General features: G+C 32.1%; 3 protein-coding genes across 5 annotated transcripts; 1 reads left to right on the top strand and 2 right to left on the bottom strand.

Moving 5' to 3' along the window:
* Positions 1 to 1,606: 1,606 nt before the first annotated feature.
* Positions 1,607 to 8,040, bottom strand: LOC137922883 (androgen-dependent TFPI-regulating protein-like). Its single transcript, XM_068765976.1, has 5 exons — positions 7,977 to 8,040; positions 5,717 to 5,888; positions 4,028 to 4,174; positions 3,134 to 3,354; positions 1,607 to 2,059 (listed from the first exon to the last, which is right to left on the bottom strand). Exons 2-5 carry the CDS (start codon positions 5,882 to 5,884, stop codon positions 1,873 to 1,875), a joined length of 723 nt encoding a protein of 240 aa, XP_068622077.1. The 5' UTR covers positions 5,885 to 5,888; positions 7,977 to 8,040; the 3' UTR covers positions 1,607 to 1,872.
* Positions 8,041 to 8,890: 850 nt separating this feature from the next.
* LOC137922923 (androgen-dependent TFPI-regulating protein-like) lies at positions 8,891 to 16,165 on the top strand. The gene is made up of 6 exons (XM_068766033.1): positions 8,891 to 9,059; positions 10,058 to 10,136; positions 12,026 to 12,197; positions 13,856 to 13,996; positions 14,432 to 14,652; positions 15,769 to 16,165. Exons 2-6 carry the CDS (start codon positions 10,132 to 10,134, stop codon positions 15,947 to 15,949), a joined length of 720 nt encoding a protein of 239 aa, XP_068622134.1. The 5' UTR covers positions 8,891 to 9,059; positions 10,058 to 10,131; the 3' UTR covers positions 15,950 to 16,165.
* A 4,171-nt stretch (positions 16,166 to 20,336) lies between these two features.
* Hr3 (Hormone receptor 3) lies at positions 20,337 to 107,862 on the bottom strand. Of its 3 annotated transcripts, none has more exons than XM_068766277.1 (11): positions 107,757 to 107,862; positions 35,340 to 35,453; positions 33,072 to 33,185; positions 28,785 to 28,953; positions 27,181 to 27,383; positions 24,995 to 25,109; positions 23,722 to 23,876; positions 23,260 to 23,368; positions 22,460 to 22,578; positions 21,702 to 21,852; positions 20,337 to 20,735 (listed from the first exon to the last, which is right to left on the bottom strand). In XM_068766277.1, exons 1-11 carry the CDS (start codon positions 107,860 to 107,862, stop codon positions 20,609 to 20,611), a joined length of 1,482 nt encoding a protein of 493 aa, XP_068622378.1. In that variant the 3' UTR covers positions 20,337 to 20,608. The 3 variants fall into 3 exon arrangements, with proteins under 3 accessions (XP_068622378.1, XP_068622379.1, XP_068622377.1); XM_068766278.1 differs by having other exon boundaries at positions 107,772 to 107,862; XM_068766276.1 differs by lacking the exon at positions 107,757 to 107,862 and adding an exon at positions 45,728 to 46,022.
* Positions 107,863 to 121,896: the final 14,034 nt, after the last annotated feature.

The following is a 121,896-nucleotide window of genomic DNA, read 5'->3' as shown; positions in this document are numbered from 1 at the left end:
CTCTCGAAAATGAAGTTAAAAAAAATTCTGGACCTAATTGGAAAACAAAGGATTCGGCCAGATAGCAAGTTTTTTAAAGACTAAAACATTAAAAAGAATTTTTGTACACATATTTATGGTTAATTTGCTTTTACAAAATTTATGTTCAATAATACTTAGCAGTAGTACAAGAGCTGGCGAAATATCGTTTAGATTCGCAGAAATCTTTCTCTGCTCCAAGGCAGACTTCTGTGATGGTAGCAGTCCGTCAGAGATAAGAATCAGAGCTGGCTCATTCTAAAGAGCGCTGGTACAATGCACTCCTGCGAAAACTATAAATTTAATCTAAAGAATACATTTATAATTTTAAGGGTCCACATGTTCTATAAAGAAATAAATTTCTCAATGATCGTTACGCAAGCCACGAAGTAAAAAGAATTTGCAAACAACATAAAAAACAATTTCTAATATAAAAAAATTTTCTAACATCATGTTGGTAAACCAAATTCCGAATTAATTGTTTTGTTGTCGTGTCACATCTTTATAATTAGGTAAACGATTTCGGGCTTAATTTTCGTTTATTTACAAAAAAAACGGTTTGAAGCGGTTTGCATCCAGCGTCTTCTGACAATTTTAATAAGGACGTCTGTCCACCTTGTGGGTGGAGACCCTCTGCTTGCAAGTTCGTGGTCACCATCCCTGAAACTTAAGGCTCCAGCGGCCTTAAGCACTGTGCATTATGTGGCCGGCCCATTGCCACTTCTTCTTGTCAATACTTTGGTTAATTTCGGTTAGTTTCGCTCGTTTGCGGATATCCTCATTCCTGATTCAATATTTTAAAGAAATCCCTAAGCGTAGTTGACTCCATACCTTGTTGAGCAACTGTGAGCCTGCCAATGTGGCCCCAAGTTATTAATTGACCATTATTTATTGACCACGTTTCACTACCGTTATTCTTCGCTGGTAACACGCATCAAGTAAGGTCCCGGATTTGATTCAAGGTAGCACATTTTATGCACATTTTATGCACATTTTATGAATTGTATAGCTTGAAAAAATTGCTCTTCATAAACGGTAAATCCTCGTCATTGCAAAACGAGTACCCGAAATATAGGTATATTTGACGTTTTTCTCCTCGAAAGCTTTTTGTCACAGTTTGGAGAACATTACAAAGCCATTAATCATAATGACAATAAGTTAATTTTAAATTTTTATGTAATATTCATTAGTTCATACTATACATTTAAGATCACTTAGAGTGATCCCTTACGTAATTCATGATAAAAATAAACGAAGAGTCCAATTTCCTAGAAACTAGAATAACATTGAATTTAAAGGGTTCCCAACGTATTTTTATCTGTGAAGATCTAAACAAAACTCATACAGGTTATTTTTTGTGATCATTTTCACAACAGTCCTTATATTGTATTAAAGCGTTCAAAGCGACTTAATTTATAGTTATACAACTGAAGGATATTTCAGTGATATTATTATCACTGAAGAAACACTGTAATACAATTTTATCGAAATTTTTATTTGTTTATTTATGGACTTATTAAATGATAACTTAGAGACATTATATAAAATATACTAGAACAAAAACAACAATAAAATGAATAGTTGAGATGGTTACAAACGTGTCCTGATTTTAGAAGCTGCCTTTTTTTGTTTTTACCTTTTATAATATCACTAAAGGAGTAATGAGAGCGGCTTATTCTCAATCAGTATTATCTTTAAAAATATTTTACACTCTATTAGGATTTTATAATACACGCAGGAGGTATGTTTAAAGCTTATACAACTGTAACTAATTAAAACAAGGAAATTAATTTAATTTATTATAAATATTAAATAAGAAATAATTTATACATGAAGTTATAGTAGTCTTTCTTTTTATGTATTTTTTTTACGTACTACATCTTGACCATGTACAATGGAGTTTAACGTCCATTGCATATAGTAGAAAGATATAAAAGCAATCATTAAGATAAAGCAAATAATAGGGAAATAAATAGTGCCATATGTTTTTGTCAGGAAAGGATAAATCCAAATACCGCGTTCAATGTATGTGTACATTATTCTGAAACAAAAAAAAAGTAAACATTATATTGTATTCAATATACCACTTCGATTGCCGAGTGGTTCTCGCAGTCATATCAAACCGCATACTCGGATAATTAATACTATACACGTGTACAACTGCTGTCTATAAAAGTGATCGTACAACTAGATGCGTTTGATCGAGAAAAAAATTTTTGTAAGTTCACACACTTCTGTTTCGCGAACTCCGACGAAGCTGTAAAAGCCCTCTGGGCTAACAGCTGAAACATCAACAGAAAAAATACTAATGTACTTATAATAATAGGTAATCAATCAATGATAAGAAAAATTTTCAATAACATATATTCTTAATTTTTTTCCGCGATTTCGAGGCGGCAACGTGCAAGAGGCGCCTCTTTTAAGGTAGCGAAACATGAGGACTCCCGGAGGTTCTATTACCTGGCTAGAAGAAGCAGTGGTGGAAGAAACTTCAGCAATGGTTCTATTTACTATAATCGTGGGTTGGCATCTCTTGTAAGATCCGACCTTGTTTCCAACGAGACCGGTTGGTTATCGAATAGTGATGATGACGGTGTGCAGTGAGGGGCAGATTGGTAAGGAACACATAAGTGACAGGTACTAGTGTATTGGCTATGGTAGCAAAGAAAATAATTTAGGCATCAACAAATAGAAACGCTTCGTTTGAAATAAAGCAAATATAGGAAAAACATAACTATTCGAATAATATTTAAAAATATATTATGTGATATATATTTTTTAGAAAACAAATGGTAACAGGGTAATGGGCAGTATCATTTTGATCATCAATACTAAAGACATTATAGAAGTTTCCAAAAATTTTTTTACTATTCTTTCCAATGTTTAACTGTTTCATTGAAACAAAATTAACGATGTGACTTCCCTTGAATTGAATGACAAGAGTTACATTTTGTACAAATCGAATGATGTGCTCTTTGAATATTTTGTATGTGTTTTTCGGTGTGTTTATTAAATCGATTGATAAACGCGCATCTCATTTTCATTTATAATAAAAAAAATATTTTTCCCAAAAATAAAATCTTTTATAACTAAAATACTGACTATATATACTTACACAAAGAAATAAACTAGGAGGTGAAATACTGCATGAAACAAATATCTCTTATGCGACTTTGGTTCAATCCTCGGGCGGAATATAACTTCCCAAACGACGACTGGAACTATCGCCGTGTGAATAACATGGTTTGATTCCGAAGTTAATACTTTGTCGATGGCTTTGGGCAAAACTAATTCTCTGTCATAAAGGTACACGGACCAGAATACCGTGAACACTTTCTGAAAAAAAAAAAAACTATCATATTAATTTTTATTTAAAAATATTGTTTAAACGTCGAAATATACGAAAAGTAGAAAAAAAATCATCTGTGTCACACATTTGAAATAAAGAAAACTATTGTATCTTCTATAATACAAGTTTACACATCTATCACAAAACTAATAATCCGCGACGCCTGACTGATGGCACGCATTGAAAGAAATCGACGCCTTTAGAACAACCGTTTTGCTTGACATCCCACTCGTCTTAAAAAAAACACCGTCCAAACGAACGACGCACTTCGAGGAACGCCTCAACAAAATGCGGTACGGTACACGACTATGGAAAACCTTTATGATATTATTCCCGCGGGTACTTAAACAGTAATTTATTTTGATCAATACAATTTGCGTGGTCATAAGTCACGGGCGCGCAGTGGTTTGTTCGGAATCGTTAAGGACCGTCTAGTTTCTGAGATGGTATCAATCTATTATTTCGATTCTACCACTAACAACCAGTATTCGTTAATTACTAATGCGCCAATTAGAAACCAATGGGCAGCCGTTAAGTCCAGTCCAAATAAAATCCATACAAACATTCCGTGTGGGATAACCATGCGCTTTACATGTACATGCTTCACATACAATGCTGTTTAATTTCTGTTTATTATATCGAATTTTAAAATATACTTACAAAAGTGGAAGGCCAAATTATTGACGCGAAAAATGTATCCCTGAGGCCCTTTAAATGTTTAGGTAACTTATAATCTTTTTTACGCGAATGCTGTATCGTTAGTATTTCACATGTAAGACCAATTATCGAATAGGTAATTTGCAGAATCTGTAACACAAAGAATTTCTTTTATTAACTTATTTAGATTGTTCACCAATGTTAAAAATCACACAACGACTCGTGGTTTTATAGTTACTAGGCTAATAGTAATACTAGGTAGCCCTTCACGCGCGCTGCGCAGCACGTCTGCAACTGTTCACTTGCCAAAAACCTACATACCTTGCAAAGTCGATTAATACATAAGAAAATAACCAAATGACATACAAAACCGTGCGAGAAATGTGCTCATCTACCCTTTTTCCTCTTATATATGATTGTTATAATTGTTAAACGCCATCTTTATTTATAATTTTTTTCACTTGATTTTAGATTTCTAGATTAGTTAGGATATATGAATGTAATAAAATTAAAGGCATTTGAAAAATCTTTTTAAACAATATTACATATTTTCTGTAGCAAGACAATAAATCTTAATACAAAGAAGTGAGGCAACAACCTTATAAAGAAGTAATTAATGTAAATTTGTCAATTTTTTTGTAGGGAGTAATCTCTGAAAGTATTATTTTTATTAAGCTATTGAAGATTGAACTAGACTTTGATTTTTTGAAGAAGTTTTGACTTAAAGAAGTATTTATTTCATATGTATCAAATCTATGTAAATTATATATATCTAAATTGCACTTAATGTTTGTGAATTTCATTACTCAAAGAATAATCAAAATAAAATGTCCAGTAATCACAGAAACATATAAATTCCAAAACTTTTCTTAATTTTTTGTATTTATATAAACAAATAAATATATTATGACAAAACAAAAAAATATCTTAGATACTCGTATATATAAATATTGTTATGGTAAATAAAAACTTTACAAGAATTAAGTAATTAGTAATCATATAGCAAAAACTAAAAAATTACTTTTGTTTGAAGTACAGATACTAACGATGTAAGAAACAGAAATATTTTGTTTTTGTATTAATTACTAAGTATAACAGATAATTAAAATATTCTTGATGTAACATATTGTAATAGTCAAAGCAGTAGGTAAAATAAAATATTTGATAATTATGTACGATATGAATACTATAAAATACTTAGCTTAATTTTGCCATATTATCTTCTGTACTTATTATAGATCAATAATAAAATAGTGTGTAATATTATTATTATATTCAGTCGCCTATTATCAATACATAACAAATGTGTTTGCATAATACATTTAACCATCATCCTTATTTTTTATTCGTAATTTAAATTGTACAAAGGATAACGTTATCATGATAAGGTTATCATGTGATCGCTAAAGCATTAGCTTATGATAATATTAGCATTTAGCTATCATTTAGCTAAAAGGCAAAGAAAATATCAAAATAATACGACCGTGACATGTCCCTCAGTGTAATTTTTTCGTTTATAAATAATATTGCTAAAATTACGTTTGCGTCTGCATCTGCGTCTGCGTCTTACTAAGTAAAAGGACTATTTTGACTAAATTTCAAGTCTCTGAGATTCATTTTTCCAAAGATGTGTGTAGAATATGGAGATATATATATTTCGTGATATAAAAGGATAAAAATAATTACACTTACAAATGTCCAACTCGTAAAGTATCGATATTGTAAATTGGTAAATTGCAGCAAATCTGGATGTTTTAAATGTTCCTTTGTAATTCCTTTTACCATAAAATATATATTGGTCAAGTGCATTACTATAGTGACCGCATAACCAAATATTCGATAGTATGCGTAGTCCCGCATCGCGCTGAAATGATAAGAAATTACAAATTGTTAATAAACTATTACCGATTAATCATTACCCTAAGTTTAATATTTCAATGACAATAGACAAATGTAGTTGCTGCTAGCCCGGGAAGCTTCCACAGCTTCATTGTAATTAAGTTCGCGGAATGAAAGAGCCCGCGAACTTTTCAAAATTTACTGGTTTCCTATTCCAGTTGTATGCGAGCGGCCGTCCCGTAAAACGAAACGGTCTGCCAGAAGAGTTGTGTTTGATCTTCTTGTAGCTTCGCATGTGTGTTTATGTGTTATGTGTCTTGGGCCTCGCTTGTAGTATCTAAAGTGGCTGGTGGTAAGCGGTGGATGTGCTGCTTTTAAGAGAGGAGGAGTGATTTGCCATCGCTATGCGGGATTTAAGGTATGTCGAGGGTGATTAAATTTATGTATTTGAGCAAGCCTGAAAGAATTCCTAGACCATTGGGAGTTTGTGGTCGCTGTAGGGTCGACTTTACGTTGATACCACCTCGCACCGGTGGCGAACCGAGTGAAGCGGTTTCGAAAAATTTGGAGCGGACGGAGTGTGAACGTCGGAGCATCGGCGAAGACTACACTTGAGTAAGGGAATACGGGCTTTACATAATTTGTCTAGAGAAGAACTTTGTGGCGGAGGGATAGTATGCTGAAGGAGCATATGAGGGGGCAAAGCCTACTGAAGATGTTTACTAGAAGAGACTTCACTCCTGATAATATAGTAAGTTGAAGAGTTTGCTTATTACGAAAGCATTCTACAAATGTGTGTATATATAGAGACGAACAACTATACCCGCTTGCGAAATTGAAATGACAAACTATCTGCGTGTATAAAAGTACTTTGTAAATTTTTTTTTTATTGAAATATATTTAGTATCTCTTTGAAACCACCTCCATTACTTCTAAGCGAAAGAATAACTTAAGGCAAATATCCATTCTCCGGCTATTAGCATATGTGTGTCATGCAAATATCACATTTAAATTTTGTAAGAGAAATGCTATTGTTTACCAGATATATGAATAATGATTTCACCAACAATCGTGCGGAAGAGAAGTACCGTACATAGGCGTGTAGAATAGAAGGAGTACATTGCACTCGGCCGACCGTAAGTAAGGCTCCGCCCGTGTACCGCAAACGTCACGTATACTAACAGCCGGTATGTAATAGTAAAATCTGCATCATAATTTATATGACATAGTGTAAACTGTAGTTTTGTGTAGATTTATTTCATGTAATACCACCGAAAGTCAAGGTTATGCCTTTATAGGTTAGACATTAAAACCTCAGACATCCGACAAATAAAAAAAACATGGTCATATTTAATAAAATACGTATCATTAAAAATAAAAAAAAGAATATAGAAAACAAGTAGTGTAAACTATGTACTATGTGCATTTTTGTTTACTTAATAAAAGTTTTATTTATTTAACAAAAAGTCTTCTATAGGATATTTTTAGAAGTTGATAACACAGCCTTTAGTTCTCGATGTATTTAGATCCTGTTTATATGTAGAATATAAATATATTTCAATATTCTAAGCAATTTATCATAGTCATTTATTATAAATAAATTACTGTACATTGTAATGATATTGTTGCTAAAACAGACTCATTAAAACAATTACATTAATAGCTACAAGGTTTATTAATTGTAGTCATCTGGTGGTATACTGTGGAGGCCTTACTTGCCTATATACGTAAAAATTTTGCAATTTCATTCATTATATCTATAATCACGGTTAGTAGGATAGAACGACGTGCTTTCTATCGATGAACCAGAATAAGAATAAACTAAGGCGGTAGTAAACACAAATTATTTAAATATAGTAATAAAAGAAATATAAAAGAAAAAAAATGACGTGATCGAAGTACACACACGTTATAAATGTTTGGAATATGTATTCTTTATGTTTTTATAGTCCGACAATAGATTAAAAAAATATATATTTAATACATCTAGAGATCTTTTAAAGTAATTAAAACAGATGTTTTTTTTTTAAATAATAAAAATTATTCGTAAAACTATAGAATTATGTCGTATGGTTTTAATTTAAATTGAATGAATTGGCAGAAATGTATTTACCTTTTCTATATATAGGATTGTGCGACTATAAACACCTGACACAACCACTCCAATCCAATAACGGTACAACACTAAGTCCAACATCTTAACCAACGTGTGGCTTAAAAAACGTGATATGAACAGCAACTATTGCTAAACTAAATTCTATTAAAAAGGCATAAGGATAATTTTCCCAGGTCCAAAGCTAGGTGTTGAATTGTTCATACAATTTTTATTCAATGATTTGGATTTGAATGTTGTCAACAGAAGCACGCTAATTTAAAACATAAGGAAATGTAATTTATATATATTACATATTTCTCATATTGATATAAGTGATTATAGAATAATTGTAAATATTTATAGTTTTTTTTTTCAAAGTCAAAAATTAAAAAGACTTCATGATTTACATATTTAATTTATGTATTATATGGATTCCTCCTTAATCCGCCATTTGTGTTGGTAATAAAAGTTTTAATAGGCGTCTCCTGTATTTTTCTGACTAACCTGAACCATCCGACGGGCGACTTAAAGAAATTGCTTTCTACAATAAATTCGCCCTTTCTACTTACTCCTTTTTGCTTTTTTTTGTCCTGTTAATGTACAATAAAGAGGAAATAAATATCAGCAATAACTAGATATATTATTATAAATACGTAACCTTGGTAATCATATGGCAATTATTAATATATTCTACACTGTTAACCGACAAATCATGAATCTTAATCTAAGAAAAATAAATTAATAAATCCGGAAAAAGAATGAAAAATTTCCATTTACCCTGTAGTTTTTTTTTTTTTTTTGTTTTAAACATAAAGTTTTTTTCGCGTCTTACATTCTTAATACTTGGCATTAAGCGTTCGTTGAAATAATAATACGTTCGTTTAAATAGTCACACAGGTTCTGATATACGCTCATTGTACGAAATACTTTTACAGATGAAGTTTTTAAAACACTTTTGAATTACCAACAAAATACGCGATTATAAATAGAGACGTGAGATGATTTTGAAATATTATACCAAGTTTTGCAAGACTCATTTATAAACAAATAGCAGTGAGTGTTATTTATAATATTACAAGAATTGGGCATGGAGTAATCGCTGTAAGTAACTTTATAATTGAATAGAGAATCGACAGCATTTTTTCAATTATGTAGTATATTTCATTTACTTAATTTTATCATATTTTTTTGATTAAATTATACTAATTAACACGCATGTATTCTTTTCTTTTTAAACATTTCATAAATCCGTAATTCATGTACTTCGTACGTAAAAACAACGTTTCTCGAAATGATGTATTATCTGCCTATATTATGTAGTTAACCATTGCTCAGAATACCAACTTAAAATATTAACTAAATACAGTATGTACGTAATTCTTTTCAAGTTAATTTAAACACTTAAATTATGTACAAGAACGTCACAAACCCCATTAAAATAAGTATCGGCGTAATAAAATAATATAATAGTTTCCGCAGTCCATACCAATAACAAAACAAAGTCAATAAATACACTATGCACCGAGTAAAACTCTTAAAAAGTTAAAGTTAACTTAAGTGCTAATATACTTATTGTTTTATAATGTTAGATGTCTATGACTACTTGTTCTTTTCAGCCGATAGACGCGCACTGAGGGGTACAGGTGATCATGAATTAGCAACCGAGAATTTATCTCTAGTCAACCTGTTTGTAATAATGTACTTAAAACTATACTTAAAAGTGTTTAAATTAGGAATAGGGTTATTCGCAGAAATACAAAGACCGACGTAACTCGAAGAATTTCTCGTCTGAAATACTAGTAGGCGGGCATGTCGCTCTTTTAATCGACGGCCTTTAGGCCAAAATCCTGCAGTAAAGCCTCCAGGGGCGACTACGGACCAGTAGGCGCGGATACGCCTATCACTATACCGACCGACAACATAGTCTGAGTCGCGAAAAGCCGCTGAATACGGACTAGATCGGTCATCGTGGAGATCTTTAGAGAAAGCTTATGTATTGCAATGAACGTCAATTGGTTGACTTTATAATGATGTTAAAATAGTTATACAATAAGAAAGTCAGATGTTAATTTTTATTATAATACAAGTTTTTATTTCAGGTTTGTGTGATAATACAATTCTGCGTATCTGGGCGAAGATTTAAAATTCATAATTCTTGCTGGAATAGCCTAAAATGAAGTAAGAAAATTGTTTATGTCAATAACAAGTTGTCTTTCTGTTACAATAATATGTACGACTTTTGAAGTTTAAAACTCATTAATTTTTATATAAAATACTGCGAACACGATTTGTAATGACCAGATTACAATACTTTGCATTTACTTCCTACAATTAGCAGCGTTGAAGGAGGTAAAACAATACTATTTATTCAGCTTCTAGGCTACTTGTAAACGTCTTCAGAATACCAAAAATAGAAATAAAAACTTGTATTTAAATATACATATTCACTGTTTTAAGTAGATATTAACGTTTGTTTCAAGACGACCGTCACAAATGCAGTTCTACTTTTTGTCCAAAATCCTAGCGCAGAACAATAGTACAGCATGATTATTGTATTCAAAATAATAATCGACGTAAAAAAAAACTTATTCACGCGGTATCTTAGTGGTTGTTTAAACGAAATAATTAAAATTCATTAACAATAATAAGTAAATGCAGATTTACCATTACGTAAGCGTTGCTTTAATTAATTAGATATTTTTGAGTCATTTAAACTCTTGTTAATTTAGCATGATATTTTCGTTGCTAAAAATAAATTTGATAAAGTTTTATAATAAATAAATGACCCCGACGGCCATCGGTTCTTGAGTGTCAACCATAAACCGGTAGACGCGTAGATAAATTCTCCACTAGGCAGACCGACGACATAGTCAAGGCCGTCGGAAGTATCTGGATGCGGGCAGGGCAAGGTCGGTCATTGAGGCGATCTTTCGGGGAGGCCAATGCCTTTCAGTGAGCGTCTACCGATGATGATAATAAACAAATGAACCTATATAGCTAGCCTGGGATGCAGGACTGGCTCGAATCGGATCTTTTACTTGACTCGACTAACCCACTTTAGAGTCAAACAATTGTGTGAGCCTCTGTCTTGGTTAAGTAAGAAAGGGACCGGGTCCGGGTCCGGGTCCTTTTCTTACTTAGGATGGACTTCCGCAAAATAACGCCTGACTCCATTAAATATATGTCTTGGTTGTTAAGTAGAGGCTGCAAGGAGTCGTTTTCGCGGTGGGTCCCTCCCTACCCTACACGATGGAACAGGATTACACCGTGTAGGCGAAGTCGGAGATAATCGTCCGCTTCGAACTGATTTTAATACGAGTATATCGTTTTTATCATCCAACAGCTTGTGAGTCGAATAATTAAAAGCTAATCGTTTTTTTTGTCAGACGGTTCTATCTCAAGGGTCGATTTCAGGTCACGGTAAAGCAATAACCTTAAAAACAAATAACAGGAAACAAACAACTTTGACGTATTCAAATCCCTTAAACATTTAGACATTGGTACCATAGCATATTTAGAGTGGTAACACAGCTATTTCGTAAACATTTTTTGTGAATTTAAACCTAATAACAGTTATAAAGAAACATAATAATTAAACAATACCATTATCTACCAAATAAGAGTACGAAAAAGAAAGGAAGCAATACAATTTTAAAGAAGAAACAGAGCGGTACCGAAATTAGAGGAAATATAAAGAAAGTTTACATATACTAAAAGGCGCATAAATTTTCTTAATTCGAAGTTAACTCATGTTAAACAATTTTCGTAAATTTATTTATGGATCAACATATTTAAGAATATAAGTTCTTATTAGTGCGCCTGTAGAAGCTTAATTGAGAGTACAATATCTTTCGTTTAGATTTGCCGATACTATTGACTTAAACCTAATTAAAATTTTTAAAAATTACTTTCAATTATTCTGCTTTGTACGTAATGTGATGTAAATTTCGTCTTAAGTTGGCAATTGTTTTTGATTTGTATTTAGTTTGAGGACAATTATTTAAAACAAACGGAAGTATTTGAAGCAAATTTTAGTACCAAAATTGTTAAGTTTTTCTCTTTTTTAGAGTAACTATTAGCCATGCTCCACACCGCTTGTTCGGCTATGCTCTTACATTGGCTCTACACGGAGGCAACAGCGTAGCAATGTACATAGCGCTACAAGGAGATGTAATGAAAGATCCGGACGTACAGAAGCTTTACTCGTTACGATGGGTTTACTTAACTATTTGGAACGTGGTAAGATATTTTACAGGCAATTTGATTTTATACAAAATAATGTACCCTAAAAATCGGTGCACCTGAGATTTTGAACAACCCTTTGTAGTGTAGCCTTTGAGACCTCTGAACGTAAAATGGGGTTGTTTACCTCTGCCTACCCCTGGATATTTAAAAAATAGATGTCCACCGCCCGCTTCGTGCACTCAATAAACGCCACTTCATCCCCCAACCGGTTGAAATTTAGTAAAACTAACACTTAACTAACTTTGTTCGGCTAAAAAATTGTAAAAAATGTCTCTAAGTCTTATACTTCTATAAGTATAGTGGTGAGTATATTATATATACATCCTTTTCCAACCCTATTTATCACTATATAACCGCACACTCTACTTTTTCCTATTAACTAGTCCATTCAATATTTACCTGGAACAAATCGCCCTTTGTACCTCATCTTTTGCCTATTAATTTTATATTCTGTGTAATATTGCAATAAAATGTATAATACATTATTAAAGTTATAAAATCTATTTGGCTTAATAACGACACAGGTTGCTTTTAAATCGAAACAATATGTGGTTTGTATATTTTTAAAAGCGAATAAATGTAGCAAATAATGCAAATCACACGTGAATATTTTACAAAAAAAAAAATTTTTAATCTGTGTTTTTTCTGTTCGAGAAGTAATAATTCAGTAGTTTTTCTGTCTGAATATGAACGTCAAATATTATTATAAATTATTATTATATTGCATAATTAAATCGTGGTTATTATAAAAGAAAATTATAATATGTTTTATATATACTTTAAAAATCTAATTGCGATATCTTAAATGATACACTACTGATTATCATTTATACTTTGTCTGGCTATAAATATTTTTACAAAAAAAATTCTCCGCTGCTGTATGGATTATTTTGGGACTCCAAATTATCATTGCGTTTAGAGCAAGCCTTACTCTCTAAAACTAATCATAAATCATAATCGATGGATTAAGATGAGGACTAGGACAACAGGATAAGAAAAGGTTTGGATCGAGTTTATGACCCGGCGCCGGGTTTTGACAAACGGACCATTCTTGGTTATTGGACGTGGTGTTGTTTAGAGGCACAACTACCTTCTGCTTTATGTACCGCTTAAGTAGTTATTTTTATTTTATCCCATACCCTATTCTTCTTTAAACTATTAGTTAAGTAATAACCAGCGATATGGTTCGAGGTGCTATCTTCATCTCGCGACATAAATCTTATGCTTTTGTAAAGAATACTTTCCCTTACTACTTTTATCACCTTTTTTGAATGAACACTATGGGTACGGCCAGATCTTTTTCTGTCACCAACAGTTTCATTGTACTTATCATTAGGTCAGTACACAAACATTTGACTAATACCAAACGTAAGGACGATCTTTGAAATTGCTTTGGGGACCATATCTACTATATGTAACGCAATCACAGCTATTCGGTTCTCTTTAGCATCCCACTACGCTTTAAGATGACAAAATATTTTAAGATATATTGACGCGAAAATAAAAAAAACGCAATTAACAATTATATAAAAATAACAGATTTCAAATTCAAAAGTATGTACTATGGCCAGACTAAGTATATATCTGCACTTAATATGAATAAATACACATATATTAACAAAAATCTATTTCAAAAATTTTGTTTATTTCAGATGTATCAGTTACTTTACGCATTTCTTGGGATTTTGTGTGACCTGCCGACATTTTTAGAGATTAAAGAACATAAGTACCTGAAACATCTTAAAGTGTACAGGGAACTTTTATTTGTTAGTATTATACTGCCGCTTGGTTTGGTGAGTATCTTCATTCTTAATATTTATGAGTAGTAATATATAGAGCTAATGTTTGGTAGAGGTCTAAGTCTTGCATTGGGCGTCTATCGGCTGAAAAGAAGAAGGTATAACCAGTCTAATCTGCGTCTGTGCAAACAATAATAAGACCCACACAAATATTCAATTTAATGAATTGAATAACGAAAATTCTCGAGCTGCGGTAGATTTGGGAGAGTCTCTGAGTAGTAGAATCTCCTACGATACAACATTAGTTACTGTAATAAGGTGCTATAAGAAATATCGAGAAGCTTTTAATCTTAAAGGGACAGTCGCACGAACAAACAGCAATGATTCTTGTGAAAAAAGACTATTAAATTAAGTCCACTAACAGCTAAGATTACCCTAAAGACGACTAAATCAAAACAAAGAGACAAACTCGATTTTTTTTTGTTTCAGGGCATATTTTCGTTTTTCTGGCCATTGTATATTTATGACAGAGAGATGATATTCCCATCATTCATAGACAGGGCCTTCAGCCAAGTGTCAAACCACATAATGCATACTGCTATTGCACCCATTGTACTCTGGGATTTAATTTTTTTACCCAAATATACGCCTAGATCTCACAAATGGAATTTGATTCATACGTTTGGATTCTATTTTAGTTATCTGTTTGTGTAAGTATGAATATACGTATTACTGTAAAAATATATAAATATAGGTTATGATTACGACACAAAACGAGCCCAGTTCCGGTTGGTTGTGGAAACCAGCCTGCCGAGACAAGACAAGATTATGATTATAAATTTTGACTGTGACTTGTATTAGTTTCATACAGATTTAATTCTTTTTTATCGAACAGAATTTGTCTGTTTTTTACTGTCAAAATATATAATAAAACATAAAGCACTACTCTTGAAGCCGCAAACTCTTGTTTAGAGCACAGAAACTCTGTTTTATAATATACTGCATTTCCATTACTAAATAATCCTATAACAGTGTGATGGATTTTATTTTGTTAAAATAACCATAAAAAGTACCTACGAATTGTAATTAAAACATAATAAAATATATATATATATATATGTATATGTAACAGGCAAACAACATTTATCCATGACTTAAAAACTGTTACATTGTTACTTAACATTTTTAGTGTAAATTAATAAACAATACCATGTAGTTGTAAAATGCATAATTAGTTAGACGTTAAAGACCACCAATTAACCCCAAGTGCATTACAAATGCATTACAAAAACTTTTCCGTTTCACCGATAATATGTACGTATATTTATATTTATATTTGAAATACCCGTCCAATGTGAGTCTAATTATTCAAAATATTATTCTTGAGCAATAAACAATATTTAAAAGAACAACAAAAAGAATTTTCACATAGTACCTGCAAAGGTAAATTCGAAAATGTTAAAAAATTTCCATTAAAGTTATAAAAATTAATGAATTTGAAAAAATACAATGAAAATCACAAACAAAAACTATGACGTAAAGAGGTAATAAAAAAGCCTATTTGTTTATACCACAACTTAAGCCTTAATATTAAGAAGGGGACCGGAAACTAATGTCGCTTTCTTAAGTTAAATTCACACGACTACATTTTTAATAAGTTTTTATTTCTAATCAACAATATATTCATCTTCGTTATCAACAACGTTTTGGCATCTATTATATAAATCCGTTTTTCTGTAAAATATGTCGACAGAAACAAAATTACTCTTCGGTTCTCCTAATATTTTGTAACGTATTCTTAATCGATAACAATTTTTTAATTTCAGATTGTTCTCGACGTTTGCTGCGCGAGGTATCTGGCCATACCCTATCTTAAAAACTATTTATGGAACCATGTATTTTCCAATGGTTTTCGTGATCATCGCTTTATATATATATGGTCTGTATTGGGGTCAATGGCATATCAATGCTTTATTGTGGCGTAGTAACTCAAAAGTTAAAGAGTGAAAATAATGAATTATAATCAAATGATAATGTGAAGATTTAAGTCCGAACAAAAAGCATACATTCGTTAACACGAAATATTTTTAAATATTCATATATTTTTCATGTAAATCTTGTGCATAATGCACATACAATGCATTATTTAAACATAACATAGAATGATAGTTTTAGCGAAAATAATGGTCAAGCAGATTTTGCAATTAATTTAAACAGTTTTAATTTACGATAGGTTAGTAAAGAAAATGAATAAAAGGTTTTTAATTAAATTTTGTTAATGAAAATTTTACTCTCAATTTGACAATATCATTATACGAACATGATTACTTCTCCAATATCCTAATACGAATAATCATTTAATATACAAAAGCAGATAATGCTATAATTTAAATGTAATTTTAACAATGCCAATGACTTAATATCCTAGAAATCGTTTCTTCTTTAAGATACTTTGGAATTTTATTTAAATATTGTTGGTTAATTTAGTTTTTAGATCCTAGGATATTCTAATTTTCTCTTTGTGTTTTCTATTGCTATTTGTGCGTAGAATATCACCATCAGCAATATTTCAACCATAGGACGTCCAAAGCTGGACATAGATCTCTACCGTAGACTTTTAACACCCGTTGCAATTGGTCCGCATCCAGCGTCTTCTAATAACATTAACAAGGACGTCTGTCCATTTAGTTTTGCGTCGTCATATGCTGCACTAATCGGTATTATTAGAAGTTTCCGTTTAATTAAATAAGCTGGGATAGAACCCGGAAACTTAAAACGGGTCACAATCTTTATAATACAATATTTAGTTGCAAGCTTAGTCTACATTTTACTGTTTGATTTTATTACATTAATTGTTGCAATATGTATTAGCCGCATCGATATTAAAACCAAAAGGAGCGAGAAATAAAACACGATCCCTTTGCAAGTGATTCGAGAATAATAATAAAAACAATAACATTTATTTTCTATTGGTTCTCAAACTCCATTTTATCTACTTTTAGGTACAATGTTTTGTATTGAGTTCACAAATCAACAAAGCTAGCGTAGGTACAGGTTGATCGAAAAAGACATCAGTTTTAAACAAAACTGAATCACAAAAGAAAATTTTGGTAGCTTTTATTATCTTTCGACCAACGCGCACTTACTAAATATGTATTTATATATTCTGATTTCTTTACATAGATATAGGTTCTTATATTTCCATTTTTAATATGTTTAGTTAATGTGTAAAAATACGTAATATTCAGTTAACAAATCAATATTTTTGTAATATAAAATAATTATCTCATAGAAAAACAAGAGGTACAAAATTTTACTATTCCATAATGATCGAAACACCCGTAAATCTGGTATCATTTAAGTATAAAATAGAAGCTCTTTTAGAATAACTGATATAAAAGTAACAAAGGAAACAAATGACCTACGTACAAATCACACAGAAACACACAAATTTATTACCCAATATTCTCGCAAATACCATTCTTGCCTTTATACCAAATTGTTCAAATTACACGCTATCCTTTAGTGTCCAATTCTATAATATTGTTTTAGTGAAAATTTAGCAAAACATAGTATAAAAGTTTTAGAAATACCTACTAAATCTACTCAGCAATTAAACATTTACCCTATGCCTATCACTATCGCACTAACATCCCTTGTTCGTTTGCGAAAAAGAGATTCAGCGTGTTACATCATTCTCAATATTCTGCACCAGTCACCAAGTCTACGAGTTAAAGACGAACTATAGAATGGACACATTTTCATCACCGTCCTGTTTGCGAAAACACAGGTGAAGGTTTTGTGAAAAGTTTCTCCATATTATTAATTCATTCAAAAATTCGAAAATAAATTCGAGAAAATGCGGAACAACCTGTATCTAAATCCAATAACACGTGATACTCTGATTACATTGTTATTAGCGAGGGGGATAAAGATTCTTTATATTTTGTTTTTATTATACATATTAAATATTTTTTATTATTTTTTTTTGGATTTGGACACGGTTGCCGTCCGTAAATTTACGAATAGACGGTTACTTTTTTTATTGTTTAGGCAAAAGCTTAAACGGTTTTAGCCGATTTGTTTCAGTCTTAGTGCTTTAAATTGTACCGTGCTCTAAACCAATACACTAATGGGAAATGTCCGTTTTAATATGAAAATCACGAAAGATATTTAGATTATTTGTCGTATCATATCAAAAAGATTCAGTCTATATTTTCATTACAAAATCGGACATTACTCATTTTTATGCCGAAATAATTATACTTCTAACTCATCTAATTATAAGCGACTAATTTTATATAATTTCAAAAAACGAATTTGTAACGATCGGAACAAATTTGATAACATGTGACGTCACTATGACAATGCGAATGTGTCGGCGTAAGTAATAATTATTTGGATTAAACATTCAACGGCTCTATTAACTATATTCATATTTTATAATTTCAAGTAAAACAAATTTGAAATATATTTTTATATAACATTGTGTACTTTAAAGTAATATTTGAACCACCCGTATATTTTTGGTAAACTCTATATATTCTCACTATGTATGTATATTTATAACTATATTATTGATATTAAAAAATCTATGTGTACGTGACTTGAATGAGACTGTTGAAAAAATATATAATATAATTTAAACGAAATAACGGAATAAAAATAAAAATAAAACAAAAAACATAGACAATAACAGATTGCTTTATTTAACAAAAAATATATAATATATCGAAAGAAAAAAAAACAACATTTTTCACGTGACTCTCAAGATTAACATCTCTCAACCCAAGTGGAAAATCTGTTTTCATTTTTTTTAATAGAATGTAAAATTAAAAATAACCCATCGAACCTTATAATGATATTCAATATAAAATACATATGAATATTAGCTATTTACAAAATACGAGTTAAGATTTATACTTTTTAACACTATTATAAACCAGTCTATAGTAAAGGCTATTCGACAAAACTTAGCGTAAGTGTTAGAAAATTGATGGTTATTGATAACTCTAAGGACCTAGCAGGCAATTTAGATGCGACGAAATAGTAAAAAAAGTCAAACGTAAAGTAAAAAAAATATTTAATAAAGATTCTATCTTTTAATAAAGATAAACGTGTAAAAGAGAAAAAAAAAACTATAATTTACGTATGATTGTAAAAAAAATGTAAAAATGTACTTATTCGTTTTTAAATATAGCATCGTAATTATTATGCATCGACTTATTTTTTATTATGCGGTACAAAAACAATCCAAACATGGCACCCAAGCATAGAAAAGTGCAAACATAATGAGATCAAATTCACTCTACGAAGATACAAAACTGTAAATTGCCTGCTATGAAAACATACAAAACGCAATTTTGCTTATACAAAATTTCATATCGTCCATCCCGTTTTTGAGTGCCGTAAACAAAAGCGTTCATTTCACAAATCATTTGTAAATAAATTGTCGAACATCGTTTATATAACGTCGATGATTCGAAAAAAAAATTACGATACAATAAAACATATCGATTATATAAAAAATCGTGCGTTATAAAATTAATTCAATTTGAAAAATGAACACATGGATAACGCTGGTGGTATACTACTCATTACAAATCGCGCCCGTCTCCTTAGTGCACATGACACAGCATCGTCGAACACAAAAGTGAACTTAAAGTCTTGGTACAAACAAAGCGAACTTGACCAAGGGCACCCAACAACGGAATGTTTATCTCTGACTGTACTTTTGTTCATCACACCGCACATCAAGACGCAATGATGCAACTTACTATAATTTAAATTACGTTATTTACTCATCAAAAGTTTTCAATTGCTTCATTTAATGTGTTCGACTTATTTGTTTCATTAAAAAAGCTTAAGAAAAAATTATAAAATAATGGGCAGTATTTTGTAAATCTACGTTACAACATAATCGACAATCTACACTGAAGGGATAAAAAAACATCAATATTAATAATCATTTGAAATAAATAACAAGTTACATTTCTCTTTAAAATAACTAATAAAATAATTAAAAAAAGACTATTAATAAAATGTCTCGCTTATAAGAAACTGTTGTGTGATCTTCAAACCTGTCTACATCTTTATAACTTTTATTTATTTCTTAATAAAAACTCTAATTCTATTATTATACTTTATATATATAATTATTATTTCTTCCTTCAAAGATACACTTTTACGTTAGTTATGTAATGGTCCTATCTGCGCAATATCTAACATAACATACAACATATGATATATTACATATTGATATAGAAGCCATTTTTTCAGGTTCCACGCATGTTCCCCTTACTCTATGCATAATGTCGCGAACATTTAAAAACCCATAATATAATTCATTCATTTCGACGATAAATGTCAAAGTTGAACTAAGGACACTCGCCCGACCCTAGACTCGAATTAAATAAACATTTAAATATTAATATTGTACGTACGTACCTATACGTAAATATCATATCATAACAGTCTCAAAGTACATACATACAATTATAAATAGGTTAACAAACGACGAGCGGATGTCCTTAGTTCATGCCACGGGCGAGGGAAACTAAACGAAACGTAGCTGTCAAGTCTTGATAAGTGAAATCCTGAGCCCGCCTCACTGTTGCCAGCGTCCCGCGTTCGTGGGCAAAAATGAGATCGAACCTCACGCGTGGCTTAGCCGTGCGTGTAGTCCAGCACGCTGTCCAGAGAGAAGAGCTCCTTGTAGAGAGCCGGGAACACGTGGTGTGGATGGGCTGCCTTGAAGCGGCACAGCGCCTCCAAGTGCATCAGTGACAGTTCTCTGTAAACAGATTTACGTCTTGTCAACCATTGTCAACCTTATAGTATACGATCAATACAATTTCTAAATCCTTTTATATATTTGAGATTTCCTGATTTCTGCTCAAATACTCCGTTGCTAAGCCATCTCTATGGTAATACAGGTTTAAAAAGTGATAAAGTCATATAAAGAATTTAGTTTATACAAATTGATTTTGCAAATTCGTTACATTATATTAACAAGATAACTTGCGTAAGGTGAACATTTTAAAAAAATGTAAATTCTTTATTTATCCATCTAAATCAATTTCATCCCCTTCAAAGGGAACTAAGAAAAAATTTACCTGGCTTCCTAATTCCCGGAAGTTTTAAATCACAAATTCACTTTACTTTACTCAGTATATGTCATCTCTTAGCGGCTACATATCTGCTGTTACATGTACGGCTATCGTAATGACGGTTCTGCTCTTAATTAACAAGTGGTAATGTTTAATGCAACAATAGTATCAATAACATATTACTAAAGAAATATCTAATTTATGATTGTTGTAGTTACTAATTTATTCATGTTTTATGTGACGCTTCCCAACCTGCGAGTCCCGTCTGTCGCAAAAGTAATAGTTTTTTGACTGACGACGGACTTCGAGCAACGACCAAAGCGCTCCGGGACTACAACTCATGCGTCGCGTTATTATGGGAACTCTTCACGGCTTTATTTCTGTAGGTGTGTAACTAACCATATAAGTTTGGCAAATACCAGCATACTGTATGTATCATTATTGCTATCTACTATATATATTGTTTTATTTAAATTAGAGTAGGAAAAAGAGGGGTATCCACTAATAAAGTGCTCTACTCTAAAAAAAAATACCATTTGACTTCAACCAGAAACAGATTTTCATCTTCATGAAACGAATCTCAGAATTGGTTTTGAATCGTAGTTTCCTATTGCACGGACATCGAAGAAACGTTATAAATTCACACTAACCTGAAGGTGGGTATCTTTGTGAGCAGCGTATCTAACACTGTCACGTCACCCTTGAGTGGCGCGTGATTGGTTTCGATCTCATGCCGCATCGCCGCCATTGACATGTTGAACAGACACTGGATCTCCGGATTTCCGCGCACACCATGCCGTTCTATATGTAACATTCAAATATTTATATAAATAAACAAAAATAAACACTGATAAGTGAACATCACAATCATAGAGTATACAAGAAACCAGATTGATCAATGTACCTAAGGACTAGCTGCCTCTACTGGCTTCATACTGTCATAAGTATTTGGTCTATCTACTCTAATATATGTACTCTAATATATAAAATAAATAAATGAAACATACTTTAGATAAATCAGCTCATTAATTAATTTATTGTGGAATTAAATAATTACCGATACTATCAAATATATGTGATATTATTTCGAATAACGTCAAATGTGGTAGTTTATACAGAAAAAAATAAAATGTTGTTACTATCTTCCCCACAATTTTTTTTTCTTGTTATAATCTACTTCCTCTCAAACTAATATTTTAAAAATGGCTGAATTTACCAGACTGTTTTCTAACTCTGAACTAAACATCAAATTTAATGATTCATTTTTATTTTTATATAGATTTTAAGGTCGAAGACAACTAACAATATTATTGAAATGACTTTTTGTTCATAACTTGTTCATATTCTAAATATATTAAGTTCGAGACTTTGTTTATTTAGTAATTCGAAGTTATAATACAATACTCACCTGGCCACAACAACACGAGGCTCTGGTACAAAGCCAATTCAGTCTCGGTCAGCTTGAGTCGTGCAATGGTCTTCGCAGCATCAAAAATGCCAACCACCAAGGCCATATCCCTCGGATCGCTGAAATTTCAAAGTTAAAAATTGTCAACGATGCTATTTATTACTCTTTATTTCTTCTTTAAAATATTTACTCCGAGTACAATGTGCATAAAACAATTAATATTTGTGAAACTGTTATCCGCTATTTTCAAAACATAGGTTTCAAAAGTTATAAAAAAACTTTACGTCTTACATGAGATATCTAATGCGATTACAATTAACAGTATAATGTTTTATATCACATAGCAGTCTTTTTATAGGATAATTTCCTAAAATACGCAGGGGTGCTCCGCTTGAGATGGAGAAGAGAGCGATTGGCAAGACAAAGTGATTCTTAATCTGGACCTCATGGGCAAGTTCATAGTCGCTCAACAAGCCATGAAGAGAGCTGTGCTCGGGGTTTCTCTATGAGATCCAATGATCAGGTGGAAGGGTTGAAGAGATCCGTAAACAAAAGAAAATAATCGACATAGCCAATCGGATTGGCATGTTGAAGTAGTAGTGGTCAGGCCATATAGCGCGCAAAACAGATGGTTGCTGGACACTTAAGGTTCTGGAGACCACGGACAAAAGTCTATATCCAGAGTAAAGCGACCGGCCACTTTCTAGATATATCATTTACATACATAAATACATACATACATAATACATACATATACCGGAAATGGTAATGATAAATTTTATAAAAAAGGTGAGACTTACCGTGCGTGCACGCACTCGCGTATGGGCAGCACAACGTCTCCATACAACACTTGCTCGCGATTCACGTCGATCAGTCGGGAAAGACGCACTATTGCCAATTCGAATGATCCTGTAGTAACCAAAACAAGGATAATTAATAATGGCTATTTAAACAATGTTATTCTTATGATAATTTAAATTTTTTATTATTTTATCATTATTTATATTATTATTCACTGAGATCGTTTACAGTGACCACTTATTAACTTCATGAGAGAAGAGGCCAATTTAATAGAAATTATAATCAGATTGAGATCCTCTATAGGTTCCATCCTTCAACTTAAAGCTACGAGGATTCCAACGCATTCTAGTCTGTAGAGACCATAATAAACTCAGACGAATATTCTTAAAACAGTAGTACAACAAATATTTCCCAAGCTTGAGCATAAACAAAGATGAATCATAATATAAATGCTTCATTACCTGATTTGAGCAGGAGAATTTGATCATCCTGCGTGAGCTTCATAAAGCCAGGAATGAGTTTGGCGAACTCAATTATATTTTGGATCATTCCAGTCAGTTTGTCGGCGCAGTCCAGCCACATCTCTTCGTAAGTCATCGAATTGTAAAATAACAACCTGTGGATTAAGAAGTATTTATAGTTGTTTTGGTTCAAAGATTCTAGAGTGGCGACTAAGAGTCGATAAATGCGGCATGGGTAGGCCCTCCACTAAGCGGACCGAACGCATAATCAAGATCGCGTAAGACCGGCCATAATAATGATCTTACTTACAAAACTTACAAAAATCTGTTTTGTAATTTTTAGTTAATATTCGCGTAAATGTAGTCATTATCTTATATGGGCGTTTATGTCGCTATACTATATTATCATCAGCCGTGGGACGTCCACCCACAAGAGTGATAGAAGACCTTGTTAAGATCGTTGGAAGACGTTGAATAACGCCAGCTTTTTTCCGATCTTATTGGAATTCAATGGAGGTGGCCTTTCTCCAGCAGTAAAGGTTGTATTGTAGATACACTATATATAATGTATATTATATATACATATTTATACACTATATTAAACGAAATATACTGAATAAAATAGTGTAATAGGAATAGTTTTATGTATACCCCAAAATAACAAGACATTCATTTGACTGCAAGTGTCCTCTATATTTACAGAAATGATGTGATAATGACCAAGGAAATAAAATCCTACAAGCCATACACACTTGTTGTCTTAAAACATTAAGAAATGTCATAACTACGGCGCCTTTGAACCTGGTGCAGAATAATACATGATCACTTTTTTATAATCTTATGGTCATAGCAACTGACTAAAAATATCTTAGTAAATAAAAACATGTAATTTTTTAAAAAAAAAATTATAAATTGAACAAGCCTGATGTATATGTACAAAAACAAACCCCTATTGGTCATGGGTACGTTTTAAATTGAGAACGACTTTACTAGCTTCATTCAACCTTTTTTTGATTCTTAATTCTTTCTAGAATGTTTTTGCGGAAAAAATAGAATGTTGCGAAGGTACTTGGACAAAATTAGAAAATGTAAAGACTTTGGAATCTGCGCATTTGTCTTGAACTTCTTACGTTTGACAGTTAGCCATGAGCTTCGCGCATTTGATAGTTCGCTTCGAACGTCGTGATTTTGACAAATTTATAGTGACTTTTATCAGCTGCAAAGTTGTCACTCTGAAAAATATTGTAATGAAAAAACCGTATACTTTGCTTACTTTGACACATCTGGCGGCTTCCTAAACATCTCGTGTATGAACTCCAGCTTAGGGTTTGTGTTAGCGTGGGCCTCGGCCAAGCTCTTCACCAACACCTTGCTTATATCGCCTTCAGCTAGAAAAAAAATAAAAGAATTGAATATTACCCACAGTAAACGCATATAAATAATTATTTATCAAGCAAACACAAATAAACAAAATAAATTAAAAAATGTAAGTTTAAAAAATTAAAGGAAGGTGACGTAATATTACAGGCATTAAAAATTTCACAATAGTCTTTGAAAATATCGCACTCCGTATGAAATTATTTTTATATATAAATATATGATTATGTATTTACATATTGACAAAGATTAATACGCAGTAAATCATTTTTTTTTAAATGATGTGTTTTCCTATATTACAATTATTATACAAATATTACCAAAATAATTTAACATATGAAAAATATCACAAACATGAAGCAATCTACAAATCTAATCTAAATATAAATATCTATAAGTACAACATTAAAAAAATAAATATAAATTTGAAGCTAATCTAAATGACATTGACGTAAAATTGACAACTATGTATTTAATAGTAAATGAAATAAATTAAAACAATTATTACTTAAAGAAACAAGAACGTAGTAGATATGGTCGTAGACCCTTTGTCCGCAATGATCTTGACCACGTGTTTATTGTCATGCTGGCGTGAGTACGTTTAAATAAAATTGATTATTAAAACAAAATTTGCTAGAAAATCGTATTCCGTAGCAGCACAAATTTCACATCGGTTATTTCTTTTACGATAATTCTTCTACTTTCTATTAACATAAACCTGCATACAACTCTGTAGAAACATTTTTCCTTTAAAATGTGAGCTATGATACAATATTTTATAAAATATTTATAACTTTTTAGCTTGTTTCGTCACTTGCTTGGCCACCCCTTTTATACCTTTTCCTTTGGTAATAATCGAGTCCAAAAAACATCCAAGAAATCAACACAAAAAGGTACATATCAATATCCCTATATCTTATTATTTAAATGGATTATGACTTTATTAACTAATTTTTAATTTATCTTCCTCCTTTCCAGTTTAATAATGATCACTGTTACTATGTTTGTTTAAACAAAAATCATATATTCTTAAAGAAACGGACGATGGAATGAGTTCATATCGCAAAGGCATGTTTACTTAGTCAAACTAAATACTTTGATAACGGAACCAAATAAACAATCGTCGTAAAACATAACATATTAATGAAAGCATAGAAAAAAAAACAATAAAAATAGCCAACGTAATCTCAAAGACGAACAACGCAACTAAAGAAAATTAAAAGGGTAGCGACATCGAAACTGCTAGCTACCACTTACAAGGCAAGTCGTCCCCGTTTGCACCACTCTGACTGGGTCCAGGATGTCTCCTGTTCGACACCGCATTTGGATTTACCATTCCCATCCCGGACATATTCATATTCAAAGGATCCATTAGCCTCCCGTGCCCACTGCTCGATGTTAGATCATCTGGACTAAGCTCCTCGCTTGTCAACGACACTGAACTCTGGCCGCTAACCAAAACTGTGTTCTGGATGTCCATAGGACTGTGTTGTATATTCGAAGGACTGTGCAGAAAAGTTGTAGAGTCGACGTAGCTAGCAACTAAATTATCCACACCCATAGACGTCTCCGGTTTTATTTCTTGTTTTATGTTAATAACTCCCGATGATATGGAAGCGGGAGATTGGATTCTGTCTTGCTCGTAACGATCGAAATCCTGTTGTATCCGAGTCCGCGAGATATCGTTCATGGACGTCTGTCTCAGCGTCGTGGTGGATGTGGTCGCAGTCGTAGTGGACGTCGAGCCAGTTGGTCGGACGATTGTTGATGTTTTTTGTTGTTCGTCTATTGACAATTTTTACGTTAGCTCAATTTTAATCTTTTTAACAACAATGTAACATTTTTACAGTCACCTTCTATTTAAAAAATATGAATTAATTAGCTGTTCCTGTTAGCATAGTAAGCTATGCACAATATTCGAATAAAGATTTACTAAGTTTTTCATGTTTACAAAGTGATTGCAAGGATTATAGAAAAAAATTATATATTTTCTTATATTGAACTTGCACTGGCTGGCTCTCAATGAATTAACGTTATCACTATAAAGGTTTCTTTGTAAGAAGTTTGTCTAACCTAACTTACCATGTCCACCGATAAAGTCTGTGTCCAGAAAACCGCCGGTCTGTTTGGGCTCGTAGGCGGTAGTGGAATCGACGTAGTCGGCCGACACGTCGTAGGGCTGCTGCTGTTGTGGTTGTGGCTGGATGCCGCTCATGTTTGACGTCAGCGCTGGTCCCGCGTTGCTGTACCCGTACGAGGACAGAGGCGAGCTGTAGCCGGGATAGCTGAAATCACATATACGATAGAGTAGCTGTTCTGTACGCTCGCTTCTTAGTCAATCTTACATTACAAAAGTAATATGTACATGGTATATTTATAAGTACTATTAGGTATAAATATGTCGTTAATAAAGAAAAAAGATTCAAAGCTATAAAACAATAGATGGACATAAATGAATAATAATAAAATTTAAGTGTAACTGAAACAAAATAATGTGCCTATGCAGTTTGATAAAAAAAAAGAATTCTACACAACTAGTTATCTGTACTCAAAGAATATAAAGAAACAGGATATGATTACATTCAAATATTTATGTACCTTTTATACACTTGTCAATTAAAATCAATGAATTCTACGTTCAATTGATGTAAATAAACCGGTAACACTGCAGTCTATTGGTAGTTTGAACAACTATCTGAGTACCGCTATCCGATACTAGGTGGCGCTATTTGCATTTACCGCTAGGCGTCATTCACTGTCACGTACGTATACCGTTGCCGTAATGATGTCTGATGCACCGCTGACACGAATGTCTACTACGAATTACGGGTAAGCAACGGTAAGGGCCTATCGTGCAGACGCCGGAGAAAGCATCTCCGCTTCGGCGATGATATAACGGTAACGTTAACTATGTGTGAAAATAATCAAAAAGTGAGAAAATATTGCAAGTTTTGTTTTAACGACCACGTTGTTCTACTTTTACGGAATATTTTTTGCTAGCATTGATAAAAAGTAGCTATTTAATACTTTTCTTCTGGAACAAATTATTTCATGGAGTACTCATTAACATGATGCAGCCACTCGAAAACTATTTTATTCAGTTTTAAAAAAGGGCTGCAAAATATTTTCATAGTATTATTTCTTTAAATTAGCAATATAACTATCGTACGTAGGCATATTACTTTTTTAGATATACATTTAAAGCATTTCTGAGCACAAAGGCTCCACGTTAAGTGCCACGTTGGGTAATGTAACATTACATTTTCTACCGGAACCTGATATAGCCAAGCTCTTAGGTAATTTAGGCGGATAGTCTATATTCACTGAAAGCAAAGGCCCTTGAAAAAGAGAGAGAGAGTTATATCGTGCTCCCGACAAGTGTTTGTTGTTAAGATATACGAGTATGCGTGTCCGAAAGAGCCGAACACGACTCGGTGGCTGTTATTGGATTATAGTAAGGTTTTAAACCTCAGCAATGGGAGAAAAAGAAATAAAAGTTATTCCAGTAAGGTTCTGTGGTTATTATAAGATTATAAGGAGTCTCTTTTTTTCTTTTCGGGCCAGTGTTTCACAGTAGTGAAAGTTGGCAGTAGCCTAACAAATTTGCAGATTCCGCGGGTTCGCAAAGAGCGCCTAACCTCTCAAAAAAGTACGTCTTTAGCGTAGTAGAGAAATATTAAACATACCCGTTGTAATGTCCGTGGAACTGATCGCTGGAGCTCGGTGTCTGTTGCTGAGCGTCGTACACTGAGTCGGGCGCTGCGTCTGTCTGGGCACGCATCTGCGCGCGATGGAACCTCACCTCGTCTTCCACTTTCTCGCGTTGCTTCTTTGACATACGGCCGAATTTCACCGCTGAAATATAAAAATAATATTAGATGTATTACTAGCTATTGATATGCTTGTATGAGGATCAAACAGATTTTTGGAAAATATACCGATTTGAAAGCAATATTCGCGACTCTCGCTCTCTTACCTCTACGACCGCTTCTACCTCCGCTATATTTATACATATGCCATTATTTCACCCTAGGACGCCCATTACCGGACATAGGCCTCGCTCATAAATATCTAATAGGACCGGTTGGAAGCTGCCCGCATCCAGCGTATCCAGACGACCTCAACAAAGTCGTCTGTAAACCTTCTGAGTGGATGTCCTATGCTTGCTAGTCCATGATGTTTACTTTTAAGCCCCAATGGCCATTTTTCCTACACGCTATGTGGTCTAGTTCAACTATATGTCGCTCATTATTTAAACTAATTTCGTGCCTTCATGTCTCGTTGAGACAATAAAGACTGAAGCGGTTAACCACGTTTCAATGCGGTAAGTCTTCACTGGTTACATTTATTATATGCTATTTATTTTAAGACAATTTAAAGTTCTCAGAATGATCTGGCCTCGCGTTGAAAAGTTTTGTGTATTAACATTTTTATGTGTTATACGATCTTTACCGACACCTATGGGTGAGACAACGTGTCGCAATAAGAGGCAATTATTTTTGTCGTCGTTCACATGCCTTCTGTAAATTCACACGGTGAAAAAGTACAACACGTAAATATCGGTAAAGTAATCATCATAAAACATTGCGCTCTCAATGACACCTAGCATACTGTTACTCAATACCTCACAAGCACATGCACAATTACTTTGTATGTGTGCGAACGGATCGGTGTGAGCGTGTTGCGAATGTGTGCAGTAAACGTCGCGGGTAAAGTGTGTGTGAGGGCACGTAGAGGCGAGCGTGTGCGCGCGGGACTCAGCGGCCGTTGGCACACTGCCTAGTGGAACAACGAACTCTGGTAACTCTGACGTATGTATGTATACGTGCTACGTACGTGTGACGTATAGCAGGCTTACTACGTAACGCGGCTTGATCCCGTTGGCCGGTAACGCGACCAAATTGAAAAGTTCACTACTATAACACAATGTGCTAGTGTTTGCAAAGTCGTTTAATTTGTTCGGCTAATTTATTGTTATCACGTAGGGTTTTTGTCTGTGTGAAATTTTTCGGTTCTAGTGGACTATGAAAAGTTTTCGTTTGTCGAAAGGTTCGACGACCCGTTGTAATAGCCAGTTAATATGGATCTCTTTTTATTTCTACGCAGTACTGATGGAGAGGTCGCGACGGCTGAATATATTGGTACGCATTTTGGAACAGTAACCTCTAGTTTAACGTCCTAGTTAATAGGTTTTCGTACAAAGGCGATATTTTGTGGAAAACATTAACATAGAGACAATGAGTTGTTTGTGGGCCTTTGAAAACTAAGAAATATAATTTGTGCCCCAAATACTCTACGGATTAACTGTAAGCACTCGTTATTGGTTTTGTAATAAATGTTACTGTATTATTTTATACACAGAGTTCCATAATTTTTGTTTTAATTAATGCTACCTTTATCTGTAGTATTAAAAATATCTATGAGTTGCACTCTAAAATTTGTTTATAAATTTAATTTATCTCTTCGGAAGCAAAGAATATTAATATATATATGTAATTTATGAGACTAAAACATCTATGTCAAATTTGCTTATTTTCGCGTACAAACACGACCTATTAGGTAATATTTCAGCGTATATTATTTAAACCTTCGACTGTTTATGCTAAACTTTTAGACAAATTATGGAAATTACCTTAGGTTGACTAAGTAATTTATTATCGATACGAAACAATTACGTGCGTCTTGATACGATTCGTGAAGGAATCCACGGTATTCCACACCCGAGTGAAATCGGGTCACAGTTTTTTACATTATTTTCAGGTTCGATCGAGTTTGTTACATAAGCATAATTATTCGGTATCTATTCGTGTCTGTCAGTTACATGCTAACAAAAACATATATTATGTTACGCTTCACGCCTGCACCGTTGCACAATATATAGCGATGTGCGGATATGAAATATCGATATCGATGTATGTTTTGCACGATGCAAAATATTATTTTTTTTCAAATATTTCTTTACAAACTTTACATTATATTAATATTTTCAGTTTTTATGTACATTTTTTATTGTAGATATAATAGTATGCAGGCCGCTTCTACCCAGTCCTGTTGTAGATCGATGGGAGAGGCCTTCGTTTGTGGAAACCTATTAGAAGACGTCGTATGGCTGATGATTACTGTATGTTATTTATACTAGAAGAAGAAGTCACAAGACGTCTGAGGCTTCCTCTGTTGCCCTAATACAACACATGTTTATAGTGTACAATGCACGCAACTATTAGTCACTAGTTATTAGAAGGTAAACAAAGCTGTAGTCATCTACTTTGAAATATCACGTGTGCGTCTGGCCAATCTCACCTATCCCCGTCTCAGGGCTTAGATATCTCAGGGGGTTTTTGTATAAAGTATCGGTGATAATTTTAATACATCATAAAACAAGGAACACAAAAGATTAATTAATATTTTGAAATTTTATTTACGTGTATCTATCACAATAATGACGTAAAATTTAAATCTGAATAATATTCTCTCAATAACAACTATTGTAATTATTTGCTAATAAATATCTAGTGGCCGTGGCAGATTGATTTATTCGAAGATCGATTTATCTTTTATAAGCTTCTTGTTATAAGATAAAATTCGAATTATTTAACTGCGTTTGCGCTATTTCCCTTTTATTTGGCGAAAGAGAAATTGAAGGCGTATCAAAAATACTATTTACGAAAAAAACAACGTTTTTATGAATAACATCGTAATTTAATGTTACATGAATGGTTTTTTTATCGATACTCGCTATTATCTACTACAGAGTCATCACTAGCCATTACATAGAGTTGCGCAATGGCGGCGCGTCACTCTACGCTTGGGCGGCGTCTAGCTATGCGCATACTGGGACGGGATTTGCAGCTCCGATAATATAGGCGCACCCATAAAATGATATAAGCATGTGACATTTATCGATTAACATCTCCATATTTTGTAATACCATCGATATTAAAGGATATATAAATACATTTTAATATGGTCCATGATATACAGAGCAATTGAATATAGAAGAGAGCAATAAAGGGGTAAATGAAAAGCTCATTTTCTGTCACAAATACTAAATAAAGTAGTGATTGAAAGAAAAAGCCTTTTTAAAAATTTGGATTACTACATATTAAAATGTTTACAAATTGTCGACGTAATCTTTGTACTGCTAGAAATTATTGGTCAGTCGCAATCTAATATAAAAAAATTAATGTAAATTTTTTCCGAGCGCTCACTTTATTTAGGTGATTGGATTTAGGTGCAAAAGCTTTCTAAAAACAAATGAGGTTTATATTCCCCTCTTTAAAGCTGTTACACCTATAAGCAATCATCCTGTACGTGGAATCATGTTTTTCAGAATTTTCATTGAAAACGCCTTTTTGCATTTTTTTCCTGTTTTACATAATTACAGTGACAAGATTAAATCTTCGTAATCTATGTTCTTAATTTAATTATGTCAGACGTATTGAATTTCTTTTTTCAAAAATTAGACATTTCGTTGAAAGATGAAATATTTTAAGTAACCGTGAAGTGAAATTTTAAAAATACATGTTAAGACTGATAAAACCTCGTTACCTACATTCATAAGTCGATTGTAAGGACCATGCTTGGTAAAGTGTACACACTAACCTAACAATAGGCGACATAATTATTTTCCTTCTATATCGCAGTTTCTTTATCACTTGGACAACGGCAAACCTGATTGTATAAGAACAACATTGTGTTATAAGCACTGATAAGGTGTCGTTGACCTCGTGTTCGCTTCCTCATACCACCACGTGTTTACGATGTAATTTAATTTCACGATCTCACCGGTTACGATTCAACCGATTTAGAAATTTGTCATAGGATTCGCATCTAAACGTAAAGCGCTTAAAACATCTTATCTAGCGCTAAATATCTTTCTAATATTTTTCTATGACATCCCTTTCTACAAATTAGTCTTTTCAAAGTATTATTCGCATATAATATAATGTGAATATTTCAAAAAGTATACATACCATCACGGCTCATTCCCAGTTTGAGACACTTCTGCAGCCGACAGTATTGGCAGCGGTTGCGGTTGACTCGGTCTACCACGCAGGCCTTGTTGCGCGGACATTGATAGTTCACCACTGGAAGAATGTACTGTGTTAATAAACACATTTAAATCTATATATATAAGAGTTATCTACCTGTACTAACTCTGTCTGCCTAACGAACACCGTAAGTCTTAAAGAATTTTGTATGAATTAGTATATATAATTTATTAGGCAATTTTTTAAGAATATTTCTTTCAACGAGCAGAGGATAGCTAAGAACGGATTTTTTGAAATTATTCCCGTGAGGAAGGTTAAGAGGCCGTTTATTAAAAAAATGCTTAATTTCAAACTTTAGGATTTCAAACTCATTTAGATTAATATTAAAGCCTGAATATTTTTCTGGAATTATTACCAACAATGTATTTTATGAAATTACACCTACAAAGGCTAAATGGCTATGTGGAACAGGCGGGGGATAGCTACTTTATACATGAGAGACTCACTTGCAGATTCCAGGAGTTTGAGGTGGCAGAGTTCGGAGTACACTTAGCCTAAAAACCTCTTTAGAGAAGGTCGAGAGTCCCCGGGTGAGCCTAGGCTCGGGCCGCTACATACTACTATTTTACCGAATTAGAAAGCTGCTGAGCTCTTAGATCACTAGAGTGCCATTTCTTTGCCTGACTGATCGATATTGCCTGGCCAATATTATTACTACTCTGGAGAGATTTAACGCTGAAAGAAGTGGCAGAAAAATTTCTAGCAACGCTTCTATCTAGTATGATAATGAATTAAGGTGAACTGTTTATCTATAACATTTTGGTCTATAAAATATATACACTTTACTTTACTTAAAAGACTTGCCCAAAAATATTTACGAACTGAATACAACACTAATTTGATGTCAATTTTAATGTTACTATAAATATCATGCGCAAATGCATAACCTCTACAATTTTAATTACAAAGAAAATATTTCGATTTTACTTATTGTAAGGTTTCCAGGACTATAACAAGACAGAAAGGTAACACAAATAAGATCATTATACTTGTTATAAGCATAAGCATTAATTTTAAAAAAAATCTTTGTCATTTGTCGGCTTATATAAAACCGTTCCGAAATAATATCAAAAAAACAAACTAAATTGCTTTGGAAATACTTTCAATATTCGTGTATATATAAAAATAAAAAAGATGTCTATGACTGTAGAAATTATCGAAACACAACAACAACAGCACAGATAAAACTAAAGTAAGAACCTTACTGTTCCCACAAATGCTAGTAAGACACCACTACGATAGAGAGCCAGGAAGAAAGATAATCTTCGCCGCAATAAATATGATTCGAAAACGATTTGTGTTAAGATATAGCATATTACTAGTTGGAGTTTGATAACTCACTTCGTACTTTTCAAGTGGTAAAATAAGAATAAATTTCATTTTAAATCATTCCATGTCTACATTTAGAGTCGTATTAAGAAAGAAATAAATATAAAATATTATATGTAAGTTCTGCAAATTATCATAAAACGATTTATTTAAGATTGCTATAAGCTTTTAATGCGTAAGATGTAACAGAACTTCGTTTGTTTTCGAGTGTTTTTTACATTTTTGGCACACTTACAAACGATGAGATAAATATATGTTTCATAGTTACAATTAACACTTCTTATGTCTTTTATTACGTTATTATACGATATTATTACATTAATAGATCGTGTATACCGGTAAGCCTTTATAATATTGTTGTGAACTTATGTTAAATCAAAAATATTACTTAGCATTTTCATCTTCTATGTATTATAGTTCAACTTTAATTCAGTTACTAATCTACCTAACTAAATAAAGTTCCTTGTATGGATTTAGTAAAAATCAACCTTAAATCTATACGAACTTAATGATGTTACGTTCGGTTTTTTTTTAATTAATAGGGCTTTGACCTTAGCACGTGCTGAAAGATTGACGCTATCGAGTTGGGTCTCCATTGAAAGAATCAATAACTTAGAAGTATATAAATATATATAGTTAAGACTAACATGTTTCAGAAATTACTTAATTTAAAATTTATCAAAAGAATTTAAGTTTAAAAATTCCTGGGTATTTAAAAGAACATAGTTTTTAACAAACACAGAAGATGACAGACTTTATTTGCAAATTTTGTGTAACTATTGGCCGAAATAATTAATGTATAACGTTAGATGCAGAGTTTCGTATTTAATATAATTTAAAGACATATTCTATGAAGCCGACCTGTACTTTGAGACCTTCTGAAGAAGCCCTTGCATCCCTCGCAAGTTATGACGCCGTAATGGACGCCTGATGATTTGTCTCCGCACACCTTGCATGGTATGATCTCGATTTGAGCTGAAACAATCAAATTAAACATTGTTAAAATCTCAGAATTTAATCACAGCTAATCATTCCAAAGATATTCTTTAATTTACATCTCATATACTTCATATAAAATAAAAATGGTTCTTTATTAACTATTACGTAGTGTATTTAATACCAATTCCTGATAATTTATAATATTTCAATTTACTTATAGAAATATTAATATCCTTTCATTTTTCTGCTGCAAATCATCAAAATGCAATTATTGCCTCATCAAAACATAAGATGCTTCGATATTGTCGTAATTTGAATTTTAATTTGAGCGCCATTTTTGGTTGTAAGGTCGTCGACCCTGCGGCAAGGTCGGATCGCAGCCGATGATTATCTCTGCATGTGTGCGTATCTGTACTTAGGCACACGTTCGTACCATTTAATTTGTATACACGTTAATTAAAATACTAAATAAATTGTAACCTTTTAACGGTTGACACTTAATTCATGTAAACACTGCATACCCTTTTATTCTAATTAGTAATTATATGTATTGTAAATAGAAGTAAAAATTGTATTTTTCAAATAAATAAGAAACTTTATCGTATGTAATGTTATTACTACTTAGGAGTGTTTTTTTTTAATTTGTGTAAATAAGTGTTACATTAATTGGAAAATATTCTTCACGCTGGGGGCATAGGTGCCTAATTCTTTTGTTTAATGTAATGTATTACCCTGCCACTTTGTAAAGTAATTGTTCTTTTCAAACCTTTTAATGTGTGCTTGAATAAGTGTGCTGTGCAAGCACCGTTTGATCTCGATAATGTTTTAGCTGTCTTGACCTAAATCCTGTCCAAAAACCATAGAAAGATATCAACATCATTAACAATGCTTTTTTTTATTTTAATTTTGAAAATTTAATATTTTTTTATATAATAAATAAATATTATTTATTTATAATAAATATAAAAACATGCGATCTTGCTTTTTAATTTTAATAAAATTTATGTAGACAAAATGAGTGATATATTTCAAAAGTAATTGTATTATTTTTTTTGAACACGTTAACACTACGAAATATTACGTTCCTTTATTTCTAGAATATTCTTAATAAAATAAACAGGAATTTGAAATTTTCCCAGACGATTGGTTTTGGTAGATGTATCAAGAAGTAACTACTAATAGATAAATTATCTAAATTAACAAAACTAGATCGTATATAGACGTAATCATTAAGATTCGATCATGAGTTAATGGAAGATGCAATAAAACGCATTATGCCGCCACGTGTAACATTAATTTCTTTGAACAGTAGTTTAATATATACGTCATCATCATGTGTATATAACTGTACATAAGTAGACATATGTTTCTATGTATCATAAAAGCATCTTCAGCAGTGGTAGCCAAACGGTACAGAGCTACGACTTCCGATCATGAGTCGCGGGTTCCATCTCGAAATATAATCTTATTTTGTTCACACTTTACGTATTAATTATACAGAATTACCAACAACGTCCTCTGCGTACCGTACGGCACGGCAGTAACATCATCTGCGTACCATAATACCACACTGCGATCGCTACCAAGCGTACCAAGAATGGTGATTATGGTGTATCCCATAGATATTTTTGGCCTTTGTCTTACAAATGGGGTCTATGGGCTGAAACGACGACGAAAAGCATCCGCAGTTGAAGACCTGGACTTCAAAGCAGCATCAGATGTGATTTTAATTTTTTCGATAATGGTATGAATCTTGCTACTTAAGTCAAGGTACAAATCCGGTGCCGTTGAAACTGCGGTATTAAAACTAAAACTAAAATTAAAACGAAAGGATAAAGTGAAGATAGATTTGTTTTAACTTTATATTGTCTTGTAGATTAATTTTGAATCTAGATTGCTTCCATAATTAATTTGGCCTAATTAAAATTAAGCTTTTGTAAGAACACGGATGAATTGAGCAATGAATAAAAAATGTAACTAATTAGGCGCCATCCTATTTCAAAAGATTTATAACAATGAGTTGAAAAGCGGTCTCCGTTACATAACAATGGCGTTTGTTTTGATGGCTGCACTTTGTCTGGCAGTTGCAAAATTACATTGTCAGCAGTTTGGCAACGGCCATAAGTTGCCAGCGAAACAATTTATGGAAATGCCAGAAAATGTTGATTAATCTTTATTATCCGGACTACGAAGAAAATTATTATTCCTTTTACTAGTAAATTCTTTTACTTTATCCGTCACTACTGTGGATCGTAACCTCTTTTTAAAAGTTTTCCCCGCATTTCGTTACGACACCTGTGCCGGTCTTCGGCAATATGTGTAGCATCGTACAAAGGTATTGACCATGGTGCGGACTTGAACGGGCTTGTAGAAAATATGCCTCTTTCTTTTAAGTCAACTAACTTATAAGTGTTCATTTAATAAACAATTGAATGTGTACTTACTCGATTCAACTCAATTGTAGTAAACATAAGATAAAGATTGACCATATTAACCTTAGCGCCTAGAGATGTCTCGTCTTAATCTGGATCTATTAGTGAGAAAATAAATGCTAAAATAAAGAAATAACGCGTTTTGAAAAAAATCTGATTTGGTCATGAGATTCTTAATAGGAATACCTTGCTTGACGAATATTCTCAATTTACATTATAATTGAAGGAAGAAAATTGTACTGTGTGATAAATATTTTAATCAATATCAATTTCCTGTAGATCAAAAATAAAAACGAAGACATCATACTATTTTAACTATCTTTCATTACACTGATGGCCTCTAACGGGACTGAATCCCAGACCATAACAAGGTGTTATAAAAACAAGCATAGGGATTACTATAGACAGGGCAACTTATAATCTGACTCCAACCATTAAAGCATGAGAAAGAGATAGCGATAAGCGCCCCGTTGCATTCAGTCAGCTGATTGTGACGTCACCGGTCACCGACCCTCCAGAGCCCGTTCGAACGTTATTCCGAACTTGAATCGTTCGGGATATCACACCCATGTGACGTCACTGGCGCACCGATTCGAATTCGGTACGAATTGTAATTGCGTAACTTGCGGTTCGCAAGGTTGTTGCGGGGTCATTGAACAGCCATACCCCGGAGTTCTAATGCACACCAGAATACAATACGTGACAATATTTTATAATATAAATATTTTGACACATAGCAGGTAGAAAGGTTTATAGAAAAAAAAAAAGAATAAAATTATAAGAAAATATTCTCTAATTGCACGTGTTGGTAACAAATTAGTATCATAATCAATTTATTTCGTAATCACTAAGTTGCAATATATAATTGATGTCAATATTTTAAAATTAAAGTTCAGTTTTGCATTTTTTATTAATTATTTAAATCATGTTACCATAATACTTTTCCCTATTCTACTTTTTAAGGTATTAATAGTTGTTTCCTTGGATTGTGAAATTACGCAGCCATTTCTGCAAGTACACACCCACAAACGTCACAGTTCATCGCCCTCGGACCAAATCCAAGGCTCTAGTTCCGAATTTGAATTTTAATCTAACGGCCTGTAGGATACGGGTGAACGACCGCGCTTGTCCGAACTAACGTTTGCCGCGCAACCGTCTCTGGACTATCCGACAACTCTATCAGCGCGTCTATTTTATTGTGGGAAGGTTTTATTTCAAACAACAATATTTTAACGCACTACGTCATAGTGAATTCATCATAAAACGCTTAATAACGAACATCAAATTTGAAAATCATGTGTCATGGTAAAAAGGTTCCATTTCTGCTAGCAAAAACTCTTGAGATGTAATGTTACAGAAATGTGAACACACGAATTCCATGAGTTTCTAGAAATAGTTTTAATTTGAAGACAATTACAGATTTACTATTTTAATAAATATTTTCGCATTGGCTGTTTTCTTCTCGTAAAAAAGTTGCCGAGGCTTAAAATTAATTATAATAATATTTTTTAAATGTAGATTTGTTCAAATGAAATTAATAGATTTAATTACAAGTGATTTGCCAATAGATGACGTTGGATAAAGATATAAACCATTTTTTCATAATTGGTGCTTTTAATTGGACTCTGGATTATCTGAATAATAGGTTTCCACATCATTCAGGTAGGTTAAATTTTTTTTTAAATAATTTTTAAATATATGTTCAGTATAAATATAATTTCACATTTTTGATAGTTTTTTGACACGTTTTTTTGATTAATAAATAACGATATTTGTGTTTCAACATTATATAATAAAAACTATATCTTTATTTTTTTAAATCTTGTGAACAGACAAAAAACGAAATAATCTTTATTTAACACAAGTTAATTTTACTACTCGTATTACTAAACATTGAACAAAATATATACGAATACTATTTTTGTTTGGTTAATTAGTAGTGAAATAAATTATTTTTGTCAATTATGATGAAAATGATTATATTGGATGGTTTCAGTACAAGGAGACTTTCGAAGCCTGAATTGAGAAACCAATGCAATGATAAATTCTCGTACATATGAAGGGCGCGGTCCACAAATTAGTTTTCTGAGAAAGATGTGTCTTTTTAATGTTGCTTAACGCTGACAGCACGAACGACTTAATATTTTTCATTGAATGGATATTGAGAAATGTAGGCAATACTTGTCGTTAATATATTGTGAGAAATATAATTTAATCCGTCTAATTTGTTTATACTAATGTGAAAAACAAGCGGACTGAGTTTGTTTTTTTTTTATCTACTATGTAAGTAGCATACTGTTACAATCGAGTCCCAACTACCCTCGATACCACAGTAGCCGAAAGCAATACATATAGCTGCCGGTACAGATGGCGTCACGTAATGTGCGACAAACTTTCCAAAAAAGGGTCATGATTCTTGTCAATGAGAGACAGGACGCAAGGAGAATGGAGACATCCATAGGAATGGATAAGGAGTACCTAATCATGTGCAGCAGTGGATCTCCTGCGACTAAAATGACAATGATTGTGATAATGACGTCTAGGTTGTTGCACTACTAGTACTAGATGCTCACTAAAAACCGGCACTCGTGACTCACGTCTCTATACAGCATTATGCTGACCTAGCCACTTAATCTTTACATTACAGACCTGCAACGCTGTCTTATTCTCTAATTACATACGTCATATATAACGAACAAAATTATGTTTTGCATGCTTCTATGGCAACATAGGGCGCAGAACAGAAGGCGGCTAGAGCCTTTAGGTTCTGAAATGGAGACCATGTACTGCCAAGCGTTCCAAAGGTTGTGAACGTCTGTCCGTTTTATGGGATCCTACTCCACAAGGTGGGCAGATGTCCTTATTAAAGAAAACGCTCTACGCAGGCTGCTTCGAATCAGTCCTTTTAAAAATCTATTGGCGACGCCTATGTCCCTCAGTGGATGTCTTACGGCTGAAATGTTAATGTTAATGCGCCTAAAGATTGCATAAACCTTTTTCTTTTTTATGGTTCTTCGCCAATTAGGGAACCAAATGGCTTAGTTTCTCGTACATATAAATTATATTGCATTTATATTAATGGCTAAATGTACTTTAAAAATCTTATTTCTTTTCTCAATTTTGAGTATGAGATCAATTATTTTTTTTATCAAAAATGCCCACCCCTATTTTTTTTAAATGAAATTCCTACACTAAAACTGAATCAATAATCGAACTATAAACAGCAACATACATTGATAGTTAGTTAAGACGAAGTTGTTTCCTGCATGAAACAACCCGTTTCTCATCAAGCGAAATTTTAATCATAGTTTTGAAAAGTCTACACTTAATAATAGACATGTATATAATTTGTGTACATAATACATGTATATAATACGTCTGCCTCGGTCTTAAAACAAAAAAATAAATAAAATACATATATATATGAAACAGTAACAGGGAAATCCAAAAATAGAATGAGTTTTTATCGCACATACGGGCATCAACCCCATGCGACGCAATCATATGTTCACACACAATTATTTACCTTATTAAGTGTAAAGTTTATTGACAACTTTTGTATCAATCGCAATATACGCTAATGATGTATATGAATATAATAAATAACATAAATTACTTTATTCTACGTTATTAATCATATAATATTAATCTTGACATAGACTTATTTTTTTCTTTGGGTAAAACGCAAAAAGCGAAGCAAGTCAAGCAATTCTCTGTCTGAAGTAAATTACTTGATGATTAGGCATTTAGAACTTAGAAATTTCCTGTATGTACATATAGAAGATAATTTTAAGAATTTTTATGTCATTGATCTGAGACGTTGTGGTTTCTTTTTATGTGTTTTATATACATGTCAACTTATATATTAATGCTTTTTTGTTACTGTTTACGAAAACTCATATATATAATATATCTAATGGTAGATAATAGACTTAAAACATATTTAAAATATTTATAAGATATCCATAACAGCTAAACTTTTCTGGCTTAAATTATTAATGCTAAAAATTCTAGATATTTAAAATTTAATTCATAAAATGTATTTTTCAAAAGTAGTATATATTAAATGAAATAGAAGCAACGAATAGCGATGAAGCTAACACGATACATTTTATTAAATTAAAAAAAAATTCTAAACTTACTGAATGATCCAAGCTTCTAATATAAATATTATAATGTAATATTAATATTATTAGCGATTGTTATAAAAAAAATCGAGATAGAGAAAGCAAAAACGGTAGTCACGCTTAACAAAGTTAAACGTCATACGTCAGTTAATTTGGAACACGCCCTAAAATAAAAGTGACAGCAACTCGTGACGTCGACGTGACGTCACTGGTCAACGACCTCGTTGTGGGCGTCGCACGTTCGATTTTTGAATATTTCACCAGCTATTGTCTGGTATTTCATAAATTATTAAATGGTTACTTAGTTACACGTAATGGATCGCCCATAATTAATTTAAACTTTTTTAACTACGTGTTTTTTTAAAGTTATTCTTCATATTTGAAGCTAACTCACGTCACAGATTTAACAATACTCATAATTATCTTATTAAAGAAAAGACTTCATTGCGCATAACTCAAACACTACGTACTGTTTAATTGTGGACCGTCATAGTCTAAGGACCTCAAGGATCACTTACACTGAATATACATTTATTTTGACAATACATTCGCATATAATACAATAAAATTTTGCCCAAACTTTAATGAGTTTTCAATGTTTGTGTGTAGACCTATCACGCCAAACTATGACTTTAATTTACCGCTATTTTATGACTTTCTTAAAAAAAAGTTGTTGGTGGGTAGAAAGAATTAACAATGTAACCGGAGATATTTATCATTTTATTGTAAACATATGATTCACGGAGGTCGGCGTGTCGTTGAATTAACGGCGGACAACCTTGAACTGGCGAATTAAGCAATTTACTCTCGTTTCGAAGAATAAACCACTAAATTCATTCACACAGAAATTCTAATTACGGCTGTCCAAAGTGGTAGGAACAGTCAAATGGTACAATGTCTTGGTACATCTTAGGTTAGGCTCGAGATGGATTCTTAGTGAGAAACTAATGAGTTATATATTCTTTAAAGTCTGACCGGATCCTCTATACCGCGAGTTGTAGAAACTGTACATAGCTCACGGTACAGCGATTCCGGTCGGACTATAGTGCCTATCTTACATGTACATATAATTAAAACCCTAATTTAGTTTGAATCAAACATCAAAAGTATAATAGATTGGATTCTTTTTGTGCTATATATCTCCACGATCTAAATAGAAATACAATATTTTATTTCAAATACACCAAATTAGTCTATATTAAAGGATATTTAAAACGAGTTCGATCCTGGCTCCACTAAAACAATTAAGTAACAAGTCAAAGTGCAAAGTGTGTCAAGTGCGTTAACCCCGACCGAAAACACGTGCAACATTTCTCGGTGCCAAAACATTGTATGAGCGTGAATTAACATCACAAATTAAACCTTGTAGTTTAACTTTCAACGTTTATATTCCATCGAAATGTGTGATAAACATTACTTTTATAATTTTCATAATCAAAAAAGTAGCTTTTACGGGTAGAAGAATAAATTTCGTGTTATCCAATGTGTATTTCCCGACATATTCATTTAAATACAAATTACAATAACGTCACGCGGTTGCGAACAGGCATGAGGTATGTTATGTTAACCCAAATTTTTAGGACAATTAACACAAATTCCGAACAAAGAAAAAACCAAACTAATAGTGGAAATTTATTAAGTGGGACACAAACATTCAAATGCAATTGGGAACGTTGCAGATAATGCAAATTGTAAATAACGATGCTAGGTTTTCGGGACAGGTGACGCAGTTTTATCAACATAACTATAAAATATTGTACAACATATACTGGGAAAAAGATTTCAATTATCCAACTTATTTCAACAAAGTTCATAGTACAAAGTTTTGTTTTTGTACGGAACGCATCATAATTACTACGGAACTCTATGAAACGTGTACAAAATTCAAATACTAATACGTCCCTCATAAAGGCTTAGATCTCGAATAAGGAGATCCATAAAAGACGAAAATAACCGATATAGCCCAGCGGACAGACAAATTAAAGTTGCGATAGACAGACCACATTGCGAATAGTACATATGTTCGCTTAGTCTTTAAGTTCTGGAGCGGAGACCGGCAAGTGTTGCGTATGACATCCTATAAGATAGACAAACGATCTCGATAAAGTCGACGGAAGACGATGGCAGGTTGCTACCAAAACTTTCTTTTACAAAGAAGGAAGGCCATTATCTAACTGGACATTCTACGACAGAAATGAACAAACGACCACGGAGAACTCACACTTAATTGTGTGTTCCAAAGCGTGTATGGCATCAAAGTGTATTTCGATGACTAAAATATTGCAGTGTTTAAAACATATCGTGTAGTCAGAAAACTTTTTGCCATTAGCATATTATTCAACTGTTTATATTCTTTTTCTATGAAATTTAATTCGATTTATATGGTCTTTGTATTCCTAAATGGAAGAGGAGGAGGTGAGGCCTATGTCCAGTTACAGTGGCTACGTATTAATTAAAGTTTGACAGGACAACATTACTTTCATAGATTTCACAACTAATCATCAAGAGACTTAAAGTATTTGATTTTAATTTAATTAACTTAAACAACTCAGATAGGGAAATCTTTGTATGTCTGTACGTACTAGACGGACAAACATTCACAGTATTTGTATATAGAGATAAAAGGTCATATTTATTTTATAACGTACTTCATTTTAAACGTTGATTAAATAATAAAAAAATATTGACATTCAATACAGTATACGTCGTCCTTTGATAGAATAGACAATACATGCAAGAGGTAAAATAAGTGAATTTACAAATACTTAGTTAAACTGTTTTTTAGTTTATACCATTCCTATAAACATTGCTCAAGATCACATAATGCTTAACAAATAGACAGCCAAATCTCTTATGAGTATTACGCTGTCGTCGCTTCATGAATTGCAAATAAAATATAAAAAATAGGTATTAAGTAACAAGATTTATACGGAGAAGCAAGCCTCTAATGCAAACAATCTACTTGAGCATATATCTATATATACGTGTACGTGTTATATATGGTTACATGTGTGTACATATATATGTACATTTATGTACATATACATACACACTCTCATATATATATATACGCATGTGTACATGTGCGTTTTGATATGTATACGTATGTATACATATGTATACAAACGTACGAGTATATATATCAAAAAAATTCTGGCTACTCAATAAACTCTTGGTCCAATATTCAAATTTCAATGAAGGTAGTTAAGTTGCGTAAACACAAGGTCTAGAATAACTTGTGGTCCAGAGAAGAGGAATGCAATGAACCAACGAACCAGGAAACAGTCCTCGCGAAATTGTTTCTGAATCTATGCGTGCCTCGGAGAAGGGAGAATGGCGCGAGATTGCCAAAAAGCATACGGCTAAGAACAGGTTAAGTTCAAACTTTCCTCAACATTTATCAAACAAAGTGAAAACCATAGATCGGCAAGCGATACTCAGTACTTCCACCCGCATGGTGAACAGATGACCTTGTAAAGGTCGTCGGCAGACTCTGGATGCTGGCCGCATATTATTCTATTACATAATAAGACTGGAAATCTCTGCGGGACGCTTACGTCCAAGACCTTCAGGACATTCTACGAATAAAATGATGATGACGATCATCATGTCTGATCGCAATAAATAATCAGCAAGTATTACTTGTAAAATAATGATGTCTACACAAGATAAAACTTATTTCTTATGTAAATAATATATAAAATTTGCTAAACGATTGTAAATAAAAAAAATTATTAATGTCCTATGTTACCTCTGATGGAGTTAGCAGCCTTCTTGTCCATAAACATGCCGGATATGGAAGAACCAAACATCCCCTCGCTGTTGCCAGGCGGAGGCGACGTGCTGTCCGCAACGGAGCCTGATATGTCCATTCCCATCTGGTTGTGCATGACCGGGATGTCAGTATGCGGTTCCCTCTTTAACTGTACCCCTTGAGGGAGCTGAGACTGCTGGTGCAGCATCGTCGAGGCGGACGAATGACCACCGTGCTGGTCAGGCGGCCACTGCGATCCGAACAACTCGTGAAATTGGTTGTTATTCATCATTCCAAAATATGTATTTCTCGAAATATTCACTTCCTTTTATTTAGGTTATATTAGACCAATGATTTTGCGATCGTGCGAATTGAATTCGCATTGTTATTACTACTATCACTGTTAGGTTTATTGTTTCCTTTTTTTCTAAACTCTTTGTAAAAACTCTTGATCGACTTTGTCGGGTTAAGGCAACGTTTTTCTAACTTGAAACCATAAGAATTTTTCTTCGAAAAAACTTTATGGCACTCCGGACTGTTTCGTCAACTTTGTTGAATTTTAAGCACCAGTGTATTTTTTTAACTGATAAATATATTGAGGCCGAGAGGTGACGTGAGATTTCTTTTCGCAAAGTTTATTTCAGGAATTAACTTTTTGAAGAGCAACAAGTTCCTTGGCATTTTGTCTCCGTGGTTTTGTTTTTTTTTTTGTCTCCTTTTGCTTTTAAATATTTCTATGTAAGGCACTGTTTTCAAAATTTTAATATTTACTGTTCACTTTTTCCCGTATACTCTTTTTCCACAAAGTCAAAAAATCTGTAAAAAGAAAACCAAAGCAGAGAGACGGATTTACTTGATTTTATTTTATTGGTAGAAGGAGATATTAATGCCAATTATGTTTGCAAAATTTCAAAAATCTATTTAAATGAACCGAATAAGGCTCAGTTACATAGAACCAAAGTATTTATTTTGTTTAAATTTACATCGAACGCGAGTTTATTAATTTAGATTTAAGTCGTTTGTCACCACGTTCCATTAGAAACATTCCGTTCACTGTCGCACTATACAAGGCACTGTCACTGTTTTCAGTAAATAAAACAATTGATGCGTTCACCTCACTGCTGTAAGGAAAAAAATTTGTACGTTAAGTTTTGTACTATGGGTTGTGCACAACTCGGCTACGCATCGAGGACTGGCCGTCTTGAGATGTTGACGCCTGAGCGGTCCGATCGTGACTGACGCATTGACGAATCTTCGGTCGGGCTCACGAAAAAATTATATATTTTTTCATTCGGACCGAATAATCAACTTAGCTCATAGTGATAGTTCAGTCGCCCCGGCATTATGCGGAATCTAATGGGCGAAAATTTTTTGGTGAAAATTAAAGTTTAAGAAAAAAATACTTCTTTACATTGACGTACTACCTTTTTAGTGCATAAATCTATTATTACATAATATTTTATTTTCTTCGATAAACTACAATTAATAAATGAATTTGACCAGCATAGTCCGCATCAAGTACAAGGCGAGTTATCGATGTGTGCGTCTGGCGGTGTTGCGTACGAACATAGCGGCGCGCGCACACAGACGCACCGGCGTCACAGCAGTTCATTGACCCCGGGACCCAAACAAAGTAGATTTCGGTGAAATGCTGTTGAACTCTAGTTTGGATGTGGATTCTTCGCTGCTTTTGTTGCCTGAGTTACTTTAGCGATTTTTTTCAATTTTTAATTGTTTTACACTTGTTGTATTATTGTTGTTAACACACTGTTGTTTAAACGGCTTAATACGATTTTAGTCAATAGTTCAATGACCCCGGAAAAATAAATGTTGACAACCGCACAACGTTGTCGCGCGCATTTTTCCGTTTCATTATTCATTGGACTTCATCTAAGGGATATACGTTAATAAAATTTACTTTCAATTTATCATTGCTTATAATGTAGTTACAAAGCATCGTCATTCAACAACTACAATTTTATTGCTGTCAAATAATCTACACGTAAACAATATTTGTCAACGTTGTTAGTTTTATTTGAAAATCTATTGAACTTAATAAATTGAATACCGAAAAATTTTCAAATATAGATTTGTAAAAAGGGGAAAAGTTTTATGGGTCATCGGTCTGTAGGCACACGTGCTCACCCTGGCCAATTGACCTTACAGCGAGGTCGCATTCACACGATATGCAGAAATGAGGTAATTCGTGCAAATTTTTACATCCTTCCTTATATAATTATCAAAAGCTACATTCATTGTTACTTACTCATCTCCTACCAGTCTTCTAGTCCAGACTTATCACTAAGAAATAAATCTGTTATTTATGTATATCCGCCTTGTCAATAACAAATTAAAACCTTCACATATCACGAGTTTATACGATTTTATACAATTAATTTTTAGATCCTTAAATTTAAGATTATAAATAAAGATCAAACACAGGATAATAAATAGGAAATCGCACAAATTCCCGACTTATTCGAGGGTTAGATGTAAATAACCTAGCAGAGGCGGCGACCTTGCGAGCGAGACGCGAGTGACGTCATACACTCCATCTCCTTCCCCCCTCTTGGGCTAACGAACTATCGATTTAGGACCACGTGCTGGCTTTCATCACCCGTTTTATATATAATGGTGTTTATAGTAATGAGTCACGTTTGTAAAAACGGTCGTCAAAATTTCAAACGCCTCCTGAAATAGATGGGCATAAAAGGAATAAAAGCTTCACTTTATTTTTGGAATAATGTTTTCAGGAAGCCATAATGATTCCTGTTTAATATTAAAAAAAAGATTCATTGGCACATTTATACTAATGAACTCGCTTTAACTAAAATACGTATTTTTATAACCGTATCGGTTAGGTCAAATAATGCAAAACTTTTCCAACTAGATTATGCTAAGGAACTATAACAAGAAGAATATCTTTAATATAATGATAATAACAATCTCATATTAACGAAACATATTACAGCAATTTGCCAAGCTGAAGTAGCAGCGGGCAGGCCACATAACACGCATAGCAGATGGCTGCTGGAGTCTTAAGGTCTCGGCGTAGAGAACACGGACCAGTAAACGTAGTATAAGACGTCCACCCACAAGTTTGACAGACAATCTTATTAGGTCGGAGGAATATGCTGAACGTAGGCAAACCGGTCTTATCACAAATCTATGGGGGAAATCCATCTCCAACACTGGACCTCCTATGGTTGAAATATTGATGATGATGAATAACCTAACCGCTAATCCACGAAGGCTTGGCCGCTTACATTCTTCCCTCAATATAGAATCATCATAATAGCTAAATTATGAATAGTACATGTAGATATTTAAATATACACATATATAAATAATATATAATTACGAGTATATCATGTATTAGCCGTTACGACATTTATGTAAGATGTTTTATGTGATTATTTTATGTCCTTCTCAATTTGATTTTGCTTTTTATCAGGTTTTATGATATTAACTAGTTTCACCTGACTTTTTTTTGTTTTATTAGTACTTTGCAAAATTTTAAAATTTTCTTAGTTAGCATTGATATTAAAAATAATTACCTCAGGTTCCATTTTAAGTTAATATTACTTTGAGTTAATCTTAGTGTCATCAAGTACCGGAGGTATAAAAGAGAATACAAGATTAGATTAGCGTTAATAGCCTGAAAGGTAAAGCCTCCAACACTTAACCAACGAAGCCCAAGGGATTGGGATGTTGAAGGGCTAGTGAGCAGACCACATAGTGCGCAGAACAGATAGCCGATGCCTTAAGGCAGCAACTTAAAGACAGTAGCCTTAAGCAGTGGAAACCAGGAACACCAAAACACACACAAAATGGACACATGACATTGATAAGGTCGTTGGAAAACACGCGAAGCAGGGCACTTCAAATTGGTCTTATAGGAAATTTATATGGGAGGTCCATATCAAGCATAAGAAGTCCTATGACCGAAAAACCGGCGCATAGGTATTAAGCGAAGTTCCAAATATCATTTGAGCCTTGGACAAAGTTAGTTAAACTGTTGTAGTTAATTATAAAATTACCATACGTTTAAAACATATAAAAGTTACTGCATTCTCGCCGAAAATTAAGAGATTTCTTGCCAACAATATAAATATGTGATAAATAAATGGTTCTAATATTCATGAATAATGATTGTAATGTAATACCCGATACAAGCTTTAGACTTAGAGTCCAACCTGAATTGAATTATTATACTATTACTGTTCTATCACGCCCAGCAGGGGACGTGATGATGATGGTGATGATTATTGTTTAAAAAAAAACTTTTATTTCATTTTTCGATATGGAGCGTCACTTTAATTTAAAAGTTATACGACCGTAATCTCGCCATGTATCATTGGCGCAGACATCTCACGGCAAACAATAAATTTAGTTTAAAAACTACAAAGCTATGAAGAGAGATTCTAATGGGGATATATTAATCATAGATATTTCATATTAGTCGTCATAAACCACCCACCTGTAACGTAGGCAACGGTATAATAACCCTACAGAAGGCGCTGTGATCATGTGTGGTACATGTCATGTACGCAGGCGTCATCGATACGGTGGTATCATATTTCTTGCTTAAAATTTTTACTGACACATGAGTCAGCAGCCGGTATTATCGCAATAAGTGAACGACCTTACTGACGTTAGTTTAAAATTATAATTGCACAATCATTTTAACATAAATTTGTTGTTAATAATTGTTTTAGCGTCTCGTAGTGACATTCATAATTCATATTTGTATGGTGTGATTTATAAGAAAATAAAGATTGTTGACGACTTATTTATAATATTAAATATACTTATTAATAAACGACTTAAGGTTTTAGAGTGAAGACCAAAGTGAACAGTTGCCATTATTACAGTGGTGCGAAAACGCTCTTCAAGCTACTACTAATCTGTCTTGTTGGAAATCTAGACCTATTTCAAGTAAAGGATATTCTATGGCTAATTTTATGATAATGATGATTTATTGGTGTCATTGAAGCCAAGAAAAATAAGAAGGAACTAATGTTATGGCGAAATTATTTGACTTAAAATTTACCAATAACCAACAAAAATTTGAGCAAATTTAAAAAAATAATATTCTGGTAAACTGAATCGCTATCATCTCATCGTCAATCCTTTTGGATATTTTATTTTTATTCTACTTCTATTCAAATACATATACTGTCGTAAGGCCATCTAAAGATTTCATTGGATATAAACACTAAAATTGTCGTAAGAATAGGCACCGCAAAGTATCTTCTTCGCGATCCATATGACTTAGTAGTTGCAAAGAAACCTACGATCTTCTGCATAAAGCATAAGTTATAAAACAAGATATTTTGTCAATGGTAACACAGATATTATTGTTGAAACGCCTATAAAATCTTATTTCCTAATAATGACATGAAACCAATTTATAAATTAAGGATAAAATTCAAAGAAGAAAGTGGCCAAATACCAAAATAATTTTTAAGCATCTTCGTATAAAATAGTCTTCACTTACTTTAAAATACTGATTCTAAGATTTCGATCTTAGAATCCTATTTCGTTTTTGCTATGAAATCAAAAACATCCTAGCTAGTTTAACGATCGAAATAACGTCATGTCAAAATACCCTGATTTCACCAACAGCTGCTGTCCCAATTGGATTCTAGGCTAGAGTAAACATTTTCAGCACGTTAAAATTTTTATACATCCCGAGACAAGATTCAATGACCTTTGAACTAAATACTTGTCTTGTAACACTATATATTATATTACAATGAAGAAAAGAATACAAAATTTATTTTTAACATAATTGGTTCTATGTATAAAAGCTTTGAAGGGGTGAATGTATAGTTCATATGTATTTAGTTAATGTATATCATATCCAAAAAAGTGAATACAATAAAGTAAAAAAAGGATTTTATCTAATTACTACATATCTAAACCTGTGTTTAACAAAATTTTCGAGAATAAGTCGAACCAGTAATAAATATATTGACGTTAATTTTAAAATCCTTATTATGTAATATTTATTGTTATTGGCATATATAAAAATATGGATTAAATAAATTTGAATGTTGAAATAGGGTTGAAGAATTATGTGAATTTTAAATCACACCCATCGACGCAATCGAAACCACAACGCAATGTGTACAATGAACTATGAACCACACATGAACTACGAATGTTCATTAACCAAAATAGTGAGAATAATGTGTTATCTACGATATGTATTTACAGGTGAAACACTTTATCATTAATATCGGAGGAAGTACGTATTTTATTACATCCATATTTTCCCGATACAAAATTTATTTTTTTACAATTCAAACTAAAACAGTAAAAATTTCAAAAACTTAGTGATCATGTCGAATACCCGTCGTGTTGTGAATTTAAAATAAATAGTTAAATATTCTTGTTACAAACTTGTTCTACTAAAGTCAATAAGTTTCTCATACAAAAATAGTAATTAAGCCTGAAATCGTTTGTTCATGATTGTTAAAGATGTATGCTTAACAAAATATATGGCAATAGTCGTGTTTTACAAATTTTATTATTTAAATATCATTCATATTGTTTTACTTTTTTAACTTTAGTCTTTATTTTGATATCTATTATGTATTTTTTTGTCATCAAATATAGAAAACTAATAGTACTCTTCTTATAAAACAGCTCCCGTCGCTGACGACTTTAGAAAAGATGAACGTGATACAAAATTCAAATCGTGTCGGAGTATTCGCGAATTGCATCAACAGCAACGGGCCAGTGTAACTGGCTAGCTAAAGAAATGCCGTTGAACTCGCGAATTTGGGGTTCGTCGTCCGCTCGGCCTCACAATCTCCAGATAACGCTTCATATCGATCGCAGATTTAGGGACTATCCTAACTTATCGATTCTATATATTTATCTATTTATTTTAGTGTTTCCTTTTGTATAAAAATCACAACTTGTTAACCTTTTTAATCACATTTTTTAAATATTTCTATATTATATTATATATTATACATAGTATATTTATTCATTCATATTTATATTGTATAATATAGTATATTCACATTTGAAAAAGTCTCTGCAATACTGTTTCAATCAGCGTATTAAAAATAATCTTATTTTTAACGAGTATCTTATTTTGTCACTGAACATCTTGTTAAATCTAAACGCGTTATCAGGCATGGAAATATAGCATCATCAAAAATTATTAATTTCATATTTTAATATATAAAGAATAAACAAAAACGACAGATTAAAATTTGATTTATGTGGCTAGTATGCATTCATTTCCGTCACGGCCCTTTGAAGTTTGGCTTGCTTTCAAAATAGATATGTCAAAAGTACATTTAAAGCACTTTTCAACTATGAAAAGATTTAATCAAAATTAAAATAAGTATATTGGAATCAAGAACACGGTAAAAAATCTCTTCACTTTTGTAAAAAAATGAAAACTGTTTTCGTAGCTATAACTTCACTTTGTGTGAAAATATATAGGGGCGATGTCCAGCCGTGGACGTCCTGTGGCTTAAATAATGATGATGATGATAAACTTTACTTTGATGAGAAAAAATTAATCACGTTTTTCTAATCACCATCCCGACCGCTGTAATTCTTGTGATTAAATAACTTATAAATATTAATTTACTATCTTTGAGAGTCCCCAAGGAAGATATTTACTAACTTATTATACTTTACCAATAATTTGACTTTTGGTTAGCTTGAATACGCATGTGATAATATGCCATTTTTCGTAAATTTAACGTGAAGTCGTGGAGTTCATCTCTATTTACATATTACTTTACAAATAGATATATCTTGGTATTTCAAGTTATCAAATAGCGATATCGGAAACATGATAACACGAGTGCTGTAAAAATACAGCAATTTTTTTTTCATTTAAAAAAATAACACAAAAAACGATTTCATATGCGAAAGAAATATAATAACCGCATTACAACCTTTTTTAATATTAAATGTAATAAAAAGCGATGTAATTACATTTGTAATTTGATGCGTGCAATTTTATGACGTTTAATTTATTTTAATATCTAACTTAATTATATTTTTGAGATATGTTATAGTTTTATGAATCATAACATCCACAATGACATTCACATCTAGCCACGTCTATCCTAGTATGGTAAGCAATCAAGATGACCAGTCACCTTATGGTTGAGAATGGAATTTTCCATTACAAGTAACTAGAAATCGAGTTTCAAAGACAGCCTACGATTTATTATTTTACGTTAATAGCACTAACGACTTAATACAAAACGTTATTTAAAGCTAAAATTAAAAAATATTATTTTTTTACTAGTGTATACACATATAGTAACTCAAAATCACCATATCTATATTACACACAAGTACGTATACACTACAAAATCTTAAAAATTCTCGTTCGAAAGATTGTAAAAGTGAAAAAAAAATGAGTTGACTTAACTTGAAAACGGTCATTCCACTCGTCATTATAATGATGATGAAACTGATACGTCATCATATAATAAAAAATATGTTGAAATGTCCGCACTGATATACATATAAATTCAGAATTATACTGTTGCTTTTTGACTGCACATAGTAATAGTAGAAACAGACAGAGATATTAATAACATATAACATATTATATGTAAATATATTGCAGAATACTATATACAACAATACACCATTTGTATATATACATGTATAAGCCCCTTTTTATTTCTTACCAGTCATTTTAAGAGAGAAAAATAAAAATAAAAGGCACGGTATAAAAAAGAAATAACACTTTAGCTGTTACATGTAAGGCCGTTTCGAGCAAGCACATTTAAAGTGCAGTCTTCCCATGTAGTGTATACCACAAGTTGAAAAAAAAAGTGTAAAACAGTATTTTTAACTAACAGTTTTACAATATCGTATTGAATTTAGAAACGAGGACAGATCTGTAGGTGTTGCTCACCATAAAGTAGGTTTTACACTTTTGTTTAATCGACTATAAAAGTCGCTTTCATTATCGTTCGTTACTACACAAGATGAGAAATGGAGAAAAGTATTTGGATCTAAGATTAATGACGTATAAAAATAACACGTTCATGGGATCTATCTAAGTTCCTGCCAATCGGTAAACATAACTGAGAGTTCTACCCCTACGTACTAACTTATCAAGATATATCTGAAACTACAATGCTAAGAAAATTTGGTAAGAATGTTTCTTTTGCCGAGTAGAGATCAGCTAAAAAAGTTTTCTTAGTAATTACGTCGACAAGGAAGGTTGAGGGGGCACTCAACGTAAATTGTTTCGATAAACCAAATAGTCAATAAATAGCATCAAAAAACGTTATTAATGATTTTTTTAAATGTTTTGTCTAAATTCTACAATTAACATTATTAAAAAAATTATACGAGAAGCTAAATTACTAAATTTCAAGACCATTTGTAAAATACTGTAAACTGGCTGTGCCCAACTAATAATAATTATGTTAACGATAAATTCACTGTAAATCTACATATATAGCAATAAGCGAGGACGGGAGTTATGAAAATAAAAAAGGCAACCGGGAAGCATTGCTTCTGCACGATAAGCCGGGCCGGTTCCTTCCACAGCCCACGTGGTGGGTCAACGCCTGCCCCACTGCGCACTTGGGTTCGCTGAACGCTCACTACGCACACTATTAGCCGCCCTGTGCACGCACACTGCAAACCGCGCCGACGTACGCACTCACACGGGGGCATGACTGAGACGCAGGTGACTAATTGTTGGGAACAATAATTGAATTATATATAAACGTGTATTTTATTTTCTTATTAACTTAATTTTTATTGATTTTTTAACTTTATTTAATACGTTTTTAGTAAAAACTTTTTTTTTATAAATCGAATCAGAAATGAGGAGAACCGTAGATGAACGAATGTAACCAACATAGCCCAAAGGATTGGCAAATTGAAATGGCATTGGGCAGGCTACGTATCGCGCAAAACAAATGGTGCCCGCTCAGAACCGCTTGAGTCGTAGAAGACGCTGGAGGAACGCTGCTAGCAACCGGTCTTATTAAAAATAAATGGCGGAGGCCTAGATCCAGACATGGACATACTACGACTGAGACCATGATGATTATTTAATACATTACAGTATTCTTTTCGGTTTCCACAGCTTCGTTAGATTGAGTACTAAAACAAGTAGTATTTATCAATTTGATTTATCGTTTAGTAACATCAAGATTTTAAAATACAAAATTCGCATTTCGATACAGTATTGTGTTCACATACCAATACATCACCTTTTAATGTAAAATTATGATATGCGAAGTTTGTATCCGCGTTCCTTAGGTTAAAACTTGAGTTGAAACATCTTATTCCACTGTGGGGCACTGTAGCTCTAAAACCGTCAGGTGAAGATATTGCCGCCGTAGCGAAATCTAGATGGCCTCGCACTAATGAGATCTACCATTATTAAAATCACATGAACGCTTTACATGTTTCACTTCATAAAATAATATTAACACTAGTTCAGAGGCATCGCTTGTTATTGAGTTCTATTTTTAAACATCGTATTACATCGAGAATAATTTGATTTAGTTTTATGTCTGGCTGAATGTAATTTCGTCAAGTTTGTATTCATAAATGTGGCCTATCTAAAAATTTAATGTAGATTTTATTGTAATCATATCTGAAAATAAGTTTGACAATTCTTACTTAAAAAACAATTACAATCAAAAGATTTTTATTTAACAGAAATACATTAAATAAAATAATATGTATGTAATCATTTTTCTATTAAGGGTTTTTTTAAAACCGGATCTAAATTTTTTACAACGAACAAAATATATTTGAATATATTCACTATTTCAATGGCATTAGACATTAATAACTTTCACAAAAAAACTAGATTACTTGAACCATGAAAATCGTTAGGAGTTCGGTGTCTGGACTTACAAGGTCACGCGGAGAATTTTTTATAAGCCTTTTCTAAATGATGGATAGCGTTCGCGTAACCCGCCTTAATACGCCATATTACAATGAATGACATGACGTCTTTTAGAAGGTCAATGCCCATCTATGACTCGCATAGCTACGGCTAGTTACGAAATGTATTACCATCGAAAAGCAATAAAGAACATACGAAATATTAAATACATTCCCAAGTAAATAGTTAACAGTAAAAACCATAAAAATTCTTAAAGGTCATAATTAGTACGTGAAATAATAACAAATGAGAACACTTCGCCTTACTGGTTTACATGAAAATTGATAAATTGCATTTCTTTGTTACTCAGGTAACAAAGACGAATGCATTACATCATGTAAGCATTGTGTTACAGTTAGAAATTGTTATATTTGGTATTCAGTGGACATAATACACACTTTTTAAAAAAACATACTATAATTTTCCACTGATAAAGATCATGGTGGCATGGGACTTCGTCAACCATCTCTATCTCCAACAGTTGTATTCCATCGCGTGATAGCATATTAATATTTTTAATAATGTCTTTATTACTTGCCTGACTTGAGACACCTTGGCAGAACCAATGACGGACTGTTTCCATATTACCCTAACTTCGGCTTCCCCCAAAGCAGATTAGATCAGATATAGATTTGACGTGAGATTTGCGGGGATTGTCGACATAGTTTGGTGGTATCTTCTGGTTTTACCGTCTATATTTCCAATAACCAGAAGGGCAAGTAAATCCAGGTTTGCCGAAAACAGTTTTAGATTAATTGGAAGCATATTATAGAGAATCCGGAAGTGATGTTGAGTTGATTTGTTGACACATCTTGCAGGTAGGTCCGCAATATCTGCGAATATGTACGTCGTCTTTTCATTGGCATATATAGTTTCACCATGCTTAAAGAAATAAAACACTAAAGATGCTTTATCAAGACCTCTTTATAGTAAAATGTTTTTTTTTTCCACGGATGCCCCAGCATGTTACACATATTTATTTAATGTATCTTTTTTACGATATGAGGTTGTCGCAGCGTGTGTGATCTGGACAAATCATTCAATTGTCTTAAATCATTGCTTTTCATTCTAAATCGTTATTCGTGTTAAATAAGCTCTGCTGCCTATTAACCATTATCAGCTTCGATGGTTTTAAAACTGTAAAGCCAAAGCTTCGGACATCCTCCGGGGAATTTAGAAAAGGCTTAATATTATATCAGTATATTGGTGAGCTATCAAGCCTGCTTATGCCAATGTTCAATTGAGAGACTGAACGATGAGCCCAGATGAAACGTCAGCTTGAACTGTCAACTTGTTTAGCAGCCTTATTTGAGTGTTTTCGAACAGGCCGAATATAAGTTCGAACGGCAAATAAAGACGTATTATTAACATAAAAATGTGTACTGGTTGTAATTGTCGGACATGATTATTATAAATATCTTTATTCTTTAAATATAACAATTATTCTCACATTTTGCATGTTTTACACAAGTAAATGGACGTTCAAAACAGGGGATAAGAATTTTAACAGATATTATTTATGTAAAGCTAACGAGTGTATTTGGAAGAATAAATTCTCAATTGATGTTTACGAGGTTTTGTGTTGTTTCCCACTGTCTGAGCTGTATTAATTAACGGTTGCGAACCGTGTAATTATAACTGTCTGTGTAACGTTAACCACGATCTAGCGTGGCGGGGAACAGTAAAATGTCAAGACTCCATCTTCACTCTTAGTTACGGGACACTATTTAAAAAAAATTAAATAATTTTAAAATATATACTAATTATTATAACTCATTGTATATTACGCAAATAAAAATCAGTATTATTATTTCCATATTATGTTTAGTGAAATATTCGTTATTGAGAACATACAATGGAGTTGTATAATACATACCGTTAGAAGAGTTCGATAAATTATTTCATTTATCCATTTATCTAATATGAAAATTTACTGCTACATTAATTAATAATTATCAACATAGTTGTCATTTCAGTCTCAGAACGTCGTGTTGTTGGACACATGTATTTTTCATAAAAATATATAATATATTTTTTACAATATACAGGACATAACTTTTTTCATTAACGAAAGTAATATGTGATGTTCATCTGTCGGTTTATGTTCAAACAAAGATTTAAATCCTTACGGAAGATTCTATACCGATGACATAATTTTTTTTTCATTACATAACTAAATTTGTCTCTTTAATATAAATTATTTTTGGTTATCCAGTTTACATTTACAACAAAGAGTAAATAAATTAATAAATAAGTGAATATCACATCAATATAAGTTATAAATTTGAACAATGCACAATGATTAATCAAAGGAATAAAAAATATATTTAACATAAAAATTTCATTGAGTTTTCACAAAGGAAATTTTATATTGTAGTCGTTTTTCTTCAGCACTGGGGTGTTTGCCCGTGTACAGGGTGACGGAGGCCTAGTTCGGTGTCTACGCCCCCTCCAACAGACGGCCTTCGAGCGGTCGTTTAATGACCCCTAGAAAATTTAGGCTTTTCTTCCCCGTTATATATTAGACACGAGGGCAATAAATTACGAAATAGGGACGCCTTTGGAAAACTGGATCGCTGGTATATAATTAATTCAATATAATATTAATTCTATAAATGTGACGCCACCTTTTCGATAGTTGTCTCAAAGTAAATTATTAATTAATATTATTATTATTGAAATTCAATTTCAATAAAGTTATGAACTCAACAGAACGACTGTACTAATGACAGCATTTTTTTTTGGGGAATAGTGGCTGCAAATTTTGTCTATCAGATTGTATATTATTTTGATAGTGGTCACATTACAAAATGCGTATTAATTACAGTACAGTAGTAGTAGTGCTTATGCTTAATAATATACCGCCAACATCTACTTAGACGAGTTCTAGCAGTCCAGAGGTATCTCTTAAAATTTAACATGACATAGTTTTAATGATTTACTTAACTAAAATCGAGGACATTGGTAAAGACGCCAGTCCACCATCGTCAAAAAGAGTATCGCATATGTGTAACCAGTTTTCTTATCGGCTATACCGCTGCTTCTTGTAATTAATTCGGTAAATAAATAAGAAAAATACGTTTTAAACGTAAAGTACACTCACTTTGCGTTTAAAATGTAAGTATTCTTTTAATAATTATAAGTGGAAATCAATAATTATAAACATTTTTTAAATGCTGCAAGTTTTATATTTATAACGATATAATAACGCGTATGATAAACATATTGTCATACCTATAGTCTCATAAATCGCGGTCCCCTTTTGCACGGCCATTGCGTGTCATTTACGTCAACGGCCGGGAATCGAACCCGAGACCAAGGTCGCTTATTTTAACCGTTGATGACAAATTCTCTTCAATACTAAAAATAAAATTGGAATGATGCGACTTCGGTGGGCAGAGGAAAGTTGTGAAAGATTTTACATAGAATATACGTTCGCTGAACATTTTAAAATATTTTGATTATATAAAATAAATTAATTCGGAAATGGGTAAAAAAATTAATGGTTTATATTTACAGCCATCGATAGTCTTAATAAAATAAAGAGAATGAGAAAAGATTTAAGTAATAAAAAGTAACATGATATTTTCTTATAAAATATTAGTTAGTAACATTTCATTTTAAAAAAAAATGTTTGATTAACTAAACAACAATCAAATAGACAATAATTAGATTAAAAAGTCTTATGTACTGGTCTAATTTCTAGTTTTAATAAATTTAATAAATACTATTAAAAATTAGCAAGACGCAACATAATTTTACCCGATATGTAAAAAATATCCCTAAGACCTATGACAACAAGGTACCGGTCGTCGATTTTATAACGGAAATCGTACAGCGACCGGAGGTCAATTTACACTGGTCCCTCTTATTTTGGCACATTCAACTCGCCAGGTTCGACGACCCGTTTTGCGAAGTTTATCTGGCGAAATTTACGCACTCTTTGAAAATTATTCAATGGTAATAAAATGCCCCACGCAATGATAAGTGTCGGGATTTTGCTTAAAAAATGTTTAACTTATTTATTATGTAATAGACAAAAAAAATAAAAGAAATTATTTGAAAATTTTTATGTTTAAACATAAATGAGAAGTCTGTTAATTTTATGTAGAAACTTTATACTTAATGGCCATTAGGCTTTTTTACTATACTGTACAAAGTGCTTACTTATACTACTTTTAAAGTGGTATTGCTCATATGTCACTAAAAAACTATAAATTTTTTACTTCCACAACCAGTCATCCTATAAAGTGATCAATTTTAAACATGTTATATCTTTACCGTACAAACTCTGCAGATATAGGTAGTAATAATAATTTATTGTAATATGCTGTAATCCGTATTAAAAAGGCTTTTTCCTAATATATTCTCATTAGGTTATATTATTTCTGAAACTATTTACATATTAATACACAGCACATGATCTATACATTCACCACTTTAAAACTTTTACACCAATTATCCTGTATATAATTCATAAGATCATTGGTTTGTATCTAGGCAACGACTTCATTATCAGGCCGAGCTAACGGCTCCTGTGTGAACCGCATCGGATTTGCATAAGTAAGGATTGAACCCGGTAGCCCACGATCGATTGCCCCCGAGCGTAACAACACCCAAACATTGGCATGTAACGTTCATTACACTCCGCTTGGAGTAATGACCTCTCAAAAAATTCGTTCAGTTACTCTTGACGTAGTGTTATTGATTTTTTTTTCACTTCCTCCTCACCTCCCTTTACCCTTATTAAAGTCATTAAATCATTTAATAGAAAACTTTATAGAGCATTGTATATGACTTAAAATATAAAAACATATGTTAATTAATTTTATGCATAAATATATTGATGACACTTTTCATTTACAGTTATAAATCAAAAAAATAACTTATTTAATTATCAAACCGTTCCGAATACCTTTAATGTGCCATCAAATTATTAAGAAATAAGTATCTATAATGCATAATATAAAAATCAATGTTGTCGTTATCTTTTTATTTTATTACTTGCATTTAAATGAGCGTTGTAAAAAATGCCAAAATGAATTTACAACGTAAACCAAAAAACTTTCGAAAAACAGCGTGTACGCGAAAAAATAGCGAAAAAGACAGATTCTGTTCGAGCGAGTCGAAGAGTGCGTGTCATTCAACTTCGCTCGGTCGTTCGTTGACCCCTGAGAATTTTGGCAGGTCAACGCCCGGGTCGCCGGCCGAACGAACGATGTATTTATAGTGATGGAGTGAGACGGATATATATTTTTAAAATATGTCAAAATGAGATAGATGTATGGACACGTGACGTTTGGCAAACGAAAGCCTTTCGATAAACCCGCGAAATATTTTCACTGTCTATTATTAATCAATTATGTTTTTTTCATCGGAAGTTTTCGATTGGGTTGTTACTGGGCACTCTTTAACTTGCGAAGATTTTCTGTTAATGGTACGTTTGGGTTATTGCCTTTGAATATTGTCCAGGATACCAATGACCTTGAAATGATAACTCATCAAGCATCACAGTAGCTAAAACATATTTAGTTTATCGAGTACAAGACGAAAATGAAAAATCGCGACAACACAGAATCTGATATCTAGGTGGCTGTGGGAGGTCAGTGGGTTAAAATATAATCAAATTTCTACCTATAAACTTGTTAAAAAGAAACTTCTCCTAAATCTAACCTTAACCTTTTTATTAATATATCAAAACGTTTATAACTGAACGCTTCTTTTGTACATTTTGAACGCCCATTAATAAATTTATGAGACGTGTTATCAGCAGAGCAGTTATTTCTTCAAGATAAAGTTCTATTCTTTTAGTCATTAATAAGTGATGTGTTTATTTATATAACGTAATCAAGTTTTTATGTTGTACTTTGTTTTGTATTGAAATATTGTTTGTATATTGCATGAGAAAAGAAGGTAATCCGGTTCTAGAATATTATTGAACATGATCTTTATAGGAATCATTTAGAAATTTCATATGGACGATGTCTCTTAAAATATTATCAGACATTACGGCTAAATGTGAAGCAAAACTTCAATAAAATCGATAAAAATATTATGCTTCAAAGTAAATAATATACTGGATAATGTATTTTTTTTAGAATTTATTCATGTACACTATTTTTATACATCCCGAGACAAATTACACAGTCTTTGTCATAAATAATAAGTTTGGACGGCACCAGACGTGATGTTTTCTATTTTATAAGCGGGCAAAAAGCCAAGCGATTCGGCCTGTAAATATTAACTTTGTAAATTGGCACGAATCTATAAAAATCGCTAAAAATTTCTTCAATCATTTCTTATATTGTATTCTGAATTGTTTAATGTCCACGGTTGACGTTCATATTTTAGTTGATTAATTATACTTGTCTTAATAATACTCTTTAATGTCTTCCTTTATTGAATAATAATAATAAATAATAATTAATTCAATCTTAAATTGTTCTATTGAATATTTGGACAAATCAATAAAATAAATCAATTAAGAAATAGACCAGGCAAAAGCCATGAAACAAGTAGACCCAAACGGTGGACAAACCTATCAAAATTACTAGTCAAGACACATTTTTCTGCGAATCATCCAGAAGAGCAGAAGACCGTGACGCATGGATACAAGAAATAAAAACTCGAAAACCTTTGGACAATTTTTTTAGTTTGTTTAATAAGAACAGTCACACTAAAGCATTTACATGTTACATGTTACATGAAATATTTCTTAGTGTGTAGTTAGTATTATAATAGACAACTTTAATGATACAATTATTGGACCTTACGAAATGCTTAAATTTTTCGAAATACTTGTTGATTTTATTTTCAAAGTCATCGAATCAAAGAATTAAAGGTCTGGACACATTAATAATATTATATTTAATACGGATTTTAGCATTTCGTTAATGTCTAACTGAATTGGTTATACAAATATACCAATAAAATATGTATCTGATTTATATACTTATAATGATATACTGTCACAAACTAGAACGATCATAAATAGATGCAAAATTATAAAAGATAAACGGTTAGTACACGGTGTTCTGTTAGAAATGGCTTGTGGTATAAAAGCATTAGTACAAGTATTATTAGAATTCGTTGTACATTTCTAGACGCAGGGAATGAGTGGAAGATCAAGTTCTATTATATTACTCGAGTTGACTTTGTACCAAGGCATTATAAAGCGGTTGTATTGTTTTGACTTTGACTGTTTAGAATTTATAGACACAAATCCAAGCATAGGTTAAGTTTCAGTCACTATTTTATGTGAGGTACATTTTATAATTCCGTCAATGCATACACTCAAATCGTATATTTCGTCGACTACCTGCAAAATATTATTATAAATTTTATTCTTTGATGAAAACGGCTGGAATTTCATATGATAGCAAACCATTTGATACATTCTTTGATAGCAAACATGTTAGTATGCACGCACTATATATTTATTATACCTTAATCTAACTGTAGGTCGTGTGCAAATAATGTAGGTAATGTTCAAATTTACAAATTCTAACATTAATTATAAAAACATTTATATATGTTACAAACGGTAACGGCCCCTAAATGTAACCTCAGAGATATACCAGATGTAGCATAAAATGGGTAGGATCCTAAAAGAAGATCTAAAACCACATTTATTACATTTTATCATAATATACATAATAAAGTATTAATAGGGATTATAATATATTCAGTTATTTTACAATTCGTTACAAAATCCTTAGGAAAGTTATGGTAGATTGTTCACGTAATGTTTAAAGATTATTTTCTAAAAAAAAATAAAGCATTTATGTTATCAATATTGTAAGTACATAGGCTCCGCATACACTGAATGCTTGATTAAAAAAGTAACAATCAAAATTAAATATTTCTATTAAGTGACCAGACGATTCTTTGCCTTATCGTCGGAAGCGTCTAGAGGACGTTGAACTGGAATACTAAAATTTCACGTTGGCTTGGTGATATCGGACTATATATTTGTAAATTAAATTCAATAATATATGACAAGCATAAATCAATATAGTAATATTATACAAGAAACATTTGCAATACACTCTATAATGATATAGTATTACATTAGTAATTCACTATTCTGTATATAAAAACCTTATGAGGTTGTTGGGGGCTCTTTTAAGATCAGGGCGAGTTTGGATGCTTTAAAAGGGAGTTCAAACTGATTCTGGATTCCATCGAATTGGATTCTTCTGGCATTTTTCTCATATCGTATACAAGTGATTATTTGATCTTATGTGGAAAATAAAATAAATAAATGTCTTGTTTAATTTCACAGATTAAACAAGAGGTATATTATTTATTTTATTTTAAATATATTCTATGAAAAGATACTTGACTAAGTTCTCGTATAGGTTGATGTACGATTGTTACATTATCTTATGTAAATTTTTGTGGTCATGTACTCATGAATAAATTTACTCACGATAAAGATGTTTTGTAACCAATAAAATAAATAGTGAAGTCGTGATCAATTTTTACACAATAGAAGAATAATCAACGAATACACAGGTTTGATGCGGTAAGACATACAGACACTCCTTTGTTAAGACCTTTGGATCTTACATACAAATAGATTCCTGATTACTTTTACAAAGTAATTGGTAGGTGTAAGAGCTTTAAAGGGGTATGTGATGTATTTTTCATTTGACAGCTTTAGGCTCCCATTACCAATAAACCTGCATAATGCGTTGACATTCAAATATGTAACATTTTTTTTATATTAGAATGCGACAGTCTAGTAACTTCAAACGGTACAAAGTCTGTAGAGACAAATATTGAAAAATTAATTAATTTTAATATGTAATAGTAATCACTTCCAGAGCTGTCATAATTATATATTATATTATACGTCTTCACGAAAAACATAATATAAGCATTAACCCAGTTATAACAGCAGTTACAGCGCGCCCAATACCCTTTGACATCAAGAATGCTTTGCATTGGTACGTTGATGACCTCTTTCAAAGATTCACTCACTTCCAACTTCACTTACTTATTTAAAAAATCGCTTAATTCTTGCACGGCACACATTTTTGATTACTATCTTAGTAATAGCAATTTAAAAGTTTCGAGAAATTCTCAAACCTGTCACATAATTCCTCAGCATGCACTTTACTGCTTCTCTGTGAATAAGTAACATATGTCTATTAGAAAAAAACAAAACTATTTTGATTTTTATAAAAATGGAAAACACTAATACAGTTATTAGTGTTTTCCATTTTCCCTGTATATTATATGTTTTATGTAATTATATATGTATTATGTAATGAATTAACAAGTGTTATATTTCATAAAAAATAATAACTTAATGTGTTTTTTTCATTATTAACAACTTTAAACATCATTATTTAATATTGTATTAATACGCACATGTTGACCTATATAAATTTAATAATTATTCTTTTTACATATTATTATATTATTATTTACATATCGGTCATACACCTCCTTCAAAGATATCTATGGGAGATGTATCATAATCGCCACACTTGGCAGGCGAGTTGGCGATCGAAGTCTGCTATTATGGTACTCAAAAGACACTGCAACCTATGCTCTGGAAACTTGTTGGCCAGTAGTAGCAATCCTACATTATTAATGCACTGTGAATTATATAAGATTATATCTCGGGAATCGAACCCGCGATCTGCGATCGCAAATCTCAGTCCTCCATCGCAGGTCATATTCCTATATTAGTTGATATTCCTGTATTATATTCTAAATCGTTTTCAATCCATGCGAAGTTTGTCTGTAAGAAATCGCTGAATGAAATGAGACCGGCGACACAGAAGTTAAAAAGAAGATACAATAAAGACTATTACTATATTCTTCTTGTGTCATTGCAAAAAGACCAAGCAACAACAACTTGGTCTGTCAGTTCACTGGACCACAAACTTAAACACGGACTTTTCCATTTCTTTATGTTCGTATGTTCCGTTATGTCTAAATAATTGGAATTTTCCGCAATAACTGCATATAATGACTTGAATTTTTTCCACGTGTCCTATAGAACATGTTTTACTTAATTCTACTTCACTATTTGTAACACATTTCACATTTGTCCCAGACAAGAAACGACCTACGCATTAGTGAATGCAAGTTCGGAGTCTGTTCCCGCTGACCTCCTAAATACAGGTCAAGGTCACTGACCCATTAACACCTGTGCGCGCGGGAATTATACACTGCGTCATGTCATTAATTAGTCACGAAGGGTAATGACCTAAAAATTGTTGTGAAGTATTTCAACAATAATTGTAACACAAATTGAAAAAAAATCGAAACATTTCAATTAATAGACGAGGGCTGTAAAATTATTTTTAATTCCATAGTTCTGATGTTTTAACTATATAAATTCTGAAAGATACTACTTCCTCAGGTTTTCATTACGAAAAACCCAATAAGAGGAGAAAAAGAGATATATGTTTTATAAATTCGATTCAACACGTTTGCTGCATTTTATAATAATAATAATATACGTTATCGCAATACAATAATTTACTAATATTAGTAAATTAAATAAACATAATGCTTTATTAAAAGTAAATTAAACAGGAACAGATTTATTTAAAAGAGTATTAAACTTTTGTGTCCAGTGTCACACAATTTAGAGGCTTCCTCAATTACATTTTACGAGGAAGTTTCTGTCATATACGTTGTAATATTTGTGTTTACAAGTAAGCATGAGTATTTTGCTTGCGTTTATGACTGGTCAGGTCATCATCACTCTCCGATTACTCGCTATAAAACAAATTGAATCAAACCTAACAGCCCAAATGTATCGGGGACGGAAAGTATCAGATATGACACTTTCGTTACGGCCGATATTTTTTTTCGTATCAAAACACTTGATCAATACGTCGTTGCTGAGACCAACAACCGCTGGCAAGGATCAACGTACTCACTTGACACCTAGACACGAACCCTACTTGGGAGCTGATCCGATCAACGCCATCTGTTGCCAGGTAGCGGAACTATGGGTCAAATACGGCTAACGAGGTGAACGAACTACGCTGTAAGGTGATTACAATATGTAATTGTCTATTTTTGGTAGTGAACAGTATTGGATATCACAATAGTTATAATTGAATCCATGTTTACTTTTATGTTTGAACATAATAGCGATCGTTAACGAGACGTGGCTTCAATGTTGTAATTTATACGTCTTATATATTCAATGATTCCGTTCTAGCCAGTCTTATTAGCGAACATGCAATGCGGACTTTTTACAACAATTGCTTTGTACATTTTATTCTTTCAGTTGTTTATCTATGTTTTTATAAACATTTATGAGTAGGCATGTAACCTCTATCTTAAAACAATTTAATTTTAAATGAAGATTATTAATTGAAATTAACGATTTTAATATCAAGCCGCTCGTATTCGGTTGAGGTGTTAAATAAAAACAATTAGAAATTTTGACTTGCTTTTATCACAAAGGTTTAAATTCTTATTTAACTATCATAGTTTGATATAACTAAGATTAATGAAAAGAAAATGTCTATTCATTTTTCTCAAAAAGTTAGATAGTAAACAATATTATTTTTAGCGATCCTTTTGGAAGTGTATGTGGGAGATCTGTGTCAGATGATTAGAAGTGTCCTATGGCTGAAATTATGACAAAAAACTGACATTTTGATTTTAATTATAGTATTGTATTTTTCATCCTTAAAGCACTTGAACGAAGAATTACGTTCTTCCAAAAGAATATCCACATTACATTTTTTGATCAGGGAAGATTAAGACTGGTAGGGTTACCGATAACTATAGGTGCTAAGCACGCGAGGTACTCCTAGTTTGTTTCCCTTACTACTGACAATAAACAGACAGATTCATAAAAATAAAAATAAATTTCAGTATAATTATTTTTAAGATTAGTTAATACGCATAAGTTGTTTCCACAAGCAATTATTTCATAATTAAGTAACATGATTACTAAAACTCGCAAATCTTTACATTTTGTGTATTTAGCAGCGGTTACATTTAGGTTTTTGAAAACCAAAACTGATATTAGAAAAAAACATTAGGTATTCGTAAATACACAAAATTTAAAATATAATTATGTTTAAAAAGAGTTTTTTTTCGTTAAACCTGACAGCCAGTTATTTGATATAAAATAAATTCAGGGATAAAAACACCACTGTTGAATAAATAGCATCTACTTCAATTCAAATTTATAAAATTTCTTTTGTTTTTTTACTACTGTTTTAATTATTCTATGCATTTCCAGAATAGCGTAAAAGAAGGCGATGCTTATATTTAAAGACCTCAGAAACATAATGAGAATAAATAATCAATTCATAATATAAATACAACTAATTAAAAAACCAAAAACAAAACAAACAAAAAAAATTAACAAATTATAAAATGGTTACAGTATTTACGTTTTGTACAAAAAAAATTGACGTTTTTTCCTTCAAGGATGTAATTAATACATACATTCAATGCCATCTCGTTCCAAGTAGCAGAACTAAAGTTCAAACTGCCAAACTAAGGTGAATGACCCCCGCGACACCAGCTTATCTCGCATTATGGCACTCTTATGACGCATTGATGATTTATTCCTTTTTCATAATGTACGACACAATGTGCATTGTTTGATGAGTTTAAACTAATTTTAATGCACCTGGGCTTTGACTTATGAATAAGCGTTCAATAATTTTATTATTCCTTTTATTGACATCAAAATATGATAAATTATTTAAATTGTACTGACAATAAACTCGACATTAATTAACAAAGACTTTTTATTGACAAAGAATTTAGCCCATGCGACTTAAGAGCATGGCCGGCCCTATTTTGAGTTATAATCCAATGACCCGTGAGAGCCTTTATGCCTAGCCACTGTATGGAGCATCTGCCCAAGTTTAAGATGACAAGTGAAATTGCCCACCAAGGTTTTCGCGGAAAGCCGAGTGAGCTTAGTCCTAAACATGCCACTTAATCCACTTCTAGTCTGTGAATACTATAAATGCTACTAAAGCGAACGGTGACCATAAATCATGAAAAGAAAAACATAATTGAAAACAATAATGTCTATACGATACGTCGCATTAACCCGGTAATTATAGCATCCTGTAGCCAAAACGTTTTTAAATCGAAACACAGTGATGTTTATGGATTATTGTGTACACAAATTTCTTACTACAAGAGACAACACTAACAAAGTTTACAATATTTCTCAAAATTAAAATTAGAAACTAAATGAGAAGTCGAAATAAGAGTCAAACAGACGAGTGCATTTTTACACTATATATTAAATTCAAATGTTTGCGTATCTTAAATTAGTATACGTACATAAATAATATAATTTCAAAAATTTTTACGACGTATCAAGCACGTAATTTGACGTGATAAATCAGCATAAAATTGCTTTTAGCTGTTACATCAGTTTTCACAAATCGAACTCCAATTGTCCGTCACGTAATGGAAAGCAAACGTTGGCACTCAACAGACATACATATCTTCATACCAAAGTTTTGAATATTTTATTATATATTTACAATCAAACAATATCTATATTAAGTTATATAGAGTGGAATATTACATAGAAAGGAATATTTTATAGACAATACTATATATAGAGAAGTATTATATAGAGAGAAAGGTGGAAGTGAATTAATTTAAATTTAAATAAATTATTGCCATTCAAAAAGGGGCATAATATTTTCACACACATTTTGTATTTTTTGCTTCGAATGAAAACAGCATTTTTAGTCAATGCATGTATCTTAAATTATTACTACTTCTATATTAAACAAATTCTACATATAAATTTTTATGTAATTTTCTCGGATCTGCCTTGTCGTCCGATTTCGACTTAACGCTGATTTATGGGACAACCTGTATACTTCGAATAAAGGAACCGGTAATGTATAGATACAGTTTAATTTCATCGCAGCCCGTCGCCAATGCACCTTATGCAACTTGCGTAACTCAGTTACGCAACGCACTGCAGGATAAATTGGCAACTAATAGACTCGTTTCGTTTAACAACATGATATAAATAATGCAGACGGACGCAGTTCATTGCGATAGACGTAATTTTTTATAGATAAAATACAAATGGCGAATGCACTAACAGATCCCACGACGTGAAGTGGTCACCGCCTCTTCGTTATATTCTCATGCTATAAACGATTTTGTTTATTAATTGAAACCTGCTGTAAGGCAAAGTAACAAGTGTCTCTTGCAGATAGGAAACAGAATATCTTTTAATAAACATAAATCTTTTAATTACAAATCTTTATGTATCTTCTACACAATCACAACACGTCCACACATCTCATATTCTTTCATTAAATAGTGACAGTGTATTAATCTTATAAAGTAAAATCCTCTTTTACTATTATAATTTTTATACCAGGATTTTTAAACGTAATAATAATTTTTAATGTTTATTTAAATATTAACATTACACATGCATTTATAAATCGACTATGTAATAGAATATATAACAAGTTGATATTACAAAAAGTCGAAGAATTAATTACTATATTTAGAGAACCGAGAAAGGAAATTTTTAATTAATTTCGACAACAACCAGTGCCTAAATTAATATGTTATATGTATATTATCCAATCGCATTGATTTCAGGTCACTCAGTCTAGTCCAGAATGTATTTATAAATATGCTAATGAATCTATTATTTCGTTATTATAACTACGCTCACAATTGCTGACTGTTGCTAGGTTTTTTTTTTTAATAGGACCCTGGAATGTGCCTGTACTTATTAGATATAAATGGAAAAAAGGCTAAATACTTGTCAATTAAAATAAATAATAAAATATATGAGCTAAGATTTTACCGAGGGATAAGATTTTATTAAAATAAAATAGCGTTGAATATTAATATAAAGTTAATCGATTTAAGTATGCAGGAAAATTATGATAGAAAAGAAAATCAAAATATCAAATAAAATTTGCGTGACGAAATTGACAGTCGTGATAAAAAGAAATCACATACATTTAGCAGTTTATCTGAATGCGAAAGATATTAAAAAAAACAACGCTGATAATCGGTCAATACACGATAAGCACAGCGGTGCATCAAGTTGTATAGGAAATTGATAAAAATAATACAGTATGTATTGTCCGTACAAAAATATTCTTAGCGACATCTCTTGTGGAAATATGTACCTAATGAAAATTGCCAATAAAAATTTTAGTAAAAGTGAAATACGCCGTGATAAGAACGTAAAATTACTTTGTTATAAATTTATTAAATACATTGCGTCATGTTTATTAAATCTACTTGTCACTAGATGGCGCTGAACTAATATTAACGTCAAGGAAGGTAAATTTAAAATATAAAACTAATATTTATTATTCATTAGTTTATAAGTAGAGAGCACATTATAAAATTTGATATTGTTTACTGTAAGTAACAGTTTGAATATTAAATGAATTACACCTTCCCGCTATAGTATTAATCTTAACATTTCGTTAAAGGTTATCTGAATTTAATAAAAAAAAAATCAAAAAAGGCATGAAATGCAAAAACTTTAAATTGTATAGCTTTAGTTCATATTCACCGATTTTTTTTACTTTAAAATTTTATATAGGACCTTCTTCTATCATCTATATCATCTCGGAAGATATTTCTAAGTTAGTTTAGTGCTTTAACGAAAAGATACTCTCTATCTTGTCTTTGTATAATTTTGTAAATATAAATAAATTAGAATATTTTCAGTAGATTTATTTCGAGCAGGAGTGGAATGTAAAATAATTTTAATACACAATTAGTAATCTATGGAGTGATCTACGTCCAACATTGAATATCCTACGGCTGAAATGATGATTTTTCATTCATATTATTATGATGGTATCTCTGGTATCCTTCGCATTAAAGTTACGAGGGTTCCAATCGTGTTCTAGTCTGAGGCTTACAACAATCGTAGACGAGTTTTTTTGAGTTCACTTGTACAATAACCTTAAACATACTAATTCTTCTTCTTTTCAGCCTATACACATCCGCTTCCTCAAAAATCGCCACGAGGAACTGCCTCGGGCTGACTGCAAGTGGCTGGCATTACCCAGGACCTTACTACGTCTACCAGCGAGGGTCGCCATCTGAGAACCTTTCGGCCCTAACAGCATAGCCTATCGTAAGCGACCACGACTCGGATCTGTATATCATCACAATTCGGCTTTTATACATCATGTAATGTATTTTACATAAAATAAATAAACTTTTCAATCGTTTCCAAACCTTAACCGCCGATCTTAAATGTACCGTATTCTTCTATACTGTTTGTACAGAAATTTAAAATTACATGAAATACTTTTCTGAATATCAAAACCACGTCGGAGCGTGTAAAACTCAGCCATAGCCGAAGCGTCTCCTTTTATAAAGAACAAAATAAAATCTCAAAGGTTTGTAATTAAACCCGATCACGAATAGTAATGCCCGAGACGCTGTACGAACCGGGTTTGTCCCTTTCAACGTACTAGCTTGGTCGAAGGTCACGTCACTCAGTCTCTGTGATGAAAAGGACCCTAGTTCGTACGAATTTTGTCTTAGGTAATTCTCCTTATAAAACATTCATATGGACGCATATCACACCGTCTTGTAATGAAGTATTATAAAATATCTGAAAAAATGTCTGAATTACATAATTTACTAAGGTAAATATTTACTAAATTAACTTAATTTAAAAAACATTCTTTTTAGCTACAAAGCCTTAAAAATGTTTTTTTTTTATCAAGCTAGAACAAAAAGAATATTCATATGATGTTCAAGCATTACTAGCTTTCGAAGTAATACATAGTTTCAATATACTTTCAAGTTGTACTTATATATTTCATTGTAATGCTTTTAACTCGAATGTTATTAATTGTTTACAACTGTTATAATAGAATTAAAATATAAATAGAATTAAAACACCGCGTCCTGCTCAACGCAAACGAAAATACGCTATCGAAAACATACACGTTCGTTAATATTATTTAAATACATCGTATATTAGGTTGCATCATATATTCAGCTTAGGTTGACTGGTAGATAATGCCTAAAGGTGTTAATATTTATAAAAGGATAAATAAATAAATAAATTAATTAATCTTTTAACTTTAATTCAAATACGTATTTTCGTATTCGTCAAAGTAAATTACCATACACATACTTTAAAGAACTTATTTTTTTTTTAAATAATTTTCTATATAGTAAAGAAAGTAATGTTAACAGTATGGTAAAGAAAATTTTCGTTATTTAAATATTTATTAATTTAGTAATTTAATTCTTCCGAATAATTAAATCTTGATGTGCTAATTGAATAATGTAATACATAATAATTTAATGATTTAAATTAAATATGTATAATGTAACCTCTTTTTATATATGGTATTGCAGGCATAAAAAGTGAAATTAAAAAAAAAATTAACTGGTTGTGTGAAAGCGGCCAGTTTTGGCCGGCGCTCGGCGGTTGCACAACCGCGGCGTCTGGATTATCGTGAGTGTACACGTTGCGTTGTGTATGCGAGTCGCGGTACGTTATGTGCGCGTTGTGAAAGCTCTGCGCATTTTAGCGTGTTATGTTTAACGCGTTTAAATAATAAAGTTATTGGAGCGTGTCGTTTACCTTTGTGATCATAGGGCCACTAAATTTCTCACACAAACGCGGAAAAAGGGTTAATGAAATGTTGAAAATGTCTAATTAAAATCAAAACAAATTCATACATTATTTAAACAATTTTCACAGTATAGAGGATTGGAAAGGTAAAGTAACCAGGCCACATAGCGGGGAGAATAAGGTGAACATAATACCTCATTAAGGTCGTCAATGGGTTCCTATGTTCAACTATGGCAGTCCTTCGGCTGAAATTATGAAATGATGATAATTAGTTTGCATTATATACATTATATTGTTACACGTTTAACAATATTTCCATCCGTAAAGTATTTAATTGCACAAGTAATGAAAGAAAGATTGTTATAAAACCACTGTGAAAAAATAAAAAACTTATGCAATCTTATTTTTCGAATAAATTAAAGAGATATTATTTAGCGAACTACTCAAAACTGGTTTTCAAGAATTATTTCATCATAACCATTGTACAGTCATGTAGCTAATAAATAAAACTGAGGATGGGCCGCAGTTATGAATCTATTATGCAACAAAGGATTCTTAACTATCTATATGATTACGCTGTTTTCTACCTCTGACTTCCTTGTTATATTTTTTACGAATTTTAAAAGCTGAAAGCATGATTTTAAGTCTTATTTATATTCACTGGTAAGTTTTCCGAGATAAGACAATCAAAATAGCTAAAAGTACGGCATTTATAGCTGCCGCCAAACAAAGGCTAGTAAAATTTTTTTTAGATATTTTCACATCAAGTCTCTAGGTATTTATAGACTTGTTTTATCACTGATATACTCTATTTGCTCATCGTTTTGCTCATTTGCTATATTTACTACTTACAGCTTCGTTCTGTAAGATCTGGTAAAGTGCTAAAACTTGGCTCTATAGGTTACTAATTTCTGTAACTTAACAAGTATGTCAATTTATTTATTATTAATGTACACAAATAATCTTGGCGATCTTTGAAAGAGCCTTGCTGTGAGCGTCTATTGGTTGACATGATAATAATAATAAACAAGTAAATATAATATATGTTTATACGTAAATAAATGTATGTATAATCATCTCTTCGAGTATATTACATGTAAGTCATATCGCAAACTATTTCACCACTAGGGCTTTAATGTTTTGGGATTATGAGGTCCACAGACAGGCCAGTGCAGTGTAAAACGTCCACCCGCAACGTGGACAAATTATTCAAATCTATTCAGCCTGAAATTATAACAATGAAACTATCTTATACTTTTCACACTACCAGTATTTTGTCCTAATTCTTATATATTCATAGTTCTATTTAAGTAATTGCTTCTAATGATAAGTCCGCAGCTTGTACTTTTTTTGTAACATAAATAAACTGGATAGTTCCTTGGCTCTCATCTTAGCCTCATATTGGGCTATTATATTAGAAAGTCTGAGGTCACGTACATGAAAAGATTAGGAACATGGGTCCCCTAGAGGAAAACTCTCGATTGCCTTTGTACCTTTTTCTAGTTCCTTTTGTTTCTCTTTTCACAGTTGTTTTACAACTTTTTGTTATATATTATTAAACTGAATTTTGTCATCGAATTTTGCTAACCGATAGCCACTAGTGATTTACGGTCTTTGTTATTACTACAACTAAACTAATTGAAGATCTTAACTGTGAAATTCCTGTGCATTGTTTTAGTCCTAACTGTCCTGGATGAGTTTTTAATGTCAAGAATAATGATGAAAAAAGTGTGATTTTTTTTAAAAAAAAAACTTCTAGTAAATTCATGAGTTCTTTTAAAAAGTCTCAATTACAAATGTAATACATATATATGGCAATCACTATTGACATGCAATTGTTGACTTGAATCCCACTAAGTTCATAAATGTAATAAGGACTCGTATCCTTTTTAATTGCGAGTCAAAAGTTAGTGTACATTGTAACATTTCAGACAGAAGGAACCGGAGCGAAGGTCACAAAATCGACTTTGACCTCGAAAACGTAAACCTCTGATTCAAGGTCACCGAGGTCAGATTAGGGCGCAGCGCAGCTCGATCGAGTGCCTGCCCAAAACATGTCGACCTGCGACCTGGCTCGACTTGGTTGACCTACATATGATTCAAGTTTGAGGGCAGACTTTGAACCGATTAAATATCGACAGATGGCGTTGCCATCACTGTAGCAAACTGTATAATATGAATACATACAAATTATTAACTATGTATTTTTTAAATAACAATCAAGAACATAATTTAATTGTAAACATTGTAATAGTCTGAGTACGTACACCTCATTACCATGGTGTAATGACTTCACTGAAGTAATTTATAGTGTAGTTACCTTTAGCACATAAATGTTCTTTGATTTTTTTACTAAAATAAATCTTTATTATCAATTATATTGTCTTTTCAAACATTAATATTCAGTTTAGACGTCTTGAGTTTTACTTTCGTAATTTAATTTCGAAATAGGTTAAATTTTGTAACTTCAACATTGTTTAAATCAAGAACACCTAATATTAACGTATAAAGTATGACAACAATGAAATGTCAATTCAAAAACTTGTCGAAGTATATCCCAATTTAACTTTTGGTATAAACTTATATAAATTGTGAACTATATACTGTGTAAAATAAACTCGAATGAATTCGACTATTGTTGACATTCTATGGACCCCTCCATCCTGAACAAAACTATAGAAATCAACAAAAGGAAATGACTGAAGAGGGCTTTTCAAACTGCCCACGTGGCTTGTGGAAATGGGTTACCTCATATCGCTTTCATGCAAGACGCTATCACTCCTCTCATATCAACGTTAAGCGAATGAAGGAGACGACAATATAGCGCTGCTGTAAAGTAACGACCCCTTTGGAACTAAGGCGACCACTCTTTTGCGTTTTCTTTTTTTTAACAAAAATAATATGCATTATTTCATGGTAACGAATTATTTATCGTTAAATTTTTTTTAATATTTAAGCATGTTATATATTTATTTATTGGTCTTCATGCTTCATTATTAGTTTAACAAATCACGATAAATCTAACAATAATAGTACGAAACTCGTTATTTAACTTGTATGTAGGAATGATTGAAAAATTAAAAATTTACATTTTAGACACTTTTATTTAATAAAGTTTTACATATTTTAAATATACGGTACATGTTGAAAATATCCCTACTTTAATAACTTGAACGTGGTAAACCTACTTGCAACACGATAGCGCACGGTTCCAAGCTAAGTTCTATTGAAATAGTGACAATGTAAACGAGCTGATTGTCACGCCAATTCGTTATACTGCTATCTATTTGCGGTTTTTACAAACATGTATCAATTATTATTATTAGAAATAAATATAAATATACATGGTTACGTTTTCGTATAATATGTTTCATGAAAAATACAAACTATCCAAATGTTTCATAATATCGAAAATTGCTATGTAAAGTTAGTAAATACTATTATGTACATTTGAAAAAAAAAAGAGAGGAGAAACAAACTTTTGCAGATTATCAAACTGGGCAAATCTATTATATTTCGCAAAAATAAGTTTGCCTCACATTAAAATAGGCAGAAATATTGCATAGCATAGAATAGAAGAAGTATTGCAAGAAGAATATAAAAAGTTGTTAATACGCATTGAATATATTGGATTATTGATTTAAAAGGATCAATGTATAACTCATTACAACATCAGCTTTAAAGCTTTTACACAAATTTTCCAATCATCGTGTATCTCTGAAATATGTTAATTTTTTTTTTTCAATTGGAATGCAGCAGGTCAATAGCTCCTGGCAGTACAGCTTGCTGTTACAAATAGTAAACAATTATTAATTTTAATATGAAGTAATCCGAATTTTGGAAACGATTTATCTTAGTATATTTTCATTGCAATATATAATATTTTTTAAAACAATTTAAGCTATAATCAAGTAAGCTATAATCACCCATTTATAGCTTTCATCTATCTTAAAACGCTTTTTCTTATTATATTTTCATTACGTTAATTATTATAACTGAAACCATTTATTATTGAAAAGGGCGTACCGTAAATTACCGTATACTGACAGCAAGGAAATTTTAGCCATACAAGCAACGCAATAGATAAGCTTCGTTCAACCTGCATATAAAAACTTACAAATAATTTGATATTCTGTCAAAACTAATAAGAGTGCCATGTAGTGGCGATGGAAGGTACGCTTCTTGTTGACGTCGTTAGCATGTGCGGCACGTACGACGTGGAGTGGTTGAAGAGAGTCCGAGTGTCAGTGGAAACGGCCAAACGGTGAGTGTGCTCTCCTACGGCGGCGTTTAAATATAAAAAGAAATTTAAATATTTGACATACGTATTTGTGTTCTTTTTTTAAATAATTCACACGATGAGAAAAAGAAAAACAAATTTAAATAAATGAATTTCGAATTTATACATTTATAACATCGGAGACATTTTTCAATTTTACTTTTTTTTATACTTGCATAACTGCAAATATTTATGTTCACTGGTAGATAATACCTATAAGACACTTATGCTGCCATCGCACAAGTGGTAAAAAGGGTAAATAAATAAGTATTGTAAGAATAGTGATAACATGTCTAATGTAATTCTTAACATAGTGAATTGGTCATTGTTTACTTAATTGTATTTATTTAATTTAAAAGTAGAGGTAAATTGAAATATATTTAAAATGGTCATTCAAGGAACCGTACATGTTGTGGATAAGTACTCGCCTTCAAAAGGTTCGCAAAGTATTTACCTGCTTACGTAATGCACAAGCGCTTTCCTCCAGCGGATTTAAATATGTGTTTTTTTTTAATTATAGCTGACCTAATATTTTCTCTTTACTTTTTTTCAATTAAACTAAAGTTTTTAATCTTTAAATATGGCCGTGAGCTGCATCGTTATAGTTGAATGAGAATTAGAAATTCATTTCGCGTTTTAAATTATGTAGTAAAATGTTGAATACGTTGTAATTATTATAAATAGAACACTTAAATTAGATTTTAAATCTGTTTTAGACATGAAAACGTAAACCTCTTTTTTGTTTCTATGACATAAGTACTTGCATTATAAATATATATATTTTTTTAATAATATTCATGTTTGTCGACCTCAGTGCACTTAGAACCTTTGCTTAAATACATACACACGTGATTTAGTTGGTTGTGTCATCATACCTCTTCAAAAAACCGTATGCCGTTACGAAAGACCGCGTGAAACATGAGCTGATGTTATCTATTACATGGAAATCAAGATAGCTCCCTTGTCTATCTACGAATTGTTTGCTCTATGGTTTTTATGTTCCAAACAACCGCTTTAATAAAGCACATGTATATTTAGAGACATTCAAAGAAAAATGACGATTACGTAAAATGTGTCATTGGTTATTATTTAAACAGCATAACTATTCAAAAGAGGTACAAGTCTGAAACAAAGAAATAACTTAAATCAAAGTTATATTAACTTTAATAATAAACTAAATTTGCGGTGGCATTTTTTTAAACTGTTCTCATTCTACAATTGTATACCGTTCATAATTTAAAATTAAACGGTCAATTGTTCAGTTACTATATACAGTTACAGACCAACAACTAGAAATTCGCAAGTGAAGATATTCACATGTCTATTTAAAAAGATTGTTAAAAAATTTAGATTTAATTATTTTCAGTCAGAGAAAGCCGTTTCATATTACACGTTTTGTTAAATAACGTCATGTAAAACAAGGGTTACATCAATGCACTTTCAAACGGGAAAATCTTATATGCGCCAAGTTGTGTCACAACCTTAAGTAAAAAAAAAACATGTCAAACCTCGCGACATTCCAAATAACAACCTTTTTAAAAATATTCCTCACTAATACACAACACAAAAATAACTGGCCGCTTGTGATTCACAACACACACCACTAAAAAACAATGCTTGTTTTTCTTTTAAACGCGGATATCTAATTTCGAAAATGCGCGCCGAATTCGTAAGGACCCGCTCACACCGAGATGTTGCAAGCGGGCCATCGAGGGAACAACTAGGAAATGAACACAGGCGTGCGGCACACCACCGGGCCTACCCACACGACTGCATGGCATATACATGCACACTAATGCATGCATTTAACAAGGTGTATGCGTTTTGACAGGCACACGAGGGCCTATTTATAGGCCCAATTTCATTCCAAATGTAAACGTTACAAAATGTATTTTTTTATAGTTAATATGTCTTCAGCGTAACAGATATAGCTGATTAAGAAAACCATAAGTACATTTGGAATATTAAATCCGGTTTCAGGAAATATATAGGAAAGTTTGCAAATCGTATTTTTTATAATTAAAATGTTAAATTAAATAAGAAGTACGTAGCGGTCTCGTCAGAAAAATGTTACGCAGCTAAACAACAACCGTTATTACATAACAGACTGTAGAAGAGAGACGAAGATAGCTTCACTGAAGCGTTGGAGAGGGATAGGCTAGGTTGTGTAACACAGGGAAAGCTCCTATATTTACTTTCTTTGTAAGACAGACCACTATGCCGTCTTTGATTTCCCGATATGTGTGAGGGGAATTTATGTGTGAGTGTCTTTACATTTTTTGCATTTCGAACGAAAAAAGCTTAAGTGCACGGATGTACTTTTTGAAATGAACTCTGTAATAAACAAGTGAATACTAATATTGAGTGCTATCAGTATTGTATTAAAGTCGATTTTATTGCATGCGGCGCAGGCCTGGCAGCTTTTTGAAAGAGTTCATTGACATACGGTTTGGCACGCTTCTTGAGCCTACTTATTTTTTCCACTATGACACAGGCTGAAAAGTTCACAAAAGATGCGATATTTTCAGAGAACCAAAACTGGGACATGCGTGCTGGGTGGTATTTTGATTGATTTTCCTTAAAATTAAAGGAAAAACGTTCTACATATAGTAAATGGATTTTTCTCATTGTGACATTCCAATAACAATATACTGGTTGTTACGAGAATTTACAAAAGTGAGTCAGAAAGAATTATAATTTTGCTATCCGATGACAGAGGGCGTTATTTCTATTGTTGTTTATAATTATTCGGTCGTTGAGCTATGTGTGTGTGTGTGTGTTCTTCGGTTAATTTAAATGATAATTTAACACATTCCATTTCGACAGTTAGAAGAGTACTCTTAATATTTTTTTCTACTTTCTGATGTCACCAAATTTTTGTTTGGCGAAAGCTAAGTATATATTTAATCGATCTGTATGTCTGATTTTTGCTTTTTGGGCTTTTTTTTTAAACAGATATGAAGGAATAATTCGACTTTTCTTAATAAAATATCTTGTCGTAAAGTTTGAGTTAATTAAGCTTTGTCTCAAAATAGATGCTTATACAGTAAATTGCTATTGCATCACAGCGGAGGAAGTGAAATAACAGGCATAATATTTATATATCCATCTCTTCTCGTCGCCATATCCTTTTCCCTGTCGCGCACATAGAGCTCTCCACTTAATTCGCGGAAGCAAGCGATATATACTTCTACTGCTTTTACGTGATGATTGTAAATATGTTGGTCTCGCTCGAGCAAGGCAACAGAGTGCATTGACCTGTCCTTGTTGCATTAGTGTGCAGCCTTGCTTTACAGTTATACTCCTCGTTTGTATGTAGTAAACGTGCATCATAAGGAATATTTCACACAAAGTCTTATTTTCAGGTCTCTTTACAATTAGACATTTTATTTTAAGTTATAATCTTAAATGCTACATTTTTGTTCCAAACCTTTGTATATGACTATGGCTTAAGTTTGATAACTCGATCTTACCTGAAAAAAAAAACAAAAAAACTATTACAATTTTTTAATAAATATTGTTATACATATTTTAAAATAATGTTTGTGTAACCTAATATATATATTTCATTTGAAGCGTTATGAAGTGTTCTATGCAGAAAGAATTTAACGAAGGAAAATAATAACGCTTAATTAAATTAATTATAATAAAAATGTTCGTGCCTCCGCCCTTACTTTGCTTTAGTTATAAAAAAGTTGCGTCAGAGTCCATAAAAAATGTCTGCCAGGCGTCAACGAGCATTACATCACTGTTCGGTAACTCGCAGTGGTGTGCGTCACTTACACAGACAGTATGCGTGTGTGCACACGTGCTCTCTACACGCATAGTTTACACTGCGCGCGTGTGCGTGCGGCCTAATCTTTTGTGGAATGCGGGTTTCATACCTTAATGAGTACTTTTTTAAAAGCGCTGAAAAGGGGAAATTCTTTGGACTGCCTCTGGCTTTCATATTTTTTCCTGTTTACTTCTTTACTTTCAGTTTACGTATTGCAACTCATTTAAATGCTTGATAATTTTATTATTAATTAACATTCATTAATAATTTTCGGGTAAAATAAAGATAGAATCATTTAAAATCCGTAACCTACACTTGAAATATTTTTCCTTTATCGTTTAATTTTAATATTTCACAAAATCTAGAATCTTTCTCCTGATTCATGTTCACTTTTGTACGCAAACATTAATAATTATTATTTAAGTGAGGAATTTCATTTTTGTATCACTGAAACAATTTTTATCTCATTAATTATTATTGTTACATTAATTATGTTTTTGACACTTTTAAGCACCGAAACTTTTTCATATTTTTTTTGGTTCAAAAAATCTTATTATTTGATGCCGATGTCAGACGTTTAAGAATTCTACATTCGATTTTTAAAAATTCGATAAAAGTCTTTTGTGATTACTACTTAAATCACTGTTGGAATTGATATAAGCTTTATTAATTAAAAGTATGATAAAGGGAAGTCGCGATTCTCTTTATCATACTTTTAATAAAGGACCCGACCTATCACAATACATTTGCAATCGCAGAACGCTATGACGTTGATTCCTCTTCACATAAGCCAGTATGTACGTATATATGTATTTACTGGCGGCTTAGCATGTCTATATTCTTGTTACATGCGAACTTCTGTAACAATAATAACGTTTATGTAACTTTTACCAATCTTTTACATTTAATTTCCTCAATCACTGCGATTTTAATTATTTATAGTTAATATGCAACCTCATATGTATCATTATAGATTTTGGACTTTAATGAAATGATGACACGCAGAATTCAGCATAACTTAAAATTATGAAATGGTAGTTATTGATTAATTATTTCATAAAAATGATTCCAGTGGATTTACGCTAATGCTTTTATAATAATAATAAACTTATATAACTTCCTATTTTCTTTACCTACTGACATTTTATGATATTGTCAACTATTACACAAATAAATATATTCATTCGTTTAATTTGATTTTTAATTAATTACTTTGTAGATATGGTAACATAGCTTTTTATTTTTTTACGCTGTTTTCTATATTTTTTTTATGAAATAATATTAAAATTTTACGCAAAACACTTTTAGCAGTTCATCTAGTCAGTCTTGAACATTTTGCACAAAATATGACCCCTGTGCAAACGTGAAATCAGGCTAATGACCTAATTTATGTTTCCGAGTGCAACACTATGGGTGCTACGTTGATGAGTCAGTGTGTCAGTCAGTCAGGACTTCATATGTACACCCAGACGCGTCTTACTTGTCATGCCTTGCGTAATAATAAATAATATGTTATAACGATTGCTTGTTTAATTTGTTTTATAACGTTTAATGTTATTTTTTTGCACTTTTCAATGCCTTACCGACATAAAAGCAATACATAATATGACATTTCGTATTGCCATGAATAATATATTTCATTGGTATGAATAAAAAAAGTTATAATATGTATGATAAGATTTCGTTGACCTCTACAAAGTTAAAAAAAGTCTTTGTATTTAAATAAAAAGTAAATAAATATTTTACATGAAATCATTCAACTTTTTATTTTTATCTATTACAAAGAGTAAAGTTTAGCAAAAATGAAAAGGGTCATATCGACGCTTTTGTTTACCATAAATAATTGTCGATTATTTCACCAAACATTCAACCACAACTTTGCTTACTTGTGTGTTTATGTATAATCAAAAGTAGTAACAAATTTCAAATATTAAAGCTGCAGTCAATTCGATTGGTTTTGTAAACAGGATGATTGGTTATAGGTATTAAGGCTTTAAAGGAGTGACTGTTTAGCTCATTTCCTGTAAACTAATGTATGGTACACCCTATTCAAATTTCAGTGATTTTAGAATTATAAATAACGTTATTATAATAATAATTTCGATCACTATGTATTAAATTTATTTGATTTACTTTCAGTTCCCGCAGATTTAATAATCGAAGGAGTATTAGCCTGTCGCATTCCAATAAAAAAAAAACGTTAATGCAACATACTCTTGAGTGGTTACTTTATGGAAGGATATTGAAGATAAGTTTAAATGCTTTAAAAGTTTTTATTGCCAAATGAGCTATTCATTCACCACTTTAAAACATTCATTCATAATCTCAATAACTTAGTGTTTAACTTTGAAAAATAATCAAGTGAATTGTATAAATGAGCGGTTAATTATCAGCTAAATTTCGTGAAATTCAATGAGCGAGAAATTTTGTTGAAAATTAATTTCAAATTGTTAGTGTCGTTGACTATGTGACATGTGGCACCATCCTGTTGAAACCACACGCAAGTGATATCCGTATCTGTTGAAAAACAAAGTTCTTGTTGAAAAATATTTTATAGTGCATTAAATAATTAAAAATACTACTGTAAAATTTAAAAGCAATGGATATCTTAAAATCTAACAGGCTCGTTGCCATGTACAAAGAAAAAGATTTTTATACGGGTTATTGTTCCTTACCAAAAACAGTGTATTGTTTCAAATTCTTTAAAATTCGAGTTTATATTTTGTATATAAACTTTTGCATTATTGTACTGTTTTTTGTAATCGTTACAAATTAAAGTAAACAATGGCGAAATTTTTGAAACTGGCAATGCTTTTTGCAGTATTTTGTGAATAGGTATTTTATTCAGGAGAAAGTTTTTTTTAGCATTATGCATGCGACAATATGCTCATATGTACGTAAAATTACGAATTCATATTTTTATACATATCTTTCCATTTTCATATTCACACTGCAACTACTTGTTGTGTCCTATAGAAGAAAAAAAATGAGTAATTCATATTTTTAAATATGGAATATACACAGTTCTAATTTTAATATTCTAGTTTCAAACAAAAGCTAGCTAATTTTGCGTAGAAAGAATATATTTTTATAATTAAATTTCATCACACAGCACATTTACATGTATCATCATTATTTCAACCGGACCTTTACTATTCCACCCCTCATTGATTTCCGTTGGGACTCGTGGGAAGCTGTCTGCATCCAGCGTCTACTGATGATCTTAACAAAGTCGTCTGTCCACCTGGTAGGTAAACGTCTTACGGTGTCCTTGATGGCCCGTGGTCTCTACTCCAGCACCTTAAGGTTCCTGCGGCCATGTTGTCGGCTGTTTTTTTTTATCAAACCAAAGCTAAATACTACAACGGCAATAATTTTAAAAATATAGGTGAATATGAGCTACTGAATTTTCGTACAGATTAGAAATATAATTATTTGTAAAGTAATTTGACTATTGCCCGTAAAGATTACACAATATCTGGTCACTTGAAGCTTTAACTCATAGAAACCATAGACAAACCTATCATGACGTTGAATGTCGATGAATAGACATCATGAGGATGAATAAACACCAATTTGTAACATTTCATATGAATTAACTAGTGTAAGCTCACAACGAGTTTGTGTATCGGATTACGGTCTCTTAACTATTCTATGTTATAAGCCTAAAAGAAAATATAATTCGACATTGCAAATATTTCAAAATGAAAAAAATAATAAAAAAAAACTGTAACTCAAATATAATTTAAAAATTATATCGATTAAAAATAAAAGTTATTCATAACGAGCATTTAGTAATTATATCGCAATATCATTCTATTTAGATGGATATTAATTTTAATACGCTGTTATAGATACCTAGTTATACGTATATACGTATATATTTACGTATAGACCAAGGGAAGTCACCGCCATAACGCAGCAGATTGGCAAGTTGAAGTGCTGTTAGGTAGACAACTTAGTGCGCAGAACGGATGTCCTCTAGGGCTTTAAGGTTCTATTGTGGAGAGCTAACAAGCGCGGCGATGAAAGTTCACCCACAAGGAGGAGAGACAACCTCAGTAAGCTGCTCAGAAGCCTCAAGCCTCCTAATTGTTTTACTAGAAGTCTATGGTAACTATGATGATTCATACATCACTATTAAATATATCTTCAACACGTATTATCTTGATTATCAGATATCTGGGGTCACTAAAACGACTATGACCAACTATATCTAAGCTACAAGTCAGAATGACATGAAATTTTGACACGTACTGTTTGTAAGTTATTAGTACAGAAAAATATTGTAAATCCGTTAACAATAATGCCATATAAGGCAGACCGGCAACTTATGGAATGACATTACAAATGGTTTACATTCAAAAAGAGAACATAATATGCGTATAGAGAGAACATAATATGTTACTTTATATGAATTGCAATTAATGTTATTGGTAGGATTGATGAAACATAATAAGTGTATTATATTTGATTTATCTTTCAATGAATAGTTATTACATCTGTTAATAATATATTTCTCGTATGTTCGCTGCCTGTGTTAGATTCTTATGTAAGAGTGGACGCGCGACTTCCATCGAATAATGTGTAAGTAGCCTAACGGGTATTTGTCTAAGCATTTGCTAATACTACACAGATTTATATTCAATACATAGGTTTACTGCGGTCGTAACCTAGGTAAGTAGTACCATCTGCATAATTAGGTACTACGATTAGGCCTATACGCGTTACTAAAATTGGTCAATGTCGTATTTTTAATTATTCGCCATGATGGGAAATTATATGAGTTATTTGAATGCACCGATACGTTCATATTTGCATGTTATTTAAAGTGCGTACGTTTATGATCCACTTATCTATAATGTTTATGTTATAATTTTAATATACTCAATTGTAATTATTAAAGCATTGTAATCATATCGTTTTATAAATAGTTTTCTGAATTTACTTTAACAATATTGATGTTAATATTTAAGGCACATCTTGCAACATGTTTGAATCGTTTAAAATGTCAAATAACACAAAAAGCTCTGATAATGACAGGTTTTAAAGAAAACGAGTCTCGATTTCCCGTGCGAAAATTTGCAGTGTGCCAAAACAAAAAGCTTTTTCTCTGACAGCACGCACTCACGAGACGATGCGCCGTGCGCCTGTGTGCCAGAACATACCCACGTCTCTTATGTGTGAGTGCATCCGTGTGACCCAATTACGAACGCGCTCGGTGAACTTCGGTTGTTTCCGTCGCTTGAACGTATGCCGCACGACGGCCATCTTTACTTATTGACTCGCCGGTTTAACTTGACCTATACGGCTGACTAAAATTAGGTGACTGTGTAACCCATCGAGAGGTCAACGTAATTGGACAATCACTGTGGCCGTTATGTGAATCTGTCAAATACTCTGTGCTGCTTATTTCTAAACTGCCAGTACTTTGTGTAGTCAGACACAAACATACCGTCCATTTTATTCCAAAATATAGATTTTTTTATGGATTAAAATGAATGGAAAGGTCCTTAGTTAAGAAATACAATTTAAACTGACATATAAATTCGTCGTCCGTTTGAATTGTGTTTATTACATTACGACTGTTGCAATTAAATGTCTCTATATTATACAGTCGTAATAAAGTGATACAACGATGTAAAATATCATGTAATCGGAAATATAAATTCCTATCCATTTTAAATAATCCACGAAGATGGAAATAACTGCCAATTAATACTTGAGTTATCGCGTGCATGGTCCGAATGACTTCCGCACACAAAATTTAATTTTTCCTCACACTTAAAACTATTCAGTGAACAACTTTCACCTATTCGAAAGTTACGACTTCTATCTGTATAAGTTGCGCATATACGTCACTATTTTCGGATATTCGCTCCCATGAAAGCTTTAGTTGGCTGTCGTATTGCATGCTACATTCTGGGTAACTGTCTCGAAATATGTCCTAGATTGCAAACATCACGTATTGCATGAACCATGGTTATTTCTTCCGAATATACTTTATAAATTGTATATGTTGTCTAGAAGAAATCGTGGTTTGTAATAGGACCGCCTATTATACTTCTTTTTTTACCATGTTTTTAATTATTATTTAAAACCTAAATAAATTAAAGATGTAATAGTTAATTTTTGGAAACGTATATGTGTCTGTAAGAAATAAATAACTTTAGCAGCAAAAGATATTCACGATGATGAACATTTCATAAAACTACGTATTTATTCCGTCATTCATGCTAAAAAGATACAGCTTGGTGTCGTCAGATTAATTAAGTCCATATCTGCTATAATCGACAGAAATAAATGATAATTATTTACATGTATTTCTTAAAAGTCATAATCTTTAATTAAAAAAGAAACAAATTATGTAAACATGTGAACAGATTAAAAATACCAAAAAAAGGAAAGGTATTTATTATCTTTATCGATAATTATCTTTTTACTGAATGTCACATTTCGACACGGAGATTTCGACTTTCGTTAAGGACGAGGGCGACTTTCAGAACAAACCACTTTCTCTTATGTACCAATCATTTGGAGACACGAAACCTCTATCTCCTGCTCTCACTTTCGCTACGTGTATCAATTTTGTCAATCGCACATCCATTTGCAATACACAAATGTTAAACTACCGCTCGTTATGTTTAACAATAGATATTTTAATAACTGTTTACTTTTAATTTATTGTACTGCGAATTTTTTTGATTCGTAAAGATTTATCGTATTGCAGATACCAAAAAGATCTATTATTAAAATTTGCAGATTAATACCATTTTAAGACATAAATGCATAAGTTGTAGCATAAGCATAGATATAAGTGCTTCTTTTGCGTTGTTAACATTACCTTTTTGAATTCCATATTTTGGTAATAAGCGAGTTTCATATCCAAAAGAAGATTTTTTTTTTCAGTTTTTTATAAAACATTCTTTTTTTATGGTTGAACTTATTGTTTTTGAATCTCACAGAGAGCAGATGAAGGCTAAACTAAATGTGTCGTTTTTGGTTAAAATGGGAAGATTTAAAAAAAAAACAGTGTGAATAGTTTCGAGCATTTCAAGACTTCTGACACCGCAACTATAAAGAACTTTGCGCGAACTTGGAGAACTTTAACGAACTATCTTCTACCCCATCTAACTCAGACCGCGAAGTTAAAGGCGGGCAAAAATTCTGCATTCTGAACGAAATACAGAAATGTATCGATCGTCACGACTTTGTACAGAAAATGTTCTGATTTATAACTGAGTGCCATAATACCACACTGCGATCGTATATATCCCAATAGATATCTTTGGGGAAGGCCTATGCCTTGTGGAGATTAAAGGCTGAAACGATGACTACGACGACGGTGATCTAAAAACTTACCATTTTTATTCTATAACTTATTATTATTATTCGACAAATAAATACGTTCATCAACAAAATCGAACAATTAAAAAATTAACGAAATTTTTAAAGTGTTCAAGATATGTCTGGCATTTCATTTTTGCACATTTATGCTTTGTAATTTTTGATACAAATATCATTAAAATCTTCACCCATGGTAGCGGTCTTTGTGGTTATTCGCAATTTTAAATCAGACACATCTTTAGTAAATTTTGCTAAACATTATAATATTGAAGCCAATTTTTTCTGTAAGTATGTGTTTAGATGGTATATACATATAGCATTTGTTTTCAATCGGTCTCATATATTTGCATCTGTTTGTACACCGCGTCTCAAAAGTAAGCTGGAACATTCCAGATATCATAGTATTACATTGTTATTTTTCTAGTGGCAAACTAGTCGTTTACTTAATAAAAATATTACTTAATTAGTGAAACAAATTACGACAACATTTTAATATATATTTTTACTTCCTATTCTCTCAGTTTTATACTTACAGTATTTATTAAAGCAAACGAAGATGCACCGTGTTAAAAATAAGGTCTAAGCTGCAACAATTTTATATACAAATATTTCATCCGTTAGCTAGATTTAATGACTTTAAAAAAAACTGTAAGTTTATTTTGGTCTATAATTATGTCATACTTTTAGACTTCATTTCGTAAATCATCTAATTAGAGAACGAATTAAATTTACAAACTCCAACCAGTCGCGTGAATTTTGAAGAGAGCCATAAAACGCAAGACTTGTTAACTGTACTCGGTAATTGCCCAATTGGAATGTTTATTTTGTCCATCTCACGTTTTCGTAAATTAACGCTTTTTAAATCCTGTTTATGCAAAGCTGCAGCGGAAGAAATGTATTGTAAAATTAGAGAGTAACATTAATTCTGCGTAGTCAAAAAAATAAACTTTCACTAACAGTTAGATAATAAACCTGCTGCAGGCCGGTTCGAGATAAAGCGAGGCGTGGTGGGTTTTACCGCCTACGAAATAATAAATCAAATGCAAAATGTTAATTAATTTGTGAAAATTTGTTTATTATCAGCGTTATGTCACACTATGTATATATATACGCACGAGTTTGTGTCTATACATACAAGAATGAATTCCTATTTCCCTTTGTCATAACTTGAGAACGTTCAACGATTTAATTCACATTTTTTATAACTACTAATACTTTGTAGATGATTTAAAACTTTAGTAAATTCCGATAACCAATAATTGTTTAATTCAATTTAATTGTAATTTGAATAAATTAGTTGAAGTATTAAAAATTGAGCATAATTAACAAATCATTTTCGGCGAGAAAAAAATATTTTTATTTTGGTTATTATTATTATTATTTTCAGACAAAAATATTACAATTACCAAAGTTAAATAAAAAAACGATCAATAAAATAAAAGACAAAATTCAGTTAAAAGATATTATTTGACAAGTAATCTTTAACTTGTCAAATAATATCTTTTGTATTGATTTGGGAACATAAATTTGACATATTTATTAATTCAACTAATTTTATCATTACTTGATAACTGAGACTTAGCGCATTCGACAGATTGTTTTCGTGCGGTTAACATCTTGTCCTAAACTTCGCGCGTTTGAAAGACTATGCGCTCCAAATTAGTAGTCACTAAATTGCTATATCGGTCAGTACTAAACAATCTCTAATTATTTATTTCATATTTAATTAACTAACAAGATGATCACTCTGAAATATATTACATGAATTTATATTTTAGAATTCGATAGGTCAAAAACTTCAGCAAACAAACTATCGGAACAGCTAGTGTGGTATAAATAAGTACTTGATTTAATGTGTCGGAAATATTAATAATTTTTTAAACGCGATAGGTTTTAACTACTTCAAATATACCATATACTAATATATATAGAGTATGTGTCCAATTGTGTTTATAAGGGATTAATATTTTCCACGTGTTAAATCAAATGCCGGGTACGGAATAATTTCGCGAGATATGCCGGGTATTCCACGATGTTTTCTTTACCTTTTGTAGGCACCAGTGATGTTGCACAAAATATACTCCCATCAGAGATTGGACCCACGAACTACGATCATAAGATTGCCAATACTAGCTAGAATTATGATAACGATAGAATGGATAAGGTTGGCTATCTATGCCTGTCGATAAGGTTACGGCTTGTGATTTGATGAAAGATATAGCAACTAACGAGCCATAAGTTCAAAGTTCATCACAGGGAGATGTATTATGAACGACAATGTCTTTTCAAAGTAATCTCTACAAGATAAATGAGACGTCAAGGTATACAAAGATTCAAAGATAATATACTAATTACAACAAATTAAAAAAAATTGTGACTACACAAGCCAGAATTTTATAAGTTTAACATATTGATACAGCAACTTTTGTACTGCATTATTGCTGTGTAAAGACTTTTAGACTTAGACTTTTTACGATTGACCCCAAAGAAAGTATGAGGGCATATATTTGTCCAAAGAGGTAGTGCACTACCTGAGTAGGTGTCCTTACTCTTGGGAGAAGATCATGAAACAGAGGAACACCCTGTACTTAACTCACACCTAAACCGATAAACTAGTTTTTATTAGCCAGAGTTACAGGGGCAGGTTCAAGGATGCTCACTATCCACGAGACTCAGGGGCTAAAGAGCGAGGCGGTTATCGTTGTTCGTCGAAGAACAGTCACCCTCAGGCTGTATCACGTGGTGATAGTAATATCACTTGACACAAACTCGTTTATTACACGGATGAGACTCAAGAAGCGATTGCAAGATTCACCGATGCGGCAAAAACAGCAACTACCGCACAAATACTGGCATACAACCTGAGGATGGCAATATGGAGTGTTTAAAAAAGGCAAGACATCAATGTTTTTTTTTAAATATAGCAAAAAATTATAATACTTATTAGTTGACTTCAATTTTGTTTTAAATATTTTACTGTTTAATATAGGAAATAGTTTTAAAGACGTAGTTAACACTGTAATAGTAAATGTAATTATAAAAACAAAGGCACAGACGCTAAATTCTGTGGATTATAGATTCTATAAAAAAACGTAAGACGTCTATCCACGAGGTGATCTTATAATGGTTTTCACAAAAAGTTGGACGCAGGCACTTTTCAACCGGTCCTATTAAGAAGAGAAGAGAAGTGTTTCAGGGAGGTCTGAAATGACGATGATGAAAGATCTCCTCTAATATCTTCAACCATAAACGCCCAACGCTCTCTGCGTTGGTACATATACAAGAAGGACACCTTACATATGTCCTTAACTCTGTGACTTCTATGTATGTAGTCATATTTGATTTAGTCATTTGATATAGTTACATGATGGGTTTTTCCTTAAAAGGAAAAACTGTTATTTAAAATTAGATTATATTAAAGTTTCTATGTCTTAGCTCTTGTATCATTGAAAAATATACTGATTATTCAGAGTCAATACAAAATGTCTAAAAAATTCACCTTCCGAACAAATCTCAATCTTAACGATTGCATACAAAATATCCACTCGCAGTATGTTCTCCGTTGCAGTAATCATGCAAGCAATATTAGTCTTTTTTGCATTTTTATAGCGCCCATAATGGTCTAAAACTTCTTAGTTCGGAACACGGAGCGTGGTCCGATGCCAAGTTAGGCTCGCGTGAGTCCTACGAAATACGGTGAAGGCCTATTCTTAAATGCCTGCTGTGAATTATCAGCACATTATATCCTATTTAATTGCTTGCAAAAGCGCTTGTTCACTTAATATGTTATATCAATGTTAAATAACGACAACCTGTAATGAATGAAAAAGATTCAACAAAGGTATTATGAAATTTATGTTTTTCAGTATATTTTATAATTTGCTGATTCTTAAAGAAACATTCAAAAATAATTAAAACATTGTAAGTATAATTAAATTTGTAATAACTATATGTGTATATACAAGTCATATCCGTAAGTCACAGTTTCTCTCATAAGAGAAGAAGCATAGCCAAGGTAATAAAATTTTGTTCCACAAAAAAATCTGTAACAAATTGATCATTTTGTTAAACACTGCTGTGATTAAAGCCAGAAAGAAGTTAGGAGCTATGTATATATATACACACACTCTATACACACACACATTTATACGTATATATAAAAATACATATATGTATGTATGTATATATATATATGTACATACATATGTATATTTATATATATTGCAAGATTTTTTTTAATAAAACTACTCACAGACTTTGTAGCCAGAAGTTGTTGGCCTGCTGAATTTTAATATGAAAACTTAATTTATCTAACGTATTTCGAAATGATGACTTTATTTATTGATTGAATAAATTTTGGAATCGACACATATAGACCGATCGATGCTGCTGTTAAACGACAAAATTAATTTGTAATATTTGATCTGTCAAACGTAAAGATTCATTAGTCATTATATTTCATGAAATTTTTCAAGTTTCTGCTCAATTTTCCATTTATTGCCTTTAGGACCTTCTAAAGTAATACGAAGCTTATAAAAAAAAGATGAATGCAATCTGTAAGGTCGTTCTCAAGTTATGGCGTGACCAAGAGAAATATGGATTCATTTTTATACATTGAATATTCAAGACCTTTGTACATAGCAATTGTCACAAGTGAATTGCAATATACAGCGGAAGCTCAGCGGTAAGGACTGAAACTTGCGATCGTAGATCACGGATTCGATGCGCGAATTACAACCTTATTATAATTCACACTTTGTGTATTAAATATATAGGATTGCTACTTCTTACAAACAAGTTTCCAGAGGATGGGCACCAGCATCGTTTCCGTACCATAGTACCACACAGATCGTCAACTCGCCTGTCAAGCGTGGCGATTATGGTATTTACCCCATACATATTTTTGAAGTGCCGTGAATAGGGCGTCTATGGACTGAAATTACGAATTGCAATATTTGCATATATTATGTTACTCACATGTCACGTACCATAATTAGCGGAGGAACTATACAAAATACTTTTGTTGTATACTCTAAGCAAACTGCAAATGTTAATAATGATCATGAGTCATTTATATAATGAATATCAGTAGAAGCAGTCACTTGAAAATTACCATTCACCATTGAAACTTGTTATTGGAACTTAAACCCGATAATAAGCCGAGTTTGCTACAACTAAGTAATTTCATGTACAGACCGACTAGATCATGTTCTCAAGGTGCAGCACCTGATACACTCATATCATATAAGATATCCATGCTACATTTAAGTTACGTTTAAGTTTGTGCTAGTCGACTCATTCGCCCTACAAATGCGTCAACTCACCGAACAAGGACCACTCCTTTATTATAAAAAAAAGCTTAGACCATTTACGTCCTCTGCAAACTTTATATAGTTTTTCATATGATAAATTATTTATTTATTAATAATTTAGAAATATAATTTCACAAAATCCTATAACAGTGTAAAGGATTTTTAAGTGATGATAAAGCATAGCAAGAAATGTCTCTGCTACTGAATTAAAGATATTGTAAAAGTGACGACTGAAACAAACCCGTCTGAATTTGATGTGGAACATTGAAGCATTAAGTTGAAGGATGCGATCATAGATGCTCCCATTTCGACTCTCTTTTTATCAAATTTAACTCTTCTGGCATTCTTCTCGTGACTTACAAATAGTAACCATATTCTTTGTGGATAATAACATAAATACAAATTAATAAAAAAAGGTTTTGGATTTTGCTTAAAGCCGCTTAGGTTGATACCATCTAGGTACCTATTTAATGTTTCAGGCAATAATTTCGTTATTTAACAAATAAAATCGTATAGAAAACATAATTATGTTTGGTTTCAGTCGTTGTCAATGATATTAGCCTTGTCTATAGCTTCGTCAAGCTCAGGGCCCGCGAACACAGAATTCGCCAGCTAAGATCTTTATGTATAATTAGAGATTAGAGCAGCAGATAGCAAAGCAGTGGTACCCTAGTGGTTAAAGTATGTGACCTTATATTCTTTGATTACTGGTTCAATTCTCTGCAGGAACTACATATATACAGTATCATGAAAAAACCAGCATGTCTTTGAAGCAAAAATTAGTAAAATATGCCACATAAATCTGGAACGGGCTCATGGTGAGAATTACCAGATTGATTGTAATAAAAAATAAACAACAATTATTTCTCTACATTTAGATGAATCGTAAACTTTTTAAAAATGTTTGTGGACAGCTTAGCGTAAAGTATCTAGTTGGAGTCACGTTATCAGACAGGTTTTCAACGAAATATATTTATTTATTCATCATCGAGGTCGACCGCGCACGCGACTGCTGCACTGGCTACTGTGTAAATTATGTGATAGCAAACGATGTACTGATTTTTCAGTTGCAAAAATTTACGCAACTATAAACTACTCCGAATTTTGAACTTTGCAACTTAAAATCAGTTTTAGATAACTTAAACTGTTTATTTCTACCTTGGTGATTTAGTAGTTCTATAAAAAGGAGATTACATATATCATAAATAAAATATAGATGCATTTATTTAAGATAGTCAAGTAAAAGTATAAATACAGAGAGGTAGAGAGTTTTAAATACACTCTCTACCTCTTTTTTTCTTTTGGAGAATGCCTATAAGTCCGCCATAAGTTGTAAAAAACGTAAATAAACAAAAAAAAAACAAGTTTAGTCATGATAAATGTTCGTACCAAATATTACCCATATTATAATGTTTTGGTGTGAATTAAGAGACAAAAAAGAAAATTAAATAGAAAGTATTCTAGAAGTATTACAGACTTACAAATCACAGTATTAATACCAGATGCAGTGGCGACTATCACAATGATGCGATGAGAAAAATCCAAGGTTGAAGACAAGGCACGCGACATACGTTGACCCGTGGCATGCCACATAGTGTAACATATATATACGTATAGTCAAGTGCAAGTATTAAATATAATTAGTTAGCTTAATGCTTACTTTTTGCAAATAATAAAAATATTTTCTTATTATTATATAAGAAGGCCATAATTAAAACAATTGATTTCAGTAGAATGCAAAAAACATCGATTTATCATAATATAAAAGGATTTAATTTCGTTACATATTAAATGTATGAATTGTGTTATTGTTTACACATAAACTGTGTCGATAGTTTAACGAATAAATTAATAAACAAAGCACTAAACTAATTTATCATTTATTCTTTAAAAAAACAGCGTGCAAACAGACCGCATATGCGATCGTTATTGCCGTCTAAATAACGTATTTGAGGATGGACACGTCACTTTACTTTCCCTTGAAAAATATGTCGCAACAAGGAAAACTATTCGTAATGTGTTGGTACTGCTGGCAAAACAGACGTTAGAAAGTTCTGAACGATGAAGCAAATAGATAACATAACAATGATAGACGAAAGACGTATGCTTAATGTTTTCGACACACTTTTTTCTGGAATATTCTTCAGAATCATTTCTGTATAATCTCTCCAATTTGTGTCTTTATTTATCTTTTACAGGAGACTGTAAAACGGGCTATAAAAGGATTTACATGGAATCAATCTCTTGATTCCATGTAAATCCTTTTGAAAATGAAAAATCATCGAATAAAGTTATTATTTTAAAATATCGTCCATACAAAACAAAAAATTATTCAATAATACAAAATAAAACATATCCACAACAATATTTATCTAACATTTTTCATCATTATCATTCCAGTCGAAGGACATATATAGACCGCTGTTGGAAAGAGGCCTCCTGACTAACATTTTGAAGTACGCCTGGCTAACTCAAAAGCATATAACATGTTTAGATTGCAGAAATTATGCAACGTTCTAACATACAACATTTTCATGTTAAAGTTTTGAAAATATTAATCAAAGGCTAAGCTAAACAGTAGTTATTTTAGAACTATACTATATTAAACTAATTTGTACGATATGAAAGACATCGTAGACCAAAACGAAAACGCATGTTAACCGGCGTCGACTGTACATCAATCACCGTGCCGGCATGTATTTCGGATGTGTTCTGTCGCTACACGCCCGAGCTGAGCTTGCGCAAGGAGTTTGCTCACTTTTTGTTTGCCTTACACTTTGTACTCGGCTATCAGTTACTTGCGCCGCGATACGCGTCGGAAACTGCTACTTAACGGTGAACTTTGGATGCTAAAAATAGCATCCCCGTGTTCTTATCCTAATATTCCTAATTTAAAAATAATATAATAGGTATTAGTTACTAAAATTATCAGTATTTTTACACAATTATTTTAATGTTTATATAAACAAAATGCCATGATTTCTGCGTGTCAATAATGCATTTATAAAATGTTTTTGAAAGTTTAAAAAAACTTTGACGGTTATCAAATGTAAAATGATATATCATATACGATATAAACATAACAATTAAAAATAATATGATTTTAAATATGCTGTAATAGTACAATTCAAATAAATGGTTATAGAGACAAGCAAGGGTCGCACATCCGCACTTTTGCGCGCGCATTCATAGATAGACCGGCCTTGCGGGTGCTATTCAACTCTGTAAGACTACGCCTACAGGACAATAGAAGTAGCGGGTCAATTAGTGAATAAATTTTAAAAGTACATAAAAATTTAAACCATTCCTTATATAATTAAATCATACTATTTAAACATATTATTTTAATAATATATGCTATTAAATAACGTTTATTTACTCCTTTTATATCTTAAATATAAAAAAGGAATACTACCAGTTGTCAAAGTCATAAACAAATTAAAGTGTATTTTTAATATATACGTTTATTTTCATATACTGAATATTGGATAATATTATTCATGACAAAATTACTCAAAAAGATAATAGATATATGTCGATAATAAACATCATTAAAAATACAAAAATGCATTAAAAACGAAGTTCACTACATCTCTTTTCCTACTTGAATTGTTTCCGCTAAACGCTGTCCACACTGAACGCATTATGTGACACACTTTTGAGTTGGCTTCAAGCCGCTTCCAAGTACACAGCAAAAACGAAAATATTCCGTAAACAATAAGGTTCTTTTTACAACGAATTCGGGGGAAAGCATAATTTTAATTGAGACGGGCGCAATGCTCGAGCGTCCTGTCGCAAATTTCGAAATTTGAATTTTCAATTTCGCACCTTTTTTAAACGTAGATGCCATTACATGCACTTTTAATTTTTCTTTTATTGTCTTCAAGCGTGCTACAAAAAGGTTACAAGTAATTTAAAGCACTTAGTTAAAGTTCTTATCATAATGATTCCGCGAAAGTACATTATCTGGGTAACAATAGAGAATAAATCTTAAATTCAAACGACAGGAGGACAGTTGAAGACAAAGTCCGCGTTTAAGCAGTAAATCAGGTCTTATCTCGCCAACTCAAAACCTAGGCCGTCCAGATATAAACTACTCTTATCTAATAACACTAGAAATGTTCGAATAGTGTTGTTCACTTTGATACGGCTACTTTCAAAAAAGTACATGTGTTACAATATTTATTAACATTTTAATAAGTAATATAAGTTCATGGTATAACTTATAATTTATGTGTTATATATTACAATATGTTACTGATAAGAGTTAAGGGTAGTTGCGATATTGAATGTTATATATAAACTAATATTCATACTACTTATAAAGTAATTGCGAATTCATGGCTAAAAATACAGCGTCCTTACTTTCGGTCTTAAATTATTTCAAATGCTTATCCTGCTTAACATATTCAACGACAGTTTTCATGCATAAATATTTACGTAAAGGAGAAAGATGAAGTATATTGCGTTTTTAATAAAATATATTTACCATAATATAGTAAGATGTACATATTTTTTTATATCAGTATTGTACCGTTAATGTCATGGCTACTGCCTCCAATTAATTTTATTAAATAATCAAATGACTAGCAAAAAATAGTGCACTGCTGCCAAATTTCATTAATCTCAATGTTTAAATTACTACTGTTGAGAGCGCTTATTACGGTTTGCAAATGAAGAAAGAAAAATTGAAGCCGTCGATGAAAGAAAAATATTTTTACTTTTTTTAGTCGGTCGAGAAAAACATGTGGCATTGTGTATGGAAAAGTATGTGGAGGTAAAAAGCGCAAGGTCGTATGATAAACAAAACAATGGTAAAAGAAAAACTTACACAATGATTCACCCATGTTTGTTTGGGGAAAAGGTATAATTATTGACCATCTGCTAAACATGGTGCCAAAATATCTAATTCAATTGGTAAAAAGAATTATAAGATAATGAATCGTAAACTTATAAGGTCATTATCATCATTAGCGCAATACTTCCAACAACAAGGTAGATCGTGGCCTTCAATCCTGAAACTAAGCCCTCAACGGCCATCCGTTGTGCACACTGTGTATTTTGTCCAGAACGACTACAACTGGCCAATCCGTTGGACAGTCTCGGTTACTTTTACTTTTAAAAAAGTTGAAGTTGAATTAATTAAAAGTAAAGCTCATGTGCGTATTAATGTTTTCTGTATTGAATGGGTATTGTATTGTGCATTTTAGTTTCAAAATGAATCTCGTATCACTTTCTACAATTAATATCTCATCTAGACTCGGCGTACTTCAAGGACTGTTCCCTAATGACCCGGTTTCGCCTATCAGTGTTGTCGCAAAAAAAACACGAACCAATCGGCTGTCGCCTTGAAGGGACATTGCGAAAATTGTAAAAAGCGGGCCCGTGTTAGCGACAACCGTTTCGCAACGCAAGGCCGAATTTCACCTCCAATAATAATGGAAACTAATTTGTTTATTGTTAAAGGGAAACTGTTGTTATGAGAATGAATATTGAACTTCGTCACATTACTCTGCAAACATGTTAAGAAAGAATTGCTCGAAATGCTGGGCCTTGCCTCATTGTAAATCTATAATCATTGTTGCAATGAATCTCTTTAACAATGTCAGTTACAAGAGTCGTATGCACCAATTAACTTTCGCGATTTTTATTAAATTTTAATAATATACAATGGAATAGAATGAATTAGGAATATCTCAAAGCTACAGTTCACGAAGTATGAAATAAAACGCTGCCCTTGGTCCTACACAATACTACATTCCAATCAGGCTGACCCATTATAAAAACCCCTACTAGCAGTCCTCACAGTTGTTATGTATCTATATGATCACAATTTAATAGCCTACCTGTTAATAATGAAAATTTATTACAGTATTTCCCTTACGGTTCACGTTTATAAGTCCAATAATATTGTGACATTAGACCAAGCTGATTGAGAAGTAGAAGTGGCTGTGGACAGACCACATAGTGTACAGAAGAGGTGGCTTCCGGGGCTTTCACGTCACGGTGTTTCATAAACGCTTTACGCTGGCCACTTCCGACAGGTCCTTTTTTTAATTAGATTGGGGGAGGTCTATAGGTCCACCAGTGGACTTCTCTAAACCATCAAAACAAACCATCTACAACTTGTGGAGCATTTTTTTATCTTTTACTAATGCTGTTTACGCTTGACATTTACAACGTCACCGGATTTATGGTGGCAGAGCACTGGATTAAACTCGTGGTCTCTTAGTGTGTTTAGACGGATACTTTATAAAGTAACTAGTGCTGGGGCCCTTTTGGAAGAGGCCTCGGCTCAAACTGTCTCTAGAAACGTATTTAAGTACTGATTCGAGAGAGTCGATCTTAGGTTCAATCAGTAGCTGTTATTTGATTATCACTTGCTGAGAAGGAACACGAAAGTCTTTAACATGAATCACTTAAAACAACTTCGACAAACCAATATTCTTAATTTGTCGTACAATATACAGAACGGAAAAATTAAACAGTAAAGCCAAAGCCAATTTCTGTATAAATTTTGGTGTGAAAGAAATTATCAAAAATTCTCTTACATCAAGTTATATAATCATGACCGTTACGACCTCCAAAGTATAGAAAGCAGTATAACCTCCCTTACTCCGTTATGATTTGAGTTCTATGATTTATTATCACCTTCAAGGTTACGTCACTAAACAAAAAAGCTGGCATTAATTCACGTTAATGCTATAATATATTATTGTTATTTATAGTTTTATTTACATGCCCTTAGAAATAAAATTGTTACATATTCGTTGCAAAAGATAGATATAACGATCTTTGAAAAAGTTGTCTTTGAAAATCTTTGAAAAAAAAAGTCTTAAAATCACAAGAACTATTTCTAACAAAAGTGTCGAAGAAGACAAAAAGTCGCCAAAAAGTTGGTGAAAAGTCTATGACTTCCAGTTCACATCTTCCTAATACTCACATAGACATTTTTCACATGTTTTGACGATAAAATTCTTTAGCATTTATTTCTACTTCATATTCAAATTAAGAGCGTCAAAACCTTATTGTAACTTTGTTGTGAAATAACAAGTATATTTACACTTACGTGTTTTGAAATTGTAGAAAAAGTTCTTGTATTTTCCAATTTATTTACAATTTTATTTTTATTTTTCCTTAGCATTTTTTGCATTCTCTGTTTGCGAGTAGTTGGTTGTAAAATTTATTCGAAACCGATAAGTACGATTCATTTCATATAAGTGATTGTAAACTGATTTTATATATTTCAGTCTCCTTGATAAATACAAAAAATCAAACGTAACATCCTTCTATTATGCTAATAAATAATCGCGAACGACGTCATCGGCATAAACGCAAAGCGACGCATGTGAACACGCATGCACTCACACATGCATCTAAAACACAAGCCGCTTAATAGTTGCGCTAGGAGGCGCATTGCAACTGGAACAGTTACTTTCTGCAGTGTCTAAATAATCACCCAATACAATGTGTTCCATAAACATAACGTATCCTAAAATATACTTATTAAATATATTATAATACCTACCCGCTTTGCGAACCCTTAGCAGACGGATTTCATAAAATCCTTAAAATTCTTGCCTTGTCTCAACTCGACGAAAGGAATATTCCTACCAAGGTTCCCTAAATATCGTCATGATTCAGTACATATAAAAAAAAAATTGCAAAACAAAATTTTGCTAAATTTTCCATTTCAGAATTTATTTTAAATTTTAAGTTATAATTTCGATACAATGTTCAAGAATAAATTTTCATCGATTGATATACGCAGAATAGCTTACATAGTGTTTTATATACCTAGAAAACTTTAAATAATTACGTGATAAATATTTGTCAACTTGCCAATAGATAATAGTTAGTAAACGAGGCATAATGCAGTCAGTCACACATACAGTGGTAGGCTAATATTATCATATCAGTTGCTACTAGCTCGCGCTGGTACCTGAGCGCATGTTGCACGCATGCGCATGCATAAGTATGTGTACGACGTTGCGACACGTTTGATACTTTGAAGTTGAGAAATATATTTTTCATTTAAAGTTTACCAAGTCGAAATTATAAAAGCGGATGGATAATCAAAAACTCCTCTATGGCTTAATGTTGCGCTTTAAACATATTTAAAATATTTAACTACTAAATAAAGCTCATAGATATAAAGATTCTAAATCAACTTTTATAAACTTTTTATGAGCATGTATTATTAGTTATGTTATTAGTTGTGACAAACCAAAACTTTTTGTAGAAGGAAAAAACTTTATTGACGATAAGGAAAATAATTCGCAAATTAACAAACAGCGTTAATAATCGATACGAAAATTAACGCAGCATTGAGAAAGCCTAATCAAAGTCCATGGCATATATAGGAAAAATAATGCCTGACACGTTGTTTAGAACAGATGTCGTTAAACTGTCGAAGGTGACGGCAGGTACAGTAAGTACCAAGACGATTTGCGCGCACGCATCGAGGTAGTCGCTATATGGGTCTTGGCCAGGCAACTTTTTCTTGCACACTTTAGTACTAAACTAACGCCTGTCACATGTTTATGCGGCGATCCTGGTAGCTTAACGGTTTTTGGACATACACATTTTAACTATTTGATTTTTACAAATAAACTTGGTGATTGTCGAAAATATTTTAAAAATCGATTTATTTATGTTGATTTTTTATTAAAAGTGCAAAACTATTTTTGTTGATGTAACTATTGCTTAGCGAAAATTTAGGGCGAAAAAGAGACATTTACGTGTCACTTAAATAGGTTTAGGTATTTCATAACATATTTTTTTAAATCTGACAAAAATATATTTAAATGTAGGTGGTGTATTTTTTAATTTAAATATTAAAGCATGTCTTATAAACACTCCTTGTTGTTTTATCCTTACGCCTTTATGCATGCAAAAACTTCACTTTCTTAAACTTATGCTACCTCCAGTATTATATAACAATGTACACATGATAAAATATTTGGTAAGCTCAATAATTCGGAATTTTTTCCGTCGCTTTCTTTAAATACCACTAAACAAACAGGCTGTTGCGCCATTCGCCTTGGTATTTTGGTGCTTATTGCTACATAATGCTCGTATTATTTGGGATAAAAGACAATAAAAAGTCAGTGATATACTGATCATGTATATGATCGTACTATAAAATCTTTAATGACTTTATAAAAGAAATTAAACTGAAGGTTCTAAAGTAAACACAGTAGGTCAGTGGCGAAAACATAACTTTTCCACAAGTACTTTAGCATATATTTGAAGAAGTAAATTAAAAAAAAAGTTCTAAACACGTATTAGTCAAGACGAGCAGTGGTAGCCCAACGGTTAGAACTAACATTTGCGATCGTAGGTCGCGGGTACGATTTGCGGGATACAATTCACATTTTATGTATTAATTATAAAGGTTTGTCACAGTTCACAACCAATTTCGAGAGGAGAGGCAGCAGCGTCCACTGCGTATTATAATACCACACTGCAATTGCTAACCCGTCTGCCTATCGTATACATATATATATATATATATATCCCCCATAAATATCTTTGTCGCCTATTCGCATTTTCGCGTTGCAGTTGGCGCCATAAGGTTAAAATAACTTAATATTTATTAAAACATATAATCTACTTTAAAAAAATGTGGTTTAAAAACGTTCTAGATCATTAAAATAACAGTAGTTATTTTTAATTTATAATTGATTACATTTGGGATTATAACTACATATACAAATAATTAAAAAACGTTGAAATTGTGTGAACAGAAAATAATTATAATATAAAGATAAACGATGAAATATTACGCAATAATTATTGATTTGTTGATGTAATTCGATCAAAGTTCATGGTATAGACAAAATTTGCAATAACGTTAACATTTTAAATAGTCTATGTAGCAATTAAAATTATTTCGTTGACGTACGCTGAAGTACCTTGCCTGCATTACCAGCAGCAAATGAGGCCATCCTTTTGTTTATCTAATGAAATGCTTCTCTTGAACAATACATTACTTTAAAATTAATGATGAAAAAACAAAGGCATACGCACTTCTTTCATTATAACTTACTTGTTCCAATTTAAAAAAAATGTATTTCGTATTGACTTCATTGTTATTACTGTTTTCACTACTGGAATACAGGTCCCCTCTTAGTGAGTGTTCCATGGAAATCATCTCCCTTGTCCATTGCGAATTGTTTGATATTACATATTAGTTTTCTTACTCTAACTACGGTCTCTTCGTCTGGTTTACCGATTGATTCATTATATTTCCCTTTATAGTAAGTAGTGATATAATAAAACGCAGACAGACTGAGACATTACGAAATAAGATAAGATTATTACTGCCATTTTTAATTAAATTACACTGGTTGACTGATAATCGCGCCAGAGTACTAAGACTTGCGGTCATAGGTAGCGGGACCGAATTTCCGCGACACTATTTTAGCGAGCAATACGTCCTCTGTGTACCATAATACCACACTACAATCGCCAACCAGCCTGCGAAGCGTGACGATTATGGCATATCCCCCTATAGATGTCTTTGAGGGAGGCCTATGTGGCTGGGGCGTGTAGGCGTCTAGGGGCTGAAACAACGACTGATTATCAGCGTAAAGGGACCAAGAATAGTAAATAAAGCACCCATCACCTCTATTTCAATAAAACCTTAAGTGGGGGTTTCAATTTAACCACAGTTAATGAAAGTTTCTCTGTAAGAGGTAAATAAAAATTATTGTAGCTTCCATACGCAAGACTGCGCAAACTCTCTAGGTTTATTAAATATTTAAAACGTTTTTACCAAAAGAGAAAATTATCTAAAGAAAAAATCGGAAAAAATATTTTACATGAAGACTGAGAATGCGTCATCGTAGCCCATTCTTCGTAAGAAAGATTATTTCGCAACTATGAAAGAAATGTGACTAACAAGAACCAAACCAAAAACGTTCTTTTTTATACTCGTATAATGATTTAAATATCTCAACAAAATGGCAAACACTATCTGTATTTAATGGAATTAAGATTGATTGGTAAGACGTTGTGTGTCTTTTGATTACCTATTCACACCTAACAAAAATAAGGCATGTAGAAAAGTTAAAAATATTAAATTAGACATTTAAAATTGCATGAATAAAGGTTTCAAAATAAAATGTGAACAAGTAAAATGGGAACCGCACCAGTAGAAATAAGACAAAATACTGGAAATGAGAGAAAATCCGATGCAAAACTTATTACCTTTATATAATAAGTCTCCTCCATTAGACGGTAGAGGTTTTACAGGTGGCTGTAAAAAACCCAGTAGTGGCTTCGGCCTGTAACCTCTCTGTAAAGAGGCTTTATTTCAGTTTCGAAATGTGGAATAACAAATGAAAAACGATGTAAACATATAACACGAACAGAAAACGATTCACATGCATAAAAAATAAATGTATTTTTACCATAAGTGCAAATTTTTAAAATTATTTTCAAAACCCATTTAGATCCAAACGCCGGTTAAATCTTTTAGTTCTGCGGAGACGAAACCATGGTTACAACTCAGTTTAGACCGCCTAGTTAGGAATAGACTTATCTTAAATAAACAGGTCGACTGGTATTGATTCTTAATCCGCCATATTTATTTCCCACCAATTTCTAAGAAATGGTTTATAAATTTATTAATAAACGATTTATTTATTTATGATTCCAACCGCAACGGTTACCAAAATATTGAAATCAAACAAAATATTTTCTAAAATCATTGACTATGAGCGTCATCAATATATTTGGTAGTATATCAATATACAGATATATAATTATTACTACTGATTCTATCTTCTTTATAATTATCTTTTATATGTAAAAAAGTACTAAATTCATAGTTATTCATTAGAATAAATTATAGAATAATTATTACAAACTACCTCTTTAAAACTAATAAACGTTTTGCTTATAATTGTACGACGACAAGCTACAAAATGAACCGTATTTTAATCAACGAAAAATTAAGTACACTTTGCTAAATACGAGTATATATGCATAAACCTGATTAATGCAATCAGTTATAAGCCAAAAAAACAGTTCGTTAAAGATTTTATTGGAGGAAAAATTGGTAACAGAATTTATACCTTATTCTCGTTAACTACTATTTTATTCAATTTTACGCGATTTATTTAAAATGTTATATCATTGCATAATTATGCGAAAGAAACTGTGAATTCAATGACAGTAAGAGTAACTGTTACCGAATTTTAATTGGCCACTTTCTTTAGGCGTGTGGTTCCGGATTGCGTAACAACGAAATGAGAAACAATTATGTACGTATTAATATACCGGAAAGGAAGTGTTCAGTCAAACTTTCTAGAAACTATATATTTTTATGAGATTTTGCTCACGCAATATTTTATCACTGCGCTTTGAAACTAAAAACCTATTATTTAGAATGAGAATTTTTAAAAGAAAGTATACTTCCTTATTGTTATTTAAATTTTAATATGATATGCCTATCGTGAGAAACTAACATTTTAAAATATCTTCTATGTATTTGTAAATTTCGCATCGACTTAGATAGTTTCAGTGTAATTTTAAATGTTTGTTCAATATTTTATAGATAGATAGATATATAGATATAAAACGAAATAAAGTCCGTTTTGAATAATTTTATCGCAGCTTAAAATCTGACAACAAAAAAATGTACAAATAGAACATTAAATATTGACTGATCAATTTAGGAATATCAAGTGCAGCAAAATTAATCTTATACTCGTATATAGATTAATTTTTAAAGAAGGCGTAGGTTTGATATTTAATGAAAGAGGATGCAGTCTACGCGCGAGCGACCGACACGAGCGCGAAATTATGAGGAAATTACCTTTAATGCTCCCACCTGAGGTGTGTGGTTGTTGGCTCTGCTGGACATTGCTCTGCGCCTCCAGCTTGGTGCTCACCGAGTTCCACATATCGAACATGTTCAACATCATGGGCCCCACGGGACCGAAAGCTCACATTCACGGTAACCACACGCGAATCGAAAGCTCATCCATTATTACAGAACACTGAAAATATTCGCGAGTCTTAACACTGTTCGTCCGTTGTACGTACAAAAACTTAAGGCTACTTGCACTGATCCCCGGTTCAATTTGTATTATATATTGCCATTTTTTTATTAATTAATATTTTTATAAATATTTTTCTATATATATATATAAACTTTCTCAAATGGTCAACTAATGTAAATACGCTATATATTTAAAGACAAACTACGTTATTCGGATTTAAATATCAGTCTAAAATTTCGTTCGTAAGGTTTGGGCTTATTTGCTTGGGAGGTTACACGTTATATCGTGGGTTTTGCTAATTTGTGTGATTATAGTTATAGATAAAAACTATACTGTGATTATATATTGCGTATAAATCGGTAAATTGTGGTAATTTTTTGTATTAAATAATTTCGGAAAAAATGTGGTTATATCTTTTAATATTGTCGTGCTTTTTGTTCGTAAAAAAACGTTTGCCAGTTTTGTATATGACTGCGGTTGAATGTTCTATGGATGCGTTTTTTCCTCTTCATAGTTTTTTCAAATGTCCGCTCTCCCTATTTCCTTCCACTTGCAACAGTTCTTCAACAACACAACGACACGTTCCCGGTCACTGGTACGCTAATGGCTTCCAACATTTTCGAGTTAAAAAAGCTGTTATGACACACGAGCGCGAATTTTTAATTTAGAACTTGTTTTTTCCAGACCGGTGGGTTATTGCGTTATATTTTTGGAGATTTTTAATCGCGTTCTCGCATGCACTGAAGTGCAGTTGCAGTGGCATGGGGGTGTTTCAGCTTCAGTCTGGAGGGGGGAGAGTCGGAAGCGGCGCCGTCGACTGCGCACGCTCGCAATCGATCCCGCATGGCTGGCGAAGTGTCCCGACTAAAACACTACTTTTTTGCGTGCTATGTGTATGGTGTGCGCTATGGAAATGATACTCTTTGCCTCGTGTATGCTACATATAGAAGACGTCAGTTCTCTATTATGTCATTCACTTTGATGTTTCTCCGCCTACTTTATAGTTGCTAAGCTGTACAAAGCTAACTGTAGTTTTTAGCAAGCACCTTCCCTTTGTTCTTTAGATGATTATAAATTTAGAATTGCTTTATTGATAGTTTTGTTACAGAATGTAATATTATTACTATAACAAAGAGCGGTAATAATTATAGAGAGAGTACGGTTTTTTATATCGTTGTGGTAATATTATTGTATGTATTAAGATTATTATATTTTGCAATTAAAAATCTTTATAGCTAAAAATACTTAAAATATTTTTTCATTAACATGTTACATATATTTCTCTGCAGGATTAATGCTTTTCGAAAATACTGCAATAAGCTAATTATAGATCTATAAAATGTAAATAAATTAAAAAGGTTTTCTTTCCTTATTTAATTGAGATATGGTATATTCAACAATAATTTCATTCCATCAATACTTCATTCCACTACCTACAGATAACCACGAAGTTGCTAAAGAGCCTACTATATACTCCTACGTTCTAGGTTCTGCTTCATTATCGGTGATTTCAACAGAGAAGTAGGGCTGCCTATTTATCTCAGAATTGTGATTTTTGAATATATGGTTTTCTTTCTAATCCTATGTAAATCTTTGAAGCACCTAATGTTATATTTTATCACATATATGAATAATATTTTTTAGTGTAACTCCGCAATATACATCTTCTACTTTCTAATTAATAATTTTATTAGATCTTTCCCCTGACAGAATCTTTTAAATTAAAACTATATATTTGGAATTTGTATATTTGGAATTATATTATACCTCGTATTGTGTAACTTATTACTTACTTTGTTTTAAAACAAATTAAAAAAATTATTTACTTTTTAATAGCTTATTTTTCTTTTTCAAAAAAAATTAAATAAGTATAACATGGTTACTCTGACAAAGTCTTAATCTGCTACGATAAGCCAATAATATCTAACTAAAAGTACAACTACCAAAAATTTTTTTATTTTCCATGTTATTAAAATGTTTGTCGTGAAAATTTAAAATAGAAAACAAATAAAAAATAAAGTGTACTCCATGTAATTTAAAATAGGCATTAAGTGGCCGGTATTATCATAATTCGATTTTAGGACATATCGGTGTCAGTATTATAAAAAATATTTTCATAAAAAATTAAAATGAAAATTGTACAAAAAGTACACCGTGTAAATATAAATCAGCATTGAGTGGCCGATGCGTACAGTGCGCGGGCGCAAGCGACACTCTATTACGCAAGATTACGTTACGTGGTACACTCGCACACACAAATGTAGCTGGTTTCGGTAGTCCGACTGCATATCATACGCTGAAGCGATAGCGGTACTATAAAACGAAATTTATAACATATTTTGTTTGGTTTTTAAAATAAGTGACGAGGGAATGTCACTTATGAACATTTCTATCATTTAAAAGGCAGTCTCATTTAATCCAATCCACAACTATTCTTATGGATAATTTGAACCACATGTTAATGGAGGTAAAAATATTTAAAGACGTGTTTACATTATATTCTTTTCTTAATAATATGTATGTTTTTTTAAAAAAAAAAGATTCATTAATAAAGAAAGATCAAGAAGAGAAATCAAGTTTTATTTTATTCTGTTAAAAATTAAGTTTTTTAATATAGACAATACTAATATAAACAATAAATGTCGTAAAAAAATTGTTAAAATAAATATGTGTTAAAAAAATAAAACGCGACATGCACGTAAACAAAAAATATTTTTCCAAAAAAAAAAATAGACGGCAAATGTTATCCGCTATATCCCCAGTCGGCACCGTAGACCACGCCGTTTCCAAGTGAAAGTGGCAACTGCCAAAATCTCACGTGAAAGTGAGCGAGAGTTCGCTTGATCGATGCCATAATTATTATTACGCATTATATGAGATATGCTAAAAGCAAAAGCCGGATGTGAGAAATGAGATGAAAAAGTACTTGAATTTAACTCGAAATGGATATGTTAAAGCACAGATTTTAGCAATTTTTCACATTATGCAACATTCGAGCGCTCTTGTTATTATCAACTAATATTATATTAACATATATAATTTCCATATAGCATAATGATCAAAGTAATAAAATATTATATAAGAAAATGATTAACAATATTAAATATTTTGCAATAAATGTGTCAACCATTGTCATTGTATTCGTGCATAAAGATGTAATATTACATGGCAAATACGTAATATTTAAATATGAAATTATTGAAAGTAACATTGCAAATTTAATTAACTCGGTAAGCTTTTAAACAAAAGCTCTTTTGATTTGATTCCAAATCAAATTAATCGGAACAGCTTTTTTATGCAACTTTGAAAAGAGATGTTTACACATAAAGCACATCGTTATGTTTTAATTTAAATCGATATAAAATTTTAGTATGTCAACTTTAGAGCAAAGGTATATTTCTGGGATTAAATTTTTATTTTATAATTGTTCCCAGGGGCAATTAACCTTCGACATTTTAGTAAAAATGTAGAACATGCATGCATATAAGTTATAAAGTGAATTATAATCCTTACAAAGTCGACCCAGAATCAGTGCAAACAGATATAAAAAAAACGATAACAATTATCTCGAAAAACAAATAGGCGCATCGAAAAAATGCCCTTCAGCCCCGAAAGAGAAAAATGATATTTCCCAAGAGTTTCCTAACATCCAGCGTCTCACTCCAACGCAAGGTCGCTTTTATATCTGACTCGCTCACAGTATGCAATACGAGATCTCATGCAACTAAAGACCTTGATAAATTGCAAGATTCGTGATAGATAATTGGTATACGGGTGATTATTATACGAGCCTTTGCAATTATACTAAACAATTTTAAAAAATGTGTATTTAGCTTTTTCATGTGAATCCATCTGAAACTGCACCGACATATAATAGCCCTAACAAAACAATAGATTTGAATTACAGAAACAACTTAGAAAAATAAATGATACTTATTACATGATTCTATAAAAATTAATCAAAATTTTCATTAGTTTCGTTTAAACTTTAATTAAAGAAAAGTACAACGGACAAACAGTTTAAAATCTCTATACATATTACTCACGTCCAACGCTATGCATTACAATCCAAAAGTCACAAATGGTACACCAGAGGTCCAACTCAAACGACACAGCTTGTCTATATTGTCTGTGGTAATTAAAAAGCACAATTGTCAAAAATTATAATCGAATGCGTACGATTTGAATTTTTGCGATTGCGGCGAATTCGGCTGCCGAAATTTGAGTTTTGGGCGCGAAAAGCGGCCGCGCGCGTGCGTTCTGCAACACAAACTAAATTTTGTAAGCGCAGGCGAACGGTTTGGCGCACTACGACTCACGAGGCAGGACTGTGAAGGTACCGGCCACAGGCACTTAATTTGAAGAGTTGTTCTAGGCATCAGAGGGACGCTAGTTTATATTACATGCACCAAACAGGTCTTAATTTTTGAACGGTGTTACTTTCAACGAATGTATCGTGAATAGGGTTACCGTTTGGGTTAAAAATTACGACAGAGAATAGAGCGGGCCTTACCGACTCTTATTTCCCATCTTAATAAACTTACGTTTACTGTTACAATTACATATTCATTAGTTAGTTCAGTAGTAGATACTATCTTAAAACATTTTTAAGCAATAGTTGATATGGAATATGTGGCCATTCACATATAAATATCACGTATTATGTAGACAATAATAAATTAAAGTTAAGTAAACATACGTAAAAATATAAAACACCGTAAGTTTTATTTATAAACGCACTTTTTTAAACGAGCAACCCTTCAGCACTGAGTGGTTTTCGTTCGCAAATTAACCCTTTGTATATGAGGAACCCCTGTACAAAAATGACAGTACATGTAAAGTCCATTGAGCCTTAAACCGGGAGGACCGGTTGGGGAGGGTTGTTACGTATTTTTAAACAAATCGAGGGGTCAGTGGCGAATATAGAAGATGCTTGCATTGTCCGAGCTTTCATTGTATCAGCTCGCCTTCGCGGAATGTAGCAGCTGAAAGTTACCTCAATACCGACAAAATAAAACGTTAAATGTTAAAATTTGTTGTTACTCAAATAATTTGACGTATTGCTTCAAAAATACAATGTTCAAAAAATTATTTCTTAGGACACAATTAGATATAATTTACTTTAACATACCAATCATAAAATTTTTGTAACTTAAATTCAATGCAGAAGTAAACCAGTGCATGCATCTTTCAATCGGCCTTATTGGAAATTTATGAGAACGAGCTATGTCCTGTTTTGGACATCCTACGACTGAAATGATGAATATTACATTATTTCATCACTTATTAAATTCACTAAACGAATAAAATGAACTATATGAACACACAAATATATATGAAAACACGGACAGGACGATCATTTAACTACTTCTACATACACTTTAAAGTTCCACCAATTCATATCCGAGCTCATGACCTTGTGCATTGATGATTTTATATGTTGCTCTAATTATCGTCTAGAAGAATGAATAATAACACAGTTATATTATTCTTCATTATTTACACGTTGATTTACTATAAACCTCTCACACTAGGCTAATCCTGTATCGTGACACATATTTATAGGTGTATTTTGTATAAACTGCTGTGATGTGTAATCTATAGTTATACATCATAATTAAAGTTTATTCAATTGTTTTGTACGCGAGTAATAGGAAAGTAAAGGAATATACATAAATATTACAAAAAAGTTAACTAAGTCTGGATCTAGCATTTTTAAAAGATATTATATTCAATGTACATATATAGTCCAGTGATCTCTTGAAAAAAATTTTGCGTTATTACTAAATAGCGACTGAAATAGATATCATCTTATTCTTATGTAAATAAATTCACTTCATATTATGAACAGAATTAATCCAAAAGTTTGTAAATTCATAAAATATTGTTATGAATTGTACTTTAGATATTTGCTATTATTTACGTTACAAAATTGTTAAAAAGTAAATTGAAAATAAAAGCACCGATTATTTGCAGACGAAGTTACGCACGATAGTTATTTTTTTATTATTATGTACACACAATCGAATACGCGTATGTTATGTAAAGTAAAAATTCTATATAATACAATGTTTACAGATGCTATAATGAACATTGGCTTAGAGGATAAATCATTTAAAAGCTGACTAGTGACATAACGGAACATAGTGGACCAGGAGTCATGAAAACCAACAAATCTGTTCTCGATCAACTCCAAATTATTCCGTACCAGACTCTCTACCATCAACAATCGGATTCTGGACTACTTCGGCTACATAGCTCGGAGTCAACCAGAGAGCCTCGACAAGCTGGTTTTCGTAGGAATAGCAGAGGAAAAGAGACCAAGAAGGCTATCAACAACACGATGAGCGGACTCACAGTTACTTATGAAAGCAAGTCTTTCATTTAGTTATCGAAGGCTTTTTTGACCTTCATCAATGAAATTAACGACTAAGAAGAAGTAATATAACGAGAAAGACAAGAAGTGATAATTGAGACCTCATTCGAATTTTGAATTTCAAAACATTTGTTTAAAATGTGTTATGTAAGTTTCTTACAGGTTTAATGAAAATCCTAAAGCATCCGCAATTATTTCTTAACAATATATATAAAAGTATTTTTTCTTATTTTATTTATTAATCTAATTGATACTGAACGTTACTATTTTTGTATTAAAATAAATAAAACAGCTAATTATAATTCTGTGTATATTCCTCAAGCACCCGGGTACTGCAATTACACCAGCAAGAGACGTTATAATGTATGTAAATGTTATAAACTAATTACCAAATTATTTACAAAAGAAACATCTCAATGTTTTCTCCGCCGAAGACAGTCTAAATAATCGCGACGCTTCACTAAAGTGATACACGGTAACCCAATTTCGTTACGATAGGGCAGTGATAACAGGCATATCGGGGTTCATATCTCGGTCAATGAACGATAAACTTTAATTTACACGTATATTGTGACGCGACAGTGAAAAAATACATTTGCTTGTAATTAAAAAACAAAAAGTTCTCTAATCAAACATACGAGTATAGTAGGTCACTTTTGCAAATTGAAGTTTAGGTGTCTAGATTAGAAAGGACGGTAACGCCCCATGGTGGGTGCTTAAGCATTTTATGGGTTGTACACTTAAAAAGAAAACGAAATTCCTTATTTTTTTTACGTAAAAATATAGCATACTAGTCTAAAATATTAGTCTTATTATTATGCCGTAAAGATGTTGTAAATGGGGCCTTAGAACTTTTTCCCTGTGAAGGGGGCCGTAGTTCATAAAAGGATGGGAACCTATAGTCTAATCTATCTCAAATAAAAAGGTACTCTAAACAAAGGCTATTGTGGTGAGATGTGGAATATACTAATGAGGTGCAACATATGTCTTACGGGGCATAGGCAGCACCGTTCTAAAATAAACATATAGTTACAATCGTGTAATGATGGGGAGTCCATAGCTACTTCGAAAGCGTTGGCAAGGATTTCATATCAAGGATAACATTAGATGTCGATGCTAGTTAACAGAGATGAAGCGTAGATATATACATTAAAACGAATTTAATGTATATTTACATTGTTTCGGAATAAACAATAAATGTTTAAACAAAATATTATACCTAGTCGAACCATAAATTTTGTTACTGGCTGTTTACATACATTTAAAAAAAAAACATTAATTTGAATTTGGAACTTATAGCTAGACTAGGTATGTATTGAAAAAAATAAATTCGTTTTTATTTAGAATCTGTTTTGTTACTATTTATAAGGCTAGCTATATCACTTTAAAACTGTTTACGTCTGTGAAGTCGGTAAAATGAAACACAATTGTGACTGTATTCATAAGAAGCAGTATTTTATGTTACAGAACCACGTAATAGTAGGTTATTGCATATAACACTGTACTGCTATACTGTTACATACAGCAGTAGATTCAACAACTATATTAGCGATCGTATTAATCTAGACGATGGGTGTTTGAGGAACCAAGCTATGTACTATCATTATAATAAGGTGAGAAGCGTGAAAATAAAAACTGTTTAAGATGGATTTTTTTTTTCAAAATATATCAATAACAATAGGCGAGTCGGAATATTGTACCGTCAGTTGATCTACCTACCCATGTAATAAATTTAAAAAAAATGTACTTTCTCGGGCCGAAAGTCTCATCTACAGAAGACCTTAATTACTCGTCTACTTTTCTGTCTCCCATTAATAAATTTAAAATTCGTAAGCCCTTAATGGAACACCATTATCAGTGAACAATTTTGCATTTATATTTTTGTATCAAAAAAAACCAGTGTGTTAGCTGTTGACTGTTCTCATATCAGAGCGCAGGTGTACCTCACGTAGCAACGTATTATAAAGTGAAGAATGCAATTATAGAGGAAGTCAATTTGATTCTAGTTTGTATGAAATTAAGTTCCTTTTGAAATTCAAAGTCGATAAAAATATCGACTAATTTTGTATTCAAATGATTATGTCTAACATAAAATAGTGTTTTGTTAAAATAAACTTAATGAGACGATAGCTAACGAGAATGAGATTGTTAGATTATTTAAAAAATTATAATTTGTTTTACGATAATAATGGTTCCAAATTTAATAATGTCGCTACGGACACGAAAGTACTCTGATTGGAAATAATCATAAAATGGATGGACCAATTAAAAAAATATATAATTTTTGTTTTCTGGTTTCGGTGAAAAAATGTTTGAGATCACTTTAAAATATCTGTGGAAATGTTACTGTCATTATTCACTTTCACAATTATCATAACACCATGAGTTACGTAAAAACTATTTTTTACATATAAACAAGACTTTCCACTGGCCTGAAATGAAAATACATCTTATTGAAAAGTGTTAAAAAATATGTACGTAAAAATAATGTAGCATACAAATCATTTCTAGAAGCATTGCGAAATAAAAAGCACTTTGCACTTTACCATTTTATTTTTCCACTTCAACGTGTAATTTAGCTTCCTAGATAGAGGCACAGACAATCATGGCAACATCGAAGTGGAAAAAACAAACTGAAAAAAAAAACGTTGCATACGCAAATGAATCATTGTGCTCGAGCAAGCCGCAATGGAGCGGGGAACTCCGGACCCTTTTATTGTGTACCCTACACTGGGTCATATAGTATCGTGATAATTAAAAAGGTAAGCTCAATCAACGATAGCCTTTCTAAACCTGTCGATGACTATCATTCACAAAAATAGCCAGAAATATATTTATATAAGAAAGGGACGAATCTTCCATTTAGGATGAAATATGCTTTAGCTGCTTGTGTAGCATCTCAGTATTTAGCCGTAAGACATCTACTACTGAACATAAGGGCCCTATAGATTTGAAAATTACATTTCGTTTTTTAGGAACCTTTACAAGTTATGTATCGACCTAGAGGATGGATCTTCTACGTGGTCTCCACTCCAGAATTTTAAATCCTGCCTACTGTCACTTCAACTTGTCATTCTACTGGGCTAAGTGGTCTCCGTTTGTCTACGAATTTCTTGATTTAATTTTAATTACGAATACTAGAAAGGTTACTTTTAGTGTTATATGTATTTGTTATGGCTTTAATTCTTATTCTTCCGAGTCCCTTACTGTGGATCTTAAATTTTACTTGTTTCTTTTTTATAAATTTAGCCTTTTGAAAGCCATGTCAAAAGCCATCCGATTACAATTAGGTTACAGATTAAGACCATCATATTATCAATCGATACAAGGCATAAGACTAACCCAAAATTTGCTACCACGAGCAATCTTGCGTTGCCCGAATCTAGCGACTTCCGGCACCCTTAAGTGATTTCGTCGGTCCACCTAGTGGGAGGCATACCCACGCCGCATCTATTGGCTCGTGAATGCCTCTTGAGAACCTTCCGACTCGCGATTCTGAGTCTTTTTCCTTCTGGTTACATCTAGTTTCTTTTTATAAATGTCATCGAAATCTAATTTTTTAACAAATACTATTTGTGAAAATACTTTTTTACCTGATTTTGTAAGATAACTGTAGTAAGCGTCGTTATATATTGCATTTCCCACCTTAACCCCTGCAAAGTTACTGGGGTAAAGATGGCCATGTACAAACATGTTCATTCCAGTGCACACATTTAATCAACACACACGCCTTGTTCTCTCGATCGATCCGCTGAAGCGCTTTTGTTGCTGGTTAGTTAGCTTCGTAGCGTAAGCTTTAATTACTAACTCATATTAAAAGTAGAGTTTTTTATTCCTTTTTTACATGTAATGTTAGTTAGTTACTTTTAATCCCATTTTCATTTTTATATTTTTCATTTTTGCTGCATATTGTTAGGTCATGTCACATTACAGATTAAATATTCATTCTTTGTGTTTATGAAATAAAACTACAAATGAAAATGTCATGTAAATATGTATTGTTGTTTGTAATATGTAATAACTGTTGAACATACTTTAATATATGTATATTTTGTGTCATATATAGGTACTGCAGTGGAGACCGCGAACCAGCAAACCCAAGACAGTCCATTAATAAAGTGTACAGATAACCTTGTCGTCGGAAGATGTTATCTAACATCTGGAAAGTCATTTGGAAATATATGTCCAGTAGATATGATGGAGCGAGGAGAATGATGAAGAGAGAGAGGCTACAGTTCCTTAATGTACCACGCGAATCCATTATTACTTAGTGCCATAAATAACATTGAATTTTTGGTCCTAGATTATGCCGGTCCTTCACCGTTAGCAGTAGCTATTATATAATTCAAACGTAGTAGCCGGTAATCGAATCCACAAATTACGATCGCAATTGCAAGACTACTATTGCCCAGTTAGGCCACCAGGTCACTATGCCAGTTTATCTGCTGCTATCACTGCTCTACTGCAGTTTAATTTAATTTATGTTTTAGCTATCACAATTAATACAGAAACTGTAAAGTTCTGTACGAATGTACTACCGTTTTGAAACAACGTTATCGTTCACCTGGCGACGTAATATTTGAATCAATCAATCGATATTCTTGTAATGTGACACCAGCTAGGAACGCGTATCATATCAAATTCTGCTGACTGATGAATTTGACTAAAACCCACCGTATAGAACTAGGTTTGGCTATTTCCGATCATTACTAGAATTCTAAAGAATATACAAAATTGTTGGAACCTATTGCGTCGTCGGTATAGCTAAAATTTCGTACCATAATTACATATTTTTTTGCGTCGACTCTTTATCTGTATTTTATAGGTTGACTGGTTAGAGATGTAAAAGCTTGAAAAAGAAGAATGTATATTTCATTTTCTACCAATCATTATAATTTTTACAACTCTATAAATAAATGAATGTTTTCAAAGATTTTACATAACGTAACATGTGAATGCTTCAAGCCCGGAGCCTTTTGCACCTTCGTCATAACTGAGGTCGCGGAAATTTAGGGTCCGCGAACTTAACGAAATGGAACTAACCCGATTTCGCCAGGTGAGTGAAAATATTCGCACGAAGGTAATGATCATAGAATAATTAAAAACATTTTCAAAAATCTGACTACTACAGTTTAAAATTAATTATTCTTTATTATCTTTCCCTGGAAACTTTGAAAGAAGACAGTGGCCAGTTACGTTCCGATAGGAAAAATTAATTAATGTGAGTAATAATATTTCGGAGTGCTTTGGAAAATGTATAAAATTATTAAAGCTTTTTACTGATATATGAGCTATACATTCACCCTTAAGTTTTTACATCTATAACCAATAACCAAATGCTCATAAAAGAAAAATAATGCTTTTAAAAACAACAAAATTACAAAAACAGTCACTTGAAGAAATTACTTGGATATCTGAAAAGTCTATATAATCAAAACTAATTCTAGGTCTATTACAGATTTAGAGAAAAATAAACTTTCGAGAATAATGGAGTAATTGTAATTAAATATAAGCTTCATATTTACACTCCCCGTTCGTTTTTCTTTCACTTACCTGAAATAAAAAAAATATAAATATTATTTCTATTTATAAAGTAATACGTATTACATAATTTAAGTCTTAACGAATTGTGCCATATGCCAATACTACATAAGTCGAAGGTATTTGACCAGTGTATGATATGATTATAACACATCCGAGAAAAGGACGCTTAAGGTAGGCCTTATAAGAAGGCTCAAGGTCACGAAAAGAGAAATGGCGAGAGCTATGCTGAGAGTTTCGCTGTAAGAATGAGAAAAGAGGAGATCCGCAGAAAAGCCAAGGTTACCCATGAGACGCAAATAATTGCTCTTCGGAAGTGGCAATGGACGAGGCACGGGGCCGAAAGGTCCCCGATTGGCAACCACAAGCTGGTAGACGCGGTGTGGGTAGACCCCCAGTAGGGGGTTGACCGACGACACAGTAAAGGTAGGGATAAGTCGTTGGATGCGGGCAGCGCTAAACCGATTATCTTAGCGATCTTTGTGGGAGACCTATGCCTTGCAGTTAGCGTCTATCGGATGAAAAGAAGAAGTGCAAACAATTGTATTTTATTCTTAAAATCTTTGTTATAAAAATTTACTAAACAGCGAATCCAAAGTCGCAACACAAATAAATAGGTATTAAAAAGGTATCATTTACTAATTATAATATATACATGCATAAAAAGGCAGTTTAAATGTATTAGTGTTCTAGAAGTTTGAATAAAAAATAAAAAAAATGTCATTAACTGTTAATTAAAGAAAAAATGAAATCAAATTTCATTGCTACATATCGGCATTACATGAAACCAGTTCGTTTTCAACTTGAGCATAATGAATCGAAGTCTACATTAAAGTAAGAGTAAAAATACACTTTCACCTTTCAAAAGCTTTCATTAAATTTAACGCAGCCGTGATCCTACTTACATTATCTTTAAACAATAAATTACATAAAGAACACTACCTTTGCAATAGCGGACCGATGGTCGACTTTTGTAACATTATTTTATGGTCTAAATTCGACATATATAAAATTATCAATGTTCAAAATATAAAATCATATTATGTCTCGCGACATATTTATTAAAATAATGTTTAAATGGAAATCTTGTAAGATTTAGTTCGGCCTTACTAACTTAAATTATGTAAACTAAGTAAGGGAATGACTTTACAGTACAAAATATATAAAATATCTTTACCGAAAGTAAAAACAATATGTAACGATCTTCAACTAATTATTATTAACAATAAAATAAATCATAAATGCATAAAAAGCCCTATCAGCTATTAGTACTGAGCTGTAATGTTGAGATTAGAGAATGGAGGGATTGTTAATCCAAGACAGAGTAACTAACTCATGATTTAGACCGTGTCAACCATCAGGAAATCACCCCTTAAATCTTTGCTTGAGATAAAGTTTCAATGAGAGAGAAATAACAGGAAACTGTAAAGAATGATGCCTTGTTTGTCCTAGAGTACAAAACTAAGACGGAGGAGAAGTAAAGTCCAAGAAAACTACTGTTGTATTTAATTCCTACAAATAATTACGCAAAAAAATTGATACCAGCGTTTAAAAAGATGATAAAATATTGAATGTTATTTTTGGCTCAGTTTTATTTGTGTAATAAATATTTGTGAATTAGTTGTTAATTAACTGTTAATTTCTGCTTTATTATCGTTTTTATTTCTTCGTTTTTGTCTTTATTTGCATACAGATTCAAATAGTATAATCTTTTGATGTACCTAAATAAAACAAAGATATTATGCACATATTCAAACGTATGCATTAGTTTTAAAATTTGGCGTTTTGTTTTTTTATATTTCTGATGTGCTTTTGTTTCTTTATATTTACTAGCTAATTCCATCATATTAAAAACTGTCTGGTGGAGATCACCTCGAGCAATAAGACCGCCTATTCTGCTACCTGCTTTGCGTCATCATAATTTTCATCCTTTCAGCCGTATTAGTATTTTTTCATTTTTACGTATCCTATAAGTTAGTGGGTGCAACGAATATGAAACGATGGACAACCATTTTGTATTTTATATTCAATAAAGC

The sequence above is a fragment of the Battus philenor genome, unplaced genomic scaffold, assembly GCF_028537555.1.
Source record: "Battus philenor isolate CCGP_79_NKW_IND1 unplaced genomic scaffold, ilBatPhil1.0.hap1 SCAF_20, whole genome shotgun sequence".
In the NCBI taxonomy this organism is placed as follows: Eukaryota; Metazoa; Arthropoda; class Insecta; order Lepidoptera; family Papilionidae; genus Battus; species Battus philenor.
This window is presented reverse-complemented; position numbering and strand designations above follow the sequence as displayed.

What these genes read in the sequence shown, in the direction of transcription:
- LOC137922883 (XM_068765976.1), bottom strand. Translation starts at nt 5,884, where the DNA reads ATGCGGGACTACGCATACTATCGAATATTTGGTTATGCGGTCACTATA. An exon ending in ACTTTACGAGTTGGACATTT is followed by an intron (nt 4,175 to 5,716) that starts GTAAGTGTAATT and finishes TTTGTGTTACAG; the next exon opens with ATTCTGCAAATTACCTATTC. An exon ending in TAATTTGGCCTTCCACTTTT is followed by an intron (nt 3,355 to 4,027) that starts GTAAGTATATTT and finishes TTTTTTTTTCAG; the next exon opens with AAAGTGTTCACGGTATTCTG.
- LOC137922923 (XM_068766033.1), top strand. An exon ending in ACTTAACTATTTGGAACGTG is followed by an intron (nt 12,198 to 13,855) that starts GTAAGATATTTT and finishes TGTTTATTTCAG; the next exon opens with ATGTATCAGTTACTTTACGC. An exon ending in TATTTTAGTTATCTGTTTGT is followed by an intron (nt 14,653 to 15,768) that starts GTAAGTATGAAT and finishes TTTTAATTTCAG; the next exon opens with ATTGTTCTCGACGTTTGCTG.
- Hr3 (XM_068766276.1), bottom strand. Translation starts at nt 46,022, where the DNA reads ATGATGAATAACAACCAATTTCACGAGTTGTTCGGATCGCAGTGGCCG. An exon ending in CAGAAGGTCTCAAAGTACAG is followed by an intron (nt 33,186 to 35,339) that starts GTCGGCTTCATA and finishes ACATTCTTCCAG; the next exon opens with TGGTGAACTATCAATGTCCG. An exon ending in CCTCGTGTTGTTGTGGCCAG is followed by an intron (nt 21,853 to 22,459) that starts GTGAGTATTGTA and finishes TGTTACATATAG; the next exon opens with AACGGCATGGTGTGCGCGGA.